This window comes from Camarhynchus parvulus, chromosome 4, assembly GCF_901933205.1.
Source record: "Camarhynchus parvulus chromosome 4, STF_HiC, whole genome shotgun sequence".
NCBI lineage: Eukaryota > Metazoa > Chordata > Aves > Passeriformes > Thraupidae > Camarhynchus > Camarhynchus parvulus.
In genome coordinates this window covers 42,510,710-42,649,346 of record NC_044574.1, presented here as the reverse complement: position 1 = coordinate 42,649,346, position 138,637 = coordinate 42,510,710, and the positions used below count along the sequence as shown (strand labels likewise).

General features: G+C 39.6%; 6 protein-coding genes across 6 annotated transcripts; 3 read left to right on the top strand and 3 right to left on the bottom strand.

The window, feature by feature from the left end:
• Nucleotides 1-19,544: 19,544 nt before the first annotated feature.
• On the bottom strand, nucleotides 19,545-34,776 carry PLRG1 (pleiotropic regulator 1). Its single transcript, XM_030947906.1, has 15 exons — nucleotides 34,706-34,776; nucleotides 32,898-33,004; nucleotides 32,527-32,669; nucleotides 31,408-31,461; nucleotides 30,075-30,168; nucleotides 29,581-29,671; nucleotides 29,283-29,384; nucleotides 28,311-28,403; nucleotides 27,818-27,967; nucleotides 27,608-27,709; nucleotides 26,990-27,092; nucleotides 26,301-26,409; nucleotides 24,672-24,811; nucleotides 23,478-23,671; nucleotides 19,545-22,480 (listed from the first exon to the last, which is right to left on the bottom strand). The coding sequence occupies exons 1-15, from the start codon at nucleotides 34,712-34,714 to the stop codon at nucleotides 22,421-22,423; spliced, it is 1,551 nt and encodes a 516-aa protein (XP_030803766.1). The 5' UTR covers nucleotides 34,715-34,776; the 3' UTR covers nucleotides 19,545-22,420.
• Nucleotides 34,777-40,271: 5,495 nt separating this feature from the next.
• FGB (fibrinogen beta chain) lies at nucleotides 40,272-47,078 on the top strand. Its single transcript, XM_030947697.1, is given in 9 exon segments — nucleotides 40,272-40,405; nucleotides 41,937-42,140; nucleotides 42,883-43,066; nucleotides 43,639-43,866; nucleotides 44,448-44,561; nucleotides 45,091-45,213; nucleotides 45,400-45,440; nucleotides 45,442-45,686; nucleotides 46,570-47,078. Coding segments are annotated over 9 exon segments (1,443 nt in total). The 5' UTR covers nucleotides 40,272-40,330; the 3' UTR covers nucleotides 46,799-47,078.
• A 1,903-nt stretch (nucleotides 47,079-48,981) lies between these two features.
• FGA (fibrinogen alpha chain) lies at nucleotides 48,982-55,184 on the bottom strand. The gene is made up of 6 exons (XM_030947898.1): nucleotides 55,134-55,184; nucleotides 53,211-53,339; nucleotides 52,194-52,377; nucleotides 51,764-51,909; nucleotides 50,053-51,091; nucleotides 48,982-49,691 (listed from the first exon to the last, which is right to left on the bottom strand). The coding sequence occupies exons 1-6, from the start codon at nucleotides 55,182-55,184 to the stop codon at nucleotides 48,982-48,984; spliced, it is 2,259 nt and encodes a 752-aa protein (XP_030803758.1).
• Nucleotides 55,185-60,397: 5,213 nt separating this feature from the next.
• On the bottom strand, nucleotides 60,398-65,072 carry FGG (fibrinogen gamma chain). The gene is made up of 9 exons (XM_030948331.1): nucleotides 64,998-65,072; nucleotides 64,858-64,902; nucleotides 64,278-64,461; nucleotides 64,080-64,173; nucleotides 62,988-63,118; nucleotides 62,219-62,352; nucleotides 61,906-62,090; nucleotides 60,942-61,219; nucleotides 60,398-60,597 (listed from the first exon to the last, which is right to left on the bottom strand). The coding sequence occupies exons 1-9, from the start codon at nucleotides 65,070-65,072 to the stop codon at nucleotides 60,398-60,400; spliced, it is 1,326 nt and encodes a 441-aa protein (XP_030804191.1).
• Nucleotides 65,073-73,450: 8,378 nt separating this feature from the next.
• On the top strand, nucleotides 73,451-131,207 carry LOC115903686. Its single transcript, XM_030948329.1, has 21 exons — nucleotides 73,451-73,660; nucleotides 73,765-74,002; nucleotides 74,232-74,332; nucleotides 74,683-74,752; nucleotides 75,411-75,541; nucleotides 77,214-77,302; nucleotides 78,459-78,558; nucleotides 79,735-79,778; nucleotides 80,949-81,026; nucleotides 89,659-89,855; nucleotides 92,106-92,170; nucleotides 92,444-92,550; nucleotides 95,626-95,737; nucleotides 98,995-99,094; nucleotides 109,939-109,978; nucleotides 110,970-111,021; nucleotides 116,236-116,347; nucleotides 121,080-121,163; nucleotides 122,697-122,820; nucleotides 127,706-127,796; nucleotides 128,743-131,207. Exons 1-21 carry the CDS (start codon nucleotides 73,451-73,453, stop codon nucleotides 128,815-128,817), a joined length of 2,220 nt encoding a protein of 739 aa, XP_030804189.1. The 3' UTR covers nucleotides 128,818-131,207.
• Nucleotides 131,208-134,664: 3,457 nt separating this feature from the next.
• LRAT (lecithin retinol acyltransferase) lies at nucleotides 134,665-136,800 on the top strand. Its single transcript, XM_030947863.1, has 2 exons — nucleotides 134,665-135,260; nucleotides 135,727-136,800. Exons 1-2 carry the CDS (start codon nucleotides 134,718-134,720, stop codon nucleotides 135,877-135,879), a joined length of 696 nt encoding a protein of 231 aa, XP_030803723.1. The 5' UTR covers nucleotides 134,665-134,717; the 3' UTR covers nucleotides 135,880-136,800.
• The last annotated feature ends 1,837 nt before the right edge of the window (nucleotides 136,801-138,637 follow it).

Sequence of the window (138,637 nt, the reverse complement as noted above, 5' to 3'; positions counted from 1 at the left end):
ACTTCTTTCCTTTCCCACTATTCCTGACTCCCATATCTATCTCAGAATGGTCTAAGAATGAATATGTATTTTTCAATTACACCAAGAATACACAGTGTCGTATAAATGCTAAGTACCAACCATCCATCTATCCACGAGAGCCAAGTACAATACTTTAGTGGTTACTAGTCTCTTGCTGTTCCCACTGATCCTTTACAAACTTAACTTCAGCTTTCAGGCAAGAATCTAACTGCTGCTCAGAGAAAAGTAAATTCATCCCAGGACAGACAAGTAAAATCAGGGCAAAGACAGTAAGTAGCAGGAGGAGTTACTATGGCTTAGTCCTCTCCTATGAAGGGGCACTTGACAGGGCAGCTGTTTTACTATTTGCCTCTTTTCCAAGTCATGGAAGAACTACCCAAGTACACTGCCAGAGCACTCTAAGGAGGGAGCAAACTCGCTGCAAGTGAGGAGAAGATGAAGAGGATTTTTTCTCAACATTTTTGAGACCTACATAATACCACATATCCAGGTTAAGAGAGAGAACTAGGTTCTAAAGTAAGTTTAGAAGTCCTACTGCATGTGTGTAGACAGGAGGGGGAACACATGAGATCACATCCGCTGTATCTGACTTGCCTCCTTACACAGAGAAGCGGGGCAGAGCAAAGCTTAGGTCTTGTCAGATCTTCTTAGGCACATTCTGAGAAAGTCTCTGTATATTTATACACTGTGATAATTACAAGCATAGAAGCAAGAAGGAAATGCAGAGACCCTTGCCAGCTTAGTTCATATTCATTGAGAAAACACATGGATCCTCCCCAAGTCACAGATGTTCAATATGAAAATGCCTGAATTCCACTGAATCACAGCAAGTTTGGAAAAACAGCCATGTCCCTTGCAGCCCATGCTGTCACTAAGAAAACATGTGAATCATGTTCAATCAGGCACATTCACCAAAACACTAAACAAAACCTGCTGTTGACATGGTCAGGCAGTGCCTAAAGACCAAAATTTTGTCTTCAGATACAGCATGCATAAAGATAGCAGAGGAAAAATAAGACTAACGTAGTTTTCTGTGGTTCTGCCAGTATTCATGTATTTTGTGAAACTAGGACACTTTAACACTTTTATATGAAGTAAAGTCATATGAAAGCACTGCCCAACTACAGCATGTTTCCAGAAATACTACATCTTTGGGACACTATAGATGTTTTGCCTACTGTGAGCATGAGCTTTTCCTCTTAAGTGTTCCTCTACCTTCTTTGTTTCTGCCTTCTCTGAGTTTATTCTTTCTTCCATTCCTTTCTTAAACATTTTCTCTTCCTCTCTTTTGCCATGTTCATGACCTCATTCTTTTCTTCCACAAATCACAAACAGAAGTCTCTAAATCTTGAGGAGATGTTTGCCATCTCCTGGATATATTTAGCTGCCCCTGCTGTTCCCCATCTTCTCAGTGGCATGCTGACCTACACAAAAAAGAGAACTGACAGTTCTAAGACGTGGCAGGAAGCTGCCACAATGACATTATCCCAGGGGAAGCAGGGTGTCAAAGTTTTAGTGTACTAGCCACCTCATATATCCTCAACAGATCGCTCCCATAGTAAAGACACTTGTCAGCTCCTCAGATCTACAAAGTATCCCACTGTAAAAAGTGGACAGGAGGTGAAGCATATTATTTGAAGATGAGGGATCTTGGTTAGAGTACACAAATTGCCTGAGCATTCCAGTTTAGAAGGGATTGCCTGTTGGTGAGCCAGCCTGCTCAGTTAGATAGAAGAAAGTTACTTCTGCTGTTCTCCAATCCCATTCCTGGAGGTGGCCACCTCTCACTTTGTAGGCAAGTGAACAGCACAGGAATCCACTTTCAAGCCACAGAAGTTTCGAACCCTATGTCTTCAGGTAACTCTACATGAGCATCCCTCTAATCCACTATGCAAGGCAGTGAACTCTGGTGCTCCCAAGAAGCTCCACATGCCAAATTCAGCTGTCCTGTGGCAGGGACCCAACCTCCAGGAAAGGAGCAAGGAAGGAAGATGGAAGGTGATAGCTGTATCAGCTGCTCAAATTTAAACAGCCCATATTTGCAAATCAGAATTTACTATAGCTTAATCCTCCTTGGATTAATTGGAAATTCTTTTTCCTTCAAGGAGAATTAAACTATAGCAAACTAAAGCCAGGTATGACACTAGAGTGCAAGAGATCACTGAAACAGAGATAGTGTTGCTGCAACCACAAAGGTCGATCAATAACAGAGTTAATTCTACCTACACATACTGCCTCACCCACGCAACAGATGTGGCAGCTGAAGGTGTGACTCTGCCATGCTGAAGACATGGCTGAGGTGGTAAAGGAGTATGACCACTTCCTTTTCTGGCACTCGCTGGCTCACTGCAAACCATCTTCAGCAGCCGCAGCAGCAGCAGCAGCAGCAGCAGTTTAAGCCAAGCCACCTGACTTGGGGCTGACGCAGGGCGGGAGCGCTGCAGGATCCATTCCAGCGCTCATTAGATGGGCGGTAGCAGCCAGCTGAGGGCAGAGCGTGGCTGAACTGCTACAGGCAGAGCTGAAGCTAATAAAATAAAACCTGAAAAATTTTCCATTAAGTTATTTCCTGCTGTTTGAAGACAGCATGGTCTCAGCTGCTTGTTACTGCCTTTCAGCCAGTGGGCACCATGCTTCCATTTCTGCCTACCAGGTGGCGTTCCCTGATCCTCTGTGGGTTTAGTTTAAGGACAGAGATTAGTTTAAGCAATGCTGAAACAATGATTTCCATTAACCCCAGTGATTTTTTTTCCTATGCTGGGTTACAGAACGCCCATATAAATCAGCTTTCTGGCAAAATTGTGGCGTGGGGAAGCGCTAATATCTTCAACTTCTGCAGCTGGATCTAAGAAAGGATGTTTGTCTCCAGCCTCACTGACTGGGGTCACTATGGATATTCAGCCTGTAATATGTGATATATGGAGAAAGCGTTCACTTTGCAGAGCATCAGGTGTTTCATTATTTACAGTTCCCCAGACACACATACATTGATTTCAGCAACACCTCCTTGAAGCAGTGTCAGCTGCACAAAAGATTTGCTGGTGACCACATGGAGGCTGGTCACAGTTACTATAATAAAAAGCTATGTAGGGACTTCTCTTCTTATAAATGCAGAGAAATGTAATTAAGAGTATTTCTTTTTTCTGGTAGCCATCATTTAACTCTTAATCACAAGCTAATTTGCTGAACTCCTTTTGCTGTGAAATAATAGGTGCTTTGCCTTCTCTGTGGAAAAATAATGTAGTTGCCAGAATCTTGCTGGAAATAATACACCTGAGTCAGTTTTCAAAAGTAGGAAAGACTTTCATACTGTTCTTAGTACAGATAGTAGTAGTGGGGTTTTTCAGTTTCATTCCAGATATACCACAATGCCTTCACTGCACCTGTAGAGCATGTTGCTGCTGCCTTCTGTGGGCAATTACTTCAGAATTTGTCACTCAGATGTAACCATCTAAGGTGGGATTACTCAGATCAATATTTTCACATTAACTTTATTTCTAGTCCACTTATCTCATGTGCTGTCGACCAGACTTAATCGTCTGTCCCAATTTTGGGTTTCCATTTTATGGATCTTCATCCATCTCTTCGCTGTTGATCCCATTCTGTTTCTACACACCTTCCCAGCTGCAAATCCAATCACTTTATAAGATGATTGCTCAAATATACTTAGATTTGCCTGAAAAAATTGGCTATGTCCTACACATGTTAAATTTATCCCACTATCCACTGCAGGATGAGGACATTTCTTGTTAGGAACAATATATATATAACTGATCCTTTATTATGAACAAAGTTTATAGAAAATATCAAATATTTATTAATTACTTAATATATTAGTTTAATTATGTTAATATTTAAAAAATATTAACATATTAAATTATTATACTAGGTAGGTGTTCATTCAGATTTTGACATCCTAACTACTTTTATATCTGTACCTATATTTAGTTTATAAACTTGGTCACAGATTTAATTAATCTAGCAATGAGATTTTATCCAAAAGTAAAAGACCCCATATTTGATAGCTGTTCACTGCCTCATTTGTAATTAACATGATATGGGGTTATCTTTAAAATAGAAAAAAGGCTTATTTCTTTAGCTATCTATTATTCCAACAAGCTGATGCAGATTTGAAGCAATCTCTTTAGGATGACAAAGGGTTCACCCTTACAGGCCAGGAATAAACACGCAAGAGCTTCCTACTACATGGGTTGCATTCCACATAAAGCTGTCCTTTGCCATCTGCTTGCCACTGCTGAATCCAGATCCCGGTGGCCTCTCTAAAACCTGAAAGGTAGCTCCAGAAAGAGTGAAAAAATATATCCCAGGCTGGATTTAATACTCCTTGGATATAATATCTCCCTTGACCACTATGTTGAATTTTCACATAAAATTTATGAGATTATCTGCATTACCAACTTTTCTCACACAATAATAGATTACAACCTGCAATCAGATCCAGTAGTCAAATTCTATGTGTGTAGAAAAACGAAAGAAAAAAAGATGCATGCAGATATAAGAAACAAAATGGGACCAAATCCTGTTATCTGATGTGTTTGTCTGAACTGCAGATGATACTGAAAGTATGAAATGACCAAACCCATTTGCAGGAGCTCCAAATCAAGATAATCTTCATCTGGATGAAGCCTCTTAAATCAGGGACGTGAGTGCAGCATTATGAAAGTTATTCCATATCTACAGGAGATGATATCCTAGCACTTATTATGCTTCCCAATCTATGTCTCTCTAAGCTTTGAAGCTTAAAAATCAAGAACTGTCTGAGAGCATGCAAAACAAAACCATTACAACCATATCTAAAGACACAGAAGTCATCAAGCAGAGGATTGCTCTGAATTAGCTCTTCCCAGATCTCCCTTCAGTGACGTCAGTTGGCTGATGTTAAGTTTGGCCAGCACTGTGCACAGCACTAGTGGTGCCAGCGAGCCAAAATACAGTAGTTGGAAGTTAAAAGTCAGTTAGCAGAGTTCAAGCTGCAAACAAAATGCAAATAGCAAGAACGATTGCAATGGCATGCCATGGGATAGGATGCATTTTCTGTCCCTTGCAGTCTTTAAATCAAGATTAGACAGCTAACAGACATGTTCTATTTCAGCCACAAATGACAGGGCTTTAGGCAGGAATTACTGAGTAAAATGAAGTCAGGCTAAAAGATTAGGCTGTTCCTTTCTGGCTTTCCCATCTATGAAAATCCAGCTTCCCAGGGCAGCTGCCCTGATCACAGAAGAGCAGCCCACACAGTGTGCTTGAGACTGGAAACCTGCTGCTATCACTTCATCAGCTGAGGTCCCTGCTGAGGACTTGTGGCACTGAGAGGAGGGAGGGTCTACACATAAAGCTGTATCTTAATATGCTAAGCCACTCTGCCAGCTGATTCCCTTGCTGCATTGAGCTAAGTAATTATTTTAAATAGCTGTAAATCAGAAAAGAGCTTTGCTTTTAAAAGTGAAATATACCATAATCCACGTGTGAATTAATGCCCCTGGCTATTTTCTCTCTCTCACGTGTGCAAACACTAAAAGCAATGAATTCACCAGCAGTTTTTGAGCCTTTGTATTCCTCTTCCAGATGATAATTTCATAACGAGTTTTGATGCCTGAGTTTTGGCTGCTGTGCTACAACTGACACTACCACAATTACATTCCTGAAAGGTTCACATGTTTTCTTAAACAGTCTATTAAGATGAAGCTATAAATACACAAGAACAAAGCAATCCTCTTTGTCCCAGTATAAGTGCCCTGACCTGCTGATTTTCAGGGCACACAGTATTATGCAGTACTACGTATTTCTTTGGGAGGTGACAGCTGGAGGTGTGGCTGGATGGGGTGAAAACCCCCCAGCAGCCATAGGGGAGCAGATGTTAGTGTTACCTCCTGTAGCAGGTTTGTTTGTATTGGCAGCTGTAACACAAATGCCAATATGTACAATTGCTGGGTAATTCTGCTCATGTCACTTTGGTTGGTGGTAGTGGAGCACCTAGCCCCTTTTCCATAGGCACCCATTTTTACTAGTTGTGAAAACAAATTTATACAAATCTTAAGTAATGAATCTTATTTGATTGAAAGTACACCATATGAATGCTGGAGACAGAAGATGATTGCCTGTTTTAATTTAGGTCATATAAGCTGCATCTAAAAGCAGTTCTGACAGCTTCCTCGAGCCTCTTCATGTCAGCAGGGGAAAATCCTACTTTTATGGTGCTGTCACTGAATTATCCAAGATCTTATCATTATTTTTACAGGGTTTATCACTACAGAATCTTTATGGGGCTGAGAAGGCTCATAATCACCATTCCACAGAGGACAGGCAGGCAGATGCTAAGATAGGGCACATTTACATCTTGCAATGGACAGAGACCCCTGAGGTGAAACTGAACCTGCTCTTCAGCTGGTGGTGTCACAGCACCACCCTAAGGGGCCCCTGCCTGAAAGAACAGACCCAAGGTGGGGTTATATGCTGGAAAAGCCTCAACCATCTCACCATCACAGTTTCTAGTGCCAAACAGTCTTTGCAGTTTTGCAAAGACAGTGATGACAGACAGTGAGTGCATTGGGGTGGGGATCTCGCTGTGGAGCCCTCACTCCATGCGTGGATCAGCAATGCAACCTGCACTTCCTGCATCCCAAAGCACTGGCTCTGGGCTTGTTCTTCCCTGCTTGCTTTTCCCAGCCTGTTCTAGTTGTATTTCACTGCTCACCTTTTTTTTTTTTTTTTTCTCTGTGTGTGTTCAAGAATAAAATAACACAGGCTTTTACCAATTTTAGCTTTGTATTTTCTGCTCTGGTGGTGGGAATGTCAGTTATGAAATGCTTGAGATCACAGCATTGCTACAGTGGTTTTAAAGCTTCGAACATGGACATCACACTGTTATCCACAGCAGATTATTCCCCACCATAAAATAGTCAATAAAAATATATTTCTAAATGTTTTTTTCATCACTCCTAGAATATTCACAAATATTCACATCTTTGACTAGGTTACCTTTAACATAACCCTAGGTATGGGTTGCAGCGCTTCCATGTATCAGACTGCAGTAAATATAGAAATCAGTGTGTTTCAGAGTGAACTCAGACAAAAAGGATAGGAAGGAGAAGTTTCTTAAACCTTTAAGTAAGGCATAAGATAAACTTATGTTATGTATTTAGAGGAAAAAGAAAGGCTGCTAGGCATCTGTAAAAGGAATGCAGGACTTCTAAACCCATGTCCATTCATGCACTAGAATATGACAACAGGAACAAGAAGATATCATAGAAAGACTAAATTCCTACAGCTAATTTTAGGCAAGAACTGTCTGTAGGCCCAGCTTACTATTTCAATTACATTTGCCATGTGTTCATGCCTGACTTGACCACATTGTTTCTGAATTCCTGCATCAAAGGGTTTATGGTTGCTTCTTTCAAAATAACTCAAAATGCATCCCATCTCTAAACTGCTCTGAAAAATGCCATCCGGATAATGAAACTGGATTCCTAAACATGTTCATCGGAGTAGGTGTCTTGGGTACAGCACAGCTGGGGTGGCCTCTCCCAGTGCCACAATGCCCCCAGCCACAGTCATACTCTAAAACTGGGTGCCAGCACTTTAGGGGTTAGAAAAGTACATCTATTTTTAAATAACTTTTTTTCCTAACAAGAGTTACTAGCCTTTTTTAGGTCACCCAGGAAAAGAATTAATTCTATGCTTTTCAGACTTTACCAATAAGAGTGATATGACACTCTTGAAAGGAATTGTGAAGTGTTTAGCTCTAGAACAGGATGTGCAACAGATCACATTCTGCTGGGAGTAGACCTCAGGCAGAGGGAGGTGTGACTGCCTGGAAGGGGCAGTTTATACCAGAAATCCCAGTTTTGTTCACATCTAGCAAAAATAAACCAGCACTGAGAAGGGCATAAAATATCCTAGTAAATTCAAATGACATTGTTCCTCTACAGCACAGTACTTATTTGACTGAAAATTCAGAGAACAGAGAAACTGGGCACTCTGCTGACTTTGGGCTCTGCCCAGAGTCATGATACAGATGGGCTCCCCACTACCACACATGGGCAGGGACATCAGGCTCCAGATCATGCCTGCCCCACACAGGGACTCAGTCTGCCTTCCAGCTTCCCAGCCCTGACCACCATGTCCCTGCCTCTGCCCACCACAAACATACATCTGCCTACCACCTCCCACATGAAAGCACGCAAAATGCTCAGACCACCACAAAACCCAAGTAATCACACAGGGCAAAATTGTTCCTTCAGTAAAACCCGCATGTGTTCTCTCTGACTCCATCTTCAGTTTATTGCTGCATGGGGGGGTGGAAGGGGAGAAGGCCATTGAACTCACTGTGGCTGTAGGTATTTTTTAGGTCTGGGAGCAGTTCACAACTTCCTCACTTATTCTAAAGAAAACAACATGCACAAAAGTGCTCCTGCAGGGCTGAATATGGAGTCTCTCTCAGGCTCAAATCTCAGTTTACACCCATAGAAAAAAACATATTGCCAGCATGAGCTCATGACAGGGTGATCTCTCTCTGAATGCTCATTTTGGCTTATGCACTTGGAACAGCTTGCTGTTTTCTCTGTAGCTCAGTTGTGCGATATTTCACCTCACTCTTCATCAAGAGCCAGGAGGGGTCTGCAGTGCAATGGAATGAAAAACTAACAGCAGTTTTAATTTAATGTGCATTTCTTTTATGAGAGGGCCTTTTGAAATGATAGACAAAATTTTTATTTTCATACACAAAGCCATTCTCTGCTAGGGGAAGGGTTCAGGTCTGAATTTTCCCCTTTTTTTTCTCTCTGTCATGAATGAGCTTTCGGTTGTTGACACAGGCTGTCAGAATTTCATTGCACTAAACAGATTGTTGGCAGCTGGTGGGAAGGTAAAATGAATTCATCTACATTGAAATAATAGTTTTTACTTTAGAAAGTGGCATTCATTTACAAGCCCTAAAGCTCTCTACAGATGTGAATGAATGAATGAATCTTTACAGTGATCTGTTGGAGGGGTAAGCAGAACATGTATTTTTCAGTCCCAAGCACAGAAGGCACCTGACTTGTCTAAGGTTAGACTAAATGCACCTGAACCAAGATCTACTGAAATCAATAAAACATTTCCTGCAACTTCAAGGCATGCTGAGCTGAGAGCTAAGCTAGTGACAGGAATAGAAAATAATTCATAACCCTCAAATCTCTCTTCTAATTGCTATTTTAGGCTACTTTTCTTCCTTCTGTTTTAGAACAGGCTTAAACCACAACATCAGCCAAACCACGAAAATTTATTACATTACAATATGATACAAGAGAATTTGTGTTAAAGGCTTCCAGAAAAAAAACCACATTGCAAGGACAAATAATAGTATTTTGTGGCCAAGATAATATTTAAAGGAAATCAGAATGAGTTGAAATATTCCCAAAGGCTTCTTTGCTTGAACACTAAAGCCTTTATCTGAAATTTTTATTTACTGCGACAACTTTATGCCATTACTGCCTAGGTTGAAGGCACAGGGCTATAGCAGAAGTACCAGCTAGAATTCAGGACTCAGTAGTATACCAGGGAATTGAAAAATCCAGACCTCTCCAAACTGTGCACTGTTAGGCTGCTAAACAGACGCAAGTCTTTAGCAATGACTAAAATAATCTTTTAATTTAAATCACACCTTTTTAATTGCAGTAACTGCCATGTAGTCACTGTAGGATCCACTTGGAAATACAGATGTCTTTTAACTACAAGGAAGCAAAATATCATGGCTGGGATTAGTCATACCACAGCAACAGGAAGATACCCAGTTGCTCTGAAAAGACAAGCTTATTTACTTGCACACAATACCATCCAAACAGCTCTACTGCTTTCACACCCAAGCTGGGCAAAGCAGATCTGTCAGTAAAAGTTTGGGACTTCTCTACTCTGCAGTCAACAGCATCACCAACATTTTTATCCTACCAATTATTTGTAATATCTGCTCCTGCTCTGATTTACATGGGCTTTAATTTAGCTATGGTTTTATTTTCTCTAGGTGGTCACTTCACTGCATATTGAAGCTAAATGCAGTTACAGTAATGGAGGATTCCCCCAATTACCTGCTAACCAGAGTCCTACAACAGAAAATATCATGGCATTAACTTCATCCTCTTTCTCTCCTTCCCCAAGTTCCAAACCACTTATTCATCCTCTGGAGATGTTCTGACCAGGACAAGAATGGAAGTTTCTTCCAGAAACAGAACAGAAATGGCTCTCCAGCTACCCCTTCTGTCTCTTACATTAGCAGCCTTCCAGGCTGAGGGCCAGCCCTAACTGGTGGCTAAGCCAGGAAAGGACAAGCTCCTTTGGACTGTTGGAACTTCCTGGGCCAAGACTAACATATTCCAATCAAGGCAAGAGGTGGCCAAAGCAGACTATGGAGCACAGGCATTGTGCATTCACAGGGGATAAAACCAGCCCATAATGTCCATGGGTATCAGCTTCTCATCAGGTAGAAGATGCATCTTCATAAGGAGCATGTTGAAGGAACTTGATGCTGGGAGGCAGAAACCTGGCTGAAATGACAAGGTGTGTGTCCACAAGGATTCTTCAAAATCTCCCTATGCCAGGTAACAAACAAATAAACCCCCAAAGATCTCCTGGCTACTAATGATTTCTTAAGCATTCAGAAATCCAGCCAGAATGAGGTTGGAAGCCCAGCTAGGCCTTTGGATCATAGACTTGGAACAACCTAAGACAGACATCCTCAAAGGGCAAGATACTCTGCTTTCTATGCTGATTACGACCCCCATCCAGAAAAGTCACCTCAGCCTCCTTCAGATCTGGTTTCAAACATTTTCTTCCCATCTGTGCTCCTTTCTCAGCTAACTCTGTGCAATGCTGCTGTTGATAGATTACACAAAACAGAGATACAAGATCAAGTATGTATTGTTAATGTGGTAAAGACTCTCCCATCCATATTTCTTTCCAAGGACCCCAGTATAAATGAAGGCTGCTCCCCCTAAGCCAGAGAAGAACAATCCTTGTATATTCTCTACAGGACTATTTTAGTTCATTCATGAATTATCGTAACATATAAAAACATATGCAAAAAGTATCGGGTGAAACGCCTGCCTGACTGGAGTCAATGGCAAATCTCCCATTTACTCCAAAGGGACAAAATTTCATCCACTAAGTTCCAAAATGAACATTTTCTGCCTACATTTTCTTGGATATATATATTAGGCAGATGCTCTGCGTTTGCTCAACAGCTAAAGAAAGTTATTCTTTTCATGCAAAATGCAGTCTTGTCTCCCCAGTAGAAAACAGACTTTAAATAATTTCTTCAGAAACTAATACCAAATTGTCAGGGTTTGTACTGTCTAATCTGGGTTTGGCATAACCAAGTGAACTCGCTGGCTGCTAGCCCTGCCATTAATAGTAACAGCACAGTTTGGGACTTCTCTTTTGGTTTTCCACTTGCACATGCCTCTGTGTCCAATTTCAAACACAGTTAATCATGAGGCAAGGAATGAATGGCAAAGTGGAAATGTTGAGGATGGGGAAATGCATCAAAACTCCTCTCAGTGAGTAAAAGCACAAAGACTTGAGAACCAGGGAGATTAAACTGGGGCAGAAAAATATGTTCAGAGAGGATGCCTGGCCATCCTGGCAGCAGTTATGACTTGCTTTCTGCTGCTCCTCCACACAGGTTGCTGCCCCTCAGCCACAAGACAAGATGCAGGCCAGCATTTCATCTGCTCCAGTTCACACCTCTGTGAGTTAACATCAGCTGGCTGCCTCCATTTGCACCAATAAACTGGGCAGTGAATCACAACAGGCTGGGTCATAGGCAGGCTCCTGCCAAGGGCTGCCTCTGGCCTGGCATGGAGGGCAGGCACGTACATGGGTGTTTATCCAGGGATTGCAGCCAGTTCTCCCATGCACTCAAGTTATGGACAGCAACATAGCATATCCAGGGACATCAAACTGCTGCTGATCACAGGTAAAAAACTCCCCAAGAGGTGAAGATAACTGGGAAAGTAGGTATTTTCCGGAGGAGGATGAAGAGTGTTAAAATTCTCTCTTGGGCGACTTTGATTTCCTACTAAATTACTCCTCTGTGAACTCATGCCTGGCTTTCCCTCTGCCCATCAATTAATGTATTAAAAAGCTTCACCAGAGTGCTGGGAGATGCAATTCCCTCTTCAAAACCTACATCTAAAGCAGCCATTCAATGCAGGGAGCTTTTGTATGCCCAAGTTCAGAAGCCACTTCACATTTTTTGACCTGCTAGAGAGACAAAACTCTTTGACTAATATCTCAGCCTGGGGATTTTTTCCCTCTTTGAAGAAACACAGAGGAAAGGCAAAGGCACAACAATGAGAAAATGGTTCAAACTGGAATTTTAAACTGGTGTTTAGACAGAACAAATATTGATCCCTCAGTTCATCACTTTCTGAGGTGGGAAAGGACATGAAAGAAAGAAACAGTACATTAATGCAGTTAGAACACTTCAAAATTAATTGAAACACCCCGTCCCAGCAAGCCCAGCACAGTCTCTCTTGCTGCCTCACCCCAATAAATATTTACTGATTGTAACTGATTATAATTTGAATTACAAAACAATTCAATGTGGTAGAAATCACCTCTCCTGTTATGACTAGTACAGACTGAGGGCATAAATGCGAGTGCAGAATTTGCTGAAGCAGGCTTATGACCAAAAGTGCTGGCAGAGAAAAGACATTTTAGAAAATGCAGCCATAAGGACAATGTAACTTTTAAATTTCTCTGCCAGTGTATGCTGGGGGGATTTATTTACCTTTGGTCTATGAGGCAAGACTCAAGACTTATCTGTTGGCTTAAATCTCTACTTAAGGGAAAAGAGAAAAAATTAGGGTTTCATAGAGGAAGCTTTATAGTATGAAGTTTGGGAGGTTTGATCCTATGGCCCTACTTCTGTGGTGGGTTTATAGGACACAGAAAGCTTGTGAAAAATCTTACTTCAGTGTTACTTCTCAATACTTATTCTCCTGTGCACTTTTTATTTCTACTTCCTTCTGTCAAAGGAGAAGAAGCCCAGAACAGATGTGGAAGATGTAGATAGATAGAAAGTGAATCAACCAGCCAAGAGAGATAGTTCAAAAATGTTAGTGCTTCCTTAGCACACCTTGCTTTTTTCACCATCTTGTCCCTGGTACCTCCAGCATTCTGTTCCCAGCACACAGGTGAGGTGAGCAGAGTTCACAGCAGGCTAGGGCTCACACTGGGGGTTTCTGTGTGCAGTACCACACTCATGAAAACACATTAAATGATGTATGCATGAGCAAAGCTGGCTCCAAGATGTGAATCAAAGAGAAAAAGAAGGAAAATGAGTGAAAAGAAGGACCTGAGGCAAAGACAGCAAATAACACCAGTTTATCAGACCATTGAATGAGGGTGTTTTTTCATTTCAAATGCAGTACTTAAAAATAAAATAATGAAACTCATCATATTAACTGAAGAAACTAATGGAAAACAAATGCATGCTTCAATGAGCCAGATACGGAAAAAATGCCAAAGAAGAAATTTTGGCAAGACAAAGAAGACTTCAGAGCAGAGCAAATACAAAAACACTTCCTCTCCCTCCTCCTGTTATGGGATGCAACAGCAAGGATCACCATACACACAGAATGCATATCACAACATTCACATCTTGATTTAAAAGGAGAAAAGAATGTGAAATAGGAACTACAAATTTAGCTTCCCAAAATTTATTTCCCTAGGAATGTGTATATGCTTTATTTTCTCCAGCTTAATATCCAGCATGATAAGTAGATGGTTGTATGGGGTTTGCATGGCCAGGTTTTGGTAGTGTGTGTTGGTGGGTATGGATGATCAGGCAGCAAACAGCCAAAAGAGCTGGGCACATTTCCAAATAGCTGACACTGGCCTGCTGAAGCTGCTGACACTGACACTTGTTCCTAGGAAAGGGTGGCAAGAGGCGGGACATGGAGCAGCAGAGGCTGGATCTACCTCAGTACCTGTGTGAAAACCACCAAACTGAGACATGGCCCCCAGGGCTGGTAGACTTACACCACCTTGAGCCCTGTAGGAAACATTTTGGGTTTTAGTAGCAAAAATGCTTCAATACTAATATTTGGACTAATGGCCTGGATGCAAAACCATCCCAGCAGCCCCCAGAGATTTGTAAGAAACAAGCTTTGCAAGCAACTACAGTCATCCAGCTCCTGAACAGGAACTAAGCATAGCACCATGGGGCAGGATCCATTTCTGTGTTCTGTGCTATGCTTAGTTACTGCTCAGGCTGTGTATTTGTTAGGGACAACGATCACTGCAGGGAGGCAATGAGCAAAGCAGCTGTAGAATTTCTGTTTCCCAAACTGCATTGACCTTGCCAAACAAAATTTAGAAATCCAATGGAGTGAATCAGTGACACTTCTCAGTCCCATTTCAAATGCAAAAAAAAAAACCCCAAAACCATGCAAAGCTATTTGGAGGAAAAATGCAACTCCATGCTCAGTGCACCTTATAGTTGTGGCAAATTATAGATCACAACCATTATTCTTATTGTTGTGATGCTTTCAGACAGGAGAAACAACAAAGTTGTCAGCAAAACAGCTTTAGAGTCTCTACAAACTCCACAGTGAATTTTAGAAGACATGACCCTATAAACACGACTCCATTGTTTCCAGCAGGTGATCCCTTTCTAACCTCTAGGCATCAAGAAATCTCAAGAAACCCATTTCTTCTTCCCCTGTAATGCACTCACTTCTCTAATGGTCTTTGGTGCTCAGGAGGGAAACAACAGATTATCATTTTATTCTGCTCAGGAGCCAACAAAGAGGCTTTTGGTAGGAGTGGAAGAAGGGGCAGAGCTCTGGGTTGGGATGACAGTGATGTGGCTGTGTCTCTGCCCACCACCTCCCTCCATTCTGGAAGGGGCAGGCTGAGAAAGAGGAAGGACAGGGTGTGCACAGGGAGGAGGAAAGCAGCATCTCACTCTGCTCAGCACTGTCCTGATCAGCCTCAGCACAGGGGGAAATTACAGCAGTCTAAGCAAAACTAAAAGCACTGAAAATGAATTCAGAAAGCTGAGCATCAAATGCATTTTTGCAAGAGGCTTAGCTGACTAAAACTACTTTTCATCAAAATGTGAGGCTAAGACATTTTAATTTTACCTTTATTCTCTCTTGCATAATACAAATTATATTCCCCTTTTACTGAAAGAAAGAAGTGATTTCATGTGAACTGCATGTGAGAACATACAGGAAAACCTTTCAGAAAAAAAAAAAGGGAGAAAGAAAAGGAAAGAGGATGAGGAAAGTGTAAGTGTGTTCTTTACACAGGAACATTTCTAAATTCAACCACATACTACTTCGGTCCTGTCTACACTAGAGAAAAGCACCACATTAAAAAAAGTAAGAACTGACATGTCTTAAAGCAAGGAGAACAGTGTGAAAACACAGTGTTGCCCTGAGGTAGGAGTGACAACAGCTGTGTTATTTTAAAACATGCTGGCTCCTAGTGGTTAACTGTGATGTGTGTCCTGCAGAAAATCAATAGTTCTGTCTGTCACATCCTGCACACCTCTCACACAGGTATCAGTTATCCCCAGAGTTGTTTCAAATTAACTGCTGCAGTATAAGCAGGGTGTAAGGCACGCACTTACAGAACAGCACACAGACATTTATGTTCTGGCTGCTCATTTTATAAACACACCTCACCTCACCATCCTTTCTGTTTTCCCTTTGAACAGAGCAATAACATTTAGGCTTTTATTTTTGGAAGATGTGTATGGAGATGCAATATGCTCCAGAGTAGAAAGTTCTCCCATTTTCTACTTGTGACCATTATTGGTAATGGCTTCTTGCCTGTGATTTTTTCTTTTATTTCTCTATACGTACTGTGCTAGCATGAGACTTGTATGTCCTGGAATATTCCTGAGTCCAAAATTTTAGACAATTTAGAAGTTTGACCACAATTTAAAGGTTTTTATTAGGTCTTTATTACCTGCAATACTAGATCTGTTTACTATTCACAGCAACTATTTATGGAATTTAAGAAACTAAGGAATTGTGAAACAGAAAAAAGCTAGACATTTTCTCATCACAAGGACAGCTTTTCACTCAAAGCCATTTTGGCATTCCTCCACCAGAATATCCCCTGCTCAGCTTCACCAATACACAGCATCTGCCAGGACAGTCAGCCAGGTTGGCCTGAATGTTTCTCAGTGGAATGCTGAGGTTTAGCAACTATTACTGGGCACACTGCTGAACTGAACATGTTAAAAAAGAAAATATCCAGACATTATTTACTTGAACATCTTCCTCACTTTGGTTTAGGTTTCCTTTGTGTGTGCCTCAATCAACCTCAGGGTTTACTGCTTGCCTATTTTCTGTTACAAATGAAAACTGTTGTCAGATTTTGTTATTAAAACCAATGTGAAGCACTGTTAACAACCACTGGTACATCTTATACACAGTATGCTGTACTACTATGATTTCTCAAGAAAAATCAAGTAGGGTGAGAGGAACTGTGAGGATGGAGGCAGAACAATTATCTATCAACACTGGGTTGCATATCAGGTTATTCAGTCACTATTTTCTGTCTCCAAGAACAACTTCTCACCACAAAACACTCCCCCCCTGCACAGTTCTGTCAGTGTGTTTGATGCAGCAAGGCTGAACCACACAGGGACCTGAAAGAGCAATTGATAGCACTGCTCACTGCACCTGGCCAACATGAAGCTCTCCAGAACAGCTGAGGATCTCACAGGCTCCTCAGGGATGTTGTTGATGGAAGAAGGCCAGGACAAGTTTGGGGGAAAAGGGAAAAAAGAAAGGAGTTATCAGATCATAATTAATCAGGCTGGAGATATGGGCTAGAGATAGCTTCCAATTTCTTAGCAGTGTTTTCATCATTAAAGCTTCCCAAGAACAAAAACTGAGAAATTGAAACCTGTGAGAGAATACAAAACTAAAATTGCACTGCCACAGGGTTATGTTACGGGCGGTGAGTGGACCTTCTCTTCAGCATGTGAATCTTTGAAACTCACTGTGCCACTTTAAGCACAGTCTTTCTATTCCAACCAATCCAGAAAAACTGCATCACTGAACTGGCAACTGCATGGCAACTAAAACTGCAGAAATACCAGGAGAAGTTTTCTTTCCTCTTATACAATTAATGGATATTTACAACCTCACCTAAAAATTAAAAAACAAACAAAAAAAATTCAAAAAACCAAAAATAATCAATCAGGTTTGCCCAGGAAAACAAAAAAGTGCACTTCACTACAATAATTTATGTAAGCAGCAAGCAATTTTATCTATGCTTTCATTTAGCTACTGTGATTGATTGCTAGTTACTTTCGAATTTCCTGTTAAAGTTTGATTTAGGGCAACACAAAACTCCTTCACTGGGATTTTCAGTTCTAAATAGAACAAAGTCATTAACAGAATTAAATTATTCTAGTCAGTTTGCACTGCCAAGCTTTCTTTAAAAGAAACATGCTCATTAGCATGTTGCATGGGAAGAAAAGACATTGAATGAGCAGGAAATAATTAATATACCTACAGGACATGAAATGTGACTCATCAGGCAGCTGAAGCCATGCTCAAATTTTTGTATGGAGCTCTTATATTCATAATCTATATTGCTGCTTTATTGAGAGTAGATCTCTAGTTGTCAGTGCAGGAAGTTTGCTTGTCAAGGCGATTTACTTGGAAATAGTTAAGTCACATTATGATTTGTAATGTCTTTTCCCACTAAAAAAAAACCAAACAAAAAAACCCCACTTTTGGATGCAGCACAAAGGCTTTTTTGATTGCACAAGCTACATTCTTATCACAACAGTCTCCCAACAATGCATCCTCTCAGCATGATATTCTGTGGCTATAAACTCACTTCTCATTCCTCAGCTCACCACTTGCCTGTCACAAAAAAACAAACTCAGTGTTGTAAGGTAATCCCTACATTCAATCAGCTGTAAAATATTAGCCTATTTTTTTAAAGATATTCACCATGCAAACTTTGGCTTCACTCTTCACACTTTACTTTTAAGACTTGTTTAGAACTGTGCTTGCAAGCGCTTCCTCAGTGAAAATCCCAGTGCAGTTGCAAATCTCTCCTTATCATTCTGCAGTGGTCCACAATTCTTCACCTGCCACTGAATTTTCTGTAGTATACCGAGTTATAATTTGGAGCATGAGGGCACTGGAACATGCAGATACATACAATACCTGCACTTTTCAGAAATGCATTTATAACTTGCTGTAAAAAGATTTATTTGTATCAAGGTGCCGACATTTTCATTTTCACCATTGGCTGCACCCACATTAACACACTCTTGCTCCTCCATTCTTCCATTTATACTCATCTAATCCAGAAATGCCTCCTCTACTCCAGTCTGCCAGGTAAATATAGTAAGTTTTCAAATATTTCCTTTCAGACGTAATAGCTCTAGTCTCCTTTAGTCTTAATTCTTCCACCATCCTTTTCACCTCACTGAGAGGTTTCAGTTAATTACAGTTTCTCATCTGGTCTCTGCGAAGTCTTATTTTTCTCTATGTGCAGCCTTTGGTTCTCATAATTCACACTGATGCTGCACTGACTCTCCCTTGTCTGAAGGACTTAACCCTTCGTCCCTTCTCTTAGTGATGCATCATCTGGGGAAAAAAACCCAACATTTGCAGCATCTAAAAACTCAAGAACTATTATTGGAGCAGAAAGAGTAAAGCTGACACGTCTTGCAGACATGCTCTCCCTAAAAAATAAAGCAAAGGCTGCAAAAACACATTGGCAGAAATGAGCATTTCACACATTACCTGCAATTCTCAAACACAGGAGGGAAGGTGTGCAGGATTTTGAAGAAAAAAAACCCCAGCACAATACAAATTTCCCAAGCATTTTCAACTACAGTTTTCTTGTCGGTGATTTCAACCTTCCTTGCAAGGAGACATTTAGCAGATTTACCTAATAGACATTTAGCTCAATTATTTTACTGCTGAGGTCTAATTTGCAGGTGAGTGCCTCCAATTAATCCATGCTTTAGATACAAGTTTGGGGCTTGTGTACTCATTATATTCAAACAAAAACATAAAGGAAGGTTAACAAAACCCTGGTGCTAAGATGCACCTGAAAGAAGTTAACATGTTACTGACTTGAGCAACACAATTAAATGTTACAAAATCTATCCCACGCAGATTCAAGACAAGCAGCAACAGGAAGACAGTAACACATAAGGGATAATCCTGCCACAAAACTCTCACCCAGAACTCATACTTAACTCCAGAGGTGTTTCTGTGTTTTATAAAAAACACGCTAGAGAAAATGCATGAACAATTCTGTATCTGTTTTGCTAATCCTTTCATGCAGACAGGAAGCTCTGCATAAAACAGCAATCAATAGTTTCTCACTTCCCATTACAGCTGATGTGCAAAAATGTTGGTACTGTGCTATGGGAAACAGTCCACGTCAATACTGAATTACTTTCACTTCAATACAGATGTTTTTTGCTGTTCTTACTATAAAAACCTTAATGGAAAAAAGACATGAATTCATATTGTATGGAAGGTTTTATTGATTGCTAAATTGCTGTCACTTACATCAGGTATAGCACTTTCATTCCTATCCAACAAAACTAAAAAGAAGCTGCTGTTAGACACTTGTTTCTGTGAGCCTTTCAGCTGCCACATACATATTGTTCTGCACAACTCTCATGCTGCCAGCAACACAACAGCATTGTAGCTGCACAGCTTACACTGTACGCCTCAGTATAAGCTAAGAGTCATCTGAAAATTCATCACTTTTATCAGTTACACTTTTTTATTTTACAAACAAAACCCATTTCCTCACTTCTCTGCAATTTTATACACAGTATAAAACAAATCTCAGGGTTTGTGGTAGAAATTATTTGAGCCTATACAGAAGACAACATCAAATTTTATGAAATTAAGTACAGTAATTATTTTCTGCAATTAGACTCCCATTCAAGATTACTTAAACTGACATTGCACTGTGACCCTTTCCAGAAGCATGGATAATCCATCCAGTAGATCAGATCCTCCTCTTTTGCTTCACCTTATGACTGACATGGACAAATCTAATGTCACTGTGTATCCTACATGATCAAGCCTATGTGTGTCACAGCGGACTATCCAGGTTTACTCGGCACCAGAGAAGTACTTTGATGAAATCTGATAATCCTGATGCACCATAAACAATACTTACATAAAAACATGTGATGATATTCACATTACTGTCAAGGGGGAGAAAAAACTGCTGGGAAGGAAACAAACAAGTCAATCAAATGTTCAAGAATACACTTTAAAAAAAATAAAAATAATCATGCTTAGAACTGGGGCAGCCTATCCCAGGGCCAAAAAGGAAACATTATCCCATGTAATAGTGCACGGCCTTTAATGTATAAACAAAATCTTTACTGAGGGCACAAAAAAAAAAAAATGCTCTCATAACCACTGTCCCAAGATATCAGATTCCTGCAGAAGTCCAGAGAAGAAACACAGGTTCTTAAGGAGACTTTCTGATCTCTCTTCAAAATAATAAAGAATAAAATAAATGCAGTTTCTTAAGTAAAGTGCCAGTATAGAAAAAACGTGCTAGAAATGTGGCCCATAGCTAGTTATTTCTCCTTCCTCATTCCAAATTATCAAAAAAAAAAAAAAAACCCAAAAAAAAAAAGAAAAAAAGACACTTCTTAAAAAAACACCAAAACAAAATGGAACAAAAAAAATCCTCAGCAATCCCACCTCTTTTCAAGTTGTTTCTCTCTGCTCTGGTTTCGTAAATAGGATTTCACTGTGAGCAAAAAAAATCTGCATAACACCAATAATACCCTGATTTCTGGAATGAAGCATTAGTAGCTGTATACATGCATAATCCACAATCTGGATTTTTAACTGTTATATTAGTTAACATGGAAAGAACTGTAATTAAGATCCAGAAAAGTTTGAATTACCATTCAAATAAAAGATGCTTAATCCAACTCATCAAAATTTCCCCTTCCTATTTTGTGAAGTTGCTTCTGATAGTAGCTGTCAACTAAAATTCAGTTATTTATGCAGCCTGGACTCCCTTAAAATGACATTGTCAAACATTCCGATTATAAATACAAGACCTCCTATGTATCATAAAAAAGACAAAAATTGTCATAATATAAACAACATGTAATTTTACTAGCTTTTTGTAAATTACATTGCAAATAATTCACTTCTCTAACACAAATCCTAGATTTGAAAGAAGTCAAACTGCTAGAGAGTAGAAATAATTCTTGTAAATTGCTTGACATCAATGCTTGATATCAGTGAGGCCACAGAGTAATTCTCTAGCCAATGCAGTTACTAACACATGCCAATGTGGCTATTAACACTGCTAGCAAACTTGCCAATAACAGAATGGCCAGATGACAATGATTTTCTCCACTGCCCTGTGAAGAGAAAGTATTTTAGAGCAGCACAGACATCACAGATAGCAGTAGCAAAGAGGTTTACATGTTTACTGCTTCTTATGTGACCATTTGAGAACCAATGAAAGATTTGTCCCTCCAGAAGTACAAACTACCTTTCAGTAACAGTTTATTTTAAATTCCTTCCTAAGATTGTGGGAAGACAGCAACCTGTAAAACAAGGTTTAAATGAGTTAAGAGCTTTTCCTCTAGCTGAGTTTTAAAAGTTCACTGCACTCTACTGTCATATATGCTTTAGATAACCGGAAAAAGCAAACAGTCCATCTACAAAGAAAGTCAGCTGGTCCTGCCAACAAAGTGCTTTGACAGCAGTCCTTGCTACAGAAGGCCCACTCTGAAATAACTAAGTGAAGATGAGTCCTTCCATTTGAACACTTTCCTGGGGAAAGATACACTCTGAAGATCCATTTCCTTCAATAACACAGCACCTGCAATGCTCAGTGGCTGTGTTTATAAAGCAAACTACCTTATCATTGTGTTGTCCTGCTTGTTTGTAAATTACTCAGTAACTCTAATTTAGTATAGACTTAGCCTATGTACAACAAACAATATTGGTCTAAAATCTGAAAGTGTCCCCAAGTAACTTCCAGAAGATGACTTCTATGCATAAATTTGTGATTAACTTTTGAGGTCAAGCAAGGGTGTTTCAGACAACCTACCTCATCAAAATATTTGTATAACAATCTATTGGGTGTAAGCCTAAAAAAATAACTACCTGCACACCTATCTTTTTCATGAACCATACATGCTCCACAAAGTTAAGATTCAACTGGTTTGCTGGAATCGCAACAAAAAAAGACAAAAGGAAAGAGAAATAAAATTTATTATAAAACATGTTGAAATAGCAATGACTTAGCTGACTTCTTGCTCTGCTGTTCTAGGTAGAACAAAATCTGACTGAATGCTCTCAGGAAAGCCAAAACAAAATTACAGAAGCAGTATGTTGTCACATTAAAATCGCTTTCTCTTGATAATTTCTGGTTTCCAGCTGACAGGATGTGTTTCTTCAGTCTAAAGAAAAAAAAATAATCTCGTAAGGATTATTTTAAACTTAAAACTCACCTATAATTGAGGTTTACTTTAAAATGCTATTTATGAAGTATATGTACTCTATTTCATATGTAGCATTATTAATACCTAATCTACAATGTATTTAATTTACCCAAATTAAATTTTCTATCATCTCACTGTCTGAAGTACATAGCAATACTTTTTCTGTACTTGTCTTTTTTCCAGCAAGGAAAATGATCAGGTTACCAGTGGCATTTCCAAAACAACACTGTGGTTATCAAAGCACATGAGCAGAAGCTGCCAGTGACAGGCCTTCCAGACATATCTACATCAGTATTGGTAGATGTCATGGAGTGTATTTTGCCCAACTTCAAAACTGATAAAAAATTCCTGATTCTTTATATCTAAGAGTTACTCCTAGTCTAATTCAGTGCAAAATTCCAAGGTTTAATAAAAATTCTTATATTCTTTATATTGAAGACATACACTGATAAACTATACAATCATCTGTTGTCTTCTCCCCTGGTAAATCAATTCATATTTTAGAATAACAGTTTGAAAATAAGCTCTTGACTCTAAATTCTAAAAACTGTCAAGGCCAACAACTAATCCAGATCATATAAATAAGTACAATAAACCTTAAAAGAGCAATCCTTTTGCTGATTCCCATGTCATTACCTATACAAGCCCACACAGTTCTTCACTGGGTTCAAAACCCAATGTACATGACTGTATTCGGATTTCTCCAAACTTCACCAAAAAGGCCTTTTACAGAAGAGTTCACAGACCTGACACTTATTTGTACTGCAGCATGCAGCAATAATTAGGAATGCAGAAATTAGCTACTATCCTGTTAATGCTAATACAGAGATTTCTTTCAAAATTCAACAAAATGGATTACATAAGTCTGAACATGTCCCCTGCGGATATGTGCGGATATATTTGTATGAATTTTTCTGATTTTATGAAAATACTTTAAAAAGACACTTTGACATACCGCAGTATCATCTTCTTTATATACTTTTATGGTTTTATCAGCTTCAGCCGTTAGCAATCTGCTTTCTGACTGGTCAAAAACACAAGCAAATATTCCTGATTCACTGTCCAAAGAACCCGGCTGTACAGCTGCATGTACTCTTTGGAAATTGTATCCAGTTCTCCAGTCCCAAAGGTGCATAGTGCCATTATCAGCTACAACAAACAAACAAACCAGTTAATTTCATCAGTTTTCTAAAGCCAGCATCATGAACAACTAGTAAATACATCAGGAATACATCATACTACATTCATGTAGAATAGCTCAGTACACCCTGTAAGTTTTCCTATTTTCTGCTGTTTTCCTTCCTCAGAATCTCATCCAGATTTTCATCAGATAACCCAGAGAGATGATACACTACATCACAGGGTAATTGCACAAGTTGCATTGGAGGCACAGTAAGGATGGGTATTCTGAAAACCAAGCTCCCTGCTCAGTAGCTCCACTGAAGCTGAATGAGGAGGCATCATCCTCCCAAAGAGACTACGACATTAAGGACTTAATGCAAAGTAGGTTTAATGTTTGCAGAGATTTTATTCCAAATCCAGTTTAAACCACCTCCAGTATTGCTGCTACTGGCATCAGCTACAGGGCATTCACAGCAATCTGAACTCTCTATACAGAAGGATGCTCTCAGAAAATTTTTCAGTTACAAAACTCAACACCGGTCGCAGACATCTTTTATAAAAAATCCTTTCCTTAGGATTTTTCATAAAAGATGTCTGTGACAAACACCCTTCAAAAGCATTATCTAGCCAAACAGATCTATTAAAAATTAAACTTCTCCACAGCTGCCAGCTAGACTAGAAATCCAGATGTTCCAAGAAGGGTGTTTCTACAGTAGACAACTCCAAGGTAAAATCAACTTATTTTGAATCAGCATCACCTTCTCTAGGTGCTGCTGTAGATAGCATTAGGATGTAAAGGGGAGAATTGATACTCAAATCTTAACTTTTAAAAGTCGCAATTAATATCAGTAAAATTATAATTTTTTTATGTGGAGAAGGTGTTTTTTAAGACTCAGCAACTACTAAATGAAATGGTGTCCTGCAGCAGGCATAGGTAAAGCAGAGCTCCATGAGCATGTCTGCCCTAAGGACCTCCAGCCATATGTACATAGGGGAGAGGAAAGGAATGTGTATTTCTCATTTTTACCTCCTGAGACCAGAACACCATCGGAATTTACAGCCAGTGTGTTTATAATAGCATTGTGACCAGAGAGATTCTGGATGAAGTTTCCATCTGGGAATTTCCACTGCTTAATATTATCTGGAGAACCAGATGCAAATGTGTAACTGAAAGAAAATAAACAAAGTATATTAAAGCTCAAAATAGCTGTAGTGAGAGCAAATGTCCTTCACTAAACCTACTGCTAAATGCTAGTTGCAAAATTACTTAATATTAAAACTGCTTTTCTGACATGTTTACTTCACATGAAATTAAGCAACTTTATGAAGTCATGAATTACCTACTCCTACCGTTTTCTTTCCGCTTCATAAACTAAACTTTATAACATCCTGTATGCCATAGGATTTCATATGCAAACAAATATTTGAAATGAACATTAAGTTCTTTTCAGTTGTTGTTCTGGGAAATTTTCAGGTATCAGGGCATCACCAGCAAAGGTAACAGGATAAAAAGGCAACAAACCCCAAGCATAGGCTAATGCCTAGTCTTCCAAAATTACGTAAGCTAGGAAAAAGCCCTGCAAAAATGTAACTAAGAAAGATGATTTTTTCCACTGAGTCACCCCAAAACAAAAATTTCCTTCATTTTAACATGTGCAAGCAGTTACATGGTTATTTGGGTAGGACATACAAAAGCCTGTAAGAATACTTTCATTTGCCACAATATCCAGAGAATTTGCTGTCTATTTAAAAGATACCACAAATAAAAAAGTTGAGTATTACGAGAAAATACCACAACACTAAAAAAAATAGAAATACTGAACTGTAGACTGACAGTTGCTACCATTTGACAAGAACACTTCTAGTTTATTTTCAGAAAGGTATTATCAATGAAGTTGAACCCTGAATTCCTTTTTTTTTCAGAATGTAAGTAAAATAGAGGCTTTTTCTGTAGCTAACAGGCTACATAATTTTTCAGGCACACACTGGAACAGAGTTTATTCATATCAAAGATGCTGAATTTCTGATAGAAATGACAGAATGTAATGTTAAAATATTAAAAGCACAGAAGTAGTGTCTACTGTGTTAATGAGGATCCAAACAGGCAACTGTTGTGCATCAAAATACAGCATCTAAATTCAGAGCACTTCCAAGAACAACTGCTTCAAAGCTTCAATTCTCACATTGAGTTTTTTTTAAGGCCAGTTAGATTGAAATGTCTTGTGCAGTGAACCACATATTCAAAAGAAAGACCACTCTATTAATCACTGTCTCCTTTAGCATTAATCACATGTGTGCATTGGCCCATTACAAAACTACTGCAATTCCTGCTCACAACCATTCAGTTACGTATTTATTATTAGCCTTATGAGCACTGTATCACTGAATTTTAAGGACTGAATGAAAGGCACACACATAAGCAACTCTGTGGGATATAAGGCATTCTCAGGATTGCTAATGTACACCAAAGCCAATACTAGGGAAGCACAATCAGTGCAGTAAAATGTATCTGATAATTGATATGTACATTTTTGCATCATCCTAAGTGCATTAGTTTCTCACATTATTATGCTCTACCATTCTAGCTCATCATTCACATTTGCTCTCTTCAATTCTCAAAAAACTGTGAAAGTGTAACAGAATAATAAAAACTTACTGTCTTGGATGTAGCACTACTGCTCTTACAGATTTCTTGTGATTTGTTAAAGTAACACGAGTTTTTCCTGCCACCAAGTCCCACAGCCGTATGGTAGTATCATGACTGCCTACAATGAGAAGAAAATTTTAAAAAAATCACCTTGATTTTATCATAATCATTACTTTGCTAAGGCAGTCAGAATGATGTGAGAGAGATAAATACTGTGCTAATGCCACCTCAGATGAAGAAGATGCCAGGTTGCAAAAGTATTTTTATTCAGTTTTAAGAAGTGTCCAGTTTTGCAGGCTAACTTTAAGAAGTTACACTGCAAAGCTTAATTCTGACATAATGGGAAAGAAGATGAACACTTAAACCACAGTACTGGACACTCCTGAACTGAAATAGGGAGAACTGAAATATCACAGAAAATGCAAGTTTCAATACATAATATAACACAAATGTAAACACCAGAAAAAAAAGGAAGTGCAGAAAAGCATTCAAACAGTGCACAGCCATATTTGCTTAAACATACCATTAATAGTATGTAATAACCATTGCATGGCCCATTTTCAACAGAAACTAGTACAAGATTTGCACAAATTAACCAAGATAACATTATGAACATCGTACAAATACATTCACCATTACTGAACAAATACATTCACCATTAGGTTTTTCAATCATGTTACAAACCACATCTACTATACCTGTAATAATTTGTGGTTCTGCAGCTTGGCACTTCACAGTTGCTACTGCATTTGTGTGCCCTGACAGTGTGTGCACACTGGCTTTTGTCCTTACATCCCAGATCTATGAAATCACAGCAAATATGTCAGAGGTCAGTAACAGGTGCTTATTCAATGTATTTTAGGCACTGTCATTGATTACATAATTTCCTTGCCACAGCCTTACAGATTAAAAAACGTATTTACATTAGGTGGTATTTTTCACCCAACCATTTATTGCAGAACTGCCTCAGCTGGCAAATTTCAAGGGGAGCAGGAACCTCCCAGTGAACTTCCAGGCATATGGATAATGTTTACTGGAGCCACCATAATCCCATACCACCTTCTAAATACTAAGCAATCCTATGTATATTATGTAGTCTACCTACTAAATTAAGAAATAAAACATTATCCTGAAGTGACACGGCATGTTCATGCATTTGGGCTTCAATTTTATCATAAATATAAGACAAAGCTAACACAGATCATCTTAGTATTTCATCTAAATTGATGACAACTTTTGCTAAGTGCTCATTTTTACAAATGAAGATACTGAAATATACACATCAAGATGTTTAAACACAACAATGCTATACTTACTCGTGCTGTTGAATCCCTGCTGCATGTCACCAGCACATCTATTGTTGGATGCAAGTCTAAGCCATAAACAGCACTTAGATGACCATGGTAATGTCTGATAACCTAGATGAATAAAAACCACGCAAACTAATAATTGAAAGAATATTCTAAATGCTTTGATTTTTGTATTTGCTACTACTAATTCCTTCAATCAAAGAAACTGCAGCTTACCTTATTGTATTCAAGATCCCAGCATTTCACTTGTTTGTCTTCTCCACAAGAAAAGAGGTATGGACTTCTTGCACTTACTATCACCCCGCGTACGGTACTGATGTGTCCCGTCAAAGACAATTTCAATTTGCCACTAGCAAGGTCCCAGATCTGCACCAAAATAGGTATTTTAAGGAATAAGCTACACAGTGAAGCTGGGTAAACAGCCCAGATGTAACTGATCCTGCTGCAATGTAAGTTAAAAACACAGTCACATAAACACTTGCTCTCCAGATACTACCATGTAATAAATGAAATCTCAAGGAAAGAACTAGACCTACTCCACAAATCCTTTATGACAAGGTAACAAAAGAAAAAATGTTCTGCAGTTCATTATTCCGCAAACAGCAAACAAGAAATTGTTTCCAAGGGCAGGAAACATTTTTAAATAAAAAGTGAATTAAAAAAACCCACCCCCTGCAAACTTTGTCAGTCATTTCTTCCAAGCTCTTACCTTTATGGTTCTGTCAGCAGAGCCAGTAACAAACCACTGATTTCCTGGCTCTACTGCAATACATCTCACCCAGCCCAGATGACCACTGATAACCTTCACAAAGAACAAAAAAAAATTTGTATCACAAATAATACATCTTTTGATGTAATTTTCCTCCTCCAACACTGAAATTTGCTAGTATTTACCAAGAAAAGTCAAATGTGAAATCAGGTCTGAAGACAGCTTGATTTCTACTTAAAGAGAAAACTAGAAATTTACATACACCAGACTTGGGGAAGCTGCAATAGGTAAAGACCTTGTTTGTATAAGCAACTTTTTCACATACTTTGGGAGTCATAACACTGTGGCTCAACACTTGAATTGTTGCAGAGAAAGACTGTATTTGAGCAGATTCGTTCTGCTGCTGTACAGTGCTTATACAAAGAACAATTATAAAAACACTGGCTATTAAATCACATTTCTATATAATAACCTCTTAAAGCACACCATCACCTTCTTTTCCCCAAAACAGGGGTAATATGAGAATTGGACACTTTCCAATAACAAAATAATGGAGCCTAATCTTACAAGAAATACTCTGCCAACATATGCTTTGCTTTCAGCAGCCCATTTCTCTAAATTCTCCAAAGTCATTCAGCTAAAATCAAACCCCATAACTAGTTTCACTCGATGTCATGTTTCAGGTACTGTCATACGGCTCATTTCAAAAGACTTAAAACACAACGAAGCTTCTTAGGCAGAAATACAGCATACCTTCCACCAAATTTATCATAACACAGCTACAAGAGTAAAAGAGAGGTTGAGAGAGAGATTGTGTGTATACATAACTTAGTTGTGATCACTTTTTGATCAGATTTTTAAATCATATTTGATTATATTTTTGTGAATGAGAACAAAAATTATGATTTGAGGTCTTACATAGAGTATGTTTACTTTTATATGCACATTCATGTAATGTAATTTCTAACTTACTCTGTACAGTTTCCAAGGTGGATGCCATTGAGGTTTGGGCATGGTTGGAGCCTTCTTTGGCATTAATGCAGAATTTTTGTTTCCACCAGCTTCCACCATAGCCTGCAAGTTAAAAGAAGGGTTACTCTTCTGGTTTGTAGCTTATCTCTTTGTCCAAAGCCTAAAACTTTCTCATTCTGCCTTCTCAATACTGATTACATTTAGTCAGTCAGGAGATCTCCAGACAACACACACACGGATCCAGAAGCAATCTGGTCAACACCATGTACTGTTCAAGTTTGATGTGCAACAGACTCACCACAGCCATGCCAGGAGGCTGGGAACGCTCAGACATTCCAGCATGCCTGTAAATGTCACCCACACCAGCAGCTGTCCGGTTTGCATCCAGCCTGAGGGGAGTGAAAATGGTTCATGAGTTGCAACTGACTTTCTCCTGCCACGTGATAAGGCATCACAGGGCTGCACCCAGCTGAGCGCTATACACCTCTCAGGATGGAGAGTCCACAACCTCTCCTGGCACCCTGTCCAGGACCTGACCACTCCAAAGTACAGATACCACAAAGCTTCACATTCTTCTCTTCTAACTAAACAAAGTTTCCCTTGTCCCAACTTCCACCCACTGCCTCTCATGACAATATAAAATAAAAAGCATACAGTAAAACAATGCCTGTCCACACTAAAGCAGTTCCTTTAAGAATATTCTAATTACTCCAAGTAGCTCTTATCCCAGCTTCAGTGATTTGCCTTGCAATTCCCATAGATAACAGCGTCAATGAGGTAACACAGCAGTACCTGGACTGGGAAGCAGGAAGTGCTACAGCTAAGGACTGTGCTGCAGATTCACTTGGCATCCTCTGGACTTTAGTATCTGCTGTCAAAGCCACACCTTAAAAAAAAAACCACATCAGAAACAAAGACAACTCCTTTAAACAGGAACTCAAAAGTGTATTATACAAACAGATATATACACATACACCTGCAAACGAGAGCCTGACACACCTGTAATATAAACTCTCATCCTTCAATAACATTTTCACATCCAATTCAAATCTACTGAAATCTTTATTTTGGCAGAAATCCTTTCCATCTTGATCTACTACACATGTGAGCATAAAATTTGTAGAGTATAAAACAGTTTGTCAGTGGAAACAACGAAAAAGTCTAATTAGGAGCAGTATCCATCTTTATATTCAGCTTTAACTGCTATGGAAATCCAAACATCACAGAAATAAACATGATCTTGTGAAGCATTTCCTAACTTAGGCCCTTTAGTACAATTTATAATCCATTCCTATGCGGTGGCATACGCATATGCGGTTTGGCATCACACAGCGGTGCCAGAACTACAGAAGGTTTAGTCCTACTGAAGTGAGAATTTCAGGCTACATCTGCAGATTTTTAACCTTATCTCAAGAACAGCAGATATCGTCTAAAAAAAAATTAACAACTCTTTGTAAAGTACAGTTTTGGCACAGACTGGTGAATTTAACTCATTCCTTATTTCTTTTCCTAACCAAACTTCTGTCAGTTGACAACAAACTCAGTATTTGGGCAAAATATTCAGGTTAAAACAAGAAACAGCAAAGAAAGAAATCTGATTTTCAACCCTGATATAAATGATTCTATTAAAAAAACACTAAACTTAAGGAAGCCACTGTGAGCAATTCTTGTCCCCACAGTTAGAAGCAACTATGCCTGTTTTTTTAATGGTTGAGGGTCCACTGAACACTCTTTTCTGTTAAGTTATAAATCAAGACAATAGATTTTCCACTATACTCATAATAAACACAATAAAAGACCAACAGCTAAAACTAAGCTCTTCCAAGAACACAGAAGGATCCATCAGTAACAGTGGCAATGAGCAATGGCCAATATAACAACATAGAAACATAACCCTTACAAGCACAAGCAAAAGACACTAAAATTATTACACACTCAAGTCTCTTCCAGAGCAAGGTGGTGAAACCTGCACCTTTCTGCTCTGGAGATGAAAAGCAGGCAACGTTCCACTACTGTTAAGTATGGATTCACATCAAAAGGAAGCCTGTTCCTGCTGGGATGAAGGACATCTTGTTCATACACGAACCCAAAAAATCCATACAAACACTTGCAAAATTTTACTTACCAGGCCCAGATGGGTATGGGTGAGTACCAGTCACCATATACTCAACTTCTTGCCCTAAAGAGCAAGACAATGTTGTATGAAAAATTACATTTTATACTGCACTGCAAACAATGCACTCGAACAGCAAATAGAGGAAAAGAGAGCAGATCATACACAGCAGAAGAAACCAGTAATCACCTCTAATGTACTTAGACATTTCTCATTTTCATTAATTTAATTTGTTCTGGTTATTTCTATTTTAGAAAACACAACTCTAAAAATTAATTAATTTGAATGGTGAAACTACCCGTTATCAAGTGGACTCAAGAAAAAAAAATCTTCATACTGCCTTTGAAGGAGATATCATGTCTACGAAGAGCATGGGTAAGCTAGTCAGTTGGTTGTCTGTGCTGTCAGAATTGAAAAAGGTTCTTTTCTTCTTAAAAGATTTTTCATTCTCTCTCAACGTGTTTCACTTCCACAACACTTCCAAATAAAGCACCTTGGGCAGACCCTCAGTATCAACTGAATATCAACTACCTCAAATAAAACGAGGCAGCAATTTTAGAAAATAAATTTTCATAGGAGATCTAACTAATACATACAAATTTTATATCACAAAACATACATTGAAAAAAAAACAACAGATTTGAAATAAAGCGTTTTCTGCTTTAAAAATTGCACAGCTAAAAGACTGTAAATATACTATGAAACAAAACTAAAATAACAAAAAAACCACCCCAAACAAAAAAGAACACACAAAATTACCGAAACAAACAAAAGTCAACAAAAGAGCATGTCCTTAATCATCATGAACTTGCAAACACAAGGAATACATTACTCAACTCTAACACCTACGTACAGCACACACTAACATTACCAAAAATTACTCTTTTCAACAACTAATCACTATTAAAAAATCCACAGCACCCAATAACTGCTTTGTTAAAAGCAGCTTTCCTCTTTTTCTGAATCACTTACCTTCTCTGGACCCTAGAAAGAACAATACCAAGCAAAAAAGGTTTTTTTGATATCTGTATTTATCTCCAGTGGATTAACACTGGACTGCATTCTGCAGATTTTACATCAGTGAGACTGTGATGAAAGGAAGGACAAATATAGCCCTAAGGGCAAACTAACCTTGATTTCCAGAGTACTGTTTGTGTCCATAGGGATCCCCGGTGTTGGGGCCTCCCTTCTCCCTCAGGTTCTCCTTGAGCGTGGGCATGTGCAGCACTGAGCCGTACTCCGTGCGCAGCTTGACTGCCATCTTCACCTTGTGGCTGTGCAAGAGGAAAGCAAAACCCTCACTGAACCCCAGTCTCTGAACTGCTAACAAGTTCTGAAATACTGTACAGAGCATGTCATAAAACTTACTCTACAACTCTAATATTTCTCTCCCCTCAAAATTACACTGTTGACATTACAGAAACATCTGAATTTCTGACTTGAGTCAGAAATTGACAATCACTGACAGAGTTTAAAACTCCACTGAGTGCAGCAGCACTTACCTTTCTTCATCCAATGGGATAGGCTTGGCATTATCAGCTACAAACATGTCATGGGTTCTCTTCAAAGACCTGAACACAAGTGTGTGCACAGAATGCTTTTGGACTTCCTAAAATAAAGAGCATTTAAATAAGTTTGACCATATTGAAATGAGAAACGGAACACTGAAACATAAATTGAACTGAGTAGCAATTACAAATCTCAGTTCTATGACATGTAACCATTCGGTTCCCAAAAGACACTAATCTTCTTGGAAACTAAAAACTTAAGTCATTATGTCAGTTGTTTATTCAAAACTATATTCTATTCCCTGAAAACTTACAAGACTTTGAAAAGCAAGCCAAAAACTTTTATCAAACTTTCTGCACTGCTATCTACACAACAAATCCATGAGTATAGAAGTTTTATCCCAGGTCCTCCCCAGTTCTGTTTTTATATGTGGGCAATAAAGAACTCAATTCTGGAAAAAAAAAACCCTGTAAATTTTCCTTCACTACCACTGCAAAAAGAACATAAGCCATCATGAATTTCTGTGCACAGTACCACTTCATGTTAACATGGCTTATTACCACCCAACAACAGCAGCTGCTGACACCACAACTGGAGTAGGTACCACCATGTCTCCCCAACAGGGAAGAAACTTCTGCAAGTAATTTTTGACAGATGGTTTTCTGTAAAAAAATAGCTCATGGTGTTGCATCTGGCAGCAGTTGTTGCACTTTCTTCTATAACCCTGACAACCCCACGTGCCTTCAGAAGTGCATGAAATTCACCCCACAGTAAAGACTCTACAACCTATAAAACCAGTGGCCTTCTCCACAGCTGTGCTCCCAAGCCCTCACAAAAGAACCCTGAGGTTTCCCTTATGGGCTAACAGAGTCAGTGGCTCTCTGGTGGTAAAACACCCCAGCATCAGTTCCCCACAATCACAGAATGTGCTGAGCTGGAAGTGGCTCACAAGGATCATTGAGTCCTGGCCCTGCACAGGACACCCCAAGAGTCACATCCTGTGCCCAACAGCATTGTCCAAATGTACATTGAGCTCTGTCAGCCTTGCTGCTGTGACCACTTCCCTGGGGAGCCTGTTCGAGCGCCCAAACACCCTCTGGGTGAAAAACCTTTTCCTAATATCCAATCTAAACCTCCCCTGACACAACTTCAGGCCATTCCCTTGGATCCTGTCACTGATCACTAGACAGATCAGATCAGAGCCTGCTCCTCTGCTTCCCTCTCATGAGGAAGCTGTAAACTGAAATGAGGTTTCCCTTCACTCTCTTCTCCAGTTTGAATATGGTAAGTGACCTCATCCATTCCTCATAAGGTTCTCCCTCTAGACCATTCATCTCCATATCCTTTATACCTTTTTCTGATACTGTGGTACTCAAAACAGTACCCAGCACTCGAGGTGAGGCCGCCCCAGAGCAGAGCGGAGCGGACAATCCCCTCTCCTGACGGGCTGGCGATGCTGTGCCTGTTGCCTGTCAGCACCAATTCCGCATTCGGCACAAGTCTGGCAAAGCAAACCCGCTGCTCACTCCCGCCCCAGACACGCACACTTCGATCACCGCACCCGCTGCGTTCTGCGGGCACCTCGCAGTCCCGGGCCGAACCGGGCGGGGGACCGCAGACGGAGGGGCCGCCACGGACCATCCCCACAGCGGCCTTTCCCACTAGGGGGACAGCGAGGGGGGCGGGGGCGCGGCGGCGCTTCTCCCGCCCGGCCCCGACCCGTTCCCGCTCCCTGGTCTAGCCCAGAGCGCCTCAAGGGCGCGACAGAGTGAACGCGCGGGGCCGCTCCCCCGTCCCTCACCTCCGCCATGGCGCCGCCGAACTCCCCCCGCCGCGGCCGCTATGGAGCCACTTCCGGCGCCTTCCCGCGCCGGACCGGAAGAGATGCAAAAGGGGGAAATGGACGGAGTGCCAAAGCGGAGGGGCGGGGCTTATGGCAAGCCCTCCGCTCGGTGCACGGGGGTTCGCGGGTTCGAGCCGCGGTGGCGCTGCCGGGGCCGGCGGTGCGAGTCACTTCATCAGTGTGTACAAAGATATAAAGCGGTGGTGACAGGAGAATAGAGCCAGGCTCTGCTCGGTGCTGCCGAGCAACAGGACAAGAGGCAGTGGGCAGAACCTGATGCACAGGAAGTTCCATCTGAAGATGAGGAATAACTTCTTTACTGTGGAGATGATGGTGCAGCGGCACAGAGAGGTGCAGAGTCTCCTTCACCGGAGATACTCAAGAGATCTCTGGACACAGCCCTGTGCCGCATGCTCTGGGATGGCCCTGCTTGATCCGGCAGGTGTGACCCGGTGACCTCACTCACTGCGCTCCCTCCATCCGGAGCCATCCCGGAGCCATCCCGCGGGTGCCGTGTCCCTGGCGGTGGCGGCGGGCGCAGCGCGGTGCGGGCAGCGGCCGGCAGAGGGCGGTGTGGCGCTGCGGGAGAGGCGCCGGCGCTGCCCCGCGCCCGGCCTGCGGCTGGGCCCGGGCGCTGCCCCCTCCGGGTGAGGGGGATCGGGCCTGAGCTGGGCAGTCCCGCTTGGGTCTGAAACTGTCGCACTTTGCAAATGTTTGGGGCCGTGGAGCTACAGGTTTCATGTATTGCTTTCCTCGTGAGTTGTCAAGGATAAAGCCATACAGCGTTGAAGCGCAGTGATATTGGATGTTAGCCATTACAGCTGATCTTTTGGAAAGAGTGCCTTTAGTTTGGTTCCATGGGACCTCATTTCCATGGAGAATGAAGCATGTGAACGAGCTGGCAGTCCCTGCACTTCATGGCAGAGTGTTGGCTGTGAAAGGGCAGAGGCTGTAATTCTCTTCCAAATGTACCCTGGTACTCCACCTGACATTTCGCTTCCATTCGGGAGCAGGATAACCAAATGCATCTGTGCAAATTTCAAATAGGCACCTACTTTCTCCACATATACTCATCTGCTCTTAATTCCAGGAAGTCTTGTCCTCCTGAGCAGTAGCTGGGGTCTGGCCAGCTCGTCTCTTGCAGCCACTCCTTCATGCTGCTCTTCTTTACCACTCACTCTGTCTGCTTGCCTGCATGCGTGAGCTGTGAACAGTTTACAAAACAATCTGAGCTAGAAGTAATTCAGTGCAACGTAGTTGATTCAAACTTGCTGTCTTTACTAACTACAGGACAGCATTAGCCTGGGATTATTTCTGGCACACAGCTTGTCTGCTTTACATAAATATGGTATCTTTTCTGCAGTTGGTGGCTCATTTCTGGTGGCTGCGCTGGTGGTTTGTATTTAGTAATTTAGAATACAGTAATGGAAACGTGCTTGAAGTGGCTTTGAGCCCCAGCTCCTGTTCTAGGTAGAGCTGGGGAAGATATGCCAATTACATTGTGTCAGTAGCAATGGAGAACTATTGCCAGCTCAGCTGCAAGCCAAGGCAGACAGGTTTCATGTTTAACATGTCAGCCTGTTTTGGTAGTCCCTCTGGTGAGGCTGGCAATCCCTGTTGGATTTCAGAGCTTCCCATAAAGACCAGCACAGCATCTCATGGAGGGGGAGCGTTGTCTGTTCTTGCTTAAAGTGCAACCTAGAGTGCAAACTCCAGGACAGTGTGTCAAAATGGGGCAAATCTCTATCATCCTCTTGGGCTGATGAGGTTAGACTGAAGATACACAATATTTGAAAGGAAACTTGGGGAGAGCTAGGAATTTCAAACAGGTTTATCTTTCTTTTTAAAGGTTGCACACAGAGTAGTGTGTGCCTGCTTGATCAGGATTTGATGTGTGGAAATGGTTTTAAGGGCTAGTCTCTGGCTGTCTATAGAGTTGTTTCCTTCCTATTTTCTGTTGAAAGAAATCAGACTTATTTCCACTGCCTTTTAAAGGGAAACCAAATTTGAAATATGCACTCTGGTAGCAAAATAAAAAAAAATATTTAGCAAGAAAACTTGTCTGTGCTTGTTGTTACTGTTAATAGTAGTATTCACATGGCCCTGGAGTTGCTGTAGTTTTCTAATTTTTTTACACATAAACATTCCCCTCAGAAATTTATAATCTGAACTTGTTTCCTGTTATCCTTGTAATGCTTCAGAGACTCGGAGGACAAATTAATCTTTTCAGAGATTTCAGAATGCAGTTAGAGGACAAATTTAAATTTTTTTAGAAGGTTTAGTCTAGGGTGAAATTTAGTCTTGGAACATCAATAAATCATGTCAGTGATATTAATAAAAATATGCACTTCATTAATTTTCTTTGTTACATACGGCTTCTTGATGTGTTCTTGCATGTCAGCTACAGCTGCAATTCTGGAAATAGCTAGCTATGTATTTTTTATAAGCAGTATTTCATAGAAGGTGACTAGCAAATTGGATGAACTTTCAGTGTTATATTAAAGCCAAAGGGAATAGCCCAGTCATTAATGTTGCTCCCAGAACATGGAGATAGCATTCATTATCATTTACAAGAAACCTTTGAAGTAATATTTGCTACCAGTAAAAGCAAATAAGAAAAAAGGGTGTTCATCTCAGCAGAGGTGAACATTTAAGTTCACGATATCCTTTTCATAGGATGACACTGTTACAACACTACTCGTTTAAAAGGACATTTCCAAACAAACAGCTATTTTTAAATGGAAACACTATAGCTCAATGTAAGCAAAGAAGGTTCTGTTCCCCAAGACCTCTTCTGGGGATCCATCCAGCTCTGAAGAGCCGTGATCTGGTGATCGTGGCTGTCCTGGGTCGGGGGGTTTGTGTAAAGAGGGTTGCATCACTGGCCAGCACTACAAACACAAGGCCACCAAGCAAACAGTTCCTCAAAACACACGCACACCTCTGCCAGTAAGTGCCTTTTTAGTAAAATGCTGTACAAGGGGTGTCCTGGAACACCAGCAGGTCCATGGAGTATTATTGCAGTTTCCAGCAGACATGCTGTGGTATCACCACCACGTTAGCTCTGGGAACACATTATTGCAGTTTCCAGCAGACATGCTGTGGTATCACCACCACATTAGCTCTTCTCATTAACCATGTAAATTGGAGGAGGGAGTATGAAAGAAGAGAGGTTGCTCTGTTTTTGAAGAGAGAGCTTCTTTGATACCATTTTTAGAAGAAATTTAAGCTATAGTTTTGGTCCTTCTTAAGGCTTTATTCAATCTTTATAAAGTGTCAGCCTGACTGTAATGGTTGCAAGCATGAGAGTAAAATCACATCTCATAACCAAGATGCTAATGGAGATTAACTTCTGCTGCCAAAATGCTTTCCTGTACATGTGTGTATGTTTGGCAGGGTAGCCTCCTCTGCATACCACTCCAAATTTGGACCGTTTGTGTTGATAAAAGTCCCCAGGCACAGCCTCTGCAGTGCAGACAAGGCCCTTGCTCACCAGATGGACAGTCCCACGATCCCTGCCCTGAGGTGTCTGGTCATTTGGCGCGAAGCCACCAGCCTGCTGGGGTATGACATGCATGTGTTGCTCATGGAGAATGCTCATGGAGACATCACCACCCAACTCTCCAGGGGAAGCCAATGAAAGGTACTGGAGCTGAGAGGGTCAAAGGCTGAGTTTCAAAGGGGAAATCCCATCTGAAGGCAGAATAAGCCTGGGGGGTTCCCATGATGGGGCTGTGCAGTTGGCTTGGCGGCTCCGGCACCAACCCTCGTCATCCAGTCTCCGACAGCCTCTGCACAGACACAACCAGGGCTCTCCATCAGGAGCTAAAGAGAGCTTAATGCCTGGAGGAGGACACCATAAATTACTGCAGAACATGCTGATTGTTTCAAAAGAGATTTAGCACAAATATCACTTGATATTATTAATATTTATTAAAGATTTTTGTGAATTGAACTGGGATAATTTGTGTTTCCAGCTCAGGAATAGTGAGACCTAGTTTTAGTTCCACTGTACCGCAGGGTTCTTGTAAGCCCTGGGCAAAGGTTCAAGGACTAGATCCCTTCCATCTGTAAGATGAGGGTGGCTGAACTTCCCTCAGAGGTAAATGGAGGGAAAACTTAGTTAAAGTTAGGATATTCCCAAAATCAATGATAACATCTTGGCTAGTATCCATAAGTGGTAATAACTTGTTAATTATGTCAGTTTTGGCCTTAGACAGATTTCTTAATGTCTGCAGGGAGAAGTTTGTGCTCTTCCAAATCTAACAGATTTGGTGATGTCCTCATGCAGGAGATCCAATTCAGTGGAGTTTCAGCTCCTTGAGCCATGACTGATTTAGGGCCAAACTGTTTAATAATTAAACCAGTCAGGTTAAACAGTTTTCATATTTTGCGAATCTCCATAGTTTACTAGAATTCTGACAACAGCATGAATACAGGAAAAAGCCTAAACCAATAAATGTTAGCTGTTCTTAACTTTGCTTCCTGTAAAATCCTCCTCTCCATCAAGTTATTCTTTGAAATGGAAGCTCGGATCACAGTTTGCATCCCTTCATTGGTTCAGACATTGATATGAATGACTTAAGAAAAGTGTGCTGGCTCCCATTTTAATTTAATTTAATTCAGTACATTATAGTCATTTATAATGCCCAAGAAAATCACAGGATATAAACACACTGAAATGTTAAAACTGTGCTAATATGAGAGCAGTGATATGCTTCCTATAACTTCCTATAAAACATTAGAAAGTATGTTTGAGTATTTCACTATGATTTCAGGTAACTTCATGCTGTATTCCCTTAAAAGATTATTTAAAACATTCAAATAATATTGGAAAGATGTAATTTTTGTATTAAAAAAGGAAACCAGCAAATTAATATGTAAAATTGAATTATTTTAGTTCATTTACAATATCACAAGGCTATATTAATGGAATAATATTGGCTTATGCTTACAGTATTCATCTGTTCTTTAATAAATCAAAACATTGCTTTTACTCAAAATTATTAATGTAATGAATATAATATACCTTTTTTTTCACTTTTATGTTAAAAGACCCAAAGATTTGCATACCTATCAGACACCATAAAACTATTTAGAAAAAGGCAGAAATCTGTATGATGTGAGATGTCTTCACATTTAATACCATATTTCTGAAACATTCAGCAGGGAAAGAAAAAGGAGCCATCACAACATGACATCTAATAATTTTTTTTCTTTAGCCATTCCTTTTCCAGCTGCTTTAAAACACTTGTGATTTTTGAGAAAACAATAACCTTGTGTAATCTGAGCAGGAGGTGCTTTTAGGGATCTGAACATGTATTTGATGCCAGCATCAACAGAGGTCTCTAGGACATATAGATAAGAGTTTTCCAGAGGAATTGCTCAACAACTGATGTATTCAGGCACTGAGTGAAAAGTTGAATATTAACAGAGAAACTCTGATTGCTCAGAAAGGTTGACCCTATCACTGTGAAGCTGAAATTGGTGCTGCTGCATATATATAAAAGAACAGAGGTGACCTCTCCCTGTCAGAGCTGATGAAAAGAGAAGATCACTGAGCTGCTCAAGCAAGCCAGCACCATGAAACTGCTCCTGCTGTTCCTGCTCTGTGTGTCCTCCGTTCAGTCCCAGGGCTCTCTTGACTATGACGAAGAGGTTGTAATACTGATATTGATTAATAATTAGTTATTAATGATTAATTTAATTTAATTGCATGCATGACTTCCTCAGTTTATGTGAGTTAGCTAAATTAGAAGTTGTGGGAAAAGATAATCCAGTGTATGTTCCTTTTCCGATTGATTTGTTCAAAAAATTAACATTTTATATGCAACCCCACAATAGCTATTTTCTGAGTTTGAAGATATTTTCTTCCTATTTCTTTTTCTGTAGGGAATGAAGAATGTTTGATGGTAAGATTAGTTATTTAGCTGAATTTATTTAAGGATACTAATTTAGCAATGTTGACATACGATGTTACAGACAATTAGTATTAGGTATAAAGGAGTAGAAGTGTGTAATAAATCATGTCCTGTCTCAAAGACAGTAAAATCTTTTCTGCAGAGTCAGTAGACATTAAAAAAACTGAAACTAAACAAACTACCAGTTTATACAGCTTAACACTACAAATTAAGAGGTAACAATTGTGAAACAGAAGGAAAAGAAATGAGAATCAATATAAAATAATGGTTTAATATATATTTGTGTTTAAGTAAAATATTTCAGTGGGAAACACAATTTAGAATTTTGATGCACTTTTTTATTATTTGAAAATCCCTGTAAAAATTGAATTGGTCAGACTTTCTGACAATCTGAACACTTGTGTCTGCATATTGACTACTGATAACACTAATGTGTTAAAAAATTTTCAGCAATTCTGTGTATTGTATGCTGCTTATTTTTGAAACTCCTTGAAGCCTCTGATGCTGGATCCTTTCAAAAGTTTGTTATTTGGAGCTAAGTCTCAGTGGGATTGGAAACGGCTGTAGGTTTTGATTCAGTAGCTCAAACAACTATTAATTCAAATGGTTTTGTTTGAAAAAATGCTTAGGGACCAGGCCTGTTTTCCTTGCTCATCCTCTTAGACTTTGCTGTTTCTGCCAGATATGGGGAGTGTGTGCATCAGAGAGCTCTACAAACCTACTCTGAGAGATGTTATTAAATGGTTTTCCTAACTTCACCAGTTGACAGCTGGGATGTGACTTGAGACCTGATGATTTATTTGACCGTGGCCTGATTTTCTGAGACCTTACAAGTATTCCTGTAGCCCAATGAAAAACTGGGACACTGAAAATGTGCTGCTGAATACACTTCTTAGCCCCCAGGATTTCTAATTTTTTTTGTCGCCTACTACTTCAAGTTCCATGGCACTTAGTAGCTCTGAACTGTGTAAGATTTATTCCTTGGTCAGAAATTGTTATTGAAATATTATTTTACTGTGGTTTGAAGACTTTTTAGTTACGGAGAGTGTGACTAGTCTTACAAGGGAGGCAATGACTTTTACATAATGGCAATGACTTTTACATAATGCCAGTATAACATTTCCATTATGGCTTTTTCATTCCATTCCCTAGTTTTCCTTGCTGTTTAAAAATCCTAAAGAGTGCTGAACAGATGCCTCCACCCTATGCAGCCCATTTTGCAGTGGCAATCCCAGATTCAGAGAGTTTCTCTCCCCTTGGCTGTGCAGGATGAGAGCCCCGTGGTTGACGTTCGGGGCCACCGACCCCTGGACAAGAGGGTTGAGATGGCACCGGCGCTCCGGCCCGTGGCACCTCCCATCAGCGGGACCGGGTACCAGCCCCGGCCCCCGAAGCGAGGAAAGACGGAGGAGAAGAAGGAGCGGACTGTCTATCCTGATGCCGGAGGCTGCCAGCATGCGCTGGACGAGCTGGTGGGTGTCTGGCTGCTGAGGCAGCTGGTGACATACTGTTCTTTCCTTCTAGTGCACCCAACACGGGAGTTTCCCTTGCCAAATAAAGCACGGTCGTTCATTTAAAGTAGTCCAGCATTTCTTCACTTTGCTTGGGTTTGCTAGGACTGCATTCATAAGGGTGATGCGTCAGAGTCCATGGCTGAGTCAGGCTACAGCAAAGATGGGGGGAAGAGAGTAGAACTGTAAGCCAGGAAAGGAAGTATCTGTGGGTTAGCCTGTGCCTTCTGCCTGGTTTTGCATTCAGTACAGGAAAAACTTCTGCAGAAGTGCTGGATTCAGTTTCAGACAATCTTAAGGAACCCTAGGGACCAAAAAAGCCCCATCCTCCCATGTCTTTCTTAAAATTAGTTTCAAAATGTAGTTCTACTCTACCCTCAGTCACTGCTGCAGCTCTTACTGCATACGAGCATGCTTGACACCCAGCACACCCCTTGCTGCCTTGCAGCAGCCTATCACACTGTCTCTGCTATGATCCCTGCTGGAAAATGCAAGCTGTAGCAATGCTGAGAGGCATCTTAGTGACTGAGCACAAGGCTGAGTGTGGACGTTCCCAACAAAGGAAGTTTGATAAAGCTTATCTAGATGCTTAAATACCTGTTCTCCCATTACAAACTCTTTGTTGTGTTCAAAGGTATGTCTGTTCACTGATGGGACTAGAACTTCTTTACTTTTATTCACAGCCCTTTTTCCTTCTTTTAAGGGAGTGCTGTGTCCGACTGGATGTGAGCTGCGAACTCTACTGCTAAAACAGGAAAAATCAGTGAAACCAGTTATTAATGATCTAAAAGTTAAAGTGAACTCTCTTTCGGAGAGCTCCTCAACTTTCTATGAGTATGTGACCATTCTAGAAGATAAATTGGTAAAGAGGCAAAAACAAAGAAAAGGTATGCTACTTCTATGAACTACTAGTGTAAATGGTATTGAAGTTTTATTGGCATTCCTACAGTTACTTTTAGTGGGACTTCTTAAAAAAATTAAAAATACCATGGACTATCTAGCAAAGCAGAATTCTGTGACCATGGCCTCTGAAATCTTAAAAAACATCCTTTGAGAGAAACGAAGGAATGGATTTCATGCTAGAGGCAAGATTCATAGGAGGCCTCTTAATGTACATTATTCATGTGTTCCCCTTGCCTGTTTTCCTATGTCCATCCAATCCATTTATGACCAGCCTCTGGATTGGCACCATAGCTCTCTAGAAAGAAGGGAATTACTGCTCTTTGGCAGAGTAAAGCACCACTGATAAACCTATTAGCTAGCAAAGAAACAGCAGTACACATGGACCACTTCCCTGAGAGTATCTGCATAGTTTTTGCACACTGTGGAAAAGTAAGCAAAAGAAATGCCCTTCCTTCCTAGTGGCATCTCAAATTGTACTTATAAACTGCTCTTCTTCATTTCCTAACTGAGAAATATTTTGAAAACTAATCTGCTTTTCATCTCTTTGCTCTTCTAGACAATGATGATTTACTTTCTAAGTACAACACAGAAGTGGAATTGCAGTATAATTATATAAAGGATAATCTGGACAATAACATCCCATCTAGCCTCAGGGTCCTTCGTGCAGTTGTGGATTCATTACATAAAAAGATACAGAAACTGGAAAATGCCATTGCAACCCAGGTGGACTACTGCCGTTCCCCATGTACTGTTTCCTGTAATATTCCTGTGGTTTCAGGCAAAGGTATTCATTCAACTCTAATGACATCTTTTCTTCCATTTATGTCACTGTGCAAATTGATAGTTGCATCTGAAGCCTGTACAATTGATTAGGTATTAGGAAAGATGGAAATCCTAGATGAAAAAAAAAAAATCTTTTCTGGATCACTGTACTGGTCAGACCAAAGATCCTCTTATCCAATATCAGTCTTTGTAAGTGACTAGTTGGATTTTAAAGAAATGTGTGCTTCAGGGCCTTTGTAAGGTGGAAGTGATACTTTTGTGACTATCATGGTTGTAATCTTGATTTTTTCGGTCGAGAAAGCTTCTTCTTTCAAAAGCTTGTCTAGTTCAAGAAGTCATTGTAAGGTATGCAGTGTTGCATCACTTAGTTTGAAATTTCAGAAATTCCTCTTTGGAAAAGTTGCACAGTGCGGTATTCTTTCTTCCATGATTCTTTCACTTGATGTACAGAAATCAAAATGAAAGTAAAATATTTTCTATAGATTTTAAAATGTAGCAGCATATATAGCAGCAAACCAAAATATAAGACAACTGTTCAAATTCACAGATCTTTCAGTACTAGTCTCTGTTTTATTCTTGCAGAATGTGAGGATATCATCAGAAAGGGAGGAGAGACATCCGAAATGTACCTCATCCAGCCAGATCCTTTCGTCAAGCCATACAGAGTGTACTGTGACATGGAAACAGACAATGGAGGTTAGTGTGAAATAACTATGTTGTTATAATATTGATTTACCAGTGCTACCAAAAAATCAAATTAGTAATTTGTATTTTATACAAAGAAATATGAAATTTTATATTTTGTAATTACTTGATAATTAAATCTGATTGAATTGTTCAGGGAAGTCTTGAGGTCATCTGCTGATGCAGAATAGGATACTTCTATTGTGAAACTGGAAATAAATTGTGTATGTATCTTACTATGACCATCATGGACAGTGCATAAGTGGGCAGAGAAGGACAGCCTGGCTCATTTCTTACCCTGTCACTTGACAAAAGACCAGGGCTGTCCTTCAAGTTCTGCTTTTTCCGCCTTTCCTTATGAAGCAAGGTTCTACTTAAGTGTGAGCAAAGGGGCAAAACTGAGCTCAAAAGCAGTGAAAGGACCTGCTGCAAGGAAGCCATATGCTCCTCTGCTCCTGAGGTGAAGTTAAAAGGGCTATATCTTAGTGTCAGATGCTCCTTTTGTACTGGTAATTTAATCTAAATACTCTTGCTTCTGCAGGCTGGACTTTGATTCAGAACCGCCAGGACGGCAGCGTTAATTTCGGAAGAGTATGGGATCAATATAAAAAAGGATTTGGAAATGTTGCAAAGAGTGGAGGGAAGAACTACTGTGATACACCAGGTAAAACGCCAAGCCCAAAATGCAAATAGCTGTTCTTACTGAAACCATTTTCTTCTATTTTTTGAAGCTCTTAGATATTTTTAAAATTAACCAACCCGCTCCAGCAGACCTATAGGCAAATAATAAAGTTGCCTTGAAGTATATTGCGAAGTCTGTTTCACAGAGCTCTCACTTGTTGCTTCTCAGGTGAATATTGGCTCGGAAATGACAAGATCAGCCAGCTTACCAAAACTAGGGCCCACTGAAGTTCTAATTGAAATGGAGGACTGGAATGGTGATAAAGTATCAGCTCATTATGGAGGTTTCACTATACAGAATGAAGGAAACAAGTATCAGCTTTCAGTTAGTAACTACAAAGGCACTGCAGGCAATGCACTGATGGATGGAGCTTCCCAGTTGCATGGAGAAAACAGGACAATGACAATTCACAATGGCATGTACTTCAGTACTTACGACAGAGACAATGATGGATGGTATGTACTTGCACTAGACATTTAAAATAAAAATAGAGCTGGATATATAATATTTCTGTAATTTGCCATTAGTTTTCAAGCATTTTGTAGCATGTCAAAATATGTTATGTCCCTGCAAGTTACCAGCTAAATGTCTATGGAGTTCTCTTGGCATAGCCAAAGGCCAGGTAAAACTATATATTGGGTTAGTGACAGTCCACAACCAAGTAAGACACAAACATGCTGAATTTTATTGATTCCATGAATGATTTACCAGCAAAAAAAAAAGAAAAAAAAAAGGTAGCAAATCTGAATGCAATATATTCATAGTCAGACACTGACAGCAGCAGTGCTGAGGACATTATGCAGGAATATTGGTACTTACTCCATGAAAATATAATGGATCCTGGAGGAAAAGGCAGGTAGCATGTCAATTTAAAAAGCAATGTTCTGCCTACTCAGAAGACAGGAGCTCAGTTGTAAAGTATATAATAGAGCACTGTATCTCTAACCTGTGCTTAATACCTGATTACATATTCATGAATAAAGGAATTGTTTAGGTTGGGGAAGACAAACATTTCTCATTGCTTTCTATCTTTAAATTTCATTGATATTGTACTTATCATTATGAACTGCAAATAACCACAGTTATCAATCAGTAAACTAAAATGATATTCCCCAAGAGGTGCAATTAAAATTTGATTTTTCTTAGCTGCTTTATCTTCTGAGTGCAGGGTGTAGTGCTTGTGATGGTCAATCCTTTCTAGGAAGTTCAGAGAGGACTTAAATTGTTTATTATGGTTTGAAAATTTCAGTGCACAGGCTGGTATATGTACTCTGTTGATCTGCTAGCCTATATTACAATGTCACTCTCAATGCCTTTTTATTTCTTTCCCCTCATCAGGTTAACTCAAGATCCAAGAAAACAGTGCTCCAAACAAGACGGTGGTGGATGGTGGTACAACCGCTGCCACTCGGCCAACCCCAATGGCAGATACTACTGGGGAGGGACCTACAGCTGGGACATGGCAAAGCATGGGACAGATGATGGTATTGTCTGGATGAACTGGAAAGGGTCGTGGTATTCAATGAAGAAGATGAGCATGAAAATCCGGCCATACTTTCCACATTAACCATTATCAAAATGTACAGAATCAGGGGTTTTCTTTTAGTATTTGTACATGGTTGTCTTTTTAGTACGGTACTCAGTCTTCTCTTTACACATGAGAACCCAATCTCTATGTACAACCATATTGTGACCTAAAGTGAAAAGCTGTGTCAAATATAAATCTAAATCTGTCCAATGAAAATAACTCACCAGTGTATTTTTCCCATTTTTCATTTGTGCATGAGACAGAATTAACTATTATAGAATAACACTGATAAAATAAAACCAACTTGTTTCACTCTTTTACAAAGTTCTTTTGTATCTTTTTTAAAGAGGGGGAGGATTATTTCTAAGTGTTTTCTATAAACTAATGAAATCTTGAAACTAAAGTATTCTTCATATTATTCTTAAGTATTCATGCATGATCTGGGGAGAAGGAAAGGCATTCCACTAAATAAGAGGCAGTTTTATTCTTTTGTATTATAAAAGTAACAGTAGCTACCTGTGTAACAAGTTGAGAAGGAATAAAAGTGGAAAGAGTATTGAACAAACCAGTAGGTGACTGGTCCCTTGGTTCAAATCCTGTTGCTGGATGAAATATGTCCTCTTCTGGGACCTGGTTACATACTTGCTTTCACACATATGTGCTTTCATACAATCCCTATGATGGGACTGGAGTAATTAATGTCTCCAGTCACAGAGTAGTGGAGGTTGAGTATTTCATCAAACCTAGTAGTCTCTGCCCCCTTGAGCAGTCAAAGACAAGACTACCCAAGCCTGGTAGACAGGATGAACATCTCTCAAAGGGGTCTGCCTTCCTCCACAAGGGAAGGGACCCAGATCAGTAGGGGGGATGGATCCCACCCGAAACCTTTAGTGTTTATTTAATCTGTGAAGCCCAGGAGGACAAGAAAGAGACATAATGGCAGCTTCTCACTAGAGGAGCACATGGATGTTAAGTATCCACACAGGCAGGCTTCCACTGAGGCTAAGGAACAAAAACTTAATGTGCAAGTGGAAATCTGTTTTCCAAAAGCACAGACCCCCTCCTCACACGAGTGTAAAGATGTCTTTGCTCTTCAGCAATCTTTCTTAAAAGAGCAGACAATGGATGTATTTGAGAAGTGCTGAAAAAAAGTCTAAAAGTGAGCTGCTTTACCAGTATTTGATGATCTTGTTAAATGGTATGCAACACGTCAGTGAGATTAGAGGTAAGGAAGTTTGCTCATGCCTCTTTCTAGAAGCACAGAAATATTACTCAGTGTAAATACTTGTGTAATTTTATGCCATAAAGTATAAAGATAAATACAATGTAGTCTTCTCTAATTTTGGGACCAATATAACTGATATTCCATGCAGCCAGCTTTTTTCTAGAAGATCCTTAGCATACACTGTCAGCAAGCTGATTTAAACCCCTTACCCTTTGAAGAATTTTTGTTTGGCATCTGTGCTGAGAAATATTCAGGTAGTTCCTCATCTTGCTTGGTCTGGTTAGTCATAACCTTTTAGTGGTTGCTAGAAAATAATAGCCTGCTTTAGGAGTTGCATTTTGATAAGTTATCATGGAATTGTCTTATTTTGAAGCTCCTAGTATGCATGATAAGCTATCTAGGATTCATCAATGGGATGGAAGATCTATGTCCATATTTATAAAATCAAAGCTTAGGAGATTCTTACAAGTCAGTCCTAAAATTCATGCATTCTTTATCAAAGTGTACTCCATGTTGGGTGTGTGACAAAAGTGAGAACCCACACCATCCTTGGTTCTGTCTGAGAGCTGGATCCCACTGCTGTTGTACTCCCCTTGAAATGGAAATGAGAGTGTGAATGTTGAACTTGGTTAGACTTTCACAGTCCACGTCAGTGGAGGCAGGATTTTGTTGTGAACATACTTCTAAATATTTTTACTTCTTTAATACCCCTAAAACAAAGTAAATAACTCAAATTAAAAATTTTTAACTCGAGTCAATGTGTGAGCTGCCAAAGACATGAACAAAGTTCATATCAAAAGGGTTTTTAAATCAATATTTCCTTGTCAGTTAAAAATAAAATCAAAAAAGTCTCGTTGATAATTAATCATTTTTTATTTTTTAATCTCCAAATGTGCTCAGTTGCCTTCAAATTCGCAGGGTAAAGGTTCATCACACATACATATATAAAAAAATCTTTTCAACTTGTAGTCATAAAACGCATTAAAGGCCTGTCTTTTTACAGGGTTTCTATGGGCCTGATTTTCATTCTAACAGTTTTTAGGGAATAATCAGAGGCTTTAAATGGCAGCCAGACTATGCCATTTTCGATCTCATAGGGGACATTGTACCTGGGGTCGTAGTGGCCACCTGGGTAGTAAATGCCATTGAGGTTGGCAGCCTGGCAGCTGTTGTACCACCAGCCCCCCCCATACATCTCGGCACAGTTCTCCTCCCAGCGGTCCTGGTCTCGGTCAAAGGTGCTGAACTTCATCTGGGCATGGGAGGTGTACTCGGTGCCCTCTTCCAGCCAGCCAGCCACCAGGGCGTCCCCAGCGGTGCCCTCGTAGGAGGACACGGCCAGGGTGTACCCCTCAGCTTCAGACCCTACCTGCACGAGATACTCTGCAAACACAGCATTCCCATCCCAGTCCTCTAGCTCTACCCGCAGCACAGTATAGTTCTGAGTCAGCAAGTGCAGGTTTTCATTGCCCAGCCACAACTCTCCTCGCCCCCTGCCATCCACGCTGCCGAAACCTTTCTTGTAGTCTTGCCAGGTGCGGTTAAAATTCACTGATCCATCCATTCTTTGTTGGACCAATAGCCATCCTCCCAAAGTGGTCTCTTGGTCGCAATAAACTGACAAAACCTTATTGGATCCCGCTGGCTTGATTTTGAAAATGCCACTTTTGGCACCAGAAGTGTGTTTCTGGCGGATATCATCACAGTCTAAAAAAAAAAGTTGATCTGGTTTGACAGAAGTTATCAGCAAAATTTAATAAAAGGTTCAGAGGAATCCAAATACCAATAGGTCAGAGGAAAATTGTTAAACACGTCTTGGACTATGCTAGGTGTAGTGACAGGCAACATTAGAAAGAATTCAGGAAAGAAAACTTTACATATTTCTTAAATTGTGAATTGTCTATGTAATACCCGAGCATTAATGAAATATTTTCCGCTTTGTTTCTGAGGTGGTAACAAACAGACACAGTGCTTGCATTTAATCATGACACTGTTGTACTGCAGTATCTAAAATCAATGTGTCAGTTTGGTTATGGATGGAGTTTGGCTCCACTACCTCAATAACTACCTTTCCCAGTGCTGGGTGTCCTTCGCTTCCCTCCTGATGATCTGAAGCTGCGTGCCTGAAAGTCTGGGGTATCCTCTGCACTCTGATCATGTTCCAACCCACCTAGCTGCTCATTTATTTCACGGGTCTTTACTGATTTGGTTTCAAAAGTAGAGCCTCCCTTCTTGAAACTAGAAGAGCTGGTCGCTGCAGTCTTGGAGTGACTTGCACTGCCAGATGGGAATCCAGATGGCTGAAGTCTTCCAAAGTCATCTTCCTCCTCCTCTCCTAAGTCTCCAAATTTGTCTTTTCCCCCATAAGCTCCTGTACCTATGTGGCTACTGCCTGTGCGTCTGCTGGTTGTGAAGCTGCTAGATCCGCTAACGAGCTTAGTAGCAGTGGATGGAGAGTCAGGGGTAAAAAACGACTCTAGCTCAGGGAATACAGTCTCTAGCTTGTGCAAGCCATCTGCACCACTAAAATGGTAGGTGGTTCCTTCCCCTCCAACATTTCCAGGTAAATAGGCACAGTCTGAGCCATCAGAAGAGACTGTTTTCTCAAATACTTCTTCTCTAGGGCCATCAGGCCCAGAGACGACTTTTCTGGTGGTAGTTTTGGTGCATCTACGAACAGCGGAGGAGGTTTTGTCTTCCAGACTAAGGGTTTCTCTCCCATGAGTGGGAAAAACTAATTTGCTGGGGTATGAAGATTCATCTCCCCTTGCTTCTGCCGTGCGATGCGAGCTGTCGCCTCGGGAGGGTTTCCTGTCTTCTTCTGGTCTTTCTAATACCACTTCCATCTGCTTGATGTCATTAATTATGTTCAGAGCTTGCATTTCTGGGAGAGGCTTATGCTTAAAATGATCAGGAACATTAGAGTCCTTAAGTGGTCTCATTTTCAGTGTGCTCAAGGTGGTTGCTTGAAGCTCTGGGTGCAAGTTGATGGAGTTGGCTTGGACAAGCTGCTTCTGGATGTTGTCATAACTTTCTTTGTCCACCTTGTAATCAAAACTTCTAGCACAGGTTCCTTTGCAAGATCGTATCTTAATATCAATGTCCACCTACATAACCAGAGAGAAGTAATTTGGTTAGGGAGCTTTCCCAACTTTCTCAAGCAAGGATATCTTCTACTGAACAGGGGAAAGATGAGAGCTGCCCTAGTACCTCCCACCTACAGCTGAGAGGGGAAGATTCTGTCATGGGGTTACCATTTCTTTCTCAAATGACCCAAATGATGGATTTCTGTTCTAGGAATCAAAAGGAGACTTTGATAAAAAACACTGTTTGTGCCATGACTTTTCCTTGCATTGCCATCAGAAGAACTGTCTGCAACGTGGGACCACAGGTTCTCATGCCCACCCTAGCTGTGGGCAGCAGTGGCAGCACTGGGGATGGACAGAGCACATCCCCTTTCTAACTACTCAGCAACTCCTTAGGAGGAGAAGTGCCTCATACAGAAGCCGTTATCAGCAGAGGGAGCATCCCTGTGGCCTGGGAGAGAAGCAGCAGATGGGACTAGAAACTCACATAACTCATGCTGGTTCCTACAGAGCAGAAGTAGAAAATCAGGATGGATAGGTAGCAACTCATTTGGGGATTTTTCTCCGCAAGTCAGGTCCTGTGAGAGTTGCACCATGTTTTCTCCCAGCTGGAGCACTGCTCACCATAATGGACAGATCCCCTTTCTGTAGCTAGGCACTGGAGAGAATGGGAAGGGCACGGCAGACACCTACCTCTAAGCGCTTCATCTCCACCACTTGTTCCTGGATGCTGCTCTGCAGAGCTTTAATTCTGTTCACTTGAGTGACAACTCTCTGCTTTAATGTCACAATTCTCCGTCTCAGTTCTCCTGACAGGCGATCGTAAGTCTCATCAAGCTCTGAAACAAAAATGCCTCACAGTCAGCTATGCCCATGTGCTTTTCTTTCCTAAATATGTATCATATTTTAAAATATGTAATTAAACACATAATTGAGAACATATTTCTCATAGTACTGAGCAGTTTAAATTAATTTTTGCTAACTAGTTAAGAGTCTGTTAATAGGATTGTTCTGTTTCCTGATAATAATATTCAGTGCAGCCTGTACTTTCACTACATATGGCTTATTCACAAAAAAGTAGTAATTCAGCAATGGACAATGAAACTGGGCCCAAGATACTCACCCTGAGCACTGTCCAGGTTTGGTTTTAGTGCATTTACAGTTTCCACAATTATCTGATTGGACTTCTTATAGTTGTTTTGATTATCTGAGAGCAGTTTCTTGATTTTGTCTATTCTTTGACTGAACTCCTGGTCCTTTTCTTCAATCAGTCCTTGCATTCTGCATCCTGATGGACATTTGGCACCCTAGAATTGAAAGAGGGAAATAACTGTGCTAAAATCCTCAAGAGTAAACATCTTGTACAATGGAATCTGTGAAGCACATACTCAGAAACCTGCTGTAGCTGTGGGGTGTGGAATAAGTAAACCTTTAGTTTCCCCTCTCCTCTGTTTGTCATGTGTGAGATTTTTGTAGATACATATATATTTCCTAAGGGTCTGCTGTGAGAAGTCTGTCATCCAGTTTGAGGGAGGATTTTAGAGGCTAGCATTTTTAAGCAAAGTTTTCCTCAGAAAAGCTTAATGTTCTGACAGACTTAAGTTCTTTGCCAAGAAATCATCAAATAAATGTAGCATAGAAAAGGACTGAGATGCAAGAGGCAAGAAAGAGAGAAATTAATAGTTTATACACAAAAACATCTGGTCAATTATTATGAAACGTTTACTGAGCATCTTGTAATCTGACTTCCTAAAAAATTAACTAGCGAGTGATTGTGAGTATGTGATTTCTAGCTGTTTTTCTTTTTCTCACAATTCTCTTTCTGGTGCCTCTATTTTATGAACTCCAAAAGTGGCACCGCCAAAATTCTGAAAAGAAACTGTTCTTATGTTTTTCTACTGTGAGCCTTCGGTCTTTTCCAGATTTACTTTCTCTTCTCATTCTGCACCACTGCAAACTTCTCCCTGTCTATTTTGTCTTCATTTTCCCTTTTTTCCTTTGTTTCCCACAGGAGACCTGTGCAGGCTGCCCCGACCTGAAGCGTTACCTCGGCCCTAGCGCTGAACCCTGTGCTGGCCTGTGGCACCTGATGTAGTGATCCAGCTGGGGCCCCCCTTTCCCCCCAGTGTCAATGGCTCACCCAGTCATCATCTGCACAGAAGGGCCAGTTCTTCTCAGACTGGCAGCTGGACGGGGACTTGTGCTCCACAATCCTGGGACCACGCACTCCTGCACTCCCCTGCTCAAAGGCAGTCTTCCCATCTTGTGCCTGCCAGCAGGAAGAAGGGGAAAAGTAAAAGCAAGGTTCAGTGAACAGCTGTCAAGGAAGCAGAAACACAAAGCTGATGTCCTCACACAGCTGGTGGGTGGCAATGACAGCCATCTGGTAAGCATCACACCCAACAGTGCAAGGATTTTATTCCAACATTTCTTGTAAGATATTATATTGTTTGTTTAGTCAGAATAAAGCTTTACATCTCTTAAAATTAATGCTTTCATGTAGAGAGCTATTGATGCTCAGGATGCTCAGGATACATTATGATAATATCATTCCACAGAAATATTTTGTCCTGTGTGTAAATACAAAATTAAGTTGAAATTAGACTGAAACTGGAAAAGTAAAAATAAATACTTTAAAAATACTATTCCCATTAGCTGCAATACTCTAAAACTCTTATTGTCACTTTACCACCTTCTGTCTACACAAAAGTAGCTTACAGATATATGATTTTTCCACTAGAGTTTCTGGTTTTAATCACAGTTGCTAACTGGGAAGCTTGTAACAGGGTTTTGCCTGACAGAAAGAGCAAGAAAGCTACTAACACAATTTAAAAAACAATTTCAGTGATGGATGGGTTTCACTGTCTTAATGAAAAGAAGAAAAATATATACACTGAGGTTTTCTTCAAACCTGAGAAGAAAAAGCGATATACAAGTTAATTCCAGGCCAAAACATAATAAAGATTCCTGCAGTGTTATCACTTGGTGATAGACCATTTTTTCTTTCATTAAAGAAACCTGTGTTTAAGATGTAATTAGGTCTGACTGGAATCCTCTGTGCACCTTTTGTGCTTTTCAAACATTATAATTAATGTTTGAATATATTAATGACTACTTATTATGATTGATGATTAATTCTGAAGCTGAGAAAGTGATCCTAATTCCAATCTCCAGGGTCAGAACCACCGTGAGGAACTGGAATGCTTTTATTAAAATCAGCAGATTCAAATTCATAGTTTGATTAATTAATGATTTGATCTGGCCCAAGTGCCTCCTAAAAGTAGCACATATATCCAAAAATGCCCTTTAGGCATTGACAACTCCAATATGACTGCTTCTGTTTTGTCCCAACTGCTTCATATAATTTCTGTCATTTGTTAAAACAGGCACTTTATTTAAAACAAAAACCAAAACAAACCAACAGTCACACAGAGAAATGTAAAGAATATAACATAATATTATGGACTGAGTACTCAATGGGGGAAAAAAGGTTATATTAGCACAGCTGAAAATCAAGTTAATCTCCTTCCTTACCAAAGATTTGATTCTTACTTGGCTGTAGTTTAAGCTGATGTTGCTGCTACAAGAATCCTTGTTTTTAAATGTGTCTTTCATAATAAAGGAATTGTGTGTCATTTGTAGGTAGAAAATCCTGCTGAAATGAAAGGGGCACATTCCTATACTGAAATACTGTCCAAAGGAAAGCACGATTCATCCCAATAAACATGAAAATTCCTGAATGGCTGGAGCTACTAGCATCCAGCCAGTTATGTTTAGGACTTAGAGCATCACCTATGAATGTTTGAATTCATGTAAATGGATTTGCTTTGCTGCTCTTGAAGCCTGGCAGATTCAGCAAAACAGAGTTAAGCAAAGCTATAGAGGGCTAGATACTCCAAAAGTATTGATGAAACTTCATCAGAGAAGTAGTTACACTAAGCTGCTGCATATGCGTGTGCACTGAATTTTACGAGCTAGGTGATAGACAAAATTTATCTATCTCATGAATGCTTACTATTCAAAGCAGAAAGATACAGAAAGAATCAAGTAAGCAAATTCATACCCAGGCTATGCTGAGGCACAGGAGCACGCAGAGGATCCTCACAGGCATCATCTTCAGGAGAAGAGCAAGAGCTCTGACTGAAAGGATGCTTTCTGCCAGTCTTTTGGTGCAATTTAAACCTGAATGCAAAGCTGAGATTAATCATTATGCTCCCTTCTGTTTGTAGAAAAAGCACACCACATGCCCCCCTCCCCCTTCAGCGATTACTTAAGGCCTCTTGCACAAGTTTCTGGTGTTATTTGCTCCAGATAAGTTTGTTCAACACCAACATACGGGCAACGCCAAAAATTCCAGGAAAAAATTCTGTCTAAAACTGTTTCTTGTAACTGGACAGTCAACCAAGATGTGTGTCAGAACTAGTGGGAGCCAGCAGTGCTTACCTGCTGGAAAACACACACTCAGTGTGATGGGCATTTAGCTGCATAAACAAAGAGCTGATATTTGAAAAAGGAAGTGATTGCTTTGCCTGCATGTTGGTGTTGAACAAAATATACTGAAGTCCATGGAGAATCTCCCAGTCAAACTCCAAAAAGCTCAAATTTTAACTCTATAATAGACACAAAAGTCCAGTGAAAAATCACTTGTGATTTTTGTGAAAAACCTTGTGATCACTTGTGAAAAAACTTGTGATCTTCATGCTCAGGAGCACAGGATTGCAGGTGCAATCTCTGTGGGTTCATGGACTGTGCCTTGATGGACCGGAGGATCACATATGATATTTCTTCCACTGAGCCCCTTCTGCCTCACACTGAGCATGGGGATGGTGCTCCACAGGCAAGCATCTGCCCAGAGCTGTACACTCTTTTCATTGTAGGGTGATGCTCTGCAGACTGCTTAAAGCTTCAAGGATTTTCCTATGGTACATTACATTCATTCCCTGGCCATGATCTTCCTCTTTTCACAGTTGTAGAAAGCAGGTGAGAAGGTTAAGTCAAAAAGTAGCTATTAATTTTTGGGATCCATTTTGATAGCCTGAAGCCTTCGGAGCACACCCTAAGTGCAGATCCCATTGCTGGCAGCTGCCTCTCTGTGCCAGCACCACGGGGCTCAGGGGGAACAGCTGGCAGCCAGCTCTGAGACATGTCTTGCCTCTGGTCCCACAGGAACTGGGTGATCAGGGCAGGAATAGCCCCTAATTCTGCAGGGTATCAGCTGTAAGTAAGGCACCACTGTGCCCCACCCTGACCTGCTAACTATATGTGTTACAATCTATACAACAACTAAAGCATCCTTCATAATGCAGGTGTGATATGTCACTTGGGTTCTAACTTTTCTCAGTTTGTCAGGGCTTGATTTTGTGACCATCAATAATAACTTAACATTATATTTGTAATTTACTGGGCCTTAAAAATCAATAGTAGTAAGAGCACATAAAGCAGAAGAATTTCTGCCTTTTCAACCATGCTGACAGAGGATGTGACAATTTGCTAGGTGGTGTTCCAGGCACTGGTCACCAGGGTAACAGGGGACATGGCAAGTAGCATGTTCCAGACCTCTTCTGACCCTCAGGGATGGCACAGCTCTCTGGTGACACTCAAACACAGTAAACTTAACTCTGGTACAGGTAAAACTCAGCCACCAAGGCTAGAAGGACTGGAAAAAAGTTGATATCTGATCATAAATATTAGGTAAGCTAAGAGGGGTGTCCTGCTTGCTGCAAAGGCAACAGCAGCTGGGGGAAGCTGGGGTGAAGGAGGAGCTTCTCAGGCTTTACAGTCAGGGGCTGAATTTGTGTGCCTGACCTTCAGCCTGTACCTCTGCTTTCATGTTGCAATCATTCAGTCACTTCTGTTGGTGTTTGTTTGAAAGGCTGGAGGCCAAGAGCTAGATAAACTTTGGATTTAACTTTAATTCAGGATCAAAGGACAGGAGCGCAGTTCACTACTTCATCTGCCCTGCTTTTGGCTGAATGCCACAGTAACAGTCGGGGAGTCTGGGATGTAGAGGTGGTTTGTGTGCCCTAGATGTGAGCCTCACCTTGTTTGCCCAGCACCCTCTGTGTCTCCTGCCCCACCACCAGCTTCCAAGAGGTGCCTTCTGCTCCTCCTGCCTGCTCATTCATGACCTGCCTATGGATGCTTTGTCTTGGACTTCATTCTCCTTCAGACTCAGCTCTCACCTTCTCTTTCTCTTCATATGCTCCTCAGACTACCTAACCCTTCTGAAGTCATTACTAGTCAGTCCCAGCACTTTGTCCCACATTTTCCCAATGCAATATCCCAGAACTGAGGAACCCAGAAGTCCTGCAGTCCATCCACTTTATTTGATTCTTTCTTCCTCTACATCTTCCTCATTCAGTTTTGGTTTTTTTTCCCTTGCCTTTGGAGTGAGATTTTTCTTTTTTGTGCTCCAGTGGTCTTTGGAAGAGTCACTGCAAGCTCAAGGTGTGAAACAAAGGCCACCAAATCCTTTAATAAACTTTTATAAAGTGAGAGGTACAGACTTTTCTAAATACAGGTGACTTTTACTATAGGGTACATTCTGAGGGTCATGTACGATAAGAAATTATTTAGAAAAAAGAAATATGCTCAGTTCTCAGCATAAAAAATAGGGGCAGTAAGTTCAATTGCAATGTACTTGCTTGCAAAAAATAATACTGAGAGTATTATTCTGTTTTCTAGGTCTTTTCTGGCCTCTTTCTGATAAGTATGGTGTTGCATGCCTTAGCAAGGAGCTTCTGGAGGCACGAGTGTTGCCAGATTTCTTTCAGGGCCCAGAGAACACAACAGTGGGCTGGGACCCTGAAGACTCACTGATTAACTCTGGCATAGGACTTCATTGAAAGATCAGGCTTCTTGGATTTGCTGGCTCTGATCCTTCTGACCGCTGGAGCAAATGGTCCTCTCCAGAGATTAAAATGATTTTTGAAAACTTAAAGACACCCATCAGCAAACTAACTGGAAGAATAAGCTGATCTTAGTTAGGGTAAGCAATCCATAAAATGTCAGCTCATATCCATGAAATGTTTGTAATTACAGCAGATGGCCATCAAATTGCAGCCAAAATCTAAACCAGGAGAGGCAATAACAATTCTCATCTAGCAGAGTGTAAATATAGATATCAAAGTGACAGAGGTGGTGAAAAGAATACTTTTTAAATCCATGTTGCAAATATATAAAAAATATCAACCTAAAGTCATGTCATAGGTGGCATAAATTGAAAACAGAAAGTGGAAGGGACTCAACCAATGCTGCTCAAGTGGCTGTTTGCAGAACAAGGGGGAGACTGGGCTTGCCAACCCTTCCCTTTCAGCCTTCTCTCAAGCCTCTCTACACGTACTGCTTCAGCTCCATGGAGCAACAGGAGAGGCCTTACAGCACAAAATGTTCATCAGGAAAACTGCTTTGTGTGTCAAGGCTGGCAGGGAGCTGTGCATCATGGCTGGTTGCACGGGTGCAACAGAGTTGTGCAAATATACCAGTTCAGTGGTGTGGAGGGGTCATCCCTCCTCTCAAGCCATTGTTAACCTCACCTGACCCTGGCTAAGGAGGCCTTCTTCTCTCCTGAGAAACCTGTCTTCCTCTTAGATTTTGGCCCAAGAGTGAAAATTCAACTATGTCAAAATCTTAATAAAAATGAGAGGCAGCTGGCAGTTTATTGTGATGTGGAGACTCAGATCCAGGGAAGATGCTCAGCACCAGCCTCATGAGGCATCTGGGCATCAAAACTGGAAAACTGCTGAGGCAGCATGAACCGACTGTAAGGTCTCTTTTATCACTGCAATGTCCTCCTGTCTCTAAAATAAAGCACTTGCATGTGCTATTTAGAGATACCAGGCAAACTTCTGGTCTTTCATAAATAGCTAAAAATATAAAGACCAGGATACACTTCCTATTTTACCTCTTCATGCATCAGCTTGAGATAGTGATAGTTTCTAGCTCTGGGAGTATCTTTTGTTGAGCAATTTATCCAAAAACCCAATTTGGTTTGCTAACACACCCCTCAAATGCACTCATCAGATTTTGAGGAGGTACATTCAGACAGCATTGCAAACTCTTTGCTGGTCATGATCTGTGTTGTGGATTTGCTTATGTGGATCATATAGGAAATTATTATCAGATCCACAGAAATAAAATGCAAGTAACATGCAATCAATTTCTGCTACAAATTTTAACATTTCTTGGTTGCATGGCATCGAATATGTTAAATTAATTTTTAAATATTGTGGAAAAAAAAGAGGGGTATGTGAGAATAATAGCCGTACAGTGTGATAATACTATGACACATAGTATTATATGACACATAATACTATGTGTCATATTGCAAATGAAAATTATTCTGAGTAAAATTTTACAAACTTGTTAATATGTATGGTCTGGAGTAAAAATATCTTTTCTTGGTCATTGATACTACCTAGCACGTTCCAACTGAAAATGTATTCATTACATCGTGGTAAGCTAAGTTAAATAGTCTTCAGCAGGAAAATAGGCTACTTTCAACTTTGTTCTATGTCACCAAACAACTTTATTAGAAAATTTGAAAACTTGTGGATACTAGACACATTTATGGAGAAATAGGTCAAACATATGCCTTGAAACAAGAAGCAGGAACTGCTGGTGTGAAATTCAGGAATGACTGAATCAAGTAGGTTTGATCCACCTATCAAAAGTTTTCTTTGTCTTGTTTGGCCAGCTGTAGATCACAGATAACAAACTCAGGCCTTTTTTGTAATAATCAAAAATTTATTGAGAATGTGTACAGAAAAAAAACCAACCATCAACAGAGGTATGCACTGCTCAGGGAAGAGGTTTGGGTATCTTACAGTCAATGTTGCCTTATAGTCAAAACTGTGTAATGTTTGCTAAGTTCAGTGTTTAAGAAAAGGTTTGCTTTTCCTGTTCAGACTGGTCTTTTTCAAATTGTTCTTTATGCGTCTCCAACCTAAAACAGAAAAAAAAGAGTATTTTAATGTTCTTCTAATGAAAGAAGTACCTAAGACTATGATGACATGTTGATAACATCCATACATAGTTATATTAGTTGGAAATTAAAAATGCAGCATTTAAAATACACAAAGGCAAGGGATTATTCTTGATCATGAGACTATCCATTTATCTATCTATTAAAAGAAACAGTAATGTAGAAGGTGCACTAAAATAAAGTACTAATGTGACTACTACTACTGTGACAAAATGATAAAAAAGCCAGCTTCTCTAAGATGCAGTGGGCTTAACTTCAGCTGTCCATGCTCACTGTTCGAAATTATTACTGAAATGTTTCAATTATTATTGAAATGTTCAATTATTATTGAAAATGTGTTCATTTTAAATATCTCCTTGGCCCTGTGGTCGAACCTGTTTGACATTGTCTAAGTTGTGCTGCTGTCCATCCACTGACAGTCTGTTGAATGGGATGATTTTCATGGCAGATTTCTTCATGGAGTACCACCGGTCACGCCATGTTGCCCAGATAATGCCATTGTCAAATCCAGATGGACCAGCATCTTCTGATGTGTACACACCACCTAGGAAACACCAGTTGGAGCAAAACAGTTGGTAGCTTTCTAAAATAGTTACTGTGCCCATACATTTTTCTGGTCCTGACACCTCCATGGCACCCCTGGGTGATCTAACAGACCCTGTTCACCCCCTTTCTCCCCCTATTTTGTTTCTCTCAGGATTGATTCCCCCACTTTGGAATGGAGAGCAGTAACAAATTCCTACTACTGGTGTTAACAATTATTGCAAAGAACGGACTATGCTAGCTTTGGAAAATCCAGAAGGCACAGTGTACTCTACAAACATGACTCATTTTCCTTTGTCACTGAAACGTGGTGTCCTGGATATAAGCACTCAGAAGACACCTTACCTACGTAATATTTGCCATTGAGGTGGCCAGCATGACATCTATTCATCCACCACCCAGATCCATCCTGCTCAGCACAGTTGCCTTCATAGTTATCGTTGTCATTGTCGTGGGTACTGAACCGCATGCCATTGTGGTAGGTGTAGGATTTATCACTTGCGTCATCCCCAAAATTGAATCCATCGAAGGCATCCCCGGCATCACCCCCGATGAAGTAGGCGTACGTCAGTCTGTACTTGTCCTCTTCACTCCCCACTCTGAACACAGCGTAGTCAGCAGTGCTGGGAACAGAGGGCAGGGCTGAACATGGGCATGCTGCATTCCCAGCACATGCACAAGTGAAAAATGCATCAGCGCTCAAACTGCAGAAAAGGCATTTATTGCATCCTAGCACTTCAGAACAAATTGTTTTCATGTGACTGTGAACCTCAGTTCAGTGACACACATCCAATCAACTTTTGTGCTCCAGTAAGAGACATATTTTCTGACTACCAGTCTTTAATGATGTATGAAATATCTACATTATCAACACAGACACAGATATATATATATATATATATATATATATATATATAAAATCTCCCAGGTTCATAATAGAAATAGAAATAAAAAATAAAATAACAGAACAGAACAGTGTAGACCAGACCTATAATAATCATAATAATCATGTAGTCCATAAGATATGTAAGACAAAGAAACTTGGAGAGAAGAAACAGATTCTTTCCACCTAATAAATGAGTGCTGACAGTATGTGGCCTTCTGACAGGCACATGTGCCTGGCAAAAAGCAACACCCAGTGACTGCTGTCTCAGCTGTAAGCTCAGGAACCAAAGCAGTTCCATGCACATCGTTATCTGGTCTACGAGTTCATAAATTTTAGGAGCAACCTTTTGTCAGTACAAACTGATGCAGCAGTGGGAGCAGCATGTTTTAAGCTGTCATTCTCAGAAGCATCATAAGCAAATACCTTTTTTTGCCACTCCAGTCCTCCAGCTCTATTCGTAAGGTGTATGGCAGAGTGGACTGTGTAGTTATCAAATGCATCTTTTCATTGCCCAGCCAGAACTCAGTGGTGTCATCTGGAGAGAGATGTCCAAATCCTTCCTTGTACTGAACCCAATTTTTACTGAAGTCTTCGCTCCCATCCAGTCTCTGGAGAAATAAACCAAGAACACCAAAAATAAAAACCTAAGTCAAAAAGATATGTATCATATATAGGTAAATAAAAACAGTACTCATGCAAAAAGTTTGTTTACAGCAATAATACATAAGTGACATACCCTTTGTAGTACTGTCCAGCCATTGCCATATGAGTCAATCTCACAGTAGACTAGGAATGACTGCTTGGCTCTCTGAGGCTTGATAAAGTACAGTCCACTTTTCCTTGCACCCTTATTTGCAATGTCTTGACAATCTGAAGTAAAGACATTCCAAAGACCATTTTCAATCTAGCTACAGTTCTATATTTACATTTATTTTATATTTTAACTTTTTTAGTGCAAGAAATTGAACTTATCTAAATACCATTGTTGCAAATTAAGCTACTTAGTCCACATACTTCAATATCATTGCCATAAAAACCCTACCGAGGGTTGCAGGACTTGTGTAAGGTGAAGATGAATTTAGTCTCATGTAGAGTTTAAGCAGTGTAAAACATAGTCATTGCATTGATTACTACAGCAACAAAGAAAGATAATTCTGGACCTAATGGAATAATTAATTTTTTTTCCACATGGCTTAGTAGAAATCTGATGAGTTATTTTCTCTTAGTCCCAGGTCCATGGAAACTCTAGTCATGTCCCTCGTGTTTAGCACACATTTTGGGATAATCGTATTTTGGCCAAAAACGCCAAGCAAGAACTAAGTTCCATTTGAATCCTTGCCTGCAGATCATCTTATTTGTACTGACTGGTTTTATAATGTGCAATTTTATGTATCTTTGCAGAAGTCTATGACCCATAAGATTCCAAGTAAATAATTGCTGTGATGCCAAGCAGCAGCACTCATAGCTGAATTAACCCTCCCCCATACAGGAAACATTCTGCACACCTCTTCCAGTTGTCTCATGAATTTCAGCTCGGTCCTTGCACGGCTCCTGACAGAGTGACTCAAGCTGGGCAATCTTCTGTTTCAGCTCTGTGATCCTGTTGCCGTTCATTATATGTGTGTCTGTCAACCGTCTGGACAGAGACACAAAAATGGGTAGTTGTATCTGCTGTTTGGGAATGTGTAATTCTCATTCATTTCCCTGGACACAGCCTCATGGATCTAACGTGCTGCTGCATGCACCCCTGTAAAACAGGGTGCCTCTCTCAGCACTGGTATTCAGAGATAAGGACAGGCAAAATGGGAAAGCACAGGCTTAACCTCATGCAAAACTTAACCATATGCAAAACTTGACTCTAACCAGCAAAACTCTAACCAGTAATTAATGTAATAATATAACTCTATGGAAAGTTTTACTTTGCTCTCCTATGTAAAGGATAAACTTCTCTTCAATTATGGATGTATTTGTAAAACATAAGTGCTCTAAATAAACTGCTGTAAGTGTCAGAATGCCTAAAAAATCTTTGACATAATGTCATAGAAGCGGAGATCTGTCAAAAAACATATCCTTAAGATTTAGTAAGATTAATGATGTTTTCAATTCTATTTCCAATGTCAACTTATAAAAGACTATCACTAAGTTTATAGTTACTTGTGATTTAGAACTAGGTAACTGAGCTAATTTTCACAGATGTATGCAGCCAATTTTGCTGTAGTAAATGAGTAAATGATTGCACAAACATTCCACATGCTCTGCTTTACAGCAAAAACTCATGACCTCCAAAGGTCATGAAAAAAAATTTAGGGATAGCTGGCACAGCAGGGGAAACATAAATAAAAATATTGCCAGGCTTCACGGCAATTCTTATCTTGTACTTCTTGCACAATTAACAGTTTGTCCAGATAAGCAGAGAATTCAGAATCAGATCCTCATGATCCTTCTGTGTCTTGCTAGGCAGCTACTAATGGCAGTGTGGGCAGAACTGTCCTCAAGAGCACAAAAACCTTTCTGAGAGAGGCTTTTTGGCACTTGACAAAAGAACAGAAAGAAAACAATTTGTATTGTCATTGATAAAAGAAGTGGAAGATACCTACTGTATAGTAGTTTCATGAGACAATATAGTGTTTTCATATCTGATAATTTCTTCAATTATTTTCCTGGACTTTTGAGTGAAATCATCAATTGAATCTGTAAAACAGAAAAGGTACAAAATAATTGTAGTTAGGAAAATTAAAAAAAGAAAACCACATGAATAATATTTTTCAGTTGTGTACTTATTTTTATATGCTCACTTGGTAATGTCTGCTTTTCTGAAGGATAGAGGCCTTGGATGTGTTGGATCAGATGGTCTGCTGTTACTGTGGCATTAGAAATCCGCTGCAAAAGTCTCTCCATTTCCAGCAGGTCATTATCCACAGTGGAATGGTATTTAGCAAAGAAATCTGCAATGCCACAAGTTGTTGGGCAGAAGCTACCCTAAGGAGTAAAGAGACACAGTTGGCAATGCTTCAGGGGCAAAGCAAGCAGAGCAGAATGTGTGGGCAGAGGAACTTTCAGTCACTGCTGACACAAATGATAAAGGATAAAAAAGGGCGGGCATTCACAGCAGACTTTGTATTTGAATTTTCAGAGGCACTACATGCATGCAGCAAGAAAACAGTGCATGCCATTATTGTAACATCTGGGGGATATGTGCTTTCATCCACTTCTACTAAGCATATACTGCTATCAGTAAATGACAGGTTTAAGCAAAGCACACTTAATAAGTACTGAAAACAATGATGGGGTTCAAGTGATAACACTGGTTAATAATCAGCATAGAAAAGCTTTAGTTACATTCTTAAGATAAAAGAAAATTGTTCAAGTACTTACAAATCTGTCATCCAGTATGCAGCAGTTTTCTCTGGTAGCAGTGTACTGAAGAGAAGAAAGAGGGCTGTTTTTAGTGGATTTTCTCCAAGACCACTTTGTGAGCTAGCACACAGTTTCCTAAAGGCTGTCTCTTCACTTACCGCCATGCTGCTGGAAATGAGCAGGGAGAGGAGAGACCCCAGGGGAGCCCAGCTGCACAGCCTCAGCCCCATCATGTCTGTCCCACCAGATGCACTTGTGCAGTCAGCAGCCGAGAATGTTCAACCGTCAGCAGCCGAGCGTGGCAGCAGTTTAAGGCAGCAGGCTCAAGCTGGGGGCGGGCACTGGGAGGTGGTGGGAAGAGGTGGGGTAGGGATCTGAGGTGGATTCCCAGAATTTGCACATACACTCCTCCCATTTTCAGAACCTGCTTTGCCCTTAGTCGCCTGATCTCTGCTCCAGCCAGGTCTCAGGGGAGGCAGGAAGGTGAGACTAGGCATGGAGATGCTACACCTTGTCACAAACATCATCAAACTCGCACATCGCTTCGTAATGGGGGCTGGCAGAAGTTTCACTCTAATAGCACAGGGAAAAGCCACAGTAGCAATCTGAATTATCTGCACCAACTATCAATTGCCTAACAACAAATGATATTTTGGGATTTAGTAGGCATTTCCCGCCACAGATCTCTATGTGTTTTGCAAAGAGACAACACCATTTTCCCAATTCTGTGGATGACAAAACTGAGGCAGAGAAAGGTGTGAAGTCATTGGCCCCTGGCATATCTGGAAAAGAAGTCTGTGGTATTTCTCACAGGCAATGAATGTTCCCTATCCTTCAACACAGTGAGTCCATTCCGATGACTTTGGTCAATGCTTCCTTGCTGGAGAGCTAATGTTGTTGGTATCTGCCTCATTCAATACTGCTACAAGAATGCTGACAAGCCCTGTCTTCTGCCATGGGCTTTGTTCCAGCAAATTACTTCAGTATGTCCTTTTGCATGCTCTCTGTATTGGAAGCATTAACACCTTTCCACTCATGACCTAGACCTGCTCTCTGAACTATGACTTCTGCAGAGAAAGTCTGATTTTGTGCCTATACAGCACGATGTGTGATAAGGCAGTGTTGAATGAGGCTTTTGACTCTGTTACATGTTTGACCAAATGATGAGAAGAAGGGTGAGAATGGGGCTCAGGGGTAGATCTGTTGTTACTGGGGTCGGCTTTGTGATTTCAAGCAAATGACTTTGTCTCTGTACAGCAGGATCAATGTTTCAACTTGGCTTAATAGGGATTTTAAAAATGAGAAAAAAGCATTCTGTCGGAACCAGATTATTAGAAAATTAGATATGATTATGCCCTGAAACATGGAGAGTTCCTGACCTGTATATCCTCTTTTAATCTGGTCAAATCAGATCAAACAGAAGCTCCCATCATGTTCAGAGATCCACTCACATATTGCCAGAAGGAAATGTGAGTGTTTAAGATGCTAAAAATCAATCTGATGTGACACTTAAGTGAGGCTGAAGCATTGTGCCTGGGAGAGTGAGCTTTCCATTAACTGTACTGATGACCAGTGAATTAGTTGCCAGGATGCCAAAAGTCTTTTCCAAAGGATGACTGAAGCTAAAGGTTTGTCTTTCCAAATCTGCTATTAATTACCTTCAAGAGCTATGTGCAGAATGTGCTCTTGTTGACCTTACTGATACAAATAGGACATGTTTCCACCTTTTACAGAGTTACTTCTGTTTCCTAAAGTGTGAAAATAAAGTAAATAGGACTGGGTAGAAGTCAATCTGCTGTTGTGTTTTTTACTGTTGCTTCACTGGTGCTTTAACATGGACTGAGGAAACCATGGCTGAACCTCCTTGTCACTGCTGCTCATACACCGAGCTTGCTTTGCTTCATCTTTGCAGCTCATGACACAAGGGTCCACAGGGTCCTAGAGATACCATTCCAGAGGCTGTGCACCAGCAGGATTCCCTTAGATATGACAAGAGAGCATGAGTGGGCTGCTGGTATGAACTTTGTTAAGTAACAGCTTGAACACAGACGTACACTGCAGAGTACAGATGGGCACGTACTGTTCGTGATGCAATAGGTGAACCACGTAGCACAATTCAGGTATCCCTCATCCTCTGACAGAATAAAGAACACATCTTTCCCTTTTGTCATTAGAAGTAGCACATATAGGCTTGAAACTCTATCAGAAGACTATTTGGTAGCCGAAAATGGAAAAAAACTGTCTTGTGTTCCTAGGCAAGAATTTCAGAGAAGATGACAACAGTGAACTCTGGCAGTAAAAGCCTAGTTCATCTTGAGTTAAAACCCCTAGATTTTATAGTTAAAGCATGAGAATGGCTATAATGACATAATAACAATGTATAAATAGAGTTTCAATGTTCAAGGTAAATATCTAATTGGTGGGAAAAACAAAAGGATCATTATTCTTACAAATGGGTTAGGAATAGGAAAACTGAATTTTCAGTCAGATGCTTATGTTACACAAAATTATCATATTTACATTCATGAAGGAGTCAATTTTCAACATTGCCTCAATGATTACCAAATATTTGCACACTGCAGTTATAAGTGTTGCTTAGCTGTATTTGTGGTTACAACTGTGGTACTTCTCAGCAGAAGATGTAAATATTTAAACCTCAGGAAATTTTTGTTTGCTTTACTGATTACATGGTCATGAATAATTAATCATTTCATACATTTGCTTCTTTTTCTCTTTTCTTCTGTTATTACACCTTTCATTACTTAGAAAGATCTTAGTCCTACTTTTAATTAAGTTGAAAGCAATACATATTCTTACTGGAATGACTATGTGGTATTTTTCCTCTCCCACATACCATTTTGTCTTGGTGGGTCCTGGTTGCAAAACAGCTGACCCACTTACCAAACCAGTGTGCTAGAGACCTAATTGTACCCTCAGATGTGTCCAGCCTAATTTAGCCAAGTTGATTTTCTGGTCAGTGTTTTCTTTCCAGTAAGTCTGATTGGTTTGGTAACAGATGAGGAACAATTCCTGGTAGCACAGATGGAAGGAAGAGTTCTCAAACTCAGTGTACTCTTTTCCTGCAATTTATTTTTGAGGAGAGAGTAAAAATCATTATTTGTTTGAAAGAGCTTTCTTCAACTCAATATTGATTAGTATTTTTTGTCAGCCACTGGGACACTAGCCAACACCTGCCCATCATTCATAGAAAACCTTTCCTCAGAAAAACAAACACGTTTGTGTCTGTAAATTAGTTCCTGAATATCAGAATATCCTTATGGCTGCCTTGGAAAAACATCAGCTTATACTTACTTGCCTTAAGCATCTAACCTGAGAAATCAGTCTACAACATTTTAGAAATGTTTAGTGATGAGTTTCAAGATTTCCAGTGGGCTTTTATTACTATTTAACTGAAAGTGTTCAGTGGAATTGAAATGAACTTGCATTTTTTTAGATGCTCCAGAAGATATTTTTCCTATTTAAAAATAAATTTTGAAAAATACCAAATACTAAATTATGAAAAAAAAATCCCTACAATGCTTTGCTATTTATCACCAACATGTATCACCCTGCTTGCATTACTGAACAGATTAGTGGGCAAAATCCCCTTTTCTAGGTCAATTAATAAGTGTGATAATTAGGATGAGAACTAGAGACAACTAAAAAGCTGCCTCGTAGCAAAGCTATACCAATGGTGGGTGAGAAAGCCAAGTGCACTAAAGTGAAAATGAAAAAAAGTTTTGTAACTTATCTTTCTCTTTCAATTTTCAAAATGTGGGCGAAAGGTAAATAACAACATTTTTTTCCAATTGCATAGTCCACTCTGTGCAGCACATTTCTTCCTCACCCTTCCTGAAGTGAAAATGAGTCAACAAAATCAGTTGCTGTGCAAGGGAGAGCCTTTAATTTTTTTACACTTGTGACACCAGTACAGGTACTTTGCTCAAATACTGGCTGGAAATAGTTGTTTCTTTGAAAACTGAGTTAAGAACAGTAAGAAATGCATGTACTTCGTGTCAGGCAGAACCTTTCATTTTGGAAAGAAATTATGGGATATTTTGCTGCCTCCACACTGGGAATATGCACTTTCAAGTGTATTCTTTAATACTTACAAGCCAATGTATTTTCTTAAATCAAAACATAGACGTTACAGTGATTCATGACTGTTAATATCAGCACTTTTAATAACATAAAAGATGCTTTGTTTTTTGCAAAGAATAACCAAGGGTTATTGCTTTAATACATAGTTTTTATTTTGACTTAAATATCACTACAAACAAACTTAAATAAATATGTTAAAATTAAAGGGCCAAAAATCAAGACACTTAATCATCATAATAGTTCTGAAGACACTTCATATCTATAAGTCAGATATTTGATGGTTTGAATGAGCTAGTATCTTATTTTTTAAAAATCCTATTGTGTTTCTGTTTAGTTAGTTCTGCTTGCCTAATTTGATGCATTAAAGATTTTATTTAAACTTCTTTCAAATCTTAAGGCATTAAGAGTGATCTTATGTCTGAAAAAAAGAATGTGATATAAAGGAATGGAGTCAGGATGATTCAGAAGATAACTCATTCTGTTGTTTTGTCATAACTGAGGTTTTTCTGAGTCCTGTAGTACATGATGTTATCCCTTGAAATTCTAAAAATCTCCTACAAAGCCCTAAACCATGTTCAGCAAAACATAATTTTTGAGCTTATTTAGGGATATTTGATGCAATATAGTAAATTCTCTGCCTTTACTCATCTACAGAAACCATTTTCAACTGCTGATTCACTTAGAAAAGCTTGGTATTCAGACTGTCTGCAGAAAAGAGATTGCAGTGTATACTTTACCTTGAGGGCAAGAACAGTGAACTTATTTGTTAAACAGAGAGATGCACTAATTTGTGGGTATGAGATAAGTAGTAAATTCAAATATTTGCTGAGTATTTTGTAATTAGTTGAGAGGACAGAGCCTCAATAAACTAAACAGAGTCTACTTCAATAATCAAACATATAGGCTGATATTATTAGTTTGGACAGGAATTTATTGACAATAACATTAAAGAAAATACAGCAAAAATGTAATGTATTTCACAATAAACCTCTGGACTGGGAAATACTTTGCTTGTACTTTTTAAGCAATCAGAGAAAGCCTAACTGTCAGAGAAATCCTAGAAATATAATGGAAAGTGTATTTGTTTTGGGAAAATGCACTCTGTGTTGTCCTCCCTGACTTCAAGGATTAGGCCTGAATGCCATTAATTCAGGATGATGGAAGCAGAAGAATGAATTCCACAGTTCTCTTACCCATTATCTGTGCTCCATGCTGGTGCATGAATCTGTTTACAGGAAGAGAAGCACAGGCTTATGTTTGAAACATTAATAGCACTAGCTGATTAAATGTAAATATAAGTATTTAGGGTCACTGAAGAAAAGAGAAGCTCAGATTTATCTACATGTAAACCATGAGCAGAAAAAAAAAGTATTCTTTATTCTTGTTTTAATCTGTAGTCTTTTTCTTTCTCTGGCATAAAAAATAAAGCCAGAAGATTTTTCTTTCTCTTGGTTTCTTCTCACAAATAATGAGAAGGAATTCTGGCTTATTCTTAAAAATTTAACATTAAGCAATGGGTTTCTATCACGTGACTGAGTTGTGACAGCTTTTATTGTTGACCCAAATCCCCTACATAGGTCACAAATACAGTCAAGCCTTTACTAGCACCTCCTGCCTGTGAATTCCACAGAGGCTTGTTAGTCATTGTGGTTTCTTTTGGGCCTCACCGACAACCACACAGTGCCATCTGGTGTCCTCAAAGAGCAATAAACTGTTCCTAAAATCTCTTAAATCATCTCAAAAAAATCTCAAAATTAAGACTTGACCATCACAGAGCATTGCTTCCCAAGCCTACCTGGAAAAGAACCACTATATAATTTGCCTGTGCTTTCATTCAAACAATCCTAACCTCAGGTATAAAATAATGGGCTCTGAGCTAATCATTACTGCTCAGGATGGAATGATGATGGTAATGAAAATTCAGTATATTTTAAGGAAATGATTTCTGAAATTAAGGCAATAGAGGTACTGAATAAATTACTCTCTCAGAAAAATGGATGATTTTGCTGGAATCTCAGTAAGCTTATTAAACAGTCTACTTATTTATGGATAAGTACAAATTGAGTAAGAAACACATTCGCTGGGGTGTTATTGTTAGGTTGGACATGACATACACACATGTGATTAGGGTTTAAGAAGAAAAAGATTTTTATTCTGAGTGTTTTCTAGCTTATATACTTTTAACAAAGTGTGATTTAAAGTCATTAATTATATTATAATAACGTATTATATTTATTGGTCCAAAGCAATTAGCGTTAATATAATTGGCAAAAGTTTTACAGTAATTTAATAAGGCACGTATACACATGTACTTATATATGAAATTTTGCTTACAAAAATTTTCATGTATTTTTTCTAATCTCTTTCTATGCTAACAGCCTTATCTTCTTCTTTACTATAGATATATTCAAAAATCATCAATTGTTCTTCTATTAACTCAGCATTGCTTACAAGCCAGCTGTCAAACCCCTCCATACTGGGGGAACCAACAGAATACAGGCTTTGATCCCTTTATCACTTCACTGCACCATTGCAAATAATAGAAATGATCCTAAATCCTTTCCTTGTGTTTTTGGAAGATTAGCTAATGGGTGTGTCTTAATATTAAGTATATGTTGGATATTAATTGTCTCACACAGCCATCAACATCCATAAACAAATTTGCTAAAATTGTATTTAATGTTCCATAAGGACCTTGAAATGGTTTCTGACAAAGCAAGATCCAGTCCTTCCCCCGAACCATGAGCAGTGGCTGTCAAAATCCATGCTATGAAAATACCTGAGAGAAGATAAAAGAATACAGCTAAATAATAGATTCCAAGGCAGTTTCACCAATGTACACACGTGCATGTGAATATTTATTTCTTAACATAGATAAAATGCCTGGTTCATCTGGAGAGACAGAAAGGCACAGAGGATGCTGCAGGGAGCAGGTGGCTGTTTTTGGGGCCAGGGATTGTTTTTTAGGTGAGGAAGGTGCAGACAGTGGTCAGACACAGCCACCTACTGGCCTCCGGGCCCTTGGCCTCAGCAGCCAGCTCTGCTCATGCCCATGAGTTCAGTTTTGCAGCATGAAAACGTGCCCCAACCCATTCCAGTGGAACCTTGACTTGCATCCATGGGTAATCAGTGATTCTCTTTATCAGGGACTGGCATGTATTCTGGATGGGTTCAAGCACAGTAGGCAGGACTGCAGCATATTGGTAATAATGTCCCAGCCAAGGTGAACCACACCTGAATTTCACCCCAGGATTTGAGAGGGTTGCATGACTTGCAGAGGATTAGCCACGTCTCCTGCCATGCTGCAATATGTTGGCATGTGACTGCAATGCATTCCATATCAAAACACACGTGGAAAACACTTTGAAGTTTATTTACAGAAAGCATCTGTCTTTATGTTTATACAGGTAGCCATGTATTTTGTACCAGACAGCGCTCTTTCTGATTCTTGCTTCAAAGTTGACTTTAAGGAGCTACAATAAATACATATTTAGAACAAAGCCCTCTAGAGTCGAATATGCATAAATTACCTGGTGGTTTTTCTCCCCTACTTGATTATTTGCATGTTTACTAGTTTATAGGGACTCAAAACTTGCAAATTTTCAACATAATAATGAAATTCTTTCATAGTGTGATAATAAAAATGTGTATAGGGAACCAAATTTTCTTTCTTTATGACCTCCTTGGTTCTGCTTCTTTAATAGATTAGGACAGGAATTGTTCATCACTCAGGCACTGAGAACATAAAATGGTGTTTTATAGCCCTTCTTTGCCATAGGAAAACATTGTACCTTGCTAATAAGGAACCAAATTCTGACATCACAGCAAGATTATTTCCTATCTTCTCTCAACTGCACTATTTCTAATCACAATTTGAAAATAGTCTAAGTGGAAGTCTTATAGACAATTTCCAGAAGTACTTATTTATTTTTAACATGGCTATTGTTTACATCCGTAAAACTCCCTCTCATCATCAACACGTACTTAGCATTGTCAGTGTTACACCAAACGTTTTATTTTCCATCACTCTTGCAAAGACTGCCAGTTTTATTATTGTATCATTTGCAAGATATAATTCAAACCCACTTGGAATAGAAGTGTACTTGTTAGGGAAGGCCAAGCTGTTGCTGTGTCAGAGCAGCAGGTAAGACTCCGGTTCAGGCAGAGCCCGCTGACGCCAGACACGGAGGATTGGCTCTGGAGCACCTGTACAGGATTAGCCCTCGCTGGAGATACCCAGGGACAGCCCTCCAGCTCAGACACCAGGAAATCGTTCCTCCTTATACACGAGGGAATGTTCTGGCTTGGTGACACTTTCCTCATGTCCACAGACTAGAAATTCAGTCCAGGACCCGAGAAACCCTTTATGTCAGAACAGAAACGTGCACTCTCACACAGGAAGTCTTAACTGTTTAATAAACACATTTTGTATTTAGGCGAGGAGGAAAAGATTTCGTAAGGACTCCATAACCGGACTATCTGACACGCTTCTGGCGTTACCCCGAGCCTCATGACTGGGTTTCTACTGCCGAGGCTTTCCCCGACACTCCGCCACACGCTTCGGAGTGACACGGCTGCGCTCGCCAGGGCCGCAGCTCCTCGGGGATGCGACACCCGCCACCGACCCTATCCAGCACGGGGCCAGGCACAGCCCGAGCCGGCGAGGCCCCGTTCGGACACGCCGCGGGCGGGACCCATCACTGCCCTACGGCTGACTGGCGCAATGAGTACACTATACACCGGCCCTACAGCTCCCAGAACTCTCCCTCGCGCACCCGGGATTTATAAACTTTCTCCCGCCCCTTTTCCCAATCGCCTCCGCAGGCCCCAGCTCCTCCCCAGCCTTGTGTCGGGCAGCCTCAGCCGGGGCGGTGCCCGTGCTCCCGCTGTCCCCACGATGAGCTGCGCCGCGCTGCTGGCGCTGCGGGGCCCGCGGCTCCTGGGGGCCGCCGCCCGCCCGCCCCGCTGGAGCCGCCGGCGCAGCGCGGGCTGCGAGCCCCGGCGGGCGCCGCGGTGCGCATCGGCTGCGCCTCGGGCTTCTGGGGGGACACGGCGGTCGCAGGTGGGCGGTGGGGCGGCAGCGGCTGCTCGGGGGGCGGCCGGGGAGACCCGGCGGGGCGGCGGGGACCGGGCCAGCCCGGCGGACGGCGGCCCCAGCTCCATAGAGAGCCCCGTTGCGCAAGCGGCCGGGCCGGGGCCGCCGCCGCACGCCCGGGCGGGGCCGGCTCCGGGGCTAGGGGTGGGCACCGGGGTGCCCCGAGCTGATGGTGCCTTCTTGCCTGCCCCGGCAGTGCCGCAGCTGCTGTACGGAGGGAAGCTGGATTTCCTCGTCTTCGATTACCTCTCTGAGATCACCATGTCGCTGCTGACGGCCGCCAAGGCCCGCTCTCCCGTAAGTAGCGCCGGTGTCCGGCCCCAGCGTGCTGGGCTCGGCGGGGCGGGTGCGCTCCGGTACTTTGCGACCTCCCGAGCTCTCCTTCAGCGCAAATCGCGCCCGAAACCTGTTTAATACATACCTGGTTACGGGGACACGGTTTCTTAAGTATACTTTTTACTCGCATGTATTTATTTGCATCTGTTCAGTTTCATCTGGTGAAAGTGTTCGTGTAGTTTCCTATCGCGTTACCCAAACGATGGTATTATTAGCGAGAAAGTTGTTCTTCCTTGTTTTGTGTGTTAACCAAGGAGAGGGGTTGGGTTGACCTACCCGTAAGAAACTGTTACAGCTCTTTATTATTTTAGGTTTTAGGTTACACTCCGGATTTTGTCTCCACTGCTGTGGCTCCCTATATAAACGATATTCACAGGAAAGGTATGTTACTCCTTGTAAGAGTTTGTGTGTTATTTCAGTACACCTGCTTAGGAAAGCAGGCTGACAGAGTTGAGGCTGTTCAGTGTCGAGGGGAGAAGGCTCTGGGAAGATCTTATAGCACCTTGCAGTACCTAAAGGGGGCTTGCAAGAGAGCATCAGTCTGTGAATGATAGATTGCTTTACAGATCTTTTTTAAAACGTGAGAGCTAGATGTTTTCAAGGTATTTTAAGTTTTTCAAAATTCCCACATAGTTCTACAGTGTGGTTACATAGTTCTACAGTATGATTTTCCACTGGTTTTTTTTTTGTTTACATTAGTAAAGCTTCACGGTGTCTATTACTGTTCCTGTTGGAGGTGTTTGATGGTGTCTGCCTCATTATGTGTGTCTTTCTGGTCACTTTCTCCTTCCATTCATAAAGGATAGATGAGAAGTATCTATAGCAGTTATTTTTCTCTAAACAATTTTGTACTGGCTTTTTCTGATCCTTTCACAGGTTAAATGTGGTTTTCTTTTAATGTGGTTTTCGTATTTTGCTTGACTGAATGTTTGTTACCTTGCTAAGGTGATACCTTGCTTGTGCTCCAGCATACTTTTTAAAGTACAGGTGATTGATTATTGATGCTGCTGAACTTTATTTGCCTTTTTTTTTCTATTAGGTGTTCGTATCATCAGTAATGCTGGTGGAATTAATCCACTTGCTTGTGCAGCTGCCCTTCAGGAGGTGGCAAAGAAAGCAGATGTTGATTTGAAAATAGCTGTTGTTGCTGGAGATGATCTGATGAGTGAGGTATTTCACTTTGTTTTAAGCCTTAGTAGCTCAAGTCTGTATAGCATGAAGGTGGCATTTACTGTTCTGCAGGAACCTTGTGTGTCTCTATGCAGTAGTCTTCTGCTATCAGAAACATTGTTCTTAATTATCTTTTAGGTGTTTTTTAGTGCATAAATATAATTCTTAGCACGTCTGCTGTTTGGTATATATTGGGGGTGAATTTTATAAGGTTCTGCATCTTCTGTTTAGCTTTTTGAAGCAAAATGTGAATCTGCTATAAGGTCTGCCTGCTCTTCAGGAGAAGCTATTACATGCTGTTATTTACTGCTTCTGTCTAAACTAGGTAATCATGCTGGTTAATTCTGAGTGTGGTGTAGCTACCACACAGTCAAATGTTTATCCCTTCTAGCTTTTTTAGTGGTTTACAGGCATTTCCTGATGGTACTCTGTTTATAGATAGTTGGTTTTCTGGTTTTAAGTAATTCGTTTACAGCCTGTAAGGTAATGTTAAGGGAGAGGATTGAAGTTTAAATATAAAAAAAAAAAGATTAAATACATGGGATTTTTTTTTACTTAGAGAATTATACTTTAGCTATGAAATCTGCAAAAAAATGTTGGCCATACCTGAAAAGCTACTGGGAAAAGAGTTTGTACACAATAGTAGTTAAGAGAGGAGAGGTTTGCACTGTGGTTAAATCTCTGCCTGTAACTTGGAAAATTATTTATCTGCGTAGGATCTGTTACCCCTTGCATACTCTTGAATGTGGAAGATCATCAAGTAAGATCCTTTATTTGCAAGTTATGTGTGGTGCTTGGAGTTCCTTTTAAGAAACTTCTGCCGCCCTGCTGAAATGACTGTCTGTGGGCCAGAATTTCATTACTGGTACAACAGTGGTTGTTATTTGAGCTTGTTATGGACATGTCTGATCTGAAATGCATTGTTTTCTGTGCGGTTGCCAGTACATAACCTACAGAAACAAAAAGACACAGCTTTTATGGTCTACAGACAACTTCTACTGTTGATACATGAAACATGGTAAATGTTACTTGTGGTTTGGAGTATTTCAATCATTTAGAATACCAGATTAGTTCAGAGTGGAAGTTTGGCTTTTTTCCCCCCATACTAGAGATCCCACCTGTAAATTAGTACTTACAGTTTGTGTGGATGTTGTGTCTATGCATTCACTGTCCCCTCAATCCACTGGTTTGCCAAGCTAATGCCTAATTCATGGTCAAAACCACACCCTCCCCTTGCCCCTTCTTTTCTGGAAAAACAGTTTATTCTAAGTACCCTATGAAGCTGCAGGATTAATCTTGTTCTCTGGCCATGACACCATTGCAGATGTGGCAGATACATTTCTGTTTGCAGGGTTTGATTTATTTAGTCCTACAGCAATTAAAGGCCGTTTAAAGGCCAGGAAATACCCCAGTTTGTTGCTGTTGGTCATATATAAATGAACATTACATTTTTTAAAGACTAACTTAATTTTCTGCATGCTGGAAAAGTTGTGGTTAAAAGTGTATCTAAGGCTTTTAGCCATTCAACTGATTGGTATTGTTAATAGTTTTAATAATTATACTTGGCTTAGAGTTGCTATGTGGTGGATCTGTTGTTTGATACTAAATGAGAGGCTTACAGTAGAAACTTCAAAATATTCATAGTTTGTGTGTTCTGCTTATTTTCTAACAGAAAGAGAACTTAAAAGGAGCTGGTATCACCGATTTAGAGAGTGGCAGACAATTTCCAGAGAATATTCACAGCATGAATGTGTATCTTGGGTGAGTTATTTTAGCAAGGTGTATTTATTATGAACAACTAATTTTAACACACTGAATGCAGGAATTTGTTTTGCTTTGCAGTTAGAACCACTTAATAGATGAGGTTCGCCTTTGAATTATTCAGGCAACCTGAAAAAAATTTGTTTGTAACTTGTAAGTAAGTTTTAGTTATAACCTTGGAAGTTATGACTTCTTAGCAATACACCATCTGTGAACCATCAGGTTTTAGTTGAAGCCAAACCAGTGTTAGTTCAATTACAATAATTGCAAAAATGCTTTTTCATATGCTGAGTATTCCGATGCAGAATGGAGTAGTTTACTGTGTTGTCACTAGAGAAGTGCAAACAAGGAGTTCAAGTACTGGGATGTAGTCAGTGCTGTAGGAGGTTCTGTTACGTTGCGCTGAACTCTGTGTTAGGCTTTGTACTCTTGAAATTTTGGAAACCAGTTTTTCAGGATGGTCACTTGTTTTGAAAGATCTCCCTTCCCTCCTTTATGATGCTTAGGGTTTCCATAAGTCTGTCAATGCAGGTATTCTAGCTACCTCTTTGTGAAGTTGCATTTTCATTGTCACCATCCACTTCAGATGAATCAATGTTAGTCAGGTCTAGTAAAGGGAGATGACTGATAAATGAGGCAGTGGTCACATACATCCCTTCCAGTTGATGATGTTGGTGATCCTGTTCTTGCTCAGTGCTCTTGAAGTTTGAAAATATTGTGAGTTCTTAAATCACTTAGGTAATTGACCCAAAAGATTTAAAATTGGAGGGCTAAGTCACCAGGCTTTGTCCCTGAAGAATGTTCATCTTTATACACTCATCTAAAAATCAAATGGTTAATGAATCTCTGAAAAACACTCTTTTCTGTAATTGATGATAGAAATGTTCCACTCTGCATTTTATTCAAGAAAGTTTCTGTAGATGTAAAGAGAAGTGTTCCAGTTATGTTATTTGGGTATCTGAATTTGATAGTGCCCTGATGACTGCTCTTTAAAATACTCTTCATGTGCATACCTAATGAGAAGTTGATTGTTGAAGTAGATTTTATTGATTTCGTATGCAATTTTTAAGTGATTTTTAACCTGTGTCAGGGAACTGTTTTTTAAATGATGCTTTAAAAGATGAAAGTACTTACTGCTGTGTTTTGTCATTTTTAGAGCAAGACCAATAAGCAGAGCTCTAGACCTTGGAGCTGACATTGTTGTGACGGGCAGATGTGTTGACAGCGGGATTGTATTGGGACCACTCATTCATTCTGTAAGTACAAGTTAATTTCCAAATGCTGATAAATATATGTGAGTGAATAGTCAGCAGTCATTGTCAGACAATTTTTGTCCATTATGAAAATGTAGCTATACTAAATTAAAAATAAGGAGCATCTGTATTTTTTTTCTTATGTGCATGAAAAGTTGTCAGCTTCCGCTTCTCCTAAACTGATAGCAGGCGTATTTGTTAACTTGTATACCATTGAGCTAGAAAGCATGGGGAAATTTAGGAAGTCTTAGCCTCTTTCCCCAGTATTTCACTCTTACCATTTGTTTTGGGTTTTTTTCCCTTGCCTTTCTACTAAGTTTGGTGTGCAAGTATATTTTTCTTTACCACAAAGTGTCAGTAGTAGAGCTCACTCTGGCTGGGGGGTAGCATGTGAGGTGGTTTAAAACACTGGGGTTTTGAGGGCAGTGGGTAACCAGTTTTGTTTGAAGTAGTCAAGTTTCAATGCAGCATTTCTGAAATTCCTTGAAATTCAAAAAATTATACAAGCATGGTAGTTTTCTGGAGTTTCCACTTATAATTTCCATTATGACTTCTTATTTTATTCCTAGTTGTTTACATTCTCAAAATAACAACTGTCAGTGTGTATTACCTACTCCAGAGAGACCTTACCTAATTTATTTAGGAAAGGTTTTAGGAAGATTCCTGTAAAGTGCTATATAAGGAACAATCACTGTGTTGCTTGCAGGTTGAACTCAGGGAAAAGATACTAGCTAAAATTTCTAATTAAACAGAAGGCGTACTTCCAGTTTTTGAGGGTGACTGGTAGTACTCCAGGAGTTGATAATTTTCAGAATTTGAAGACACATAGCGGTTTGTTCACGTGACACAAGATAGGTACTATACTTTTAAACCTCTAGGTTGTGAAGTTTTAAGTAATATGGATGTTGCCCTTCCAGTTTTTTTGAAGAGAGTATGACTTTCAGAGTTTAAATTTGTTGTGGTGTATCAATAGGAGCAAAACTGAAGTGTGTCAGAAGGGTTTTTTTGCTGATTTGCTGTATAGGAACTCAAATCCATGTACAGTGCCTGCCAATTATTGTTATTTAGATTTAAAATACATCCAATGTATTGTTATTCAAAGCAATGAACACACTGTGTGCAGTTTTTTGTACTGTATGAAACTTTTGTGCATTTAAAATACTTGTGTTTTTCTTCTAGTTTGGCTGGAATAGGGATGACTATGACTTGCTAGCTGCAGGAAGGTAAATGATATAAGAAGAAATGGGGTAAATCTATATTTCATATCATAATGTCAAGGTATCAGCTTTTTCAGCACATACTAATTTTTCATATTATCATTTCATTAATTTATTTGCATGTTTTTGTTAGGTTTTGAGTTCTTTTTCAATGCTCACTTACTACTCTTACTTGGAATTGAAATTAAGACTTCGTTCTGGAACCAGCTTAAAAAAGACAAGAAAAGAAAGGGTTGAATGATGTCATTTAACAGCTTAATTTTCTCTTGCTGTTCATTTTGTGTTCAGAGATAAAATCTTATAGTACAGGCCACTGATTCCCAGGTTTTTCTGTTTGGCTGCCACTGATGATAATTGGGGTGGTTGCAGGGCTTACTCTGAAGGATGCACAAACGCAGGTTTGGTCAGAAGGCAGCATCCTGGTATGATTTTATTGAAGTTCAGTGTCAGTGCTCCCATGTACAAATCCTTGTTGTAGTCCTAGGGTTAGGAATGTGGTTCAGAAAGGAGTAGAATTATGCCACGTAATTTAATGTTGTACATAATTTATCTGAATTGAAGTACTCATTAAAGAGTGATTACTTAGCCCGAGCAAACTCTAGTATTAGTGTTCTTGAACTTCTGCTTGAGGAAAAATGTGGAGAGAAATTCATTCAGGCTCCACTGAGTTGGGGATTATAGAGATGAAGATTTTCCCCATAATTCGGTTGAATAGTTATGGTCTATCACAATCAAAATTGGAAAATAGTAGTACATAATTATAATAATTCACTGTAGTGAATACATAATATGTGGAGGTGAATTTTTGAATTTTTTTTGTCTCTTCATTTAAAAATGGTCTTTGTCTATTTAGTTACACACAGCGCAGACTAGTAAGATACTGAATTTCGACCAAGATTTGAAATTACTAGGAAAACTTGGTTTTAGGTGTGAGGTAATCTTCTAGGTATTCATTTTTTGTAGGAAAATTCTTGCAAGAATTTGTCGTTTAAACACTGTATTCATCTTTCAGGATCCCTTGTTATGCTTAGTGTATAATTCATAGTTGTATTAGATACTTGTGGAGGAAAATAGCATGTTTTTTTAAATTTGACTCTATTTCCATTGTATTTTAAAGCTGGATTTGTAAAAATTGATTTTGCATTATACTTAGTTACTTTAATGCCATTTTCCCAGTCTTGCAGGTCATCTCATTGAATGTGGTGCTCAGTGTACAGGTGGAATATTCACTGATTGGCACACAGTACCAGACTGGTAGGTAAACTAGATACCAGCATGGATATTTGTAGTGGACCAAAGATGAGGTTTTCTGCTTGTATCTGTGTTGTGAAAACTGCTTCTACCTTTCTCTTTTTGGGGACACAATATGGGTCTCTTGATATTTCGCCACCTCAGTGTTACTTTTCTACAAGTTCTGTTTTCCCTTTTGAAGTTTTCCTTTTTGGTCAGACAGGGTCTTTCTTTTGTTAACTTCAGCAGATTTTGAAAAACAAATTAGCAATTTGATTATTTTTTTCCCCCTTTAAAACTTTTTTCCCGTTTGCTTCTCTATCCTCTGCTTTTTGAAAAGATTTAATATTGACTTTCATGTATGATTGTATTGGAAAGGACAATATTGATGTTTGGATGCTGTTACAATAGTCTTCAGTTAGATCAGAGATGCTTGCTGGTCAGTCAAAAATTTGACATAATTTGCTTTGGTAGGTATGAATATATGCCATAGTTCTGTCCTGCTGAACAACCTGATTTGTTGGATGGACAGTCCTTCCAAAAAGTTCTGTGTATCTTCTGTTCAGAGCTGTTGAATTAGAGTTATGTGTAGGTGTGTTGTTCTGCCTGCTGGGGGAGCCTGCTTTTTGCCAACCTGTTTTTAACAGTAGTTGGGGAACACATTTTCTGCATGGTTCTGACTGCAGTTACTTCTGTATTTTGATGAGAGGGAGGAATCTTGTTTGCTATATCATGAGAAAGGCAGCTCTTCTTTTATGTGATGGAGGAAAGGGTGAAGAGCAGCAGGGAGGTGCAGGAGAGAAGAGTGCTTTAATACAGTGTGTTCCTGTTCCCAGGCTGACCCAGCAGGGCTGTGCCCTGCTGTCTGAGGAGCCATAGGGCTGCCTGGATTATTTCTTCTTGTAGTGACTACTGCTTCTGATTCAGAGTGTGATCCTAAAAGATGTGTGCTGCTTTTCTGAGTTCCTGAGCACTGCTGATTAAAGGTGAATGCATGTATGGCATTGAAACAAACAGGATTGGACATTTCTTCTCACCTACTGGAAGGCTACTGAACAAACTGCACTCGCTCTTCACTGTTGTATTCTATGGGAAATCAAAGGAGAGTGTTTATAGTAATAAGTTTGGTTTGGAAATTCCTATTCTGATATCTTTCCCAATCATTTAATTGTGCTGCATCATGAAACTTCTTAAAATCTTCTGTAACTGTGACTTCAAAAGATGTTGTTTTATAAAAGGATCAAAGTGAAAAAACAGAATACTAATTTTGTTATTAAAATGTTTGATAGGTCTTTATTTTTAAAGGATTTTTCTGTGAGGAGTGTCAGTCTGGCTTTAAAAAAGAAAGGCAGCTTGAATATATTAAGTTGTGAGCTATTGGAGTGAGAATAGTTAATTTTACAGAAGAGTTTATGTACATGAATATGCATAGCTAATAGTTTTGTATCTGTAAAATCACAGAACTTTGTCTAAAATCATAGTAAGCTTGTGGCTTAGAGCTGACTGGTGCTGAATTGAATCTCTGTTAAAGAACATAGAGGTTTAACACCTGATACTGCTTTGTTACCTTGTCCCCTTGGATATATGTACATGCCCTGAAACCATACATGACTGTATTTGTGCTAATATAATAGTTATTTATTTTCCTTTAGTTTAAGTCTGCTAAAGAATTGATCATGGTGCCTTAAAACTAGCCAGTTTGTTGGCAATTTTAGAGTCTTAGACATGTAATTGATGAAATTCTTGAAATAAAATAATGTGACACATCAGCCTGTATGATAAGCTACAAACACCAGTCAAAGCTAGAATAATATATGAGCTTTGATTATAAGTTTTGAAATGTAGAGTGGAGATCCACTTCGCTAACTGAAGTGGAATTGTGATCCAGTACATCCACTTAGAATATGGGGAGAAGGAAGGCAGAGAGGAGATTATTTGGATAAATTTTGGTTTCCTGATAGATTGTAGTTTGCTATATTTAGGCCCAAAAGCATGGAGGGCAGACATTATGAACACTCTTGGGATGCAAAAAATGTATTTCCCATTTAATAGTTTAGTAGTAACCTGTTCTCTTGAGTTTAAAGAAATTTGATGGCATAGGGTTTTGAATGAAAATGAATCTGTTTTCAGTGCATGCAGATAATGCATTCATAATAATATACAATAATCACATGGTATCTCAGTCTCAGTAGTGAGCAAAACATGCCATACCTGCAGCCACTAACTAGCTATATTGCAAGTAGGTCAACAGAGCTCTGACAGAGTTTGCAGAAGTTACTTGACTGTGTCTGTTAATGATTTCTCCCTCATTTAGGAAAAATGATGTTTTTAACAGTCTCCTGAAAAAAAAGTTGATTTATTTAGATGCATAAATTTAGATCTGAATAGAATTGTGTGGGTGGTACCTAATGTTAAATCCAAACCAGCCCAATTAAATCAATACATAGGAGGGGGAAGAAGCCAAGTTAAATCTGTGTTTATCATGAATGTGCCTTTCACATAGGAGTTTCCCACTCCATGAGTGCATCTGTGCAGCCCAAGAGCAGAAAACCCATCCCTTGCACTTACTGGTGTGTGGAAACTGAACACTGGAGGGCAGCCTCTCTCCTCCTCACACCTCACTGCTGACGGTGAGCTTTCTTAGCCTCCAGCCACGGTCATTTTTTGGACTGTCTTTGGGGTTTTTTCTCTCCAACAGTAATCCACGTGGCTCTTCTGTCTAAGAAGGACTGAAGGGTATGGTTTTTTCCAACTTGTAAACAAAACCCAAAGAATTTGCTACACTTCAGGTTTATGGATCTTATCTGTCTATTGTTTGTGCATAAGCAGAAATAATTAACTCTATAAACAAGAGTACTTTAGTTAATCTAAATGAAACTAGGCAAGTTAGAGCTTACATTCTGTGCATTTACTATCATGTCTCAGTGAGTATTGAGGCACTGGATTGAATCCACTTCATTCATCCAACATAGTTTAGTTGGGGGGTTTTTGATGTGGGTGGGGGGGTTGTTTGTTTGTTTCTAATTTTCCTGAAATGTTTGATGCAGATACTTTTGGGAACTCAATTCCACTGCAGAGGGGTGCTTTGAATCTCAGGAATATTTGTGTGGGCATTTAATGGTTAATTATTAAAACCTAAGCTATTCTTTCATTTCCTTTGTTGTCTCCTTAAAGTAAGTTTTTAATGTAAAACAAGTGAAGTGCGTGTTCCAGCTTGTGATTCTCCAAGTTACTTTAGTTGATAGAAGCCAAACTTACTTGCTTTCTTTGTGGTCACCTAAGGCACTGGGATTTGTGCTGTGTGTATCTCCTTAGTGCATTTGACTTGTAGGTGGGAATCTTGAAGCTGTAAGGTTTTGTTCAGTTTTCATGAAGACAGATAGACACGTAGAGGGGATAGGTGCTGTTTATTTTTCCAATGAGAAGGTGAGTGCTTGACTCTTCCCTTGTGTGAATTCTCTGATGTTTAGCAGAGAAAGTGCAAGAAACCATTAGTTCATAGTCTATAGAAAGAGTAATGTGCATTCTTAAATTCTGATTTTAAGTTAGTGTTATCAAAAAAGGCACTCCATTTCTGTTATTTGTATAGTAATACACATCAGCAGAGGGTCAGCATAAGTGATAATACATCACTGCTCCCTATTTAATGTCTGTTAACAGACATTACACATTACATTGTCTACAGCTTCCAGTGAGGAATTCATGTCATGTGTGAAAATGAACTGTACTGCTAGAACTGCATTGATAATTCACAGATCTCTATTTAATTTCATTTGTCCCCAGACATTGCTGTCTGTTGCTCTTATTTAGTGCCAGTGGGTGATTAGTACATTGTTTTGTTTTGTTTTGAAATGCAGGAGAGAATAAACTAAGGCTGATCAGTAGATAATCATTTTGAGGAGATGATAAACACTGACATTTTGCCCTAAGCCAAGAGTGTACATTGGTTGAGACTGCATAATCCTCTGGCCTGGGATGACCAAAAGGGTAAGTCAATAGCTGTAGACTCTTAAGGGCTGGATCCAGATTTCTTAATTTGGGACTAGAACAAAATCCAGCGTGCAAGTCCCATTCAACAGTGTGGAATTTTTTTTCTCTGTAGCACCATCTATTCCAGGCAGGTGAGAACACCAGGCAGCTGGTCTGTTTAGCCTGAAATTGTCTGGCCATTAGAACTGGAGGTGCAAGACATAGTCAGAAATGCCCTAGTCAGATGCATAAGTGATGCAACTAGTAAGTCTTGCCTAAAGCAGAATTGCATGTTAGGAAACATTTTTATACCTACGTGTGAAGAGTTGTTTATACCTTTACTTTGTAAGTTTGTGCTGATCTTGCCTGATGTATTAACAATTTCAAACCTGTTGTCAAAACACTGCTAGAAGTGGTAGGAGCTTCTGCTTTTTGCCTAGTAGCATTCTGGTTAAAATGCATAGCTAAGGAGTTGAGAAGCTTGGCTCAGAGCTCTCCTTGGTGCGACATTCACTGAGTCACGTCCCAGGCAGCTGCATTAGTTGTAAAGCTAAAAGTTCACACCACAGCTTACTTGGATCCTGGTTCACTTCCACCATGCATTGCTGTGGGGTTTTGTTTTCATTCTTGCAGCAGCTTCCCCTGCCAAGTGAATGTACTCCACTCTCTGTCCCATCTTCTGCTGCCAGTAATCTCCACTGAGCAGTAGTGGCTAGAATGGGGTACTTGAGGGATTTGACGCTTTTGATGAGAGAAATACATGTTCCATCTCAAATGTCTTTCTCCCAGAGCCAAGGTACTCGTCATGGATTTTGCTTTCCTTGTAATGCAAGTGGTGTAAGAACAATGGCAAAACAAGGAGGAAGTTTATCTTGATGGCTCCTCAGAGGCTTCTGAGTAGTGTTCCAGAGTAGACAGGGAGGAGATCCTTGCTTAGACAGATTAATTTATCACCTATTACATGCCCATAAACTGTAACATTTTTGAGAGCCAAAGCTGAAGAAAAAATAACATTTTCATGGAAAAAATTAATCCAAGAGTAAGTTGTCGGCAGGCAGAGAACTTGACAGAAAACTCAGATTCTTGATTACTATAAGAGTAGGTTGGTTTGAGATGGAGGCTTCAGCAGCAAAACCAGTTCTGTAACTTGGTTGTTCCTGTGCTGTAGGTCTTCACTAAGACCTGCTTTAACTGTTAACTCCTATCTAGGCCCAGTTTGGAGGGGTTTTTTGAGGTGTAATCTTAGCTTGGTCTCATTCAGTGTTCTGGTTTATTAATGTCTATATTATATATACATTCATATATAATAGATTTTCTTGCTAAATGGCAAACATGCAACCTGAAATGGATCTTTTGGATTAAAGAATGGCAGTTGTCATCTCCCCTCACAAACTGATATGTATTACTTGTGTATATTGACCCTGTGCTAAAAGAACTGCTTAAATATTTTAAAAATAGTACTTGATATTTATCTCTAGTACTGTATTTTATTAATTTATGTAATTTAATTAGAATGAATTGTATTAGTTCCCTTTGGGAATTGTTTCCATTGCCTGCTACTGCCTCATCCTACATAGGAATTTTGTCACTGAACTGATGGAATTCTTTTACTGGTGAAGGATGCCACTTTGCCAAGGTACCTTTGGATGCCATGACCATAGTTGCTGAAGTTCATAGTTCTGTGCTTACTCTGCTGCTGCACTATACAAAAGGACAGCTTGGCTATGGGTTATGGACAGCCTAAAGGTGGCATGTTCTCCACAAAGCAGATATCATGTGGTGTGTAGTCATTCAGTAAAACTTATAAGTTAATCAGGCAAAGAGTCGCTGTTTTAAAAGTGGTGGTCAGGGTGATGGTGTGACTATACTGCCTGTGGTATACCTGAACAAGGCAGGTACTGCTGCTAAAGAGCTTTTTATGGCTGATTTTAGTAGCTGTCACTTGACTGTATCTTAGGAGTGACAGACCCGTTTGTTTCCAAGGTGAAAATTAATTTTAAGTAATGTCTTTTAGCAGTTTACAAAATACATTTGTCTTAAGCGTGTGTATGTTAATGTGGGTTATTAGTGCCATCTGCTACGAGATGGTACTGGGTATTTGTGTTTTCCCAGTCATCCAGTTTCAATACAGGTAGAACCCAGATCATTGCATCTCTATGTTGTGAATTGTTAAAAAAGTGAGGGAAGCTTTCAGGGCTGGCATAACCTGGGGGAATACACATCTTCTGCAACTAACTGCCCATAGAGAAAAGTTCATTGGGTGGTGGTGTACCCTGAACACCACAGGAGGGAAACAATATCTGCTGTATTTTGATCATACTAGGGGATGAAATTTCTCACTTTGTCTTACTGTTACATTTGGGTTTTGTTTTTTAATGGTTTGGGGGTTTTGAGAGTGCAAGTTGGGCAAAATGAAGTTGAATCAATGTTAGTAGACTGAATGGTTCAGAGTAGGAAGTTGAATGTCTACAGTTTAGTTCTTCCTTCAAAGCAAAGATTGCTGGAGGGTACTGTAAGAGTTGCATGTGCTGATGACTGAGATCGCAGTGGGCTGCAGCAGGGACACTGGCTGTCAGTGCATGGACATGGACTGCTCTGGGTGATCTGTCTTCACGTGAGTGGTGTCTCTTCTGGGTACCTGATCTGATGAAGCTGAATTGAGTGTGCTAGCAGGGCACTGGGTGCTGTTGCCTTAAGACAGGACAGATAGGTAGTAGGGTCGAGCACACAAACATGGAACTGAGAGGGTAAAAGCTTCTTAATTCCAGTCTTGTTCAGTCACTGATCCTGCTTTGTTACCCTGGCCAAATCATGATGCTTCCTCTGTGTGTCTCCTTGCATCTAAAATGGAGATAATTACACATTAGTCTGTTACCAACATTAATGTTCCAGACCAAGAATTGAGGGCTGTTTTGGGTGTTTTTTTCTATGTCACACTTCAAAATTTTGAATAGTACATACTTCTACTACCATCTTTTCTCTCTTCTTTTCCCCTCAACGCCCCCCTTCCACTAGAAGAGCAATATGAAATTGTTGATTCCATTCGATTCTTTGCCTTCACCAGGGTAGGCTTTTCTGGTTTCCTATATCTTTTTAGTGGTGTAAATAGTTTCGAAGACCAGTCAAATGAAGTATTATCTTAACTGATTTGATGTGGTGTCCACCAGCTACCATACTTCTCAAATTTGTCTGCTATAAGTGTTAAAAGTTGCTGATCTCTGGTAACAGATCTTGTCTTAATCCTTTCTTTAAAATAATGGAGTTATGTTTGAATATTCTTGGTGATAAGGAATCTGCTCAAACTCTCATGAACTTTTACAAATGTCCCTTAAGAGTTCACTGGTATTTTTGCTTACTTTCTGTCAGACTTCGCGGATTTATGTTATACAAACTGTGTTCATGCAACCTTTGCTGATAACCAGTTCAGTTGTATGTTCAGCACATTGTTACCACTACCACCCAAAAAATAATTAAATTGAGGGATTAACTGGTTTTAAGTTTGTGTGGAAGACCTGAAGGTCATTGGCTTTAATGAGCATGGTAATGTTCACCACCTTTCATTATCAGGACCTTTTTAGAATGGTTTAGGTTTTGCAAAGGACTGTGTCTCCTCAACTCCTCTTCTTGTGTTCATTTTATGTTGTGGGATAAAAGTTATGTTGTAACTTTTACAAATTTCAGGCTTCTTGTGAGAGGGAAGGGAGCCATGTAGACTTTTCAGAAGAATCTTTGCGCTCTTAATTTTAATTCTCACGTACTTCTGAAAAATTTGAAGTTCTTAATTTTGCTCAGATTCTCTGTAAAAAAAATAAAAGCCTTTTAGCTAGAAAAGCAGATGTCTGGATCTTGTCTACACAATCCTGAAAATTCTGCCCTGCTACTGTAATGACCAGTATGTGCCTCTTATTATGAGTTATTTTGATCACTTTTTGTGTATTTTGCTTGTGAGAATGTGAGGAGGAAGAAGAATATCTTAATTTATGAACATGTCCGTAATTTCACTGCTTTTCTTTTTGCTGTGCCTTTTAATTTTCTGTTAATTCTGTCTTCTATGTACTGAAAATCTTTACTTTCATATGTCTTTCTGTTTTCAGATGGACTTTCCTGTATATAATTTATTATTGACATGCGAAGTTATCCTTTGTAGGTGTGATTATTCCTGTTTCCTGCTTCCCTTCATCTCTGAGGTTCCCAGCACAGTTTGTTCTTCCTTCTATGACTGCCTTTTTACAAATCCAGAGTGCAGGGTGTATTTACATGTCTTCACCGTCATGCTGTGTGTGCTGCTGTAGCCAAGTGGGGCTAGAATTAACCGTGGTTTATTTTACTCTAAATTTACATCTTTAATCATAGTCCTCTAATTCTTTCAGCTTCTTTTTACTTGAACTGTTTCTGTTGGTGTCTTTCTCCATTCCCTTCCCTACATCTATGTCTGCAGCTGGAATCTCCTGTTATATCTGTGTTTCTTTGCCAGACAATAGACTACATCCTCATATTATTTCAGTTGAGGTGTTCGTTCAGGGCTTGTTTTTTAGTGTATATTTCTGTAGAAACAACAGATAAATTGTAACTCTTGACAGGTTTTACTTGATTGGCCATTACTATGAAATTCTGGTGTTATTATTATTTCTTTTCACTTTCCCTTGGTATTTATAAGGCTTTTTTCTTAATGTTTTTCATATTCTAGGCACAACATAGGCTTTCCCATTGTAGAATGTTCCTCTGAAGGAGACTTTATTCTTTCCAAACCACCAGACACAGGGGGACTGATCTCTTTTGGCACTGTAGCTGAGCAGCTGGTGTATGAATTGGGCAATCCTCAGCGCTATCTTTTACCAGATGTTACATGTGACTTTTCCCAGGTTTCCATCACTGAAATTCCAGGTTAGTCTTCTTTCATGTAACGGTATCTCTGTCAATGAAGTGTGTTATCAAACAGAAGTAGCTACTTTAATTTCCATTTAGTCTCTGCATATTTCTTGTTAAATCAGTTCCTTAGAGTCATGTTGTATTGAACTGATATTTTCAAGGGCTTCTGCTAGAAATTCCTTTAGAAATTTTAAACATAATCTTATTTATCTTGCTGGCTGACTATTTTATATTTTTGATCACTGCTCCTTTTGCTTTACTTTTTAATGCCTGCCTTGCACCTGTCAAGTCCTTAAACTATTTATTCAGTGTGAGCAACATCAAGACAGCTTCATTATGATTTCACTAATTTTTTTAAACTGCAGCTAAATTTCTCAAAAAATGTTTTGTACATGGTTTTACTTAGGGCATTTGAAGTGTTGGTGGCAATGAAAGGCTGTGTCTTTCAAAGCACTGCTTGGTAATGGCATTTTTCTTACACATTTAGGTGGATCATGGTAGAAGAATGATTAGGTACAGGATTTTCACCAGAGAATCTTTTTTTAAAAAGTCCATTTGCAATCCTTAAAACACTTAACAGCCAGTAGACTAAAGATGGATATAATGTGTGTTCAGAATTTAGCTTCAGAAGAAAACCAAAAAAACCCCAGGCTTAACAGATTCAAAGAGCTGTAATTTGAGTAAAACAGCTTGAAAAAAAATTTATCTACAGTCATCTAGAGTTTACCTTTTACTGGACCTATATTATATTTTTTTCCTTCTAATGAAACTTACTTGTGACAGAATGCTAAGTATCTTCCTAAAGCTTAGAACAATCAAAATCTCAAATTAAAAACTTACTGGGATAAAACTGAAAATGTGGTAACATAAAAAATATTTTGCTTGAGTAAAAAAGTACATAACATGGTACAGTGAATCTTCAGCTCATGCAACAAACGGCAGTCTGATAAGGCCAGCTTGCTGCTCTTAGCCCCTAGTCTTTCTCTTTTTAAAAAAAGAATCCCTAACCTTCCTATGAACTTTTAGCTTGCAAATGACCTGATATGACATGTTTGAACTTAAAATGAACTTTCACATGAACTTTCAGTTAGTCCTCTTAGAAATATAACAGATGGAAAATGGGCAGATTGCTTAAATATTTTAGTTTGAAGTGCTTTGACACGTACACCAGTAAAAAGAGGCAAGCTATCTAATTTTGCAGTTTATATTGCTAGTTTTATTGTCCTGCTGGATTGCTTGCAGGGTTTGAGCTGAGAGGTGCTTGTTTTCTTTTTGTCAATGGACGCTATGCATTTGGTTTTGTGGTATTTGTTTTCTTGTACTATGCTTTCACCTGGAACATAAAACTCTTTCAGATCTTCACCCTGAATGGAAGGATGTAGCTCTATACTGAGAGAGTTAAATTAACCTCATGTCAGTCTTGAGAGACAGTGATGATGTTAGTGTGGTGTGTAAAATTTGTACTGGTGACATTTACTTTTTTAGATATGTTCTGATCTGATCTTTTCAGAGTATTTTTATAAGGCTTTTGAACTGCTTCTTAAATATTTGCAAATACAGGTGTTAGGCACAGGTGAACTACACTATAATTCTGGCTCTAAAACATGAGGTGCTGTGCTAATCCTGCACTGCTGATTTTCAAGGAGTAGCACCTACTGATTTTCTCCAGCTCAAGCTTGAACCTGATGGCATCCCAGCAATTTTCTGCTTTTCTTTTTTTTTGCATTAAAATTCCTAATACTGAATGTGGTTATTGCCCTGGAAAATATATTCAGACTGTTTCTGTTATTGATAAGAAAGCTAACATCAAGTTACCCTTCACTTACTAAGCTCTCAGCCAATAGCTCTTGCTGGTTTCTCATCTTGCTTTGATTCTTTACCAAGTGAGGGACTGCAGTCCACTCCAGCCAGCTGCAGTAAATTGTATGCTCTGTGTGTGTGTGCAATAACTGGATATTAAGAGGAATGTAACTGTTGAGTCTAATGTCCTAAGGCTGCTTTCTTTGTTAAGTATTTTTAAGTGCATGAATAAACATTTCAATTGCCCATTTAAAAGGCTCATGGCAGACATAAATTCAGTCACCAGTTTGCTGCTGTGCTTTCTAAGGCTGGAAGGACTGTTTTCTGAAAGGTTCTCTCTTCTCTGGCAGTAGAGCTATCAATGATTTACTTTTTAATTAAGTGCATTTGATTAATATGTATCACAAAAGAATGTCTTTGAAGTTATATTGAAGAAGCTGAAATACTGATTTTTAACCACTATAGGTTTTGATGGTGGAGCAGTGAAAGTTTGTGGAGCAAAAGGATTGCCTCCTTCAACATTTTATAAGGTATTACCTAATTTTTTGATGTGAAGGGTATATTTTGATTTACAAAATCTTATATTTTGGAGACACTGCTAAAACTTAGCACTATCCTTATCTTGTCTGCCCCAAGAGTAAAAGAAAGAGGTGGAAAATTTGAAAAGGCAAGCCTCATTTTATATGCAAAAACATGTTACTTTGTTTAAAAAGTGTGTATTTGTATAGATAATGATTGCCAGAGAGCATTTATAGCCTATCAGTTCTGAATTCCATGTAACTTCATAATCCCTTTATCATTAGGTAAATGCCACTTATCTTGATGGCTTCAGAGCTACTGCTGTCTGTCCAGTGGGAGGCCCAAAGGCAGTTCAAAAAGCAAAACGCACTGCAGAAGCTATTCTGCAAAGGTTGGTATTTGAGTCTTGGAAGGGAATCTGGTTTGCTCTTTTTTTTTCCAGATGTGATGAAAATAGAACAGTGACACATGATGGCAACATTACTAACCTTGTAAGAATCCTAGAAGATGATAGTTTTCCTATTGGGATGACATTTCAAGACTTAAGTAGCCTTTTCAAGAAACCTGTCAGTATGTAGCTGCACTTCAGTTAGGTTGGACAGAGTGAGAAAAGTGTCAAATACATTTAAAAATAGGTAGCTGGAGAGAGACCCAATTTAGTGAGGAACAAGCTGTGATTGAGATTAAATTTTATTAGATACCAGAGATGAACCCATGTGAAACTAGTTTTCGGCAGCTTTCGCAGAACTTTTTTATGAAAAGCCTTACTGATATGAAATATAGGGAGTTTACTGAGTTTGTGTTTAAAACATGCTTTCTAAAATGTGACCCAGTGATTGTTTTTGGTTTTTTTCTTAGGACAGAGTTACGATTCCAAGACAGAGTGATAAACTTTCAGTTGTATTGTCATGCCAGTATATTTGGGCATGGAGGAATTCCTCTTAAATATAATTCCATATCAGAAATCTCTCAGTGCTTATTCCAGTAGCTCCAGTCTTTCTAGTTAAGTGATCTGTTTCCTTGTGCCATGTTTTATATAAAGCTTCCTCCCCGTCCTGTGGTAGACCCATGCAGAAACTACACTTGGAAAATCATAAATCCAAGGTTTACTGTGAACTTGGAGTGATTATTCATGTGCCTGTGTGCAGCACTGTGGTGAAGGAGGAGTTATCTGACTTCCCTCAAGAGATATGGCAGATAAGAGCAGGCTGATAGGGGCTGTGTAGTTGCGAATGCTAAAAGCTCCTATCCAAGAGCTATTGAGAAAATCAAATTATAAAAAAAACCATCAGGAAGTGGCAAATTCAGAGACTCAGAACCTCTGGAAAGCCATCTTTCTGGAACCTAGATGTTTATTTTAGGAAAAAAGTAGAATGGCATGTTTTCCATTTCATATTTGCTCTTGGACATTATTTCAGACTGGACTATGTGTATCTTTGTCTGAATGAAACAGATTGTAGTGCTGCTGCTATCTCTGACATGTAGAAAATTAATTCAGCCTTGTATACTGTGCTCTCTTGAGTAATCATCAGAGGAAAGCTGAAGTGAGGTACTTGAGGGCTGATTAACTGGTGTGAAAAGTGGCCTCTAGCCCATTAGGCATGCTTGTGGGCTAATTCTGTTTTGAAAATTACAATATACACATTCTGCATCTCAAATGTAGTCTTAAACAGCTTAATATGTGGAATTGTTTCTTTGACACATCAGAAGATTGGTGTATGTCAGCCCAGATAGAGAATAAGAATTAAGCTGTTCTGATCCCTCTCAAAGGATGCTCTGTCAGTAACTATAACTGTTTCAGAAATGTTGACATCCGTTTTTTTTACTGGTTTCTGTTCATAATTCATAGAATTGTCAAGGTTGGAAGAGACCTTTAAGATCAGCAAGTCCAACCATCAATTCAGCTCCATCACTATAATCCCTAAATCGCATCACCCAGCACCAGATTCAGACATCTATTAAATACCTCCAGGAGTGGTTACTTCACCACCTCCTTGGGAAACCTACTCCAGTGCCTGACAACTTGAACAGTGGAAATTTTTTTCTGATACCTAATCTGGATCTCTCCTGTCTCAGCTTAAGGCCGTTTCCTCTGCTTCTCTCACTGCAGGCACAGTAGAAGGAGCTGGCCTTATCCTCAGTACACCCTCCTTTTATGTCTAGCCTTTTTCCAGACTAAACACCCCCAGCTCCCTCAGCCATTCCTTTTAAGACATGTTTTCTAGACCTTTCACAAGCCTTATTGCTCTTCTATGGCTGTGCTCCAGCACCTCAATGTTCTTTCTAAAGTGAGGGGCCCAAAACCGGACACAGGACTCAAGGAGAGGCCTCACCAGTGCCCAGTGCAGGGGGACAGTCACTGCCCTGGTCCTGCTGGCCACACTATTGCTGATCCAGGCCAGGATGCCGCTGGCCTTCTTGGGCCACACTGGCTTGTGTTCAGCTGCCTGTCAGCCAGCATGTGAGATTCTCTTTCTGCTAAACAGCTCTCAGGCCACCTTGGCCTAGACTGTGGTGCTGCCTGTGCTTGCTGTGACCTAAGTGCAGGACCCAGCACTTTGCCTGAGTGAACTTCATGCAGTTGTCTTTAGGCCATTGATCGAGCCTGTCTGGGTCTGTGTTTCAAGAGAGTGTTCTAAGGATGTGATCTTTCAACTACCCAGCTTCCAGTCTGTTCTAGGTTAAGTTCTGTCCAGTAGTTGAATGGCAGCAAGTGCAGAAGAAGGCGCACAAATTTAATGTGCTTCATTTATACAGGTCAAATTAGTTGTTAACCTAAGACATTGAACAGCTTTGGCAGCTTGTAAGATGACTTATTTTCCTTCTTTCATGTGTACTTCTCCTTTTGCTTGTTTATTCATTATTGAAAGCAGAAGGGATTTAGCAATATGTGTGTGAAGAAGTCTTTTTGAAATACCTCTGGTGTCCTTCTATTTTCATGATTCTTTGTTGCATTACTAACACATGAAAGGGCTAAAAATGACCCACAGAATGTATTTTCAACTGTAGTATCTGTAACTGTAATGTTTGTAGATAAATAATTTAAAATAACTTAGTACAGACACAGTTTGCAAATTCAGTTACCTTAAATGAGATTGTCTTATTTTTATCTCATCAAAAATAAAGGTGGTCTCATTTCTGTTGTGTGAACACATTTCCATCTCTTTATGACATTTAAAAAATTATATCTTGTATTAATGTCCTGTACATTGCTTCATTATTTCAGGTGCTCTGGTTATATTTATGACAACAGTGATAGATTAACAGCGTGTTCAAAATGTTCCACCAAAGGAAAAAAGTTACTTGTTTCACCAACCAAAATATATATCCTTAAAAATTCCAATATTTCAACTGATAAAATCTTTTATACAGCTGTTTGACAGACTTAACTTCTGTGGTCCACACAGGGCTACTTCAGATAATCATTTTGAGACCGTTTACTAATAAAAAAAATAATTTGTTGCAGGACTCGTCTTATTTTCAGTCAGCTTGGGTATGAAGATTACAGTGCAGTTAACATACAGGTTTTAGGGTCTGAAGATACATATGGACCTCATGCTAGAAGGAGTATAGATGGTGTAAGTATGCAGTGGAGTGTTCTTAAACTTTTACTGACCTCTTTTAATCTTTCCATATTGTTATCTTTTCCACAACTTTAAAGGAAGTCATTATCATCTTGGGAATTTCCCCCCTTCATGTTGCAAAGAATTTACTGTCACTACTTAGTGTAGAAAATTAACAGTGACAAGGTCTTTTCAGTATTGGGTCTTCCAGAAGCACTGATACAAAATCTTACAAAAATGTTGTACTTTGTTCTGATGGTCTCCTAAAGAAATACCATATTATAATAACTTCTGTGGCATAGACTTAAATTGCATTAGATGTAATGCAAAAAGACCACATTATAAATATTGCAGTCAGGAAATCTCAACATTTACGTTGCCTGCACAACTTCAAAATTTTCTGTGAGTACCAGATCTAGTACTGAAGAAATAATCTTCAGCTATGTAATTCTGCACTGTGAGTGCATATGTAAAATATGAATGATGGCCATAGCCAATGCAGCTGTGATATCCATGGTCTGTTTTCCTAATCTAGAGAATGAAAGTCCTTTTTAAAGAAAGAAGACTGTAAATCATGTCCACACTTAGACACAGTTTAAATATTTAGACAGTTTAGTTTGTTCCAAAACAGTAGCATTTAATTCTTCTTTGTCAGTGGCAGTCTTGCAAAACCCTTAAGGTACACGTGGCAAAACTCAACTCTGAGTTCGTTCTTACGAGTGCCGACATTTTATCCAACAGTTTGCATCTAAAGGAAATGTGAATGTGGTATAGTGAAGGACAGTGGACTTCTTACTAGTGAAATTGAGTGTTCTTAGAAATTGGTCAAGTTATATCTGCAGCTATTCATTTCAGTGTTTGAGTTTCCATTTCCTTCAGCAAAGCAGCAAGAGTTGCCTCTTGAAGACTGAGCTTTATAATGTGGTCTCTTTCATTTTAGTACCATAAAACCTGCAATTTTAAGTGTCTTAGTAAGAGTGCAGAATCAAAATTCTGAAATAGAGGAACAGATGTTCCAGATGTTCAGCTTGTCTGTGTTCAGTGTGTACCAACTCCTGATCATTACACATTGTAATGTATTCTTTAATTGAATTGTTATGCAGGAAGTTCTGTACAAAGTGAATAATGAGTTGAAGTAGAGGAGTTTCTCCCTCCTGATTGTTCAGTTTGTCTTACTTATTGTACATTAAAGAAATTTTTTCAATGAGAGAGTATTTGTAGTACTTTCTGTATTTCCAGCCTCAGTTCCCAGGTCTTATATTAAAAGTAAACAGAGTATTATCACCATTGTATATGCTTCTCATCCATGCCTGAAACAGCATGTGAGTGCTAAGGCTGAAATACAGGAAATCAGACTCTATTGCCTTTCATGCTTCCTCCAGCATTTTAGAAGAAACTAGCCAGGGGAGCTTTCATCTGGAAAGCAGCCGTGGTAGTTAGAGAAAAAGGACTGGGGAGTGGAGTTTGCTTTTCCATTTAAAATACAAAGTCATAGAATCCCAGGGAAAACAGTTACTCATTGGGACTTCAGGTAGGGATAGTGTAGTCACTTCAACACTCTTTCTTACCATGTCCTTCTGTGCAAAATTAGACCTGGTTATTTGGGTTACAAATCGCAGTACTCAAAACCAGAGCCATACTATGCTAGGGAGTATATTAACACATAAGGAAAATAGTTCCTGCTTTGAAAGTTCTACCAAAGAAAGCAAATTTGAAGCAAAGAAGCAAATACGTGAATACTAAGACAGGGTAAGGTGAACAATATTGGGAGCTCAGTGTTGATATGTGGTGTGGCTGCACTACTTCCCGTGCACATCTGTCATACTGGTGCAGTGGTTAGCCTTTGCAGCTGTGAAATCACTCTGTCTCCCAGCCTTAGGTAAGCCTCTAGTCTGAGCTGCTGTGTAGAGTATTGACTGTTCCTGACAACACAAAATACCCTTGAGAAATAGGAAAGGGTGGCAAGCACTTCTTTTTCTCAGACTTTGCTGTCTGTCATTCTTGATAGCACTTTGTCAGCACCAGCCCAGCCTAAGCTAGAAAGGGACCTGGATCAGCACTGAGTAATTTTAGTGATGTTTGATTTTCAGTATCCTCTGTTCTGTTGGGGAGGAAGGAGTTGTGACAGTGACAGTGAGTTTGTGGTTTGGAAATCTGGGATGTGTTTCATGTAAGCTGTTTTTTAATAGTACATCAGGCATTAGAGTTTGCTGCATAAAAACTGTATGTGTTCTGTTAGTTTTTTGCTAACCCTTTGTTAATTGATTTCCAAGATATTGTTCAGACTTTGTTTTGCTGCTTTTTTGTTTTAATTCTGATACTGTAAGATTAATTGCTTCAGCCTATATATGTACCAGTTTTAATACTGGGTTCATCCGCTCCAAAAGGATTCAGCTGATTTTTGTAGACCTTTGTATCTTGCCTTTGCAGGCAAGGAGGTAAACACGGAACTTTAAATGGTTGATTATATGGTACAGTTTAGAACCAGAAAGCAGATGTGAATGCATGAGGATGGTTTTTTGCAAGAAAGTTTCCAGTTGATTATTATTTGTAGTAATTTAATTAATCTTTTGATAGCTTTAGGAACACTGAATGTTAAAATTCTGCGCTTGTTGGGTTGTATGGCTGTATATTTTTTGTGTATTGATTCCAATGGTAGATCCTTCAGTGGCTGAAAATAGAATTTTTTGGAGAAGTAAAATTTGAAATGAGAGACAGTGCTTATCTGCAAGGACAGGTGTTTTGAGTAGAGTAGGGAGCACATTTGGTTTATCTTTAGAGGGAGCATCTGCTCTTCTCTCTGAAAACATGATGGTTTTTGCAAGTTCTGTTCTCACATTTGTCTCGCAAGGATTAGGTTTGAATTCTTTTCTGTGGACAGATCTGCTTCCTTCTTGATGCTAAGAGAAGTGAACCTGGCTCTCTAACTTGTCCCCAGAGTACTCTCAGTGCTCTTAGAATAAGAGCAAACTTTGTTTGCCAGTTCCACTGACAGTGAAGCCAAGTATTTGGTATTGTTAGTTACAGTACTTGATTCTTGGAGAATGCTGGAGAACAGGCACAGTGCCCTAGTGATTTGAAATACCCAATAGTTGATTCCATGATATTCCAAAATAAAGATACTGAAAAGCTGACAGCAAATGATAGTGATGGTGGATAAAAAGTCACCGAATTATTTAACTCAAACACTGAGCTACAGTTATTTTTCAGTTTTGTAAATTTAACCAATGTTCTGCATCTAAGCTAATCTAATTTCAACCTTTTTGAAGCAGGGGCCTCGGGAAGCTGTTATTTGGCTTGCTGTACACCATAAACAAAGAGAAGCTGTAGAAATCTTCTCCAAAGAGATTGCACCAGCTGGAACGGGCATGGGTAATTATTCATATCATCTAAGAATTTTCAAGTTACTTTTTCTTTTTATTCTCTGAGCATGACTAGCACCCAAAAACTTGGTCAGTTCCTTATGTTGTTCATAGCGAAATAGTAATTTTTAAAGGTATATAAGCTTGGTGTAGAAATGCAACAGACATTAGTAGAATGATAAAATGAAAGTCCTCGAAGTTCACCTTTGTATTCATTTTAGATTCTTTATTCTTCCCATGCTCCTCCTGTTCCATTCTATTTTTTTTCCTTTTCCTCATCCTTCTGTTTTCCTACATGTGACTGCACTGATGTGCATCAGTGATTTACTTTTTTACCATGTTCTTAAAACTTAGTAATGCTATTAGACTTTGCTGAGTGTTACTCAGCTGGCAAAAATATACTCAGTGTCCAGCTATAACACTGCAGTTTAGGAGGAGATGTGCAGTTTGAGAGTTTTGAAGGCTCTCTTCATACTTCATTATCTGGTGTTGCTACAAAGGATTTTTATTGATGCTACTGTACTTTCAACTGTTTAATGTATAGCTGCTTGTGTAAGTAATGACAACATACAGGTATAATTAAAAAAATTTAATACTGAAGTGATGGTGCTGACAATCTGCATCTTAATTCCCACTGCGTATTAAATACCCAGCGTAAATTCTCATACTGCAGTATTAAGTCTAACCTCAAATTATTCTGTCCTCAGAATTTGATTTTGTGATGTATTGCAAGATTTATTTTTCAATTGATTTGTGAGGTAAAATCAAACCACTAGAATTTGATTAAGTCCATCTTAGTTTTGAGGGTATATTTTTAAGTATTTGCTTGAAGGTCATGTAATGTGAAATGATCTGTGCTTCTGTCATTTGCAAAATATTTGTTCCAAACAAAAGGCACATTTGTTTTTTGTAAATGTCATTGGTTTCTCTGAATTTTCTGGAGTGACCTACTGTGTGATTATTTTGAGCAAAATTTTTTCTCTTCTACTCCCAAGTCCTTAGGTGTCACCACTATAACTATCTGAGTTCTAAGCTCTTTCATGTGTTTTGTGCATAACCATGAGTACTCATCCCACTTCTATTATGCATTCTAAATGACTTTAAATTTTGACAGCCTAATTTGAGGACCAGAGCTTAGATATTTTGCAGTGGCCTCTGCATATCTTAATGAAGACTATACCTAGGATTTACATAGATCTTCAAAATTAAATTCCATGGGCTTCCCCTGAAACTCTGAAGTTCCATAGCAAATCTAAAATACTGATTAATGGAGGAATAGTTAGGTGTTGCCTTGCAATTAAGGAACTAACTTTTTGCCAGTTGGTTAAAAATTGTGTAGAAGTGTGCACATTCTCACGTTCTGTGTTATAGTCTTTACAATATTTGCAGAGAACAGTTTAATGCAGGTTGGGGTTTTCTTTAAAGCTGTATTTTTAGAGACAAAGTCAGCACATGCTGGTCCTTTTTTCTTTTTTTTTGTGTCTACAGTAAAGAGATGATCATGTAGAACTAACTGTAAATACTCATTGAGATAATAGTTTAAAATGTTGCAGTTCTGACGGCTGATCAACAGGTCAGCATTTACCATAGATGTAAGTTGCTTCTAAAGACTTGGAGTTTTCCTTATGAATGAAGGATGGTATTTTCAGTTGGACCAGACTATCATTTCTGTAACTAGTTAGGGAATCATAACTGAAGTAGTTTCTCCTTTTTCATAGTGGTTTCTCCATAGCAGACTAAGAAAGTAAGAATCTATTCTTATTATTTATTCTATGCATGCATAGACAGTGCCCTAGAAAACATCCTTTTCAATTAAAGAAAGCTGTGTGGATTTTAAAATCATTGCTTATTTATAAGGTCCAAAAGTAATGGACCTGTACTTGTCTCTCCATTCTTAATCTGTGCTTCTTTTATAAAGCAATTGCTGTGTATTCAAACCTTGTTTGAAAGTGTTGGTTTAATTAAGGGTTCAATTTTTTCCTTTTACCACTGATCTTTCTAGAATGAAAAACTGAAGAATCTGCCTACATGAGTTGGGTGAAATATGTAGAATTGAAATTGAGTTACTGTAACATGTGAACATCTGTGCCTTGAGGTGGCTGGCAAACTTTCAGTTCTTGTTATCAGGGCTTTCAGTGATGAAACAAATGCATTCCTATGTGCAATAGGGTTAGGCAGTCTGTGTGGATGATGGTTGGGGTGCTGAGTTCGTTTCCAAAAGGAACACTTTAAAGCTTTCTAGAACATCCTGTAGAAGTTTTTCTCAGAAAAAAAATATCTTTCAATTCTTAGAGCTGCTGCTAATGAACAGCAATGGAAAAGAGGCTATTTCTGGAATCATCCGAGGCATCTGGTGATAAATAGCACGTTTCCTTGCCAGGTACAGGACTGCAAAAAGGATTTTGGCCTCCATGACAAAAATGACTACTGTCAAAGGCTATCAGGGCTGTTTACTGACATGCTTCCAAGTGCATAGTCATTCTTTTTTTTTAATTTGTGGAAGATATACTGGGACTGCTTCATACAGTCACTTGTTTCAGTTGCTGTTGGGTGGTAAATTTCTGTATTACCTGTGCCCATAAACTCTTATGTGAGTAGAGAAGGGTCAGATTTCGGATCTGAATGCTTAGTCAGCTACTTGTTGGTGTGGAGTATGTTTAAAGCAGTGATTAAGAAGAATGTCTTTAATTTTCTTTCTTCAGTGAGATTTAGAATTTAGCAACACTGCCAAATCATAATTAGTGGTGTACTAATAACTGCATCAGCTTAACGATGCTTAATTTCTGACAGAAATGTGGAATTCCAGACCTTGCTGTGAAGAGCAGAACAAGGAATTCTTGATGCTTAATTGTCTTAAAATGGACAGGTCCACAGACAAGACTTGTAGGGATGGGTGAATGATCTTGGGAACAGAAGCCAGAACTAAGACTGTTGAGATTGTTGTTGTTCTAGGTGAATTCTCTAGTAATGGCACCTGGTGTTCATTTCCTTCTCCCTTTTCCCTGAGCTTTTTCCCTCCCCTCTATTTGACTAGGACATTTTTGGAAATTATTACAATTCTCTGGAGTGTCACAGCTTCAGGGAAGGGCAGAGCATGCCCCGTGGCAGTATGGTCACCCTCATGAAAGGGTCAGATTGTCCACAGGCAGAGAACCCAGACCTTGAGCCTTGCATGCCCTGTGCAAGTGCTCTGGGCATTGAGCACCTGAGGTCCCATTCTGTACAGTGCTGCACCACTTTTCTCACTGGACATTGAATAAAAATAGCTATGGCTGCTGTCTCTTACATGGATAGAGCATGTCTGCCAAATGTGGCTTTGTGCTTTGCACATGGATCTGTGTAATGTAACTGCATGTGGCTTTGTTCTGCCAAAATGGTGGCAGCTCTGGGGATACACACCAAGTGAGATTTTAAGCATGAGTGGTTTTTCCATATGAAAATCCTTTAAACAGTGAAGTCCTGTGTTTCAAAGATGGCCAGCTTGGTCATACCCCTCCCAACTCTCCCATGTTTGTTCACTTCCAGGAGGTGAGATAGTGACTATGAGAGTCATTGCAAATAATCCTTCTTTCTTTTTCTGCATATCCTTTAATGAAGAACAGAGGAAAAGCAGAAACAAATTACAAATCTTTTATAATGGACACCAGGGAGGAAGGAGAAGTTGATGACCTGCAATGTGATGTCACCTGAACTAAAACACTTTGTTCCGTTATTTTTGGACATTTAAGAGTGACCTTTAAAAAACAAAGTACACTTTCAGATCTGTACAGGGAAAAAGGGAAATAATTTCTCTTCTGCTTGGAGTGTATGTAGTGGTTGAGGAGTACTGTTTCTAACTATATTCTTCTTTCCCATCAGTAGCAGTTTGGTGCTTGTTACTCTGAAGTGCTGTGTAGGCGGTTGTACAGATAATAATCTTCACATATAGCACCTTTCATCCAAGAACCTTTAGCAAGCTGTGTGAAGATGATCAGCTAAGCTTTCTAACATCTTAGTAGCATTGGAAAGTATTCTGTCTGCTTTACAGATGGTTTCCTGAGATAGTGAAAGAAAGCATAAGCACAAAAGAATGTGAATCAAGAGTCCTTGGTTCTGCTTTCCCTGTAAGAAATGCTGAAAACACTCACCAATATTTAAGGGGACCAAAATTTAAGTTGGCTAAAATTTAAGAATGGGGAGTAGAGGAGAAGAGAGATTGAGAAACGAGATTTGATGGTTCAGAATAAGTGTGGAGAGTCGCAAGAGCTCCTGCTGTATCTTTTGTAGTGAAATCCAGAAGTACTGTCACTTCTGGTGTTTCATCAGGTGGTTTAAGCCTGCTAGTCACTACTTGTGGAGCTGTCAGCTGGAGTTGGTTGGTAGTTTTATTTTGGTAATATTGTAATATGAAAATTACAAATTGTATGTAAAATAGGTGTTGATTTCTTTAATAATCGGTACTAAAAGCCTACTTTTGGTGTTTTTCACTTAGGCTGAATTTAAATCACTTGAGTCAAAATGTTTTACCTTATTTCCTTGATAAACTTTGGAGGGAGTTTTCCGTTGTGGTTTTTCAGATTTTGCAGGGAACAACAGTAAAATTAAAATGATTTCTTTTCCTCCTGTAATTAAAAATCACATCATAATAATTTTGTTGAGGAATGATCTTCAGAATGCTTCACTTCAGAGACTTAAAACTGGATGTTAGGTCTTGAGTATCAGATGTGCTTCTTAGTAAGTTTAGTCTTAATGTCAGTATTTAATAACTTCTGACTGACTTTGCAGCATATGACTTTTGGATATGATAAAATTTTGGGGAATTGGTATATATCAGGGATAATAAAACTCAGGTCTCAGAAAAGGAGAGCATTGCATAGCTTCTGATCAATTTAAGAGTGCTTAAATTGTGATTCCTCCCCTCTCCCCTCCACACTAGTAGAACCATCTAAAGGCATTGTGCCGATCTGAAATTCCCAATTTCTTATGAAATTGCATCCTCTACATAAAAAGAAGGAATGCTGTCTATATATTGAAATGGTCTGAAGCCTGTGTGTGTTTGTGCTCTGCAATATATGCAAGGGGTGAGACCTGCAAGAGGGAATTTTGAGATGTTGTATTTTTTAAGAAGCTTCTATAGTCACCGATGAACGACTGAGATTTTCAGTTATTCCCTGACTTTTTTTTCCTAATTCTTTTTAAATTCCCATTGTAAAGCCCAGCGGGACACATTGGCGTACTTTCACAGAAATTGTTTTTAAGTATTATTAAAACTGCAGATGAGACACTTAAGCCCAGAGAAGAATTTGAAGTTACTGTATATAGACATGTCATGTTGGAGAGTGATTTGTTGTTTATTTTCTGTTTGGAATGGAAGACATTTACTGTAAACTTCTGTTGAGTATGGTATTTAGTTCACAAGTTCAAATGCTTAATCAGTTTTCATTTGGATTATGCTGCTCTGATGAACTTAAAGGGATACATACTATTAAATAAAAGGCCAAACACACCTTATCCCATCTTTCAATATTTTTTTGCAATTAATACTTGAGTTTAACCTTTTAATTGATAAAATTATTCTTTGTTTAGTCCTCAGTAGTCTGAAAGTTGATAATGGCCAGGTTTTTTTTATCAGCAAGCAGCAGGTTTGGTTGGCTTTATGCACGTTGGTCTCCTGAAAAAAATAACTTTCAATCTGTCTGTATGGTTCCATCCTAATAGTGGGGTCTTCACAGTTGTTCTGTAAAGTGAGATTCCTATGCTTGGCAGTGGAGAATCCTAGACACATAGTCTCAGATTTTTAAATCTGTAGTAACCTATGGGAGTTCAGTGCAGTTCTACAACATTCAGTCCATAGAAGTTCACCCACACTTCACGAGAGCTAGCAAACACAGACCTGGTTTGTATTACTCAGTGAAAATCTCTTCATTATGTACAGTCCAGTCAGCCAAATGGTTAGAATTTAAATAATTTCTGTTGATTCAATGTCTTTATGTTGTCTTCTTTAATTCAGATACTTTATTCTGAGTGAAATGCAGTATAGAAGAGGCTCAAGAAGAGCCTTACTGTGGGAATCTGGCGTTTATAGTTTAACAGGGGTTCAGTAGCTAAGAAATGTTTTACTAATAGCTGAAATCATGTGCTGACCCTTATTTCACATTAAAATGACCGGAGTTTGACACTAAGATGACAGCTGGTTAATACAACTTGAGATTTTAAAGTGCTTGAGTATATGTAAATATTTTGACTGATGTCCTGAGTGTGTTGGAAGATACTTTTAGAAATGTCCTTGTTGTAGCAGTTTACTGCAGTCCCTGTTTTTTGAGAGTAATAGTGCAGAAGATAAACTATCTGCTGTTTTCAGAGGACATAGATAGAATAATTAAGAACGTACAATTGACCCCTGTAAAAAAAGGTTGTTTGCATTTTATACTGGTGCTCAACCATATTGTAAGAACTGCTGAGTATAAAACCTGAGATGTCAGATTTCTCCAGTGTGATCACTTAAAAAAATAATGCTTGACTAGTGGCCTACTTCATCTGGTTTTATATATAAAAACCTATTTCATTCCTTAGAATATGCAGTAAATACATTAATAACCTATTGGTTGAGCTGATTCAATCACTGGAAGTGTAAGGGTCAAAAGCTGAAAGCTGTTCAGCAAGAGACATTGCTGTATCTTGAAATTTAGTGAAACTTCAAAAAAAAGCCCTTACATTTTATTAAACTTAAAGTGCTTAAAGCTTTTTAGATTACAAGTAGTTGGAGCATTTTCATGCTTTTTTACTCCAAAACATTTTACAAAATGCTTCATGCAGTCTAGCATCCTTTGTATATTGCATAATGTTTTATTCTGTGGAAAAATATATGGAATTCTACAGAAGGGGGTTTTTTTGACAGAAGTAGATTAAAAAATAAGTAGTAATTATCCAAAATTAGGTGTGACCATTCAAGTAGGATTGGAATAGGATAGAGGGAATAAAACATCTGGCTTTTCTGCCATTTGTAAATCTAGTGGTGAATAATGAGAGTTGGAAGGAATGAGGCTTGTTTTGCTGGAAATTTGCATCTCATAGGTTGATTACAAGTTCCAACCAGGGTGTTTTCTGCTGCAGGGCATTTTACAGGGTGTGGTATATATGATATAGATTATAATGTATTAGAAGATAGTGGTTCTGCATATTGAAATAGGTGCTTTTTTGGGCCAATTTTATGCATCTTTTATCGAGGCTGGTTATCAGTGGATCCATTCCTCTGAATTTCCCCAACTGAGATCATCATTGGTTTTTCCAAGTACTCTTTAGTTTGCTTGCTACCTCTGCTCATGAAATTTATCATGCTTTCTTTTCCAGCACATCATACGGGATTTTTAGAAGAATTTGTATTTGCAAGTCCATCCACAGAAGGGTTTTACAGGGTGAGAAAATAAAAAAGATTAAGAGGCAGCTGGAGAGATAAAACGTACATGGGAAACCAGAAATAGTCAAACTTTTGTAGCAAGGAGTGTATCCTGATTGGGCTTCACCTTGTATTATTTACATGGATATCTGTTCCTACATCTCTGCTCACAGGGGAGTGCCAGTCATGGGGTGTTAGTATGCTTTGATATTCTTGAGATTCCTCTCCATCCTTCAGATTTGGATCAAATTTACCATTGGACCCAAAATGCGGGAGTCTGCAGGTGTGCTGAAAGAATCATGAACAAAGGACAAAGGAAGAAAACCTGACAAATAATTAATTATACGGACGTGTATACACAGAGGATGATGGTTTGGTTTTTGTGAGATACTTGGGCTGAAAAAGAGTAAGACATAAAGTAGACTAGAGGAAGGAGTCATAAAATGAAAAGACATGATAAGACTGTATGAAAAATTGTGCAGATTAATAAAAGAAAAGTACTTTCTAACTAATAATATATTTATTTAATAGATTCAGTGTAGATTTAAACCTTTAAACTCAGAATCTGATGGAAGAGTCCCATACCAGAGCTTAGTCACCTAGAAAGGAGAGTAGATTGACCATTCTTACTGCCTTATGTTTTTCCAACTATGCAATATATTTGGGAGTTAATAAAAACAGTGGAATCCCAGTGGTGTAATCCCTAGCACTCATTGGTTTAAAATGCCCAGCCACCTGGAGAATTTGTAGTTCTTAGGCTTGGTCTCCAGCCACTATGAGAAAATAGAAGGCTTTTGGATCAAAATAAGTGTCATGATACTCAGTTTGACACCAAACAAACACTGTACCTACAGATGAACAGGATATGGATGCATTGAAAGGAAGGTCTCCCATCTAGAGGTAATCACTCCATTCTGCAGTGCATCAGTTTTGTGCCATTCTGAGGCACAGAAGCTGGCAGAGAGTGGTGGTGAGTTCATTGGCTTGAAGTGAAGCAACTTATTCAAGAGGTTCAGTGGTAGCAGAGGAGACAATACTTTTATCTTCCTTGAGGCACTAAGGAATGGAGCTCTGATGACAAAAAGTGATCATGTGAAGTTTCTGGGAAAATAGATCAAGAGCTTCAATTTAGCTGAGAATCACAGGGATTTGAGACTGCGTTTGAGACTGATTGATAGTCTCTACAAGTATGACAAATTGTTTGTGTTATTGTAGATAAAGATAAGCCTTCCAGAAAGGAGGGAGAGCATCTGTACAGATATTTAAACGAGCAATGCAACATAAGCATAAATTACAGCATGAAGAGATATTTTTATAAGTTTTCTTGGGACATCCAAGGCAATCATAATTTAATTAGCAGAAGGTAGGTCTAAACACAGTGGCAAGGTTCACTATTTCTTGGTTGTACTATACCTTCCATTGCCTTCTTTTGGTTTACTGGAGGAATGTAATAGGAATCTGAGACGAGGTGAGGTGAGGTGTAGTGCTTGTGTGCTGTTTATAGAATTAACAAACTGGTTGTGGCTTACAATCAGTAATTGAAGATTTGCTTTGTCTTCTCTGCTTGAGACCTAACTAGGAATTTCATATAGATAAAAATTAAATTTGACTTTATATTGCTTCCATCATATTTATATGTACATAAACAATAATTATAGCATAGAACTTAATAGTGTTATACCTGGGATATTGGTGTAGCTTTGCTCTGCAGTTGTAGGGATAGCTGTAGTAGCTCCAAAGACAGATATGCTGTTACAGTAGCTTGTGATCCTGAACTTTAGAAAGACCAACAGAAGAAGGTTATCCTAGCCTCGAGGTGTGAGCAATTGTTGCTCTTACTTGTATTGTTTTCTTGTCTATGTTGAGAACTACTTTGTTGTAGGAGTCAAGATCCCTTGTGTGAAAGCAAGCAAATGAAGAACTTTCTTTAAAAGCTTTCAGGAAGTTGAAATTGATGTTGGAGCAAACCCTGGTATCCTTAATGAGCAGTTCAGCTGCCTAGCCGGAAGTGACCCGTATGACAATCCACAGATAATTTAACTAGCTTTATGGACCTGTATTTTCAACGTGGCCTTACCATATCCACCCTCCTTCCCCAGCAACCTAAGTAAACAAACTAGGCACATAATTCAATAAAATCTTTGCAGCTGGTTTTGTTGCTGAGTGGCAGTTCTGCTTGAATGATTGCACAGGTAAGATATATAGGGCTGAAACCTCACTGGATTATTTAAAATTGTGTAATACTTACATAAAGGGTTCTTTTGTTTTCTATCCACCACCACATTTCTTTTTAGCAGTACATAGTGAGCAGGGAGGTGGTTATTTGTGATGCTGTTTCTTTTGAAGGTTTTTTTTTCCTGTGTACTATAAAACATTATAGACTTTTTGGGGGAAGTTGCTTCTGATGAGCATGAAGTATGGCAAGGCTGTGTAATCTCTGCTGCCACTAGTATGTGTCCACATTGACAAAGCACTGAATCCAAGCTAAAGCAGCCTGCTGTGAAGTAGAGCTCATCACTGTTAGCTCTAGCATCACAACAGCACAGTTACCTGGCTTTTAGCTTGCTTGGAGCGCAATGAGGGCATTCACACCTGCAGAAAGTGTGAAGCCCTTTTTAGCCAGAATTAATTTGGCCAAATATACCATGTGGGCAGCTTTTCACAGCACTTCTTTTAAAGGGACTGCTTAACATAGTTGTTAATTAATTCCTAGACTGATGTAATGTATGCATTTTATTTTTTCTTTCCCCTGCAATACTGTTTGGAGCTCTGATGTATCATGTGTTCCTGCTGTCCATGCCAGACAGAAGGGTGAGAATCTATGCTCAGGATGAGGAGAGCAGAACTGTTTCAGAAATACTGAGCTTGGCAGATGGGTTTAATGACAGAGCCTGGCAACCTGATTATACAGTGCTGACTTACCACAGATATGGACTCGTGCCTTAAACTCCTGAATTGCCTCTGTACCACTGAGAGAGAATGGGATCTGCAGTACCCAACACCTTAAAAAAGCAAACTTAATTTAAAGGCTAGAGAGAGTGATTCAAATTTAACAGTTAATCTACACAAGCAAAGTCATATTAAATACTAAAAGAAACCGTGGTTCATCAGAATTGTTTCTCTGTGTTCTTTGAAAGTAAATAAAACAAGAATGACCAAAAAAAGTAAGGCCAAGTTTTTTTTATCAAATCTGTTAACTCCCTGGCATTTGTATACAAAGTATTTGGAAGAAGATTCTAAATATTTAGTTCACACTTTGCACATTTAAATTTTTTTGGTTAAAATTCACAGTTACATGTTTTGCCTTTTAACTTGTATAAAATGTTCAGTTTTGTTAATTTATGGAAATGTATGTAATTTTCTAGAGATTTCCCTGCATTTATTAAAAATGGATCAATTCAAGCTATGGTAAGCTGCAAGCTCTGATGTTTTGAAGAAGGCTTTAACCATTCTTTTGTGAATTTAATTTCCTTTTCCAGCGCCTGGCCTCACTGCAGTTGTTGGAGGGCGCCCCAGAGTGTAAGTTAACTCCTGACCATTAACTTGTAATGTGCGATTATAATGTTCCTACCAGTCACCATCACAAGCTTCCCCAGCTTGGGACAGCAGCCACAGAAACAACTAAATCTTCCTGTGTCACTGTGCTTAATAATTGATAACAGGATAATAGTGCTATATGATATGCATGCAAATAGTAAAATTGTTTCTTGAATTAAATGTGAGTTATGTGGGTTTCTGATCAGCCCATAACAATGTCTTTGCTTAATGAGCTATAGGGAAAACTTGAAATGCGACTTTGTGGCAAGGCAGTAGCTCAACCACATGCAAATTTCTGGACCAGTTTTCTCTTGTAGCTGGTAATTTGGAATATGGGCCCACCAAATTTACATTTGTATGAGTTCACCTAGAAATGTAAGGTCAAATGCCAAAACATCCCACAAAATTTTAGCATGAAACAATTTCATGACTGAGCTGAACATAGCAATATTGAGCATGTTTAGAAAAATTGGCTTGATTCACTTTCTTTCTAGATACGGCTAAAAATCTTGTGGTTATTTATAGCCTCAACTTTCGATGCTTATTCATCTAAAACTTTCCTGTCATTTAGCAAATACTGCACATGAAGGTGGGAGAAGAACCTGTGTCTGTATTTCCAGTAGCCCTGTGTAGCTGGCCTAGGCATCAGTGTGGGGCTACTGACAGTGTAGTAGACTTCAATGTCAAGAAGTACATCCTTTGTCAAGGAAATATTTTTGCTGTTTTGGCTACTTTCCCTCAGTAAAATTTTCTTCAGTTTTTTAAACAAAATCTTACATTCTTAATAATGGAATTTAAGGAGTTTTTACACTCTTCAGGCTTTCCAGAGTTTGTTGAAAAACCATTACTAGTTATGGTTGAATGGATTTAATTTCCCACGTGTTTGGTGTATGAATAGTCCGAAGGTGTATGATCTGCCAGTTTCATTAATTTCTAGGTAAATGCATTTATGCTTGTTGTTTTCTGTGTCTAGGTCTCCAGTTTTGAAGCCATTTTTCTTCTATTATCCCAAAAGCAATGTTCAGGTAAGACCTACTGCTTAAAGTCTGAGTTTTGTTTTCTTGCAAGTAATTTGAAAAATCCTGCTGATTTTGGCATTTTTTGGTGACTTTCAGTAATAAAACTGCAAAGTAGTCTCGTGACTTTGATTAAAAAATATTTCCTGAGAGACTAATGTTACTCATGCAGAATGTTTTGCAACAGTTGAACTTGCCAACCTTCCATTTTAATGACTGCAAATTTTGAAATATCTTACATCAAAACTGAGCTTCTCTTTTCAGGTTCCTGGAATTGTAGGTTTGAATTATTTTTACTGCATTTGCAAAGAGTGCTTAAGAAAATTGTAGACTTCCTTGGAGGTTAATGGTGTCTTTTCAAAGAGTAAGCAGTTGGGTGTTCAGAAAATGGAACATTAATCTTGTGAACTTGGATACTTCTTGTGAGTTTTTGGGGTGTGGTGTATTTTGTGTATACTACTGGAAATAAATACTAAAATCATTGCATTTCCTCTGATTGAACAGGTTTATAGCAGGTCTATAAAAATAGAAGTAGTAATTTCTATTCTTGCCTGTATTACAAAAACTGTCAAATTATGAAAGCCAGTGCTACTATTGTGCTGTCATGGAGGAGCCTGTGACGCTGTGGCCCTGTTCAGTTCATAGCAATAGTTTCTTTCAGTCCAAGAATTTACAGTTCAGATGTCTAGGCAGCCCTAGGTGAGACATTACAGTGTGAGATGACATGTTCATCTAGAGTCTGCTTCTTTTCTGTGACGCAGATACCCCTGTCTAGTTCAAAGTTCTCAAGATAAAATTGAAGAAATTGCTTTTGCTGGAACCATAAAGTGCTTGGATTTATAAACAATGTTTCTGTTCTTCTGAGTGCTGTCAGGTATTGAATTTATCCTTTGGAAACTGCAGACAAAACTGAATATATGCCCTTCTTTTTCAAGTAGCTTGTACCTAGTGCATCCCTGTCATGCCAAGGCATCCTAATACTCAGTAAGAGCCTTCTCACCCACCCAGTGTCAAGAAAGTGGCCCAAGGCTGGAATGTTGGTCTGTGTTAGGCCTAACAGGTCACAGGTCAGCAGGCTTCTGCTTAGGGTGGCTCTGGAAAGCTTTGGGAGCACAGGCAGCAAGTGAAACAGTGGGCAAGGGGGAACGAACAAAACAACATGATCAGAAAGGGACTTTTTTTGGTTTTGTTCTTTAACATTCATACAGTGCTTAGCACAACCAAGTCCTATTCTTTAAGTAGTGTTCTTCATTAAAGGAAAATATTTTCATTTCACAACTTTATACAGAAGATGCGATTTAGTTATTAAATCTAAGTTAATTACAAACTCTTCACAGTGGAATAACATCAAAGAAACACCCACCTTTCTTGTTGTCTAAAGTTGAATTACTTACTTTGATCATCACTTACATGTTGCCTTATACAAATGGCTTGTCTTTGCCAAGTTTAGTGTGAAGTTATTATCTTTATGGAAGTTTAGTCTACCAATGTGTTGTTCAAATTCAGTATTAACTTACTTAATTAGCACTGTGTTCCAGACTTGGTAAAATGCTGTTGAGATTAAGCAGTAACCTAATTTAAGAAGGAAAGTGTCTCATTTACTCTTCTCAATACAGAAAATCAAAGTCCTTGCACTGTGTAACTAATCTCATAGAGGCACTGCTATGCTGTCAGCAAAATGCAGTGTGTCCTATCACTGTTGTCCTGCAGTAATATTGAGGGTAAAAATGGGGTGTGATTCAAGTACTTGATTCAAAATTCTAGCTGTATTTTAAAAACTATTGTTCAGTAAGAGATTACAGAGTGAGTATGGTATGAACAAACTGATTTTCTAAATTAGAAGTTCAGTTACAAAGAGTCTAGTTAGTCTAGATCAGCATTTGACCTAAAACTAAAAAAATTCCATAAGCAGATTATGAGTTATGTTAACATTGTCACAGTGGGTTCTTTTCTTTTGTGTTAGGTAACAGCTTTCTGGGTGTCAGTTTGGATTCAATGTCTTGTTTGTTGTTTCCACTGCTTTTATGCAATTATACTGATTTTATCATAGATCACCAGTGATTTCAGTTCAGTTCAAATAGTAGTTGTTTTCTATGTGTGCTTTGAAGGTAACCTAAAACTTTTACATAGGGAGAAATTGCAGCAAACCTACTGAAGGCAAATTGTTATTAGTTATTCTTTAAGGACAATCTTAAGAGTGCTGAGTAGAATTACTTTGCATTTTCTGTCAACTATATATCAGGGTGCAAGACTTTTTTTTCCCCATGTTGTTGGAGGTGTTGAGCCACTTGATCCATGGCTGGAGCCTCTGTGTCTCTCCAGGTCATTGCTGCCAATCACTTGGGACACAATGATGATGTGCTGCACACAAATTGCTGTCCTGTGGGTCACAGGAATTGGGCTTCATCTGGAATCTGACCTGACTAATCTGCACATTAGTTAGGTCACAATAAATAATTTCTAGCATGGCTAATTCTTTCAAGAACTGGATACTTCCCTGCATTGTGGTGCTCTTATCTGGGTGATGTACAGCATTTTCTTTGAAAGGATACCTTTCCTTCAGATCATCTAGTCCCAGTGTTCACTGCCGTGGGCAGGGATGCCTCCCACTAGACAGGTTGTTCAAGGCCTTAACCAGCCTGGCTTTGAACACCTCCAGGGATGGAACATCCCTAATTTCCCTGGGCACATTGTTCCAGTGTTTCACCACCCTCACAGTGAAAAATTTTCTCCTAATATCTAACCTAAATTTCCCCTTTTTCAATTTGTACCCATTACCTTTGTCCTGTCACTACTGTTCTTGACAAAGTACTGCTCTCCAGCTTCCATGTAGGCCCCTTCAGATGTAGGCTGCTATGAGGTCTCCACACAACCTCCTCTTCTCCAGGCTCCCTCAGTCTGTCTTAGTAGGGAAGGTGCCCCAGTCCTTTTATGAACTTCATGGTCTCCTCTGGACTTGCTCCAGCAGATCTATGTCCTTCATATTTTGGGGACACCAGCACTGTACACAATGCTCCCGGTGGGCTGTCACGAGAGCAGAGTAGAGGGGGAGAATCACCTCCTGCAGCTGACTGGCCACACTCCTTTTGATGCAGCTCAGTATTTGGTTGACTTTCTGTGCTGCGAACGTACACTGATGGGTTGAGTTTTCCATCAGCCATCACCCCCAAGTCTTTCTCTGCAGGGCTGATCTCTGAGAAATAGTCTTAAATAGCTGTTTAAACTTTAAACAAGACCTGGAACACATTCACAAGACATGAGCCAACAGTGTGGCCAGGAAGGCCAGTGGCATCCTGGCCTGTGTCAGCAATAGTGTGGCCAGCAGGACCAGGGCAGTGATCCTCCCCCTGTACTCGGCACTGGTGAGGCCACATCTCGAGTCATGTGTCCAGTTCTGGGCCCCTCAATTTAGGAGGGACTTTGAGGTGCTGGAGCACATCCAGAGAAGCTGGCAAAGCTAGTGAAGGATCTGGAAGACAAGTCTCACAAGGAGCAGCTGAGGGAGCTGTGGTTGTTTAGCCTGGGGAATAGGAGGTTCAGGGGAGACCTTATCACATACTCCAACTACCTGAGAGGAGGTGGAGTCACAGGAGGTGTTTAGGAAAGACTTGATGTGGCACTTAGGTCGAGTTGACATGGTGTGGTGTTGGATCATAGGTTGGACTCAATGATCCCAGAGATCTTTCCCAATCTAATTGATTCTGTGGAGACATAATGATAGGAATGTGCTACTTTGAACATCCCAGGATATTTAAAATTCTCAAGATCTATTGTAATTAGGCTGGAGGATAAGGGGAAGAGGAAGGGAAGTGTGTCCCCTCCATGATCTGAGTTTCCAAAGAGAAAAGGTAAAAGGGGTAATTATCAATGGTTGCTGATAGATGACTCCCAAGTACAGGGATGGCAGCAATGCTAAGTGCAAATACCAGATTAGTTTCACAACCAGCAATTATATCATATCATTAGCCAGTGTTACAAAGTACAGCTTGATAACCTCAGCCCAGTTTCCATGGGTGGTAAACATTGTAACAGAACACATACTGCAAGTAAGGCGGTACATAATTGAACTTGAGGAACAAACACATCGACTTGGTGAGAGAATAAGTCATTGTGGCCAGTGGCTATTAAACTGATACAACAAATGCTTGTAAGAAATTTGTTCTAACATATTCTAGTCAGATCTGTTATCTCAATCCATTAACCCCTCTGCTGGGTGTGAAAAAGGCCTGTCAGGGTTCATTTCCAGCTGGCAATTAAGTGCCGCTCAGCAACTCTCTCACCTCCCCCCTCCCCAGTGTAATAGGGAGAAGAATTGGAAAAATGGTAAAAATTAAACTACACAAGTTGAGATAAGAACAGTTTAATAATTAAAACAAAGTAGTAGTTGTTGGTATTATTAAAAGAGGGAGGTGACAAAAAAGTAAGAGGGGAATAAAACCCAAGAAAAGGACCCACCTGTAGAATGTCCCTCCACCCACTGACCAATGCCCAGCCTGTCCCCCAGCAGTGATCAGTAGCTGCCAGCCAACTCCCCACTCTCCCCATTTATGTACAGGGCATGATGCCCTTTGGTGTGGAATATCCCTCTGGCCAGTTCAGGTCAGCTGTCCTGGCCATGCTCCCTCCCAGCTCTCTGTGCACCTGCTTGCTGGCAGAGCATGGGAAACTGAAAAGTCCTTGACTTAGAGTCTACTCTAAGTGTTGCTACTGAGCAACAACCAAGCCCAAAATTCCTGTATTGATGTATTTTTTTAGCAGCTTTCACAAAATATATTTGAAGATAAACACAAAATGCAGGAAGAAGTTTGTGTATAATACAGACAGCAATATTAAGAAGAAAAGGGAGTTGCATCATAGGAAAAGATGGAAATGTTCAAGTTTTGGGATTCAGCTATCAAGAGTTGTGACACAAAGTTCCATGCAGCATTGCAGTATATAGAGTAAGATGGAAAGAGATTTGTCTTCCTTTAAAAAATACCAAACTGGATGAAGAATTCCTTTGGGGTCTTTTATACCATTTTTTTCCCTAAACAAAGATTTCTTTTAGGTTTATAATGAATTATTATTGTATTGTGACCTTTTAAAAGGGAGCAACAGAGCCTTATATGTAAAGCTATTACTGGAAGTCTACTAGATCAGTACTTAATTAGGAATATGCTTTATTTATTCACATTGTAATGGATTTCTGATTTGACTGTTTGAAAATCTGTGTTCTTTGTACAGATCAACCTATTTTTAAATGGGCAGCATGTTGAGATGATTGAGGAGGATCTCACATTTACATCAGATGAGGTAGTTTCATTTGATCTACCTGAGATTAGCAGTGAATTGAAAGGTATGTTCGTCTTTGTACTTGTGAATTTATCATCTGCTATCTTCATCCTGGTAAATTGTGTTGGATTTTGTCTGTGAATTACATTTTATCTCCTTATGTGATACATTTTTATGGCTGTTGCAAACACAAACTGTTTTCTTGGAAGTGTCATGCACTATTTGAGACTGTAAGAAGTATAGAAGTACATTTTTATTAAAAACTTCTAAGCCTTAAACACAACTGAAGATCACGTAAAGCTGGCTTGAAATTGAAATGTGATTTCAAAGTATACTGTAATGTTAGTTTTTGTGAATCCTGGGAATAGTTGGGTTTATCTTACATCAAAATAGCATTCAGAATAGAGGACAGATGAAGAGAATGACTTATGGATTCACAGCACTTACATAATTAAAATTCCCTCGTGTTCCATGTGGCAGCCTTCACAAAATCAACAAGAAGGGATCAACCTGGAACTGGTGACTTTAAAAGAAACCATACTGGGTTAATAATCCAGTGTGATAGTTGCTGTGTTGCTGCTAGACTTGTCTAACCAAATTCTCTGAGAAAGAAAAGAACCTTGAGAAGGGCTAACCAGTGAGCTGAATGGAGCAGATCAGGATGTCTGCAGTGAAAAGGAAGTGTTAAATTACAGTTGCTCATACAAGCAGTTATTAAAAATGCTGGACACCTGAAATTTTTTGTTATTGCTAATGGTTGAACTGTATACAGTATTTCTTAAAGTATTGCATGCTCCATCATTCCCTTTTGGTCCAAACAGTCTTCACTATCTTATTTCTGCTTACCAGAGAACTGGGAGAATTAATTTAAAGCTGTGGCTAGGTATTTGAAAATCTCAATCAGATGACTCTGCCTAAAAATTACAGGTTGGAAAAATTTCTGAAAATAATACTGATGGTGAAAGAGTAATGCAGGTATTAAAGTCTGTGTGTACTTAAAAAATTAATGCTCTTAAGGCATTTATATGTTAAGGTTTACTCTGGATTCCAGATAAAGGTGGCTGGTGTTTTCTCAAAGCTAGCAATAGAACAGTGTAACAACTGATATGACCTGGTAGGGAACATTTGTATCACATAGAGAAATTTTGAAATACATACATGACTTTGTGTTTATTGCCATTTGAAAGCCACTGGTAGTGGATACCTGATTGCCATGCTTGTATTTATTTTCCCCATCTATTCAAACATCTCTTCAATAGAACCATTTGTGCCATTTGGAAACAATTTAAAGTCTTAAGTAGGTTTCAGCTCTTATGTCTGTTGGAAATCTGATGTCTCACCAGCATCTCTCAGCTCCCTGGGAGTTCTCAGGAGGGCAGCATGGCATTTGCACCATCAGACTGGGCAAGTTAAGGAATAGGAAGTCATTGTTTTGCTTAATGAAAAGGTCAGCAAAAGTCCTGGGTTTGAGTTTTTTTTCAAGGTGACTACAGTGCTAAATATGGGAGAAGCAAAAAGCTGTTGGACTCCCTACTGTCTTTTTATAACTTGAGAAAACTTACAGAGGTGCCTGACACCAGCAGTTGACTACTGAATTCTTCAGGCCTTTTTCAGGCAAAACCCCACTTTTGAGAGACAGCAGAACTTCTCTGGTTGTTTCCCCTGAGAAGCATCTCTAAACTTTTGCCCTTGGTTGTAAATATAAATGTTTTCTGCATGTGACTAAATACTTACCTAGTTTTGTGGCTTAATGTAGGACAGCATGGATGAGAAAGACAAATGGGTTAGACTGTAAAAGGAATAGCCTCTGCTAAAGCATTTTCTGTAAGCATTTAGAGAGGAAAGTATTTTTCTTAGTTTCATGGTTATCTCAAGGGTGAGGGACTGTTAGTTGTCGTTGAATAGATAAGAGAAATATGTGAAAATGGATTTAAAATATGTGCTAGATGTGCTTCTGGGAGGGTAGAACTTGTAGTTACCATTTTCCCTAGCTTTGAAGGGAATTCTTTTGTAGATTTAAGATGTTTATTAAATGAAAATAATTTCCTGATAAACAGATCATGAAAGATAAATCAATGAGAGTAATAATAAATGAGAATGCCAGAAACGCTGACTGGAACTGGTTTTGTTTAAAGGGAGATTGTCAGAGACTGACTGTGTAAAACATCTGATGGAGAAAAGATTTCTGTAGCTTATGCAGTTTAGATACTGTCGAATTTCAGCCTTTGATAAAGCACCACATTTTGTCTTGAATTGTATATTGAATGAAATTATTAAAATTAATGTGATTTCTCTAGTGTATGAAGTGTGGTAGTCTTGTCCAAAATGAGCAATGAGCTTTAGGTGGACTTTCAGATCCACTCTCAATGGAGATGTTTAATTACAAATAATATTCCCCAATTAAATAAATACACCCTTAAATATTTTCTGCCACATTTCATGGCACATTTCTGCTTGCAAGTGAATGTGGAAAAGACTGTGAGCTTCAAGCTCAAAACAAACCTGCTGTGTTCCTCTTTTTCACTGTATGCTTTAACTTCTTCAGATTTTATGTTACTGTGAGTTTCAGCCACTGAGGAGCTGATGTGCCAGACTGAACTGCAATCACTCTTTCAGCTCACCTTTCACAGTGACCCAGTATCTATTATAAAACTCTAGGTCTTAATTAAAGCAGTTCAGTGCTGATAAGTTGTTTGGCCAGATTGTGGGAAGATTTTCTGATACAAGTGTGCCAGTAGGAGAGGTTGCTGTGGTGAGCCCCTAGTTCTTCATTATGTTTTCCTTGTTATTGCCACTCACATGTGCCAGCAGAGCTCCTCTTGTGAGTGTTGACTGATCTCCTTCAACCAAACACAGATACACTGTACCAATTATGTGTCATGTCGTACTAAGGCATTTTTGTTATCCAATATATCTCCCACCCCATGTCCGAATGGACTTGGGGGATCTGTCCAGCTGCCGCTGCCACAGACAGGGTCAGTGAAAGCTGCAGCCAGTAGGATTTGGACATAGTTTCTCTCTTACCCAGGTCAGCCTGGCTCACCTGGCTCAGTCTTTCTCAGCAATTTCCTGTAGGCAGGAAGGAGTTGAAGGTAAGGATGATTAGGCTAGGGCTGGGTTTACCTGATCACCTGATGCAGTTCACATACTACATATCTACTCATGCCTGCATAGTCGGTGCACTGTGCTCTAAGTGATCCCTCAGGCCAGCATTTGGAGCATAAGATCTTTAATACTGGGTCTCCTACTCCCTAAATTTAAAACAAAATTTAAAAAGGGGGAAAAAAATCAACCCGAATAGTTTGGTATTCTCAGCGGAAGCAATATAATACAAAAAGGACAGACTGATTTATTTTCACATTGCATTGTGCCTTGCAACATGAAGTTAGTCCAGCATAATGGATTTGCAAGACCTTGTATCAATTCCTTTAAATTTGGGACGTTTGTGACTTGCTGCTTCTGGCTGCCATCAGCAGCAGTTGCTCCAGAAGCTGCCACAAAGCAGGAAGGCTGTCACTTCCCTGCCCTGCATATTCCCCCTGTTGGTGTCCAAGGAGCAGAGAGAGGGGAAGAACTGCCACTTGTGTCCAGAAGGATGGAAAAAAAAACAGGAAGGGGACAGAGGAGAGAAGGACTGAGGGATGAGAAGTTTACTGTGAGTCAGGAATGGAGGTCAGTCTATTATTGATGGTGAGGTTGAAAAGCCAAGGAGGCCAGGAGAGTTCATACGGCTGTAGGAAAGTTGGATCAGAAGCAAAACTGACTGAAAATTACTTGATTCTTGCTGCGTAAAGCCTTGGATATAGCCCATGCTTCAAGTTTCAGTGTTATGCTGTGATCAGTGGATAGCTCAAACTCATTAGCAAAGTGGATGCTTCATCTCTCACTTAAGAGAACAGGGGGTAGATGGTGACAGCCTACTACTCATAATCAACAATTGCAAGAGGTCTGTGCTGTGTAACTTAACTGGCAAACCTCAGGTATATACTTTGTGAATCCCACAATATTAAATTCTGGATTTGGACAGGACTGGGTTCGCTTTTTGATACATAGATGGATAAAAATATTTCATATCAACTTCATTCAGTGAAGTGCAGCAACCTCCATGTTCCTTGAACGTCCAATTCTCAGACAGCGACAAGTTAGAAAATCGAGACTGGCTTCCTAGAAAGCATACATTTTCTTATATAATACTAAGATAGTTACAAAAGTAGTAACTTGAAAAAATATCTTAGGTTTTTTCTATACAACTGGATAAGAAGCTGTATAGTGCAAATGCAAGTGAGAGATGCGTGGTCTTGAAAAGCAATTTGTTACTCTTTTCTACAGGCATTAGGAGATAATTCTGTAACGTCTGTTCAGTCAGGACAGGAGCAGCTGCAGGTATTTTCCACCTGCATTGGAGGCAGGGATCTGTGTCTTAAGGGGACAAAAGTTACTGGCTAGTCAAGAAAAGACAAGCAGCTGCTATCCCTCTTTCAGAGGTCCTGCATTGCTAAGGCCAAGATGGAAGTCATATTGAAGGGTCATGGAAGAGGGGATGCCTGTACAGCATTTGGCTGTAAAAAAGTAAAAGGGATTTGGGAGATGGAGCAGGAGGAATCAACTTCCTAATGTTGGCCCCCCCAGTCTTGCCTCTTTTTCTCTAGGTGCTCCTGTGAGAAGAAGGACTGGAAATGTTTTCAGAGTACTGCAAACAATGCAAAAAACATGCACTTAAACTGACAGTTATTCCTTCAAAATAAGCAATTATTTGTAGCACCATTAAAAATGAATTCATTTTTTTTGTTGTACAGATCTGCCAAGTGGTCCACACACTTACCGCTTAGAAGATCTTGCCTATACTAGAAGTGGGGACAAAGGCAATTCTGCAAACATAGGTATTTTTCTTTCTTTTGCTTTCTGAAGTGATGTAACATTTTCACGTAAGAGTTACATATCAAGTGCTAGAATTAATTTGTTTAAACATCACCCAACCTTTTTTATAATTGTGCTGAAACAAATGAAAATATGTACTGAATATGGATTTACTAATGAAATATCTGTAGTCTTCTCATTAGCAGCTGTTGTAATCTGAGGTACTAAGAAAAAATACTAGCATGTCATACTAAAAAGAAAGATTTTTGTTTAGGGTTGGAAAGTTGAGCTCCCAGAAATTAAGAAATGGCTTTCTAAGGTTTCTTTTACACATCAGTTGCTGGTCCTTCATGTATGTAACATACATAATATACTTTCTTGGTTGTCTGATCATGTATAATATTTTCATATATTAATTTTGTAACATGTCTATGGCTAAAACGTTGACAGTATTAGAAAATACTAAAGTTGTTCTCATACGTACAAGAATTTTTTTATTATATTGCTAATGCAAATGGTATATTTCAGTGTGCAGTCTCTTTGCATTGATTGTGCTGCTTCTTGCATTGTTTAATAATTCCTTCTATTCCTTACTTCTGCATGCAACAATTGGCTCTCTTACTTGTTGGAAGATGAGAGCGTGTGATGTTCAAAGCTCAGTATGAATTAAAGGTGCGTTTGGGATTTGATTTGCTATTAGCTGTCATGCTAAAACTGATGAATTTTGTTCATTTGTATTCAGGAATATAGTTTTCTTGTCCTGGTTTGTGAAACTAGGTTTTTTTTTTGGGTTGAAGAATGAAGCAATGTTGATTTTTTTTTTTTTTCCTATTTTTTCTTTTTCTTTCTCCATGATTGACCACTGTTGCAGTGTAGCATTGCCAAGTCATGAATGACATATATGTAATAGACTGCTTCAGATACAAGGACACTGCAGCTTTTCTAAGGAACAACACTAACAACAACAAACTTAACCTCTAATTTAAGTCCAGATAGAAAGGTCCCAGCGATACAAAGCTGTTTTCCTGATCCTGCTCTGGAACCTCAGCTTCAGCATGAAATCAGCTGAAGCTTATAAAGCATGTTTACAGCAGTAAAAATGTAATTGTGATTTGTCATACTTAGGTCAGAATCCTGTGCAGGAGGTGGGGCAAGGACCAAACCTTTGGTCACTGATCATTCCTTGTTGTGGTTTATTGTGATTACTTAAATATCCAAGTCTTGCAAATCATTTAAGGGAAGAGAATTGCCTCTGGGTTGTTGTTGTGATGTTGTTGTTCTTTAGGTGTCTTTTCAGTGGCAGGGACTGCAGCAGAAAAAAATCCAGTGATCACTTAGTGGTAACTTAGCATTCTTTGGTGTCCTGCCCCACCCTACATCTCTACTGACAGAGGGAGAGCTGTCATACTGTTGTATTTTTTATTCAGGAGCTCATTAAAGGGGATCCATATGTACAGTTTCAGTTAAGCGGAGAACCTCAAATTGGTTTTGAAAGGATAAATACAAATTGGTTTTAACAGTTCCTATTTCATCTAATGCCAGTTAATGCCTAACAGGTGTGATAGCACGGCATCCCCTCTACTATCCATACCTAAAGAAAACTTTAACTGCTCAAGCCCTGGAGAATTACTTTCAACACCTTTTAGAGCATGAGAAACCAGAAGAAGAACTAGTAACAAGGTGAGTAGCTTGCTGTGCAGCCCACAGTTGTATGGTAGATACATGGTGGTATCAGAAGTTATCTTAAAATATGTTAATATAAATATTGTGAGTTTATATATGTTTTCTTTGGGTTTTTTAGTGTATCTTCCTTTGACTTTTTAAATAACAACATGAGCATAGTCACTGAGAAAGAACATGAACCTGGGCCTCTCTCGAAGCTGGACAAAGGCCGTGAATCCGTTTAGTGAAGGCATTTAAATTCTCAGAATTAGCATAGTAGTGTTGGGGCTGTTCCTTTGTTTTGTGCCAGTACAGAATGTCTTTACCAACTAGAAATAGCTTCCAATGCCCTTTGAGAAATTTATCTTTCCACTGGTTTTGCATCATTTGGGAACTGCAGGAGCCTTAGTAACTGAAGCTTCCCAAGCCTCTGAGCCAGTGCTGAACTGAGAGTTAGAAATCTGTAAAACACTACCTGAAAGACATTCACACAGCCACTGTAGTCTGGAGCCCAAACTTACCTGATGATCCATCAGAAATGGGCCTCATACTGTCCCTGTTTCTGCAAAGCATTATAATATTTATGAAGTTCACTCACTTTTTAGATAAAGTATTCCTTCTAGTACTTCACTCTCAACCACTTTTGTGCCATATATACCAAGCCAGAATTTAAAGAAAAAGCATGCTGATTTCTTTTAAAATCTGAAAGAGAATACATCCTAAACAGGGCATTTATGTGATACTCACCTACTAAAGAATATTCTCTGCCAGCAGATAACATATGTAACATTCTTATTTTTGTGATATGGCTGATGCTCAGGGCCCTTCCTGGGGACTGAATGAAACTTACACTGCTCTTGTTGTTGCATGAGGTAATGAAGCTTGCTCTCCTAAGGATGGCCAGTAAAACAGTCAACAGATTTTAAACCTTTTTATCTCTTGGAAAACAAGTAAAAGCTGAATACTGCCACAAAACTTTCAGTCTTCTAAAACATGTTTTGATACAAAGTCAGTTATGCTTCACATAAGGAGATTTTGCTAAAATCCTTTATGTATTTCCATGGGTAGTGGCTGTCTTTTTGTTTGTTCAGAAAGCCTGAATCAGAAAGGTACAGCTCAAAGCTCAGAGAGAGCTTGGAGTTATTTTAACCCCTGATCTTTGAATTGTAAGTGCTGGGTTTGTCTTCATAAGCAGCTCAGTGCAGATCTGACCCACTGTTTCATAAGTGCTTACAAATCTGTGTATCTAATAAATTGTGATACTAAGAATTATAATTGAATTTCCTCAGAAACAGAGCAGAGACAAGAAGAAATAAACAATGTCATTCCTCCTAATGATAGTTCTAGAAATGGATTAATTGTCATTCCTTAATGTGTTTATGTTCATAAATAGAAGTAGAAATTTGCTCTCTTTGGATGTAGCCAAATTAATTTGATTAATTAGATTATCTGTTTGTGGTTTTGGCTTCCTTTAATGATGTGATAATGGAGCTCTGTGAGTAAATTGGAAAGCTACTGGGGAAAAAGAATAAAACCTTTTGTGGAAATATTTAGGATTATAAGGATTATGCTCATGTGCTTCAGATTGTGTAGTTTCTTTTTTAATTACTTGTTTATTTTTTAGTTTTAACTGTCATTAAAAAAAGAATTGTCTTACTATCTGATTTTCCTTCATTTCCTTTATTTAAATAGTGAGTAGTTAAAAACTATGTATTAGTTTTGCTACTATAAACATACCAACCACGGCTCTTACTCACTACAGAACAGTCTGTTAAACCAGCTGCCTTTCATGCTTTCTCACTAGAGGCATTAAATAGGTGTATTAAACAGAGAAAAGAAGGGATTATTTTGGTAGAGGACACTGAAAACTCATGAATTTCCAGATCTGCAGGTAAAAGAATAGAAAAAGATGGTCTTTCAATCCTCAGGTGATTGCTTCCCACAGTAGAGTGCTGGAGTACATTCTTAACAGATCCAAGTATCTTAAGATGCAGAACAAGGAACTTTCTATGCAGTGGTACTAGGTCAGTCATTTAAGAAGTACAGTAAAACTATCCTGTAAGATTTTGCTATTTTCATCTGAAATATGGTATATGTAATGTTTTGAAAACATTTCAATGCTCAGAAATACTATAAATTGACAGCTGATTTCTTCCTATGCCATGTTTTCACCAAGAGCTGAAGAACAAGAAATGTGGATGCTGATCCTTCTAGACGGCTTTTTCTTACATATATTTGTTAGGAAAAATAAGTATTTCTCTACAGTATCTCTCATATGCAAACACTTCTTTAAGCCTGTGGACTTGTCTCCTGCTTTCCTGTGATGAAAGGAATCATGTCTTTTACTTGATTTAAATGCATTAAATAATTTTATATCATTATTATTTCCATGCTTTTTAATGGGAGATTGACCAGAAGACCTTACTTCTCTGAATACTATGGACAGCACTTTAAAGAAAGTAGTTAAGCAGGCACTCCGTTGTGCATAAGCATAGGAATGCAGCTAGAACAGTGAATACTCCTTGTCTTACTGGTTTTTGTCACAGATACAGTATTCTTTGAAAGGTTTATTTGTTTTCTGTGTTTTTAAAAGCAGCTCTTAAAACATTTAATTAAGTTGTACAATTAGATATTTTTTTTCCTTTAGATCTCAGTTAATTAAGCTTAAATTGTTTAATTATGCTGAGTAAATGCCTGCCAGCATTTTGGTCAATGTATTGTTGCTGCTTAAGACTATTATAATTGTTATAGTGGTTTTTCTTCCTTTTATTGTGCAAGTTTATATTCTTTGTGGAAATATTTTGGATGCTCAGATGCTACAGGCAAGCCTTAAAATAGTGAAGATGTTGGCCATCATATATTATTTTGTAATTCTCACTTTAGCTACACTACTCCACTGTAAATATTTTCTCAAAGTAAATAGAATTAATATGCCATGTAATAGTGTTCTAAATTAAGATTTGTTGCTTGTATTACATATTTCCTCTGCTAAACTTACTGCAGAAAGTGAAATGAAATTCTTCTGCCTATATGTTTCTGCATTTATATGCTCTTCAGTTTCTCTCCTGATTTATTTTTCGTGATTGATTTTCATGACACTTCTTTTGAGAGACGAGATATTAGGAATCAAAATTCCATCAGTCTAGTTCTTGAGAAGACCTATTCCAGTTGTGAAATTCTTTGCTGCCTGGAAATCTTTGCCAGCTTTTCAGAGTAAAATTCATAGTGTAGTGCTTTGCTTTGGTAGATCTCTGGCTTTCGTGGTATGTGGTGATTGGAAATTTTTATTTAGTTTTTCAGAAGATTTGGTGGGGTTGTGCCATATAGTTGGTTGTGGTATTAAATTTAGTAAATTAGGTAGGTAACTTATTGTAGAATTGCTTTATTCTTCATATTCTTGTTGTCTAATTGAGCACTGATAGATTAATCTACTTTCCTGCCTTCCCAGTGGATTTGTCTTTAAGCATGATAATGGTGCCTGTCAACTAGTTTTTGAGAAAGGGTAACAGAACACCAACACCAATTTTTTTTCTTAATAATAACTAATAATACTAACACTAAAGTAGAGTGTGGTAATGAAAAAGTTGAAAGAGCTCATTGAAACTTTTTGCCTGGGAGACAGACATGGACACTCCAATGACTTCTTGCTTTCTAGAACAAGAACTGAAGTGATTTCCAGACTGCTTAGCAGAATCATCTCTTTCCACAAGAGGTTTTGGTCATATGCCCAAGATAAAAGGGCAGACAGGGCTGTGAGCACCAGCACCAGCCATGGTTTTCACAGTGCTCAAAAGGAACTGAAAGAGATAAACCTCAAAGTGACAAAATCAGCAGTGTAAGAGCACTGCAAGAAATTGCACCTGTATTAGGGAAAAGATATAAAGAATCTGTCCCAAACAAATAAAGATTGGGTAGGTGACTAAAGCAAAATAAGCGATGTTGGAGGAAGTGGGATTTAAATTGGATATCATCTTTGTTAATTCCTCATGGCTTGATGATGTTCTGATTTAAATTCTTTCCTATGGAATTAAAGCAAAGTTATCAGGTACTTAGATGAAGAAAATATTGGAAGAAAGCAAAACCAAAGAAAACCAACAATAGAAAGAAGATGGCAATACACTGCAAGGAGAGGCAAATGGAAATATACTGTAGACCTATTTATAGAATTTGAAACAATGGGAAACCACAGAGCCATTTGCCAAACTGCTACAGAAGTTTCCAAATTGGAACTGCACCAGTCAAAAGCAAGGATGGAAAAATGCTTACAGTGGCGATGGAACAGAAACATAGGTCTGTCACACTAAAATAAAGTTTTATCTGAACAAAGTACATGGCTCCAGGAAAGCTCTGATTTGAATTTGCCATAAAGTTATCTGTTTGTCGTAAGAGCTGATATAGTGACTCACAGAGGTTTCTCAGTAATGAAGGGGGTGTCTTTCCAATTAGCTGTCAGCATTTGTTAGCAAAAGTGAGTTCCAGGAATTAAGTGATTGTACTTTTCAGTATCAGAACTAGGAGCTAATACAAATATTTTCTTTTGCCCCTCATGTTGTCCAAGTTCATATTGGATCTTCAACCTCTGGCTTTCAGATACCAACTTTAACTCACAGAAGGAAAGAACTCTAGGAACAGCCCTATTAGAAATTGGTGATTTTTGAATAGAGGAGAATGATTAGCTTATGGTCCAGCTTTAAAACTATTAAGGGCTGGTAATTTGGAGTAAGAGGAAGGAACAAGAAGGCAAGTAAGACCTTGTGTTAATCTTGTTACCTTTTGGACTTGACTCAGCAGTGGGATGTGATCAGAAGCATAAAAATTTTGCATGCCGGTTTTTGTCTGATGTTCTCTACATGTGTTTCTTCCAAAATCTGCTGGAAAATAATGTGCAGTTTTTATTTTACAGATATGAGTTACCAGGAATCCATGGATTAAATTTTGTTCTGAAGAATTCCCTTGGTGGTGGTGGTATAGCATCCCTAAGAAGTGACCCTCAGGCATGTATCAAAGCAATCATTTTAATGTAGTCATCTTTTACGGGTCTATTTATAACCAGCTTTTGGGCTGGAACTGTGAGGTTTGGGGTTTGACTCCACTTCATTTTAATTTCCTGTTAATAGATACTGTCTATTTAATTTTGTAAGGTTTGAAAACAACATAGGAAAGTAGAAAGTGGATTTGGAATATTTGGTGAAAAAGATGTGCACTAATAAGATAGCACATTATGAAGAGCATTACTGATTTGAAGACTACCAGTTTTTTTGATGCAGCAGCAAAATTAATTTATCAGAAACTAATTTCAGAACTAATATCAGAATTTTTTTTCTCATTTTGAAAAATGCAGATTTACTAGACAGTTCTGATTGTTTCCAAGTATATACAGGAACCATGCTGTAGGACAACTCCTCATTTAGCCTATGCCTTCTGTAGTTAAAAAACTGATAAATAATGTATATAAACATGAAAAGCAGATGGATAGGAGTTCTTTTGTGTTGATGATTTCCTGTGAATCTGAAAGTAAGAAATTTTTTTGCAAATGTACAATCTGAGTATTAAATACTTAAAATATGTAAACCTGAAGAGGAGATCCTGAGCCATGCTGTGGCTTACACAGCTGTGCTCATAGGCTCAGAAATGCTCATGTGTATATAATCTCAGCATAGTCAAGAAGACTGCTCACAAAGTGAGGTGATGCTATGTATGAATAGATAGAATTGAACCCCAGTTGGGGGTTCAATTCTAGCACTAGGTACCAAATAAATGGAAGAAACTGTTCAATCTTTTCAGATTTGGATGCTTGAAAACTCAAGGAGCTTGGAATGAATTCTCACCTGATTATAGGAAAACCACTCATATGAAGCCATTAAAAAAAACCTTTATTTTAAAAAGATGGTATATTTAGATAGTAAAATAAAATATTTGGTTTGGTTCTTTTTCTTGCAGGGTAAAGCACTTGGACAGATGCTGTTGGATTTCCAGATTAAAAATGTTCCTGATTTAAAATCACTGATAGAGTAACAGGTGTTTAGTATATATGCTTTTAACACTAACTGGTATAAAAACATTTTATAAACAAGAACTGGCTTCTTGAATGAGATTTTTTTTAAGGTTAAAGAGTAGAAATTTGACAGTTATTTCTCACAGGTTTAGCTATATGGCACAGATTGGCAAATGTTTTGAGTAATACCAGACTAATAGCTTTGTCTGTGCCTGATATTTCCTGTCTAGATAATACAGTGGATGAAGAATCAGTTTATTTCCTGAAAAATAGAATTAATCAAATGGCAACATAACATTTAATTATGAGACAAGATAGTCTTTCTTTCAAGAAAGATGGAAATTACCTCCTGTTCTGTCCATCTCTCTTTTCCTTCTCTCATCCTTTATTTGGAAACCACTGGGACTGCTGTCCTGTCAGCTGTGTGCGTCCTGTGCAGTGAGTGAGGCTGGGTAGCCTGCTCTACGCTGCTGGGAAGGCAGCACTGTCTGGTACTGGGGAACAGTTCTGCCTGCTGGGCAATAAAGAAAAGTAATAATTGGTACTGTTATACAGTGACTGGTCATAAATGCTGACCTTTGGTGGTGATCCACCAAACTTCCAGCACTTTGTCTGGTTAATGACAGACTTTTTTATTGCATTTTCCAATATCTTTTACTAATTAATCCTTAAGTTGAAAGCACTGAGTAGTAGTAAATTGCAGATCTTAGTGTGGTAATAAATTTGAAGTTGAGGAAAGGGGAGTCTGCCTGCTCACTCCTTCTTGTGGTGGTGCAGTCCTGGCAGGGGTGAAGCAGGGCTGGGTGGTTTTGTTCCAGGGCTATTAAATCCTTGATTTGTGCAGCAGAGTCATGCCTGGATTAAGTTTATTTGACTGTCATTTGCATTGCCCTTCCCACAAAAAGTGTCTTCTGCTGTGAAGAAAAACCATGTTAAATGCAGTGTACTCTGTCTTTCTTCTGACTCCCAGTTATCACCTCTCCATCTCCCTTCCTGCACAATATGATTAGCATGTTCAAATTGGGATACTTCTGAGCTTCTTCATCTCATTAAGAAAAGATTTAAAAATCTGTATCAAATTTCCTGGGACAATAGCAAGGTGGAAATTCTGATAACTGTATTTTCTCTGCAGAAGCTGTAAAAATATTACTCCATGTGTTCAGGCATTTTATATTCAGAAATTAATCTTTTTGTTTATTTTGGAGAAATTGTATTAATTTAGTGCTGAAAAAACAAGGCATTACTAATAGCAGACAAAATTATTGGTGACTTCTTTAATTGTCACCAAACCTATCTGTTAGTTCCTAAATTTCCAGTCCTGTCTATCACTGTTACTAATTTCCTAGCCTCTTGCTTGCTAATGAGGACTGTGCAGTGAATTGTTCCCACATTTTCTGTGGTTTTGTTAATTTGAATTGAAGGCATCATAAATGAATGCTTTATCCATCTAAAGAATTATTGCCTGAGCAAGTCATAGGTACTGTCCATGTGTACATGATTGTCAGGTTGTAAAAAATAAGTCATTACTTCATTGCAGAAAAATAGCCAAGTTAATAACTTCAAAGGGAAAATGGCATGCAGGTTTTATTTTGTTTACAGTCATTGTTTGTTAGAAAACTCTCCTTAATAATTTGGAAGCTTACTGAGAGAAGTAAAAAATAAAAAGTGATAGACCTCAGTAGCAAACCTACAAGGATAAAAAGGCTACAGTAAATTTTTGCAGTTCACTCAATATGCTGCTTAAGTGACTCTGGAAATGTGTGTGCAATAAATTTCTGAATAAAAGTCAACATTTATAAAGTATAAATTTGTTTTAGTTGATTATGTGGTTTCTTCTTCTGGAAGAGAGTGATACTTAATTCAGGGGTTCTTTGTTTGGCGTTGTTTCACTTGCCTGCAATTTCATGCATTGTCTTGCTGGTTCCCTTCTTTGTTCAGATTTTTTCTGTTCTGTCCCTAGTCTTTGTTAAATACAAAAACCAAAAAAGTAAATTGCACTGTTTGCTGGAGAGCTGGTCACCTACAGCTGTGTAATGGAAGCTGTAATTTGCTGAAAGGAATGGTACAGTGTTCAGATGGACTGGATATGGGAATACAAAGGTGGTATTTTTTTTAATCTCTGGAGTAGTCCTTTTGGATGCTGTTAAACTATCCTTCACGAACATGTTTTCTGTCCATTATTTCTTTCAGCACACCAGCTTAAACCAAATGGCTTTGCTTTTCAGATACTTTTCTTGCAAATTATATCCTCCAGAAATCCCTATCCAGAGATGTTACTCTCCTTGAATATCTTAACATGTTTTGAATTCATGAAACTGTGCTTATTTCAGCAGTCCCAGATGATCTGAAAGTAAAGCTTGACTAATTGAGAGAGGTTTGGTAAAATACACACAAAGGTGAGCATGTACGCAGTCAGCATTGGTTTAACTTCATTCAGTTAAAAAATTTATTTTGCCTGCTTGTTAAACCAGGTCTGTTCCTCATATAGGCAAGAACATACCCTTCCAACTCCCCGCCTTTCCTGCCTTTTCCCTACTGTGTTAGCTGTGAGAGCAGAATGGAAATAGTAATGTCTAGTGCATAAAATAAGGTTCCTTCTAATACAGGAGTTTCAGTGTAATGGAAACTGGCTTACACCTCTTACTTAAGTTTTTGTACTTTGGCTCATCTGCACTACTAAACAAAGGCTGCATTCTTACCTGTCACAGCTCCCTTACTGCATCTCAGCCTAACTCTTAAAAATAAAGCATGGACTTTATCATTAAATTATTCCATGACATTTAACAAACAAATACTTCCTCAGTGTTCTTGGGTTTATATTTAATATTCCAGAGTGATTTTCCCACTTAAATTTATGTACTAAAGGTACAAAAGCTATTATACAAAAGTCACCCAAGAAGATATGCCAATGTTTGATGCACAGTGTATATTTTTAGTTTTGCTATCTCCAGTAGAGATGTCTTTCCATGAAAATACGTTTTCTTGTTTTCTTCCCCCTTTCAGATGAAGAATTATGGTAAGTATACCTTACATTGCACTGTAGAAGTTTCACAGTAATAGAAGTGCAGCCCCTTGAGTTTGGAATCAGAAAATGTTGGGTTGCAGGTTGCTTTTCAAGAATCTGAATGGTTTCATTCAGGAATTACTTTGATGTGTAGTACTAAGTGCTTTGCACACAGTAGTGCTCACAACAGTTGCAAGGTAGTGGTGAAGCATTCATTACCTGGGTGGATTCCACAGACCCGTCTGTTCTGTAATGCCTTTTGGGCTTGTTCACTGGGGTTTCTGGGCTTCAGAGTGAGTGAGTGGCTGGGGGGGAGGGAGAGAGGAAGCTCTTCAGTCCCTGAGGTATGAGGAAATTGCATGGCTGAAGTGTCACACCTTTCACCTTACTACTTTGAAGCCCTCCCATGCAGTAGTAAGGCTTTGAGTCTCCTTCTCATGGCAATTCCTCTTCTTCAGTTTCATCTTGCTTTCCTTTCTGGATTTACTTGAAATGGACCCTGGTGATTTTGGGATTAAAGCTAACTGGCATGAAGAAAACAAACAAAGGTTGCCTCCATGTGAAAGATCCCATTGGGAAGTGTCTGTATCTGCCAGGGAGTTCGCTGAATTCCTCGACCTACCTTTGGACAGGGAAGAGAAACCTGAGCTGTAGGACTGAAGCATCTCTACTGCCTATTTCAGCAAAGACCGTTCAGACGCTCCCTAGACAGCTTTAGGGAAGGGGAGAGGGGGAGTCTTGAGACAGCAGTGCAGGGCAGGAATGGTGCTGATCCACACAGGAGGGAAACAGCAACATTTCTGTGCCAGGACTTTTTGTGGAGTCTGACAACCTTCTGTGCCTCCAGCTCTGGGGCACCTGCTGTGACCATCACCAAATTGGTGAGACCCTTTATGAAAATGAGGTGTTTAAATTTCTTTTCCCCTCATCCATTAAAAAAAATGCCCTAGTTAAAAATGAGAAGTTCCTCCTTCTCCTCCCCCCACTTTTATTTACTAGTAGCAAAAGCCTCAAACCTTCAAAAGAATGTTTTTTAACAGCTGGATTTGAAAATATTCTGGTTTAATTATATAATTATATCTGGTGGCTAATCTGCAGGGTTCCTGTACAAGCATCATAAGCTACATCTAAAAGGTATTTTCTCTTTTGTAAGTGATGTGATTTGAAGTGGTGGACTTGAGAGGGGTAAGCCTCTGTTGCATAAAAATTTGGCTGAGACTCCAGAGAAAATCCCAAAGGCCTGATCACTCTGTTAGTAGTGCTGGGACTCTGGCCTGTAATCAGCAAGTGAACAAGAGCTTATGGGGGGGCTCTTTCTTTGCAGATGAGGCAAGGTGAGGATAGTCTTAGCTTCCCAGGAAGCTGCTTTCTGCTCCAAGCAGGAGGAAACAGAAGGGTACCAGCCATTGTCTTTTGTTGACAAGTAGTGAGGTAACCCCCTCCCCTGAAATATTTTCTTTACTGAGGATGTGGGAAAACTTGCTTTTGGTTCATCAGTAAACTTTTATATTTACAAGATTCTGAACCTGGATTCAGAATCTGTGAGGGTAGAAGGCTCTCACCTGCTGGGTCTTTTGTATCCCCTTTGCCTTCCAAATCATACTAGAGTTGTTTGCTAATGGAAAGAAAAGGGATAGTGAACATTTTCTCTTTTTTGCTGGTGTGACCAAAGGGATTCTACAACTCTGGGGTGGTCTAGAGGTCTCATTCGTGTTCCATAGAGTTTGAAGTGACTGAGGAGAGAAAAATAACCTACTGTTTCAACGCGGTTTGCCTGTGGAGATTTGCCAAGCTGTTAGACACCATCGCTCCTCTTCCCGCTTCCCCATTTCGTATTTGGCATCCTGAGGTTGCAGTGTTTGCCCAAGTTTAAAGGAAGGCGCTCACATTCTTACACACATATCCTCTTTCCCCCTCCCTCCACCCATTCCGCGTTTCTCAGAGAGGAAAGCTCCCCCCTGCAGCCGGAGCGACAGCGGCACGAACAAAGATCCATGGCAGCGGGCCGGGGCGCGGCGGCGGGGACTCGGTGAAAGGCTGCAGCCACGGCCGCCTCCCCTGCCACTCTCCGAGCCCTGTCATCTTCCAGGTAAAATGAATGTCTGTCCCATCCATCATCCCGCCATCCCCGAGGGGGCGGGAACCTGCTTGGTTACTGAAACTTCCGAGCCCCGATCGGGCAGCATTGTTGACCTGACAGGGCTGCTCTTTTGTGCGCTCCGTTACCAGGATTTAGCTATTTGCATAATGGATTAGCATGAAACTGAACACACGGGAATGCCGCTCCGTCGTTTCCCACTCTTTCTTAGCTGGCGGACCTTTGGAGCGAGTTCATTTATAAATGTGACTTGCCGCTATCCCTGGGAGACCTGTTTCCTTTCAGGGAAGACAGACGCTCCCTCCCCCGTCCCGCCGCCGTGCGAGCACCGTGGCCGCCCGCCCGGCCCCCCCGATCCGATCCGGTCGCCGCTTGTCCCCCGCGACGGGCAGGGCGGGCACCCGGAGCCCCTCAGGTCCCGCCGGCGGGGGACGGTGCACGGAGCGGCTGTGGCCCCGGGAGCCCCTCGCTGCTCTCCCCGGGGCGGGTGAAGGGCTTTACCCGCACTTTTCCGTGCACTTCTACCTGGGCAGCGCGGGCGGTAGACGGGGCGGAACTGCGGGTAGCTCCAGGCTGCGGGCACCGCGCCATCCCCAGGGCCGAGCCGCCGCCGCGGCCGGACCGAGGCACGCCGGGCCGGCTGAGGGTGCCCGCCGCGCACCCCAGTAAAGCCCGGCCGGTCCTCGGGGCGGGCGCTCCCCGCACGCCCCTCACCCGGTGGGCCGGCCCGGGTGCCCGCCCCGCCCCGCCGGTAGCCTAGAAAAGCGGTGCCGGGGACCAGGAGCTGCTCGGAGGCACCGAGGGTTTCCCCGCCAACCATGAAGAACCCCGTACCACAGGCGGCCTCGCTGCTGCTGGAGAAGCTGATGCTCCTCGTCCACATCCGGCCATTGCCCGCGGGCTCCGGCGGGGAAACGCCACCGCCTGCACCCGGCTACTACGACACCAGCTGCTTCAAGCGAGGAGACCTGCTGGAGGTGCCCCGCACCCTCTTCATCCACTTCGGCATTTACCTGGGCGAGAACCGCGTCGCCCACTTGATGCCCGACATCCTGCCCTCCATCACTGGCGACCGTCGGCAGATCCAGCAGGTGGTGACCAACAAGCGCCTTATCCTGGGCGTCATCGCCAGGACGGCCAGCGTCCGGGTGGACACGGTGGAGGACTTCGCCTACGGCGGCAGCATCCTGGTCAACCACATGGACCGGCTGTTCGTGGACCAGGTGCTGGGCAGCGAGGAGGCGGCCCGCCGGGCGGAGAAGCTGGTGGGCGCCACGGCCTACAGCCTGCTCTGGAACAACTGCGAGCACTTTGTCACCTACTGCCGATACGGAGCCCCCGTCAGCTTCCAGACCGACAAGGTACGGCCCGGCCAGCGGCGGCGCTGCCCTTCCCCCGGCGGCCCCGCTCCCCGCAGCCGGCCCGGCCGCCGCCGCGGGCCCCGGGCGGGGGTGCCGGCACCGCCCGCCGGCCCGGCCGCCGCTGATGCCGCTGTTCCCGCAGCGGGCAGTGCCGCCAGCGCGGAGCTGCTCGGGACGGCGGCGAGCCTGGCCTCAGCTGGCTTCAAGCGGCGAGGAAAGCGAAGCTGAATTAGTAGAACAATTAATTCGCTTCTAAAATGCTCTGAAGCTACAGGTTCTATCCGGAGCCACAGGCAGTACCGGGGCTGATGCTGGGGGTGATGCGGTGCCAGTCCAGCTCTTCCCCTCCCTCCGGGGAGCCTGTGTGAGAGCTGAGGCTGCTCTGTCCTGAGAGAGTGGGCATCGACAGCCCTGCAGCCAAAGCTTTCCTCTTTAAATCTCATCTTTTGCACTTTTTTTTTTCCAGTTCTGTGAGACTGTGAAGATGATTATTCGGGACCAGAGGAGCGTCCTCGCGTCGGTGCTTGTGGGACTAGCGTCAATAGTCTGCCTAGGTGTGGCACCCTCCACCACACTCCCCACCATCTTCATTCCCTTCTTTCTGTGGATGGCTGGCTAAGAGCCTTCCTGGAGTCTTCCATCCAGCGTCTGTATATAGGATGTATACTACTGTATTTATGAAAGCACACATTACTCACTGTTATCATGTAAAGTTTCTTAACTTTGTGCACCATTTTAAAATGCAACTTTGTCTAGAACACAGTGCACAAGGCATAGCTTACCGTGTAAGCCAAATAACAGATTTCCTGAAAATCTTGGTATATTTTAACACACCTTTAAATCATGGAAAAAGTAGGGTTGCGATGCAGTTCTGCTCCTTATCATTAGCCAAAAACGATTCTAATAACATCCTTCATGTTCTTCAGTTGTTTAGCTGCATACCTGGGTGCCATAACTATTAATAAAAATGGATGATGGAGTTCCACAAAGTGATGGAAATAGAGAACAAACTGCTTACCTCTTCCTTTTATAGATATAGTGTATATTCAGAAATTACTGTCTCCATTCCTAAAATACTCCTTGGTGGAAATGCAAGTAAATTGACTCTTTACTGAGAACAAGAAGAAAAACCAACCCTGAGCTGGGTGTTGCAGGAGTGCATTTGGCCAGACCAGTTAAAGTCGTTTCCTTTTTGGGAAATGTTCAGAAATCTGTCATTTGCATTAATTGTGTAAACACTTGCTACTTTATTGAGCAACTTTTTAATTGGGTTAGTGATAAGGAAAGATGGCAATTCCTCAGCAGTTTCCTTGCCAGTGATAGTGGCTAATATGGCTAATATAAATGGCTACAGAGGGATTTAGGAGCTATAGGAAGAAATTTAGTAGTGAAGTACAGATGGTGGGACATTTCCAGCATTCCCGGGCACATGGCAGGGAGGAGGAAGAGGACAGGCACCAATTTAGTTCCGATCTTTCCTCAGCAGTGGAACCTGTGTAGGTGCTGTAAAGTATCAGGGATCATTGGAGCAGTTTCTGTGGAGGCTATATTGTCATTTTGGATATTGCCTTAAAACATTTTCTCAGTAAAAGACAACTTACAACTCTTGTAAGTATTCACTTCCAAGGCAGTAGCTGGTGCTAGAAACATTTTATCTTCAATGCTAAGGCCTTTTAGTTTATCAAGAATGTGTAAAGTTGGATTTGAAATCGAGTTCATGTAGGCAATTATTTAAATGCTAAAAACCTTTGCTATTTTTTTTTCTTAGCAAGGTCTTTTATGTATGCAGAGAAATTGTTCAGCTCCTGGAATGCCTTGTGTGCATACGTGTGCTTACTTGTTCACGTGCTGTGCTTGCCTTCCTTCCTAGTTAAAGGCCAATATGATGGTGTCTTCACTAAAGACTCAACCTCACATTTACTTCTACTAATGGTGTGCAGTGTCCTGCCATCAGCTCTGTTGCTGAAATGACCACTTGCCCATTTTTAGAGAGACTCCTTTTAACTGTGCTACAGATGCCCTCCTCCTTCCCCTAGACCTTACAGATGCTTGAAGGTTGGATTTTTAGAACCGAGAGTCTACTTACCTACTCTCTAATCGTCATCTTCTGGCTGCTCCACCATAACCGACAAAGAATGTAAAGACTGGGGTGAAATTCCAGCTCATAGGAAAGAGCAGCATGACTCCTGCTGCCATCAAATAGGGGATTTCAGCCCAGCTTTCACATGTTCAGTTGGCAGCCCAGCTCCGAGCAGCTGGATATCAATTACTGCTGGATCCTTGTAAACAATTTCTATTCTGCTTTGAAAGATTATAATGCTCAGTGTAACTGTTGCTGGTAAACTTTTGAAATTAAGGTGTTTTTTAATTAACATGAGTTACTTTTTCATAGCACATGCATTAGTAATATTTACATAAACTCCAGTGTGGTTTTTTTACTTGCTGTGAATAAGGCATGAGCTGTAGTCATAACTGTAATTATATAAATTTTATTCATTTAAAAATGTCTACTGACCTCTTGAAATTGAGTATAATGCTGTAGCATTACTCTAAGGTATCCCAGTAGGGCACTGAACAAGCCATTAACATGCGGTTACATGGTGTCTGATTACAGGTGGGCTTTTCTTTTACCTTTTATTTAATTGGGATTTATAAGAATTCCAGTAATTCTTATGATCCACATATACAATAAACAATGGGGGTCACGACCAGCAACCGAATCACACCATGGGACTCTTGGAAGGCAGAGAAATGTTCCTGCTCTAGCTTCGGTATCAAAAGACCTGTGCTCCTGCACTGCTAACGCTGTGGAGCAAAAAGCATTCAGATTGACTACATTGGGATTTTCATACATGTCTACAAAAGAAATGAAAGCAGTTCCTTGCAGGCTTTCAGATGTATTAGTAGAGAATTTTTCTTGAGCATACAGTTTTAAACTTATGAAATGCTATGAAATGGTCTAGAATGTCTTGCTGCATCCTTTCATCAAAGACAAGCAATAATGGCATAGGAGCAGAAATTCAGCTGCATGTTTAGTCATTTTTCCTACCAACTGTAGTTCCAGCAAAGATCTGGAAATTTTGTTAAAGTCAGGCATGAGTCAAATCAGTCATACTCTGAGGAGAAAAACAAGACTAGCAGGCATGAATTTTCGTGTTCAGCTCAGCGGGTGGTGTTTGTGCTCTGAAATATTTTGGTAAATGTCAGTGTCAACTTTTTTTTCTGTAATTACTTGAGTAAAAATAAGCACTAGCTGGAGCATTGCATTTCAGACTTGAGCTCAACTGTGATGCCATAGAAATGAAGGAGCTAGTTATAATAAGAAAAACACAGAAAACTGTGGAGCAGTTCAGCTGTTGGGGAAATATGTGTGCTTA

Coding starts and splice junctions, on each gene's coding strand:
- PLRG1 (XM_030947906.1), bottom strand. Junction 31,462..32,526: donor ACAGTACTCTGGAAATCAAG/GTTAGTTTGCCC, acceptor CTTGCTCTTTAG/GGCAAGAAGTTGAGTATATG. Junction 27,710..27,817: donor GGGATCTTGAATACAATAAG/GTAAGCTGCAGT, acceptor TTATTCATCTAG/GTTATCAGACATTACCATGG.
- FGA (XM_030947898.1), bottom strand. CDS start 55,184: ATGATGCCTGTGAGGATCCTCTGCGTGCTCCTGTGCCTCAGCATAGCC. Junction 52,378..53,210: donor TCTGTGCAGATGATGACTGG/GTGAGCCATTGA, acceptor TTTCAATTCTAG/GGTGCCAAATGTCCATCAGG. Junction 51,910..52,193: donor AAACCTGGACAGTGCTCAGG/GTGAGTATCTTG, acceptor TTTTTGTTTCAG/AGCTTGATGAGACTTACGAT.
- FGG (XM_030948331.1), bottom strand. CDS start 65,072: ATGATGGGGCTGAGGCTGTGCAGCTGGGCTCCCCTGGGGTCTCTCCTC. Junction 61,220..61,905: donor GACTGGAGTGGCAAAAAAAG/GTATTTGCTTAT, acceptor CTCTGTTCCCAG/CACTGCTGACTACGCTGTGT. Junction 60,598..60,941: donor CAATGGCAAATATTACGTAG/GTAAGGTGTCTT, acceptor GGTGTTTCCTAG/GTGGTGTGTACACATCAGAA.
- LOC115903686 (XM_030948329.1), top strand. CDS start 73,451: ATGACTGGGTTTCTACTGCCGAGGCTTTCCCCGACACTCCGCCACACG. Junction 99,095..109,938: donor ACCAGCTGGAACGGGCATGG/GTAATTATTCAT, acceptor TTCCTTTTCCAG/CGCCTGGCCTCACTGCAGTT. Junction 111,022..116,235: donor ATCCCAAAAGCAATGTTCAG/GTAAGACCTACT, acceptor TTCTTTGTACAG/ATCAACCTATTTTTAAATGG.
- LRAT (XM_030947863.1), top strand. CDS start 134,718: ATGAAGAACCCCGTACCACAGGCGGCCTCGCTGCTGCTGGAGAAGCTG. Junction 135,261..135,726: donor TCAGCTTCCAGACCGACAAG/GTACGGCCCGGC, acceptor TTTTTTTTCCAG/TTCTGTGAGACTGTGAAGAT.